General features: G+C 47.9%; 1 protein-coding gene and 1 long non-coding RNA gene across 3 annotated transcripts; both read right to left on the bottom strand.

The window, feature by feature from the left end:
* Window positions 1-28,272: 28,272 nt before the first annotated feature.
* LOC119396174 (uncharacterized) lies at window positions 28,273-71,115 on the bottom strand. Of its 2 annotated transcripts, none has more exons than XM_037663266.2 (7): window positions 70,955-71,115; window positions 59,261-59,368; window positions 46,921-47,026; window positions 37,944-38,062; window positions 36,709-36,763; window positions 31,654-31,787; window positions 28,273-28,500 (listed from the first exon to the last, which is right to left on the bottom strand). In XM_037663266.2, exons 2-7 carry the CDS (start codon window positions 59,264-59,266, stop codon window positions 28,348-28,350), a joined length of 573 nt encoding a protein of 190 aa, XP_037519194.1. In that variant the 5' UTR covers window positions 59,267-59,368; window positions 70,955-71,115; the 3' UTR covers window positions 28,273-28,347. The 2 variants fall into 2 exon arrangements, with proteins under 2 accessions (XP_037519194.1, XP_037519193.1); XM_037663265.2 differs by lacking the exon at window positions 70,955-71,115 and adding an exon at window positions 61,100-61,240.
* A 59,609-nt stretch (window positions 71,116-130,724) lies between these two features.
* LOC125758802 (uncharacterized) lies at window positions 130,725-133,154 on the bottom strand. The gene is made up of 4 exons (XR_007416430.1): window positions 132,843-133,154; window positions 132,686-132,780; window positions 132,164-132,236; window positions 130,725-131,385 (listed from the first exon to the last, which is right to left on the bottom strand). It is a non-coding gene; the product is annotated as an uncharacterized LOC125758802 (long non-coding RNA).
* Window positions 133,155-144,179: the final 11,025 nt, after the last annotated feature.

Here is a 144,179-nt window from a genome sequence, read left to right on the forward strand (position 1 = left end):
GTGGCCGCGTCGTGACGCGTCATAGCATCGAAGTTGTACCACTCGTTGGCTGTTTTGAGTCGCTGAAGACCTGCAGTTATATTTTATTATTTTTATTGTATTCGCAGCTAACTGTTGTTCATAACCATTTAGTGCAAGCAGTGCTTGAGCATCCTTGAATACTTCGGAAAGGAAGCCGCCTCGTTTCGGGCTGCTAACTCAAGAGCAGTTGCCTGCACTCACAGTAACAGACCTTTAGTTACTTCCGGCGGGAATGGAGCATCCTGTTTACGCCGATTCGACTGTGTCGAGTTGAGGCGGTTGCACATACGAACCGGATGTAAAACGAGCGCTGAGTACTTTCATACACACCCACTCTAAAACACTGTGTATGTGAACCAAGCAGGCATCCAGCTTTCACGCTAAAATATATTTTCGGCTCTCGCGGTGGTTCGTGAGCAGCTTTAAAAATTCGCGCACCGGATGGGTCGTAGGTCGATCTAAAGAAAAAACAAAAACGCACCATCCGGGTTACACGTATACTACATACATGCGGGACTGCGGGAGTCAAATCACACTTACGCTATACAACGCGTGTCAACCGGAGAGAAAATACGGATAAAAAAATAATGAAGGGGGTTTGTCTATAAATACAAACGCGGGGTGCTCGAACTGACAGGCTAGCACGCGCGTGCTTGTCTTTCCGTGACGTGCACTCTTAGAAAAAGAAGTTAGTAAACAGTTAGTAAACGCATGTATTTACTAGTTTCGAGCGTATATTACTACCTTCGCGGCATCTCTTTACTAGCCAGCAGCTAGTAAAGGTCGTAACTTTTGCTGTTACTAACCAGAGAAGTTTTCTTGGTGTTTTAAACTAAGTAACTATTAAGCCACCCACGTTGCCAGATCTTTCGTAGATGCCGCAGTATACTTTGCCGTATTCGTGACGGTCTTTAGCAAAATTAAAGCAAACGTCTATTTTTAGCTCACAACCACCGACGATGACGCCGCCGCCGACACGCGATAGCGTTAAAGAGCTCGTTTCGCTGACATTCCGGTGCCGGTGTCGGCATCGGCGATGGTGTTGGTCTCGACGACGTTGTCGGTGTCGGCGACGGCGTTGTTGGTTGTGAGCGAAAAAATCAGCGTTGTCCGTGAGAAAAACTTCGAGGTTGCGAATAAAGGAATAATGAAACATTTTCGGTTCGAGTGGGACCAGGGATTCGAACCTGTGACCCCTCGCTCTATGGCGCGATGCGTTTAGCCGCTCGGCCACCACGCATATATCCTCTAACATACTAACGGCGAGCTATTTATATACACCATTTACTGTTGGTGGTACGCACATCTCGGAGGTTCTCCAGCGGCTTGACCACGAGATGGCGCAAAGGGCCCACGGGCACGCTTTAAAAGGCATCGGCTCCCGGTGTTTCCTCATGCCGCATGCATGGATATAGGAGCCGGAAGGCGTCCGCACTTTGGCTTTTCTTGCGACGCTGTTTAGGTCTCCACCGAGAAGCGAAGCTAGGCTAGCGATTGGGAAGGCGATACGAACACGGTCCGATTACGCTATCGCGTTCTACTCTTGAAAGCGAAGCCCAAGCGTCCTCTAAGCTTTTTTTTTCCACCCGCCGGAATTCTCCGCGTTGCCGCCGACGCTCAGAACTCCATGCCATGAAACGCCATGACGGCAGCGGCGCTTACACGTCTCCAATATAAATATTTCGTTGAGATTATGCAAATGGCGTCCCTGACCGGCCGAACGGATGTGTTCTCGGCTGAAATGTTAATCAACGCTGCGTTTTACAATAAATCACTTCCGAGATACAAGGAAACAGAGCGTTGACGTCACCCGCCGTATCTCTCTGCAAGGCGGGGTACGTGAAAGCATTAGCGACGTTGGCGGCGTGACTATTCTCGAGGAACTCTAACCTTTCCCTCTCCTAGAGTTCGTTTTGTTTAGCAATCGGTAACACAGAGCATGCCGCCAGCTGATAATTTCCTATTCCTACCAGCAGAAACGCATAAGGCGAAATATTCAGTTCATGGGCGTGAAAATCTGGAACTCAACTCCCCCTGAAGCTAAACTCGCATGCGACTTCAAGTTCACTTGTAAACTATATATGTGGTACATCAATCATGTTGTAATTGAACGGCTAATTTGTGTGGGAGGCTGTGTTCCTTTTCAAAATATAACTCTCTAATCTATACCACCGTGCGTTGTCTAAACAAAATCGCTCTTGCCGTTGACTTTTGATACAAATCTCGACGCATTTTGTTATTAGTTCGTATTTTTGTACGCCTCCCTTCGCGTTCTCTCTTTTTTCTCAGTCAGGAGAGTGTAAGACGACGTTGTCACCCAGTAAATAGTGTTACGTCTTGAGAAAGGCAGGGTTTAGGTTGTTGGCAGTGATTCATGTAACAGGACAAGACGTGCAGATCCTGACAAAGGAGTTGGTTGTCTTGACCGTGTCCGTGACTATGATAGTATAGGCATACTGTGGCCTAAGCATGTAGAATTATACGATTGGGGTGCTGGGTACTGATGTCATGAAGGTAGCGAAAGACAGCCTATGAATTTGTAGTAGGCATACGTTATATATTGTTACGGGGCTTGTCAATGAGGTTTAAAGGAGGTTTATTTGCAGGAAATGGACGGCAAGTGCGTGCGGGTCCTGGTCGTTCTTCTCTTCTTCGCTGCTCCTGTGTTGTCAATGCTGCTGCTTCGCAAGATTGGACCCAGTGTAACGATTTTACGCGTGTCTGTTTAACGGCAGTACAGAGTTGAATGAATTACTTCCTTTATGTGTAGGTGCTACTGTTCGCCTTCGCACCAAGACAAACCTAATAAAACACGCCTGTTGCACATTACTAGCAGTCCCGCTCAATCTGTTGCTTTAAAAAACATAGGGTGCGCGCAAGAACTCTGGTAGTGGACGTAGAATGCATGAATGAATAAATCGTACATGTAGTCTCTGAAAGTCGCAACGAAACTGTGAATTACAGAACTAAGATCTCAGATTTTACGAGGTTGGGCGAAGATATATTTATTATGCGTGCCATAATGTAGGGTTCTAGTTCATATTTTGACCACACGGGGATCCTTGTCATGCTTATAAAATTTAAGTTTTGTCTTCTACACTGCGACTTGGTTTTGCCCTCTTTCAACCAAGCTGTAGTTACGATTATTGTTTTTGATAAAATGGTGTTCACGGCGCAACTAGAGCTAAGTGCACTACCCAGTGCGATGACTCTCCAGAAAAGCGAGAAACCGAGGAAGTTCTGTTTGAAAAACCCTGTTCCCTGCAAATCAAATAACTATTAACGATACAAAAGCTTGCTTTGGAATAAACACGTTCATTATTTTAATTTACAGGTCTACCTGGGCCCTCAAGAAATCATCGAGGCCGACATGGAAAGTGCCCTCAAGTCGCATCAGATTATTTCGCCCTGTCCGTGCCAGCTGGATGGGAAAACAAAACAAACGAAGAAGAAACGATGCGAGTGTACGAACGCGCCCGGTTCTTGGCCAATCCCCCAGCGTGGGTGTGTGCCAAAGTTATAGGATCTACTCTACTCTACTCTATTCTACTGTCGACCACGACGCGTATCGCCAAAGATTCGACGCTTCTGAGCCCATTCAACTCGGCCTTCGAAGAAGCAAGTCCTCCTCCGAATCAGCTACGCAACTCGCGCGCGCCTCGCAAGCTAGCCGTTCAGCTCCTTTCGTGTGTGGCCAGCGGGGTCGGCTGCTGCATCGTCTTGCTTTGGGGCCTGTCGCACAAAATCATGCGGCTCCAGTTCAGCCAGAAGGAAGCTCAACCCGAGTCGACCGAACAACCGTCCTGCTGCCGCGCTTTCCTGGAAGGCCTGACCATCGACCGTAACCTTGATCCCTGCGAGGACTTCCAGCATTACGTTTCCGCACGCAAGTCAAGAGAGTCCAAGTTCCGCTGGAACGACTGGAACGCTCGAAAGGCTCTCCTTTATTGTCGATATTACCCGGAGGCGGCGATTTTGGGAGACTGGTTGGCGTTCTACGCACGCACTGCGAAGCCTTGTTGGAGCGCGGACCCGCGAAGTTCGCGACAGAAATGGCGCCAGCGATCTGGCACACAGCCCAGGTTCCGCATGTGGTGGACGCTAACCAGCTGCTGCGTTTGATTGCGTTAAACTTGCTAAAACTCTCTACTTTCCCAAGTGGCGGCTGACGGCGGGCAGTTCCGTCTACGTCTCAGAGCCCTGGTCGTCACTCCGTAGGCTTACGCGCTGCTCGATATGCTGAGCACGCGCAAAATTCTGATGAACTTGCCAAGGCCATTTGGTCGCACTTGTTCTAGAAGGAGAGCGAGTGGCTCTCCGTGCTGCTGAAAAAAGAGACCGGGCCGCTGTCCTGCTACGTCAGCCGCAGGCTGAGCGATCGCAAGAACTTTCTAAATACTGCGCTGGCGCTTTTGACAGTTCTCAGCGCCGTAAGCACTTTCGAATGGGACAAGTTACGGAATTTCACGACTGGTTGGGAAGAAGTCACCCACAGCGTGGTATTCTTTCCCAGGCTTGGTGACTGGCTCTGTGATGGGGAAGACGAGAATGTTAGGAGCCTGCTTGACGTAGCTCTACGGCGGAACTCGCAGTTTCTGCGAGCCTTCGGCTGCTTGGAACGTGGTTTCGTCACCAGTGAGTCGCGTTGCGCTGACGGTGGCCCGCGTATTCCCTTGCCAGCAGCCTGAGCTTAGAGTCAGGCTTATTACGGGTGATTAGCACAGCTTGCTTTTCTTAACCTTTTTTTGTTTATCATCGCCTCTCTATAATCACAGTTACGCTATTCTTGAAGAAATGACGATGACAATACCAAGTCCTTTTGTTTTAGTCATATGTTACGAAATAGTGAGCATTTCGCAAATAAAGAGAATCTGTAAGTTAAGCTCACTATCGCCATGTCAAAGAGATAAGAGTATTCTGCGAAGTCAAGTCGACGGGAGAACTGGTGGGTCCCCCCCCCCCCCAATCTCTCTTTTTGTCCCTTCGCAACCATCAAGCGCTGCAGTGCATCGAAACTAATATTCATCGTTTTCAATTCGAACAGATCTCTTTCACAGACACGCAGAATTCCGTAGTGTGTGTCTTCTATCATGCTTGTTAAAGCACGACAAAGAGCATTGCTCAAAAGAACACAGCTGAATATGTTGCGCTAAAAAGCTTAGTAAAAGCATTTTTTTCGAAAGCACACAATGAAACGTGTTCCACTGAAAAGCTCGCTATGAGTAAGATCGATTTTTTGGCAGGACAGCCTTCTTTTTACAGTTACAAAGGGAGGCCAATATCTCCGATGGACCCACTAAAGCGAGAATTCAATTCTCCAAATGGCTCTTGGTATTCAATAATGCAGCGTTGCATGCAGATTGGCCGCATGTCCTTCTTCGATTTCAGGCTGCACGATCTCTTCGTCGTGCCCTGGTTACTATGGCTCTTTGTCAAGATTACACATAAAAAAAAACACAGGATGACGTTTGCAAGTAAAAGCTGGAGCGATAATTTTTGTTATGAACAGCCAATTTGTTTCACGCGGGATTAGCATTTTCTAAAAGTGTACTCAGAAAGGGCGGTTAGTTAACTTCAAGATGCGTGCATAAAGACGCTCCCTCCCCTGCACAGCGCATGGAGCTATAAAGAAAGATGAAGGGAGGCGGATGCAGAGGAACTGCTTCATGAACATGAAAGTGTAATGCCTAAGGCGTTTCGGTAGGCTGATGCCATGTAAATACGCAAAACATTCACGCCTCATTTGTGCTTTGTTTGACCATGTATATTGTGCGTGTGCGTACCAAACTATTTGCATATGCGTGTAAATGGATGAAACATCAATTGTACTACACGTTATGTCCACGTCATTCCATAATGTCGATTTATCTCCATGTGACTGAAATCGGTTTTGCGATTCTCGTAGACGTATGTCAAGTAAGAAAATGTTATGTTGTATTGTTATTGATGTTAATCGCCTGTGATAATATATCTTTTTTTCTAAACACACCATCCAGCACCTAATCTGGGACGGCTGCATACAGCCCTCCCATAGTGGAGTACTATATACTATAAGTCGTCGATATTTTGTTATAAACGCAACGCTAGGCTTTATGCACCTGTATACGATTAGCTGCTGGATGGTGTGTTCGGAAAATTCTGTAAGGCTTCTGGTGCGTTGTCGGACCGCACTGCTCAACTCAGGACTAGACCACCAACTCTGGACGATCCAGCAGGCCAAGGAAGGTGCTTAGAGACGCAGTCTCTCGGCCAGCTCCTAGGCGGGAACCCAGCCCGGAAACCTGCAGGAACTCAATAAAGTTATTCACTCACTCATTTTCAGTACTCGAAGATGTAAACCGACATGTCCGGTAAGAGCAAGAGTATGATTTACTACTGTTGTAAAGAAGGTACCTAACAGAGACTATTTTGTGGCCCTGCATCATACATCTGTCAAGTTGTACTACCCCCTTGCGATCCGCTATGTCGTTGCAATCCCTCCTTGGATCGTTCAGGGGAGCGTCTCGTTGCGCGGCCCCTCGAGCAAAACAGGGCAGGCAAATGAAGTGGCACGAAAACCCACTTGACCTACGTCACTAGCGATGTCATGATGCGACGCCACCATATTACGTCATCATACATAAAGTATTAAAACAAAATTTTCACTCAATTGCTGAGGTTTCAGCTCGGCACCTCACGCTCCCAAGACGAGTACCTGGGCTAGACGCTCACGCCGCTTCTTTCTTCATAAAACGCGCGGACAATGTCAGCACTAAGCGTTCAGCCTATCATGATTTCGCAGTTTTCGGCTTCACGCTGATATCTCCGCTCGCGCTCGCGAAAAAGCAGTAAACGAGGTGAAATCAGTCCGTCGCTCATTATAGTCACGCAAAGACCAGGCAGAACGGGAGAGCGACTGCAAGCGAAAGCAGGGTAGGAGACGGTTCACAGCTGACATCCCTCGTACATGGACCGATCGAGAGCTTGTTTCCTCATGACCCTACGGGAACAGACTGGATGCTGATTCGACGGTGATCACTGAGGCCGCGGCTCCGTGCTGAGGCTTGTCCATACTGCTGGCGGCACGAATTGCGCTGAGAAGACGAGAAACACCGGGACCGAATAACGCGCTCGTATTTTGTTTTTGTTTTTTATTTTCAGAGGTTGTTCAGGGGCCTTTTAATAAAAGCATCACGAAGTGCGAAGCAGGGTTTTGCCTTCAAATGTTACACAGAGTGTAACATGCTGCCGGACATTTTCTCTCTCTTTTATTTTAACATGAAATTGTTTTTATGCCGGGATCCACCAAGACTTCAGTAACTCATTTCCGTCACGGAAATGACGTCAAAAAATCCACACGATCAGGCAAAGAAAAAATATTTCGTCAACGGCAGTAGAACCCACGACCTCTCGGTCCGCAACAACAGATGCCGGGCACGCCACTTAGTGTTCACTCGCACGCTGCTCTTTTGCATAACACCAGGTTTCCGAATCGGCTGCATGATAGCCTCGCACGGCATAATATTCAGCATCTTTGATTAACCTTTGTACAAGTAAACCCAATAATACTTCGTTTGGGCCTAGTTGATAAATATTCCTGAGGTAAAAGAAACAGCTCAAACAGACAAGACGCCCCACATAGAAAAGACACGGCACACACAAGCGCTGAATATCAACTGCTTTATTTCTTTGGAAGTCAAATGCATATATACGCCCAAGGCAGCCTTACAGCACATGCGCACCCAACAGTAGTTGTAAACAGACGTGTAACAAAGATGAAGTCGGTGTATTAGATACGCGTAGAAAAGAATTTGTACTGTGATGAATGGAGGGACAAGGATGTATCGCTGATACAGAGCTGAGCTCTTTTCCTTATGTGGTAAGCTTCTAAAACCACTCTCCCCTTCCAATCTCCCCCATCCCTTTCCCCTGTGCAGGGTAGCATACCGGTTATGCCAAACTCGTTAACATCCCTGTCTTTCTTCTCTCTCGTTTTCCTTCTCCTCCTCCTTCTAAAACCAGCCGCACGTGCTCATTCTCGCTTCTGCCTAGGATCGACGCCCCTTCAAATCGCGCTTTACAATTGCTACAAGAATTAATATGAGCCACAAGATGGGCTCCTTTATCAGTGTTCTTATTAGCCTTTTGTGCATGTTCACTGAGCCGCTCGTTGACGCATCTCCCCATTTGACCGACGTAGGTCTTACCACATGAGAGCGGGATGGCATAGACCACGCCGACGGCACACGTTACGTAAAAAACACCGTGTCGGATTTGGCATCCTCCCCTGCTCACACCGCAGGTGCGGGAGCATAGCTTGGAAAGCTTGTTCGGCGCAGACAACGCCACAAAGACACCATGTCTGCCAGCAACTTTCTTAACTGATGGGTGACCCTATGCAGATAAGGGACCACCACTAGCCTCAACCTTTCGCCTACGGCAGCCGCCCTCTGAGTGGTTTTCCTTTTGATGAAATGGAGTTTTGGTTGATTTAGTTTTTCGACTTACCTTTTTGGTCAAACAGACTTCTGTGATTTGATTTATCGTAATTGATGGATATTTCGAAAAGTCAAAAAATAAAAGACTTATAAAGGATATCGCATTAAGCCTTCGTCATTAATTACGTCAAAATCTTTCTGAAGTGGCACCTGCAGCGAGGCATGGATATAGAAACCTAGCATTAAATTTTAGAATTATGGCCTGAATAATGTACAGACCAACTTGTAAGCACTGTTTCCTGTGCCGTTCCAGTTGCCGAGTGGCTAGTGCGTCAAGCTCGAAAGCGAAAGGGCGGTGGTTCGAATCCCGGTGAGGGTATCGCTACAAAATAAAAAAGGTAACGCTTAAACCCTTGGAATTCTTAATGGTTGCGATTGCGGTAAGAGGGTTCCTGGAATAAGAGACCCTCCCACCTAGAGTGAACCTAACCTTGATATCATTCGTTCGATTCTTTTTAAGTTTCGTCGCATATTCATGGAACCTATATCTTGCGCGTTGTTTACTAGAATCCTCACCGCAGCGGTGGCGAAGCGCTTAGGCGTCCGCTTCTACTACGGGAGGTACCGGGTTCGATCCCCAGTGACGGCCGGCCACCCACCGGTTTCCAATTGGTACAGGCGGGCTTCTAGGCGGTGCTACAGTGCCGCGGTGGTGTGAAGCTTACGACGCTTGGGGGACTCCCAACTTGCTGCATGGGACCAGTGGCCACTTCCCGTACAGCGAACCGGGTGTCCTTTTTTTTATTTTTATCTCTCAAACTCGCCCTCGAGGGCCTGGAAGACCAGCGACAACTTGTCATCAGGGCCAAGAGAGCAGTTGAAGCCAGAGGGTTCCCGGACTAGAGAGCCATCCCACCTTAGGGTGATACCGAGCATCGCTCGGAACACTGTTTCACAAACAAACGTTTATTTCTCTCTCAAACTCAAGTGACAAAAAAATCAAAGAAGAAAGCAACCCACACCATGCTTTACACGAATGGCCGGCCCCTCTATCGCGTATAAGGGTCAATCTGTACGTTATTGGGCGTAGAGCACTGCACGGGCTCGGGCCTACCCGAAAACCCGGGCCCGGCCCGGCCCGTGGGCCGGGCCGGGCCGGGTAAAGTAGTTTTCACGGCGGGCCCGGGCCGGGCTCGGGCCTGAAGCTCCGGGCTTAGGGCCGGGCCCGGGTTTGAGGTGGCGGGCTCGTGTCGGGCCGCGCTTGGACTTTGCACCGTTCTTAAAGGGTCACTAAAGTGAAACACTGAATTGGTTTAGACCGATAAAGTGTACTCTGAGAACCCGAACGTCATTAATTTCACCATCAATGAGTTTATTAATAAAGGAGAAAATCAAGGTCAAAGTTCCATTTTCAAATTTCGCGCTGAAATCTCCGCACGTGACGTCACGGATTTCAATCTGTATTCGTAGTATTTTGGAGACATTGGCTCAACGAAATTTCCAGAAATTCGGTATGTTAAGTGTTATGACCTCCTCAGAGGTCAATGTACTTCATTTTTACCCACTATAAACTACGTAGGGCCCAGTAGATGCCGTCAGAATATATGACGTCACGGAGTTTGCTGCGTGAATTTCAAGTTGGCGTCGTTACCTGCATTTTCATGCGAGTTTTCTCTCTTACCAAGAGTCTTGTCGCGGCGAGCGTGGTGCTTTTGGAATGGTAAAAGAGTAATTTACTGATAATAGAAAAATCGTTGTTCTCTTTAATATGCCTTGTTCCGCATACGCTGTGCATACATATATGTCCCACATTTTATCTCGAAAAAACGCTTTTTTTATGTGGGGTAAGCTATTTGGAGAAGTTTTATGAGGGATAAGTACTGAACTCCTTTGCTTCTTGCATAGGAGCTACTTGATTTATCTGAAACGGGCGAGCTAAAAGTAAATAGACCAGGCCCTTATATGTAACATCTCGCTATTCCGTGCTTTATTTGCTTTCGTTACTATTTTATATCCTAACTGTTACTCTGTAATCACAGTAATAAATGTAATTTAATAAAATCAGAGCTCCAAAGCGGGGAAACATTGTTGAATGCAGAGCCCCCCTCTAAAACGATAAGACTGCACGGAATTTTGATACATAGAATCCCTATAAAGGCACATTGTTTTTCCGTGACTCTGTGACGGCTCCCAGTGGTCATGAGGCGCGAGATGGACATGCACAGCCTGCTTTGTGTGCCCACATTGTTAACGTCTGAGCTTTGGTCTTGTTCCGCCCTGTCAGGGTTCTCAAACTCACCTCAGCTAACGGGCCGCATTCGCGAAAGGTTACTCCCGCAAAGGCTAGGGCAATGACGAAGGTAGGAGGGTGGGAGGGGGGAACAGGTTGTTTTAAAACTACCGTTATTTAACAGCAGACCTTTCCCATATCTCATACGCGGGATCATTTCTGAAGGGGATTTGGCGGCAGGATTCCAACAACATATTGTTGCAAAATAGTGCGGAACGGAGCAACTTGGAGCGCGCCAGACCCTATTGAAGAACAGGAAACCGATGGCCATCGAGGGCACGTGCACATGCACGTGGCCGGCGCAGCAGTTCGCGTTTAGTATTGGATTAACGGACGTCTCTCTTTCACGTCTGGGGAACCAGTCATTTCGTATCACCCACAGGGACTAAAATCTGGACGCCGATTCTGAAATATAGCTTTTGTTTCACGGTTATGTATCAACACACGGTGACCACAGGGGGTGCCTCACGAAAAATATTCTTTCGATCTGTCATGCCTGAGTATCTCAAGAACATACTTACAAAAAAAAAATGGGATGAAGACAGTCATGTGCGGGCGGAGAGCCGCTAGCGAGAGCTCCGCGAACCGCGTGTTTGAGGCCCTATCATCATCATCATCATCATCAGCCTGTCTACGCCCACTGCAGGGCAAAGGCCTCTCCCATGTTCCGCCAATCAACCCGGTCCTGTGCTTTCTGCTGCCACTTAATACCTGCAAACTTCTTAATCTCATCTGCCCACCTGATTTTCTGTCTCCCCCTCACGTGTTTGCCATCTCTTGGAATCCAGTCAGTTACCCTTAATGACCACCGGTTATCCTGCCGACGTACTACGTGCCCGGCCCATATCCATTTCTTCTTCTTGATTTCAACTATGATGTCATTAAACCCCGTTTGTTCCCTGACCCACTCTGCTCTCTTCCTGTCTCTTAAGGTTACACCTATCATTTTCCTTTCCATCGCTCGCTGCGTCGTCCTCAATTTAAGTTGAACCCTCTTTGTAAGTCTCCAGGTTTCTGCTCTATATAGGCCCTATATAGGCCTATATAGGCCTATATAGGCCCTATATAGTGCGCTATATAGTGCGAGATCTACATGATACTGCCACAAAAGCGTTGGAATGTGCAGGAATAGAACAGGTCCATTAAACAAGTTGTGGGGTGAAGTATATTCGCTTGACGAAATATCTGGCTTGAAAAAGGATAATGATAGATTCCGTGCCGGGTGATGTCCCCTTACCTCGAACCATATGCATCCAATGAGTAAGCTTCGAGAAGCTTAGTCGCGCATTTATTACCAAACTCGAGTGAACCCCGAAAATATATCGAAATTGCTTCGTCCTACTCCTGCCAGTCCTAACCGCGTAGTCCAATGGCCAGCTTCTACCGATACAACATCGCTCGGAAGGCATAAACCATTATAATATGGATAAAACGAGCACGGTGGAAACCGTGCATAACATACACTGCTGAAAACTACAAGGAGAAGCCCTCAAAGAGGAGTTTTATAGACGACATTGAAGAGTGGCACGACGTTCGGGAACGAGAGAAGTGAAGGGATGACCTGGACAGCTATGGTCATTCTGCAGAGGTCCACAAAGACATCCTAGATTTGCTCCAGTGGTGGAAGCTAAGAACAACGACTGCCGACGCCTTCGCAATTGGCAAGGCAGATGTCGTGCGCCCGTCCGGCCAGCGCGAGCAGTGCAAGAAGCTTTAGCGCGGCAGGATATGTGACGCAACAGCGCATGGTGTGCATAAATCGGGAATCTCTTGATACTTTGATTTTTCGCACAATAACATGTGAAGAAGTAAACTGTAAACTATGCCATGAGAAACTTACAGTCTGTATATACTAGCAGTGGTATGGTATATGAAAATAGTTCTATGACAAATAGTTTTTTTCTTCCTTTCGGCTGAATATACGCATACACGTGGTGCACGCGGTTCCATACCTTTGCCCAGATTAGTGTATTTACAACAAATGTCACAAATTTGTTTTTTTTTCCCCTGTTTCTCTTGCTCTGGCAAGGTGCTATATATATATAATGGTGAAGACGGGTACTACATATCGAGAAGGGTGCATGGTTGGCTTTGTGGCTAGAGCATGCTATAAATTTCAATAGGTTATAAAGTGCAATAAAAACAAAGTGAAGTGAGCGTTTTGTTCTCTGCCAAGCCAATCTAGAGCACATGCTCTGGCGGTGCTCCGTGTTACGCGGCGGCGAAGCCATCACGCTGTCCAAATGGGAGGCTGCTATTATACACCAGCTCCGCGCTAGAAGAGCAGCTATATGGGCAGGCCAACGGGCCCGCGACGCAGCAGAGAGACTTGGTCTTTCTGTTACGATGTCGGTGCGGCCCGCAACGTGCTAGAGCGCGTTCCGATGGACCATAATAAAGTTTATCCATCCATCAATCCATCCTTTGTTGTTATTGCGCTCCCTATCGAAACTAAACTCGTGCTGCAAATCACTCTTCTTGCTACAATGTCTGCTACAAAACACCCTTCATAATCCCCAGTGTATTTGCAGAAAAAATAGGTACAGTATACCACTGCCGAACAGACATTCATCGTATTCAGTATGTCCGCTCAACTGTTTGCCCCGTGAGCCCCTTTTTACAAGAAATTGCCGTAACTATGTTAAAGCATAATTGTTAGCAAAACATGCGCCAACAAAGCGTAGATATTTGCCACTTAAAACACCCTGCTGTCGATTCCATGTTCGGGCATCACCACCTAGATTACTGGGTCGGTCCTCAGTCGGGCCTGATCTGTGGTCGGGCCGGGTAGGCGAAATTTTTTATCGGGTTCGGGCCGGGCCCGGGTCTCATTTTTAGTCACCGGGCCGGGTTCGGGCGGGTAAATTTGAACGAGGTCCGGGCCCGGGCCGGGCCCGGGCCGAAAATTACGGCCCGTGCAGTGCTCTAATTGGGCGGGCGTGCCTGCGCGAGCCCTGATACACCCATGGCGGCATCATTGTATACAGAAGAACGCGTCGGTGAAATTAGAACCACCATTCTTTTGGGCACAAATTGCCTTTTAGCCACAATAACCGCATCTCTGTATGGCTTTTCTTTCTCTCAGCCAGTCCGCCAGCAGGATTCGAACCAACGCCCTTTCGGTTGTGAGGTGAACGCTTTACTGTCTCGGCTACAACCACGGCACTAGAAATGGCGTTTAGAAGTTCCTCTGCACATTATTATAGCACATACGTGAAAGTTAAACGATGTGCTTGTTTGTCCATCCCTTAGCAAAGCCCACCTTCACAATTAAATTATGTGTCATTTGAGACTATACAGGTAAGGCTATAGCCTCCAGAAATTTCCGATTGCTTCCTTTTGTAAAGTTTCGTCGCATTTTCAAGAAATCGATTTGAAGGTAGAAGCATCTCGGAGTTGTCTAGTTGGTTCGTAGCAAAGAAATTCTGCAGCGCGAACGAAGCAGGGTTAGATGAGACACAAATTCAGGACGAGCGGTCACTTTCATGTGAACGTTTCACCGCAAAATTGGACATATATATGCTGTAGGAGCCACGCCCTCACTGGCTGGCTTGATAGCACCACGTGATGTGCTCTAGCGATGCGCGTGGCCCATCCTGTGTCAATATGTGGCCGCCATTGTGCATACCAGGGAGAGGATTATGTGGCTGCAACAAGAACCACATGCTACCTGGAGTTGCTGCTCGCCTGCCTCTCGCTTCCTGCCTGCCCTACCTTCCGCGCCTTTGGACGTCGTGCTAACGTGTGAGCGTTCAATAAATCACTATCCGTTGTTCAGTGAAGCCTACTTGTGCCTTGGTTTACGGACAGGACGAAGCAAGCCCAACAGGCACGATGTGCGCCGTAACAGTGATGGCGTGCTGAAAATACTACTTCTAGTTTTAGGAAATACGCCTCAATGCGTTTGAGCTTATCATGCGCCCGTTGAAAAAACGTCGTGCTATGCAAAAGAACAATGCATTAGCACTGTTTACAATGAAAATGAATTGCACACAAGATTAGTTTCTAACACCCAGCTTGTGTTCACGCATTCGCTGGCTCTTTTCCGTAGCACCGCGTTTACGTATGAGCCGCGTGATAACTTTGAACACGAAATTACACAAGCATATTTACTTACATTTATGCAAGCACTCTCAGTACACCATGATTATCACAAGTGAAGAACGAAGTAGATTTCTACATAGATTTCGTCTGATTTTTGGATTACATGCGCACACTCTATACGTCACATTTTTTTAAAGAAAGCATTCAGTGCAACGTTAATAATAATAATATCTGGGGTTTAACGTCCCAAAACCACCATATGATTATGAGAGACGCCGTAGTGGAGGGCTCCGGAAATTTCGACCACCTGGGATTCTTTAACGTGCACCTAAATCTAAGTACACGGGCCTCAAACATTTTCGCCTCCATCGAAAATGCAGCCGCCGCGGCCGGGATTCGATCCCGCGACCTTCGGGTCAGCAGTCGAGCGCCATAACCACTAGACCACCGCGGCGGGGGCAGTGCAACGTTAATGCTCGTACCAGTTTAATGTTTCTCTTGTCCTTCTTTGTTGGTGCTGCACAATTTCTTTGCCAATTTTACGGGGTTTTTTCGGATAAAGTCCTGAGAATACCCTTTGGAAATTTTGTATTTTTCGATTTTTTTTTATTCTTTCGTCGTATTCTCATAATTCAATTTTGACACCATATTCAACTAAATGGCAAGCCTATAGCCTTTGGAAACCTTGCATTTTTCCATTTTTCATTGTTTCGTCGTATTCTGATGAATTCGATCTTCAGACGATATTCAACCTAAATGGCAAGCCTATAGCCTTTGGAAACCTTGCATTTTTCCATTTTTCATTGTTTCGTCGTATTCTGATGAATTCGACCTTGAGACGATATTCAACCTAAATGGCAAGCCTATAGCCTTTGGAAACCTTGCATTTTTCCATTTTTCATTGTTTCGTCGTATTCTGATGAATTCGATCTTGAGACGATATTCAACCTAAATGGCAAGCCTATAGCCTTTGGAAACCTTGCATTTTTCCGTTTTTCATTGTTTCGTCGGATTCTGATGAATTCGATCTTGAGACGATATTCAACCTAAATGGCAAGCCTATAGCCTTTGGAAACCTTGCATTTTTCCATTTTTCATTGTTTCGTCGGATTCTGATTAATTCGATCTTGAGACGATATTCAACCTAAATTGCAAGCCTATAGCCTTTGGAAACCTTGCATTTTTCCATTTTTCATTGTTTCGTCGGATTCTGATGAATTCGATCTTGAGACGATATTCAACCTAAATGGCAAGCCTATAGCCTCTGGAAACCTTGCATTTTTCCATTTTTCATTGTTTCGTCGGATTCTGATGAATTCGATCTTGAGACGATATTCAACCTAAATGGCAAGCCTATAGCCTTTGGAAACCTTGCATTTTTCTATTTTTCATTGTTTCGTCGGATTCTGATGAATTCGATCTTGAGACGATATTCAACCTAAATGGCAAGCCTATAGCCTTTCGAAACCTTGCATTTTTTCATTTTTCAATGTTTTGTCGGATTCTGATTATTTTGATCTTGAGGCCATGTTCAACCTAAATGGCAAGCCTATAGCCTTTGGAAACCTTGCATTTTTCCATTTTTCCTTGTTTTGTCGGATTCTGATTATTTTGATCTTGAGGCCATATTCAACCTAAATGGCAAGCCTATAGCCCTTGGAAACCTTGCATTTTTCCATTTTTCATTGTTTTGTCGGATTCTGATTATTTTGATCTTGAGGCCATGTTCAACCTAAATGGCAAGCCTATAGCCTTTGGAAACCTTGCATTTTTCCATTTTTCATTGTTTCGTCGGATTCTGATGAATTCGATCTTGAGACGATATTCAACCTAAATGGCAAGCCTATAGCCTTTGGAAACCTTGCATTTTTCCATTTTTCATTGTTTCGTCGGATTCTGATGAATTCGATCTTGAGGCCATGTTCAACCTAAATGGCAAGCCTAAGCCTTTGGAAACCTTGCATTTTTCCATTTTTCATTGTTTTGTCGGATTCTGATTATTTTGATCTTGAGGCCATATCCAACCTAAATGGCAAGCCTATAGCCTTTGGAAACCTTGCATTTTTCCATTTTTCATTGTTTCGTCGAATTCTGATTATTTCGATCTTGAGACCATGTTCAACCTAAATGGCAAGCCTATAGCCTTTGGAAACCTTGCATTTTTCCATTTTTCATTGTTTCGTCGGATTCTGATTATTTTGATCTTGAGGCCATGTTCAACCTAAATGGCAAGCCTATAGCCTTTAGAAACCTTGCATTTTTTCATTTTTCAATGTTTTGTCGGATTCTGATTATTTTGATCTTGAGGCCATGTTCAACCTAAATGGCAAGCCTATAGCCTTTGGAAACCTTGCATTTTTCCATTTTTCCTTGTTTTGTCGGATTCTGATTATTTTGATCTTGAGGCCATGTTCAACCTAAATGGCAAGCCTATAGCCTTTGGAAACCTTGCATTTTTCCATTTTTCCTTGTTTCGTCGGATTCTGATGAATTCGATCTTGAGACGATATTCAACCTAAATGGCAAGCCTAAGCCTCTGGAAACCTTCAATTTTTCCATTTTTCATTGTTTCGTCGGATCCTGATTATTTTGATCTTGAGGCCATATTCAACCTAAATGGCAAGCCTATAGCCCTTGGAAACCTTGCATTTTTCCATTTTTCATTGTTTTGTCGGATTCTGATTATTTTGATCTTGAGGCCATGTTCAACCTAAATGGCAAGCCTTTGGCTTTTGGAAACCTTGCATTTTTCCATTTTCATTGTTTCGTCGTATTCTGATGAATTCGATCTTGAGACGATATTCAACCTAAATGGCAAGCCTATAGCCTTTGGAAACCTTGCATTTTTCCATTTTTCATTGTTTCGTCGGATTCTGATGAATTCGATCTTGAGGCCATGTTCAACCTAAATGGCAAGCCTAAGCCTTTGGAAACCTTCCATTTTTCCATTTTTCATTGTTTTGTCGGATTCTGATTATTTTGATCTTGAGGCCATGTTCAACCTAAATGGCAAGCCTATAACCTTTGGAAACCTTGCATTTTTCCATTTTTCATTGTTTCGTCGTATTCTGATGAATTCGATCTTGAGACGATATTCAACCTAAATGGCAAGCCTATAGCCTTTGGAAACCTTGCATTTTTCCATTTTTCATTGTTTTGTCGGATTCTGATTATTTTGATCTTGAGGCCATATCCAACCTAAATGGCAAGCCTATAGCCTTTGGAAACCTTGCATTTTTTCATTTTTCAATGTTTTGTCGGATTCTGATTATTTTGATCTTGAGGCCATGTTCAACCTAAATGGCAAGCCTATAGCCTTTGGAAACCTTGCATTTTTCCATTTTTCGATGTTTTGTTGGATTCTGATTATTTTGATCTTGAGGCCATGTTCAACCTAAATGGCAAGTCTATAGTCTTTGGAAACCTTGCATTTTTCCATTTTTCATTGTTTTGTCGGATTCTGATTATTTCGATCTTGAGGCCATATTCAACCTAAATGGCAAGCCTATAGCCTTTGGAACCTTGCATTTTTCCATTTTTCCTTGTTTTGTCGGATTCTGATTATTTTGATCTTGAGGCCATGTTCAACCTAAATGGCAAGCCTATAGCCTTTGGAAACCTTGCATTTTTCCATTTTTCCTTGTTTCGTCGGATTCTGATGAATTCGATCTTGAGACGATATTCAACCTAAATGGCAAGCCTAAGCCTCTGGAAACCTTCAATTTTTCCATTTTTCATTGTTTCGTCGGATCCTGATTATTTTGATCTTGAGGCCATATTCAACCTAAATGGCAAGCCTATAGCCCTTGGAAACCTTGCATTTTTTCATTTTTCATTGTTTTGTCGGATTCTGATTATTTTGATCTTGAGGCCATGTTCAACCTAAATGGCAAGCCTTTGGCTTTTGGAAACCTTGCATTTTTCCATTTTTCATTGTTTCGTCGTATTCTGATGAATTCGATCTTGAGACGATATTCAACCTAAATGGCAAGCCTATAGCCTTTGGAAACCTTGCATTTTTCCATTTTTCATTGTTTCGTCGGATTCTGATGAATTCGATCTTGAGGCCATGTTCAACCTAAATGGCAAGCCTAAGCCTTTGGAAACCTTGCATTTTTCCATTTTTCATTGTTTTGTCGGATTCTGATTATTTTGATCTTGAGGCCATGTTCAACCTAAATGGCAAGCCTATAGCCTTTGGAAACCTTGCATTTTTTCATTTTTCAATGTTTTGTCGGATTCTGATTATTTTGATCTTGAGGCCATGTTCAACCTAAATGGCAAGCCTATAGCCTTTGGAAACCTTGCATTTTTCCATTTTTCGTTGTTTTGTCGGATTCTGATTATTTTGATCTTGAGGCCATGTTCAACCTAAATGGCAAGTCTATAGTCTTTGGAAACCTTGCATTTTTCCATTTTTCATTGTTTTGTCGGATTCTGATTATTTCGATCTTGAGACGATATTCAACCTAAATGGCAAGCCTATAGCCTTTGGAAACCTTGCATTTTTCCATTTTTCATTGTTTTGTCGGATTCTGATTATTTTGATCTTGAGGCCATGTTCAACCTAAATGGCAAGCCTATAGCCTTTGGAAACCTTGCATTTTTCCATTTTTCATTGTTTTGTCGGATTCTGATGAATTCGATCTTGAGACGATATTCAACCTAAATGGCAAGCCTAAGCCTTTGGAAACCTTGCATTTTTCCATTTTTCATTGTTTCGTCGGATTCTGATTATTTCGATCTTGAGACCATATTCAACCTAAATGGCAAGCCTATAGCCTTTGGAAACCTTGCATTTTTCCATTTTTCATTGTTTTGTCGGATTCTGATGAATTCGATCTTGAGACGATATTCAACCTAAATGGCAAGCCTATAGCCTTTGGAAACCTTGCATTTTTCCATTTTTCATTGTTTTGTCTGATTCTGAATAATTCGATCTTGAGACGATATTCAACCTAAATGGCAAGCCTATAGCCTTTGGAAACCTTGCATTTTTTTCATTTTTCATTGTTTTGTCGGATTCTGATTATTTTGATCTTGAGGCCATGTTCAACCTAAATGGCAAGCCTATAGCCTTTGGAAACCTTGCATTTTTCCTTTTTTTTTTCATTTTTCATTGTTTCGTCGTATTCTGATGAATTCGATTTTGAGACGATATTCAACCTAAATGGCAAGCCTATAGCCTTTGGAAACCTTACATTTTTCTATTTTTCATTGTTTCGTCGTATTCTGATGAATTCGATCTTGAGACGATATTCAACCTAAATGGCAAGCCTATAGCCTTTGGAAACCTTGCATTTTTCCATTTTTCATTGTTTCGTCGTATTCTGATGAATTCGATCTTGAGACGATATTCAACCTAAATGGCAAGCCTATAGCCTTTGGAAACCTTGCATTTTTCCATTTTTCATTGTTTCGTCGTATTCTGATGAATTCGATCTTGAGACGATATTCAACCTAAATGGCAAGCCTATAGCCTTTGGAAACCTTGCATTTTTCCATTTTTTTTCATTTTTCATTGTTTCGTCGTATTCTGATGAATTCGATCTTGAGACGATATTCAACCTAAATGGCAAGCCTATAGCCTTTGGAAACCTTGCATTTTTCCATTTTTCATTGTTTCGTCGTATTCTGATGAATTCGATCTTGAGACGATATTCAACCTAAATGGCAAGCCTATAGCCTTTGGAAACCTTGCATTTTTCCATTTTTTCATTTTTCATTGTTTCGTCGGATTCTGATTATTTCGATCTTGAGGCCATATTCAACCTAAATGGCAAGCCATTTATAGCCTTTGGAATTCGTGTATCTCGCGATATTGAAGGTTTCGTCAATTTGGCATGAAATTATTTTGAGTTATTTTCAACCCAAATGCTAGAATTTGGAAATCTTCAATGTTTTGATTTTTTTAATTTTCGTCGTATTTGGATGAAATCGATTTTGGATCCTCTTCCGGTCTCAATGGTAAGCCTATAGTTCTTTCGAAATGTTGGATTTTTCGTAGCTTAAAGCTGCATCGAATTTGGAATAAATTTTTTGTGGTCCATATTGGGCAGAAATGTTAAAACTATAGTTTCCGAAGATCTCGTACTTTTTCAAAAGTTTGTCAAATTTTGATGAAAGAGGGCTTCGGTTGATTTAGTTTTTCGACTTTCCGAAGTTTCGTTCAGTTCCCCTTACGTTGATTTCAGGGACATCTTGCAGCAAAGTGTTAGGCTATTGGCTTACATTTGTGGTCAATAGGCTTGTGTGATTCGTTTTATCGTAATTGATTGATATTTCGAAAACTCGAAAAATAAGAGACATACGGATATCGCTCTAAGCCTTCGTCATTAATTACGCAAAAATCTTTTTGAAGTGAAACCTGCAGCGAGGCTTGGATATAGAACCCTAGCATTAAATTTTAGGATTATGGGCTGCAATAATATACAGACGAACTTGTAAGCACTGTTTCCTGTGCCGTTCCAGTTACCGAGTGCCTAAAGCGCTAAGCTCGCAAGCAATAGGGTGGTGGTTCGAATCCCGGTGAGGGCATCGCACCAAAATAAAATGGAATTCCTAATGGTTGCGATTGCGGTAAGAGGTTTACTGGAATAAGAGATCCTCCCTCCAAGAGTGAACCTAACCTTTATTTCATTCGTTCGGTTCTTTTTAAGTTTCGTCGCATATTCATGTCACCTATATCTTGCGCGCTGTTTACTAGTATCTTCACCGCAGCGGTGGCGAAGCGCTTAGGCGTCCGCTTCTACTACGGGAGGTAGCGGGTTCGATCCCCAGTGCCGGCCGGCCAACCACCTGTTTCCAATGGGTACAGGCGGGCTTCTAGGCGGTGCTACAGTGCCACAGTGGTGCGAAGCTTACGACGCTTGGAGGACTCCCAACCCGCTGCACGGGACCAGTGGCCACTTCCCGTGCAGCGAACCGGGGGTCCTTTTGTTATATTTATCTCTAAAATTCAACAGACAAAAAAAGAAAGAAAACCACACCGTGCTTTACAGCAATGACCGGCCCCTCTACCGCGTATAAGGGTCGATCTGTACGTTATTGCAACCATTGGCGGGCGTGCCAGTGCGAGCCTCGATACACCCACAACGGCATCATTGTATATAGAGGAATGCCGGCAGTGAGATTGAAACCACGAGTCTTTTGGGCACTCACTTCGTTTTAGCCACGATAACCGCATACCTGTATGGCTTTTCTTTCTCTCAGCCAGTCCGCCAGCAGGATTCGAACCAACGCCCTTTGGGTTGTGAGCTGAACGCTTTACCATCTCGGCTACAACCACGGCACAGGAAGTAGTGTTTACAAGTTCCTCTGCGCATTAATATAGCGCACAAATGAAAGTTCAACGATCAGCTTGCATGTCCATCCCTAGGTAAATGCGCAGCTTCTCGTGTAAAGTATGGTGTCATTTGTGACCAGAAACGTAAGAATGTAGCGTCCAGAAATCTTTAATTTCTGGATTTTTGAATGTTTCGTCGCCACATAATGTAATATGTTTTGTGTCAATTTTTGACCGAAAGGATAAGCCTTTGGAAATATTTAATTGTTCGATATTTGAAAGCTTCGTCGCATTTTAAAGGAATAGATCTTAGGTAGAAGAATCTCGGAATTGTCTAACTGGTTCGTAGCAAATAAATTCTGCAGCGCGAATTAAGGACTTGATGAGACATATAAATGCAGGAGGATCGATTGTTTTCAATTCAAGGTTTCATCACAAAATTGGACATACGTTGTATGAGCCACGTCCTCACAGGCCGGCTTGATAGCGCCGTGTGATGCATACTAGCGATGCGCGTGTCCCATTCTGTGCTCTTAAAATGCCGCCGCCATCGCGCGGCTCAGGGTGGGAATCGTATGGCTCCAACAAGAACCACACACTGCCTGGATATGGTGGTTAGAGGGCATAGAGTTTCTTTATTGTGAGAAACTCTGTGCTAGAGGAGGAAGTGTCAGCATCGGCGGGGCGGCGCCGTGCAAGTCGGTGCGGCACTTTTTCATGACACCGATAGGTGGCGCGTCGTTGTCTCCGAAATTAGGGAGCCTAAATGTCCGGCCGTTTTATAGTGGCGACATCTTCCATAATGTCATCAAAAAAGTCGCAGTTTCACCGCAAGGGCGAAGCAATGAATGCGATAGCAACAAATTGTAGCACTGTTATACGAAGTGAGGCTGGCAGCTAACTGTTTTGTATCCGATCTCGCGTAACTACAAAACGCTGGTGTAAGAGAATATGGCCGCTCCAGGGAGAGATGCTCTCCACATAGTCACTTCGCGTTGATAGCGCAGCACGTAGCAGGGTATACGAGCCGCCCTCTGCGATGGCTTCTACCTTGCCTGTAACGCCCGAACATGGAGGCTCGATATCTGGGCTGGCCTCATGGGTTTCTCCCACGCGCAGGCGTGCGCCAGTGGCGATTAAAATGCCGCGGTAGGTTTCAGGTGTAGCTACGCGAAAACTTTAGATTTCGAAGGATACCGAGAGGTCCCTTTCTCGACCTTATGGATTTTTCGATTTAAAGAAATAATTAGAGCGCGACTACAGCAGACGTAGGAGTGTCACAAAGTAAAGTTAATGTCTAAAAACTGCAATTGCCCTTCAGAAGAAATCCCGTGTGTGAACGACAAGCCCTGCCCCAACTGATTAAATGTCTGCTGGGCCTACAATCCACGCTCCTGCAAACCGTTGCTGCCGCTTGATTCGGCTCATACAAAGACTGTAAAGCGTGCAATTGCGTCACTTTGTGTAGAACCCGCCCTCTAAATGTCTTGCGTCCATACAGCCCCAAAAGTTTTTATCAACAAGCGCAACGGCTGCAGTCGTCAAAGTACTCAGACCCTATTCTGTTGGCTACTGTGAATTCATTGCACCAGAAGGCAAAAGGCAACGGCTGGAGAAAAGCAACGCACAAAAGCGACACGAGGCCTGAGGTGATTCCGTACATCCACGAAGTAGCTCATAACCTCAAGAAAGTGGCGACCGCGCACAATGTGCCGATAGTCTTTTCAGCGCCGCGCAAGCTGCCGAGGGTGTGAGCGCATATCTCTGGCGAGGTTAAAAAACAGAAGGCGACTTGTGGAATCAAGCATACTAGACGTCATGTGGATTGCGCGGTGAGGGTTGTGTACCAATTTCCTTTGAGCTGTGGTATATCACACATCGGCCAAACGAGCAGGTGTGTCAACCAAAGAGCCCGTGAGCATGAGTTGACTCTCACTAATGATCAGGGCGAGCATCTTCCTGCGCACTGTGTAGATGTGTTCCTTTGTTAGCTGGATTGAAGGTGCGGGGACGCAGCAGGGAAACAGTTGCACGCGAGCTTTTGCAGGCGTTTCACATGAAAAGGAACGGCGCAGATTGCGTCAGCCAGACGTCAGTGTGTCTCCGAGAGAGGTGTTCCGCTGCTTTGCCGCATTATGTAGGAGATCTTTGGATGGACTTACTTTTTCATGCGTGCACAGGCGCACTTCTGACGCACGGACTGCACATTTTCCCTCAATTCTGTCGTAATAAGTCAGTTGGTTGTAGGTGCTCGTTCCCTTTTGTTTTCTCTCTTGTCCTGTTTGTTGCGCTCTGCTTTTGTTTTAAGATGTCACGTATATGTCGCATCTGTCGGTGACATCACTCAGACATTTCACAAGCCTTATAGCGTTCCCTCCAAAAAAAAAAAACAGAGATCGTTAAATGGCTTGAGAAAACGATAAGGTGGACACTGGGAGTCTGGCTTTTGGGCACACGATAAAGTAGCCTCTTGTCCATCATCGCATCTATGTCGCATCCATCAGTGGCGTCAATGAAACATTTTTACAAGCATTTGAGCGGTCTCTCCGAAAATTATCGGTCGCTAAAATTGTTTGACGAAACGATAAGGTGGACACGGGGAGTCTGGGTTTCTGGGATAAGTTAAAACAGCTTCTTTTCCATTATCACGTCTATGTCGCATCCATCAGTGATGTCACTGAAACATTTTACAAGCCTGTGAACGTTCTCTACAAAATACAGCGATCGCTAAAGTCGTTTGGAAAAACTATCATCTGGACATGGGGAGTGTGACTTTTCCGGACAAGATAAAATGGCCTCTTGTCCATTAATGAAATTATTTTGTGTGCATTACCACGCCTTCTGAGAGAGACTTTGGAGATGCTTCTTGGCTGATTTCATTAAGGCAGGTAGAGAAGGGGGAGGGGGTAGAGCGGTCGCTCTTTCTGGTCTTTAATCCCCCTGAATTCGTCCAGGATTTATATTGCGGCTACTCAGTAGCGCATCTAGAAGGTGGTGTTGGGGGAGGGGTTGAGACCCGCCTTCCGATATTCTTAAATTTTGTGTGTTTATAAACGCATGCAAAGGTACAAACACAGACACGAACTAACACACGTAGAAAGAAGTCACACCTCCCCTCGCCCTGAAAAGTGCTCCTGACTACGCACCTGTAACTGCGTTACCTCTCACGGACACTGTTGGCACTCCCACGGCACTGCTGGACAGTGCCATAGCAGATGTCGCTTGCTAGGTTACGTCGACGCTTAGCATAATGGGAATTCTAGCGCATATGCCCTGGCATTAGATCAGTATAGATAGTTTGTGTCTGGATGCTTGCCTCCATTTTTACGCTTGGCAACCGGAAATGACAACTGGCGTCAAAGCAAAATCAATGCTTGGTTTAGGCACTAAGACTTCGTTTCCCCGCGGTAAACCGTGGGGCAGAAGGTAAGGTTTCACAGACACGATCTCCTTCACGTGCTTGCTCATTTCTACGTAAGTATGCGGTATACAGATTCCCACACAGCCTCAGGTAGGCGGCACAGAACCGCCGCCAAAACGCGTCTTACCTTTGCAAAAGCATAATGTCCCGCACATGTTCGCAATGGAACTCTTTAAAGCCGGTCTGTACCCTACGGCTCGGTGGCCTGAAGAAGGTTAAGCAAACATTACCAGAACAAGCTGTCTTTATAGCAGTATCAGTGAACGCTTGGTCGGATCATCACCCTGAAAGCTCACACATGACTTTACGAAAGGAGTGTTCACTTCTTTCGGGGAGTCACGTATCGAAGACGCGTTTATGAAACAATCGAGCGGCCTTTGTTTGCGTCCTGAATCTTGCGCTATATCGAATATGAAGTGCGGGACTGTTGTAGGAAGACAGAACGGCGGGTACGAACCGAAACAAAAAAGTAAAAGAAAAAGAAGCCTTCGCAGATCAACATCGAGCATCATATCTCAAGAGCAGCGGAAAAGCGGCGTGTTTCTGAGCTAGGCGCTGGCGCTTAGCTCAACAACTGTAAAGACGCAAGGAACCTTTGAAGCTATACATCCCCGTCAGCCGTGCGGATCTGTGCCTCGTTTACAGTGTGCTTATTCGATCTGATGCGGCACACATGATGCGGCACGCTGCACGCACACATTGCGTGCGGCGCGCCCCAACCTGCCGTTATTTGCTTAAGATATGGGATTCGCTGTTTTGAAGTGAAAACCAAATATGCCCTTCGCGCAGGTCTGCAGAATGCCCCGTTCATTTTGTGCCGGTAAACTGGCCATGTCATTGTGGAGCTGTTCGGCATAAAAGCATTAAAGTCAAAGTGACGCAGAAACAGGATGATGCCCTGCGGAGAGACCACATGCGCGCCATCAATGGCGGCAAAAACACGACCACCGATTCGCGAACTACTTATCTGCGAGCTTTCCTCAAATGCGTTGTTTGAGTGTCGACTCATTGAGAAATCTGTATCCGCCCCTCTGTCACGTAAAACAAATCGCTATAAAGAAATAAATCTACAAAACAAAATAAACTTTCGTGCCGGTGTAAGGCTTCGAACTTAGGTTTCCAGGCTCAAGGAGCGAGTTCTTCTCCCCTGAATTGAACAGCTTTATTCTTTGCTTCATTGCTTGGGGCTAAACACCCACGTTGCAAAACACGAATATATCCGAACCGTATGAGTACGGTGCAAGTGCGGCACAAAACAAAATGTGCATGGTTGGTTTGTTAACGGGTTTTAACGTCCCCGTGTGAGTCAGACTACGATAGACGGCGTAGTGAAAGGCTTCGGATAATAACGACCACCTGGAGTTCTTTAACGTGCACATGGCGTAAGGCCATGACGGCCATAGGGTACGAGAATACTTTGAAGGACGAATACGGAGTCGCACGTTTGGCATGGTAATGCTGCGGTGAAGTACATAATGAATATATAGAAGGGACAAACATGCAGAATAATTCAGCCTGGAGGTTAATTAGAAAAGCAATTGTGCTTCGTCTCGGCACACCGGAACAATATCGGAGTCGGTGTTCCGCGCGGGTTGCCAAGAAGCGAGGAGGCTTCTAGAGTTTTTCTTTTTTTTTTTCAGCTTGGACTCCAACGAGACCCGTTTGCACAAGGACACGAAACCACATCCGCCTAAAGGCACAGCTGAGCGAATATGCACAGACGGGACGGGTCTTGCAAAGCTGCAGGCAACCTGCCCTCGGCACACTCTGTCGCTTATTATTCCGGCCTGAGAAGGACACATAGATAAACCAGAGAGAAGTTCCTACAGACAATGAGCGGTGTAGTGCGCATGCCCAACCCTTGAGTATCGTTCGTTACCTCCGCTCGTCCAGCAAAGTATTACAGAACAGAGAGTTCCAGGCAGAGCCCGAAACAGCAACAACAGCTGGTCAGGCACTGCCACACTGCCCGGCGTCTCTCATCGAGCCCGCGCGCCGAAAGGACTTTCCTAATTAACCGCAGCGTGATTCCTTTTGTCCGCGCTTCATCTTCATTTAATTACCGTGCTGACACGCGACAGCCGGGAGGCAAGTAAACAGGCGCACGTCGGGACGGTTTGCTTTTCACTCGTACGGGCCCACAATGACAAGGCCTGTGTCTTCCTGTACACACAGACCCGGAGCGCTTGGTTTGTTTGGTTCTGTAATTACTCCCGGTGCAATATCGGGGCTGCACTGCTAACCCGCAGTCCGTAAACCAAAGCGTAAATAACGTATTCCTCCCGAAGTTACTGCGCCGAGTGCACGCATCAACAGAGCAAACATTGGACTGGACGTTGCATATACGCACGTACTGTAACGGGACGTGTAACCGATGCAGTGGTTTCCTTCTTCTATAATAATTGACCTGGTGAATCAACGTGTTTACTCATTCGCATTCTGCGAGGCTTTGTCTAGCGTTATTATGAAAATAGAGTTTCTGCGGTAAAGTTATATACGATACGATCATGAGGGACGCCGTAGTGGAGGGCTCCGGAAATTTTGACCACCAGGGTTTCTGTTTCTTTAACGTGCACCTAATCTAAGGACACGGGCCTCAAGCATTTTCGCCTCAATCGAAAAAGCTGCCGCCATGGCTGGGATTCGATCCCGCGACCTTCGGTTCAGAAGTCGAGCACCGTAACGACTAGACGATACACGATAAAGTTGTTTCTTTCACAGAGAGCTTGTGTGTTTGGAAACACTGAAAAATTATTGCGAAAAATGTCTTCAGTGATCTGGTTCTGAGGACGCTCCGTAAGAAAGATAACATAAGACTTTATTGAATGCTTTAAGGTGCCTGATGGCGTCAGACTTTCAAAGCTGCCCATCATCTCTTCCGGGCAAACGTGATCCCGTCGGCGAGTGGCAGCAGACAGACGTCTACCCGCTCGTCCTCGTGCAGTTTCTTGTTGAAGGCCCGCAGCGCCGCCACTTCCGTCGAATTGTCGCTGGAGTCGTAGACCAGGCCGCGCCACAGCACCTGCCAAATCGGAGATGGCCATTGGTCAATCGGGCGCACTCATTCGTAGGTACCATACAATCGACCGCGAGACCAGCTATACGCATAAAGGGAAACCATAAACACCGTAATCATCATTTCGAATGACGTCACGCATTGTATAAGCAATCTTATGTACCTTGCAAACAAACAGTTTATTCTTGTTCTTGTTCACCTTCAACTGTGGCTCACACCCACTGTGGGGGATAGGCCAAGAATTGAGTGGTTTTATAAAATCTTTTAGTAATTTACAAGGGAGGTTACAGAACAGAAACATTACAAATTTGATAGGAAATTTTGGCGCGCGATCAAATATGGAAAAAAAAGAGATCGTAATAGGGGACATCTATGCTCTTTTCGAAGAGCCCAGCCAGACTTCCTTTTCTGAAGCTCAAGAATAATATTTCGAACTGCTTTTATTTAATGAAATAGTGCCGCATTACTGCCTAATGTTGCCTTTTGAGCAAAGACTCGCATTTTTTTTTAATTTGTGTTGTTTACTTTGACAGACATTGAGGGTTCGCAATGTGATGATATGATGAAGGGGCTACAGGCAGACGCAACTGTTTGACTAAGCGCCCCCTACCTGTAAGCTAAATTGATCACATGTGGAAGGTGACAAGTAGAACGAGACAATGCGATATAAATGAATGGATTCGCGTACGAAAAGACAGGCTTAATCTTCTTATTCCGTGCAGTCACTGACTTTGGGACCCTCGTTTCCATATTTGTTTGTACAAATCATTCTAACTTGAAATATTAATAAACTGAAACTGAAACGAGATTGCTCCTTTTCATGACGCCATGTGGCATCGTTCGTCTCAAAGCCACTTTTAAAAAAAATGTTTTCCTATCTGTTTTCCTATCCCTTATCCCTTCTGCAACGTGTGTATTTTTTTACGTACACGACATATATATTCAGGCTGACATCCCATTTTCATCTCTATGTTGAAAGTAGATCTTGTCTGTCTCAGAAGTCCTGTCACAGCGTCCTCTAGTTAGCTTTTTCTGAATCCCTCTTGAAAAAAATGTTGAAGTGGCTTAGCTCGGCTATGCCAGGATAACGTAGCGTTAGCAAAGGTTCAGCTGATTGTTCTTAGCTTTCCTGATTGTCTAGGATTAGCTTGATTATCATGCTTACTGCTGCTCCGATGACACACACGTGGTATACATATTATGTGGCACATGTATATTTATTTTGCCAGGCAACTACTTCGGGATCCGATGAGTTGAGCTTCTCCGCTCTTCTGCGCCGTTGAGCAGCATTTGCGCTCTCCTTCTCTATGGCTAAACCACCGTGACAAACGCCAGTCAGAGGCGCTATCAAGCGGCTCCAGCGCAGTGTTAGACGGCGACTGCACAGCGAAGGCGAATAGCTGCGCGCGCGCCGGCGCCAGTACGTCTACCTCGGCTACGACGTCACTCCTCTGGAAAGCGCAGACCGGCGGCAGCGAGTCGCGCGCGGCAGCGGCGGAGTGCGCGGGAGGTGCCGGCTCCGATGCGCCAGCTGTGTGAAATCACTGATCCTCGCGCATGTGCAGCACGGCTCTTGAGGAGCAACGCGAAACTGGTTCGGCTAGGCCAGTGTAGCTAACGCTACAAAAATTAGCGTAGCCTGCACTGGAGGCGCAATGCTAAAGAGACAGCGAAGCTGATGGGTACCTATGTAGTCCTGCCTTTTGCTCTCTTGCTAAGTTTTGCAAATTTTCTCTTTCTTTCTTCTTCTCTCTGTTTTTTCTACGTCTTTTTCCTCTGTTTATTTCTACTCATTTATCTCCCCATCTCAATTTATTTCCTTCTCCTGCTTGTTCTATCTTTCTTCCTGCTTCATTCCTTTCTCGCTCTCTCTATTTCACGCTTGCTTCCTCATTCTTTCTATTCTTTTCTCTCTCTATCTCTGACTCTATCTCTTTCACTCTCTTTCTTTCTCTTTCTGCATTTCTTTCTCTCTCTTTACTCTCTTTCTCATTCTTTGTGTGCTACACTCTGCTCTCTCCCCTCCTGCTCACCATCATATCTCTCCTCCTCACGCTCACTTCCCTTTCCCACCCCCTCGCTTGCTTTCCCACCCCCTTGTTAGCACGCTCGCCTTCGGATCGAGGGTACGCGGGTTCGAATCACGCCAAGTAAAGAATGTTTTTCGGTAATAAGCTTTTTTTTTCTTTCTCTTTCTCCATATCTTTCTTTCCGTCTCTCCGTTTCTTTCTTTCTTTCTTTCTTTCTTTCTTTCTTTCTTTCTTTCTTTCTTTCTTTCTTTCTTTCTTTCTTTCTTTCTTTCTTATCTCTCACTCCTTATCTCTGTGCTCGTACAATCAACCATCAGAGTTATTACAGGCCACGCCGTAGCGTTGAGTAGTGGGATTTGCCCAAATTCTGTGGCACATATCCGTTCATGGTGGTGATAATTTTCTGGTAGGCCGCATATTACGGCTAGCTTAAACAGCTACGCTGTATAAACATATAGCAACCACTGCGTACACCTCAACACTTCCCCACAACAGTACACTCACGCGTTAGGGTGGGTAGTTTCGCTATACCCTAGTAAGTGCGTAACACCTACATGAGCTTCGTATGTTCCACCTATACTTTGTATGCTCTCCTTTCGACCGAATTCATGGCCATCCAGTGGCGTTAAAAGCACAATGACTCATTTGCTCTGTACTAAAACAAGAAGACGGAACCATCTCCCAGAGCTGAGAATTGTTACAGGTGGCACCATCCCCAACAGTTGAAAATCCACGCTGGTTGAAATACCCAACATCTGAAATCCCCAATAGTTGAAATTCCCAACAATTGAAATGTCCGACGTCACAAAAGCGGCCCTGTAGAATTAGGGCATATCGTAGATGACCTATCTAGGACCATACCGCACGGCAGAGGGCTCACGTTGACGAGTTAGCGTACCACAGAACAGGGGCGTAGCCAGGCAGGGGTTGGGGTTGGGGGGGGGTTCATACCCCCCCCCCCGAAATTTTTCAGTTTTGCTTGCGAATATATACACGCGCACATACAAACGCACGCACGAACATATATAAAGTATGGTTGAACCCCCCCCCCCCCCCGAAAAAAATTTCTGGCTACGCCCCTGCCACAGAAGTACTATAGCGTAACACTGCACAATGGCGGGATACTGACATTGTCGATGGCGATGAGTCCATTTTTCCTGACCAACTGCAGGGACCTCTCGTAGTAGTTGTCGTAGTTCTCCTTGTCCGCGTCGATGAACACGAAGTCGAACGTGCCAGCCTGACCTTCGCTCAGGAGGGCGTCTGTGACGTCACAAAATCGACAGCAAAATGAAAAATGGGCGCATTTCCGGATTTACTCCAGCTCTTAACACATACACGTATAGGTTATACGTATAAAGCGCGCAGGTGTAGCCAGAAATATTTCTTGGGGGACGCCGCCGATAAAAAAAAAGTACGGGAACCTTGCACTAAGTTGTGCAAAGCTTTGCACAGCGAGGCTGGTTTATCATCAGCTCCTCATGGTGCAGCACGGGAATGACAACGCCGGAGGTGATTGGATCCAGCGTGCTTGGCCGAGGAAGCGGTAGCCAAGAGACGGCGACCGGCGGATCCGGAATACGCGCAAAGCTTGCCACCATGAGTGTGTTGAAATCACTGTCCCTGAGCCATGGTGTAAGAAAATGTGGCGGTTGCTATGGCAACGGCGAAGCAGGTTTTTTTGTTAACGGACGCCTTACTGCAAACTTTATCATCTTCACTGTTAAAATAAAAAGGAAGAGAGCCTGAGCCGAAACAATATCTCAGTTATTTTTCTGCTTTAATAAATCCGAACGGTTAGTTGTTTCGCTCACTGTAATATTTACATAAAAGTACTAGTGGAAAGAAGAGAAGAGGGGGTGTGCAGCACTCGGAAAATTTATGGTGGTGTTCTGAGACCTAAACATACCCCCTGGATGACCCTGATTATACACGGAGACGTGCCCGAAACTTGTGGATAGTATTTTTATAGAACCCTAGAAAAGATTGTAATAATTTTGCGTACGCTGTAAATTCGTACATCAAGTTTATTGATCTTATAGGGACTTGTAGCTATCTTACAGAACAGCAAGACTTGGTTTTTAGCTCAGAGTTTACAAGCTTTCAAATCATAGTGATTCGATATTTTTATTTTTTCACATCAAGCCATTTTTTTATATCTTCCTGCCATAAATCAAAATTCAGATTTATACAGTCAATATATTTGCCCATTCTCTCACAGATGCAACACACTTCGCTCACCAATGCGGCGCTTGTCTCTCCCCTCCCCCCCCCCCCCCCCCTCCCAAAAAAAAAAGTATGCGTGCAATATACGTGTCTTTGACCATGGTGGAATCTGAGCTGGCCTCGAGTTAAAGCTTTCACTTAAATACACTTTTCGAATAACTATAGTGCAGTGTGCGTTTCCGTTGGATGCGTATGTGCCCTTTGCGCATTTCTCATCGCGGTGCATGTCATATTATTCACTCCACACATGGTTTTGCTCACCGTGTCGTTGTGCAGACTAACGTCTGCAGCTGCTGGTTAAAATTTCGCATTCTCTACCCCTGTTCTGGCTGCAAAACTCTCATTTACATGTAGCCTAGAACATGATGTTTTAGGTGAACACCATCCGTCGAGAGTCTATATACCTAAGCGGACATATCGCAGCTGTCGCTATAGCAACCCGCCTTTGTGCGTCATTGGACGTCGGCGTTGCATAGCGATTAATCAAGTAAACTGCCAGCATTCAACCAGCACACGATTACGTAGCGCGTACTTTGATTTACGACTCGAAGAACCCTTCTTCAAATTTATATCGTGGTTGTTTTTTTTATTGTTCGTCTACATTGCAGACGTTCCCTGCGCATGCCTGCGAAGGTACCTTTTGAACGCGCTAGCGTTAAAGAGCCCGTGTCGTAGAAAATGCGGTGTCGGTGTCGGTGTTGGCGGCGTCGGCTGTGAGCGAAAAATCAGCTTTGTCTGTGAGCAGAATATGCCAATGGATCAGGGTTCCAGCCCGCATAGAACCAATGTATTCTGCCTGGCACACAAGTATTCTACCACAGAGCCGCGCCAGTACTTGAAGCTACTTCGGAAATAGACCTTACAGAGTCTTCATGCCGGACAGAGCCATGTTAACAGATGTAACATTGCGTGGCATAAGCGTACAATCATACCAGGCGTCAAACCATGTGAATAAAGTAACTAGTGGGTGGTTGAAATATGCCATCCCATTACAAAAGACTCAGCTATAAATTCATCATTATCAGCGGCCACAACACCAAGAAACTGCAGCTACATAGGTGCGCGTATTGCATTACCGGGCATTACAGACGCGCTGTGAGTACTTTGCAATTTTCATTGCAGTAGGCACCAGCGTCACGCGCACAGGCTTTCCGTCTCTCACGGCACGGTTGAGGCACGGCCGCTACATTTTTTTATGTAGCGGCCGTCGTTGAAGTGTCCGCCGACACGTGAACCATGCCAAGCGAATCAGTAGGCGATGCGAACGGGGCTCGATCACGCTTCGCGTTGCACTCCTAAAGACGAAGTTTAGGCGTCCTCCAAAGTTTTTAGGTCTTGCTGATAGGGGTGTGCGAGTAGTGAATTTTAGAACCGAATCGAATATGAATCGAATAGCGCTAACATCGAATCGAATACCAAGCGAATACTAAATAGTATTCGCTTGGTATTCGATTCGAAAACTATTTGAATATTCGAATAGTTTTCGAATAAGAAGGCAACCATTTTCAAAGCAACTCTCTGTTCCAATGTTATGTTCCTTTGAGTTTTTTTTTTTTATGGGCGCTTATTATTCGAAAATTTTAAGGAAAATATTCACTATTTCTCATATGCACTGTTCGATTCGAGTACAGTCTCGAACAGAACGCTATTCGATTCGCTATTCGAAATTTTCGAATATTCGCGCACCCCTACATAATGATAAAGAATTTCGTTGAAGACCCGAAACTACTTCACTCTATGTACCCAAAGTACAGTCGCGAATATAGCATCATTTGTTAAACAGTGAGATGCGCACTTAACCTATCTGCTACAGCACATGCCTTGCAGGTTTATGACAATCATGAACAAATTCTTTTCAGGATGCATCTCGAAAAAGCCGTGCTCGGTTGTAAAGCATCTCCTCCTATTTAATTGGACACTAAACAGCAAAGAGGTTTTTTCTCATATTAGTGAAGTACTCTTTCACGATACCAAAAACACCCCGCTTGCTGCAAGAAGACTCTTAGTAAACGAGAAAACGCGCAAAAACAAAATGTGAGTGGCGACGCCACCTTGGAGTTTCTGCACCAATCACCATGACGTCACATCTTTTGACAGCGCCTACTAGAGACTACGTAGTTCTTAATCTGTAAAAATGAAGTACGTTGTCCTCTGAGGGGGCCATAGACTTGACATACCAAGTTAGGGGCAATTTTGTTGAGCCAATGGCACCAAGATACGATAAATACACTTTGAAATCCCTGACGCCACGCGGGGAGATTTCGGCGCGAAATTTAAAAATGAAACTTTGAACTTTATTTTCTCCTCTATTAATAAACCTATGATGACGAAGTTAACGACATTACAGTTCTCAGAGCACAATTTATCGGTCTAAACCGATTCATTGTTTCTCTTTAGTGTCCCTTTAAAACGAAAAGGCGTACGGAAAGGGCTGCGAAATGTTGTCTATCTGAAAAGTAATTACGATGATATACACTGTATTGGTGATAGGAGACAAGTGCATGGGCTTGTTTCTGGATCACCTTTTAGATTGCTGTAGCGCGAAATCACAGCGACACGCACACGGAAGGAAATGGCACACATCACATGTGTGCTCTCTTGTGTGGCTTTGACACTTCGCCTTAGCTAATCGATATTATACGACCATCAGATGCACCGTCTTAGGCTTGTTATGCTATGGAGACGGGAACTCTTTACAAAGGCGTTTTTAAGGATAACTCTGAGTCAGATTTTTATGAAAATCTGATTGCACCAGTGTCATTGAAATGAACAAATAGGTCCGCCTACATCTTAAACTTGAAGTTTTCCATATTTGCGTTTTTCACAGTCTTTTAAAATAGAAAAGAGCAATTTTTCATTGAGAACAAAAAATCACAGTTTTCCATGCAAGAGCACTGAATGCGATAGCAATAAATTGTAATGGTATATGAGTAATGCTAGCAGCTAACTTTTTTGGGTGATATCTCGCGTCGACAGAACGCTGGTGCAACAGAATACGGCCGCTCCAGGAAGCGAAGCGGTTTTCGTGCTGTCTGTTGTCTCAAGCGGTGAGAGCACAGCGCGTGCAAGTATATACGAGCCGTTTGCCGATGTCTGCCGAGATAGCGCGTGCGCCAGCGCTGGCGCTATCTCCGATCAAAATTCGCAGTTGCTACTCGAGCGACGCAGCCTTCCCCTCCTCTCCCCCTCGGCGTCCCTTCATGCTCTTTCGCCCGACGAAATACGGGCGGCGCGTTTCCTCTCTGCTTGAGGAGCAATCGGCGGCAGAGCTTGCAAGCGGGGTGATGTTATCGCATGCGTCCTCCGTGTGAGGGAGAGGGTCGGCTCGTTTCATCACTGCTTTAGCCGCGTTCGTCGCCAGCGCTTGCTAGCTTTTGCTCGCGAGCAGAACATACAATGCGCGGGGCGATGCTATCGATTTGGACTTTATACGGAACATGACAGCTACGGTAAAAAACCGTCTAGAATGTCCATACAATTGCTATTGCAGTAAAAACGGCTTTCTGAATTAATCATTTGTATTTCTATTCACACTCCCCAACAACCGGCACATAGTAAAGCTCTTCCGTATCGTCTCCAGCATCGACGCCAGTGCTTGCAAGAGTTCAGTCTCCAATCACGTTACCTATCCGATGAGGTATCTTCTTAACTGCGTTTCTAAGTATTGATTAGTGTATTCAGGATTCTTGTGTGCCATGTCAGCTCTATAAGAAGGTGTAAACAATTACCAAAAAGGACCGACCTGCTGGTACAGACCGTTAATCCGTAATTTTTACTAGGCTTGTTGCTGATTGTCGACCGGTTCAGCCAGTATAACTTCAGAAACGGCAGTGATGTTATTGTTTCCTTTTTTTCTGTCCCTGTGTAAAGGTATTCTGGCCGAACAAGGCGGTCATCAAGCGTCGCTTGCAGGTTCAGAGAACGTAAACTCTGTAAGAAGCCCTTCTCACTAACTCACCTAAGGACTCAACGGCCTGGCCAAACCTCATTTCAATCTTGTCTTCCACGCCGGCCTGAAGTGGAAAATAAAATAAAAATTTATAAGTAGCTGTTGAAGCGCTACATGTGGATGTCACAAACAGAAACACACAGAGTTCCTTATGCATACGCCGCAGTCGACTCGAAGACGAAAGCCGTCTTCCTCTTCTTCTTTTCATATTAAGTCGATGTATTAACCTCCCGCGCTTTCCTCCGGAAGTTTTCTGCAGCTAACGTGATTTTGCAATGCCTCCAAGATCGGAGGCATTGTACGCTTTCTGCACCTCACTTTGTTTTGCACTGCCTCCGGTATCGGCCTACCTTTGACCAAACAATGATGCAGTCTGGTGACGCCAACATGAGACGTCACGTTGTGATGCCATGATGACGTCATATGGCGATGTCATCACGTGAGAATGATTTTCTTGCAACAGTCGTGTTGACGCCGTCGACGGGGGACGCTGACGCGGGACGCAGGTGAATTTTCGCGTTCGATGAGGCATTTAAGGCTTTCCCCTTAATAAAACAGTAAATGGACCACTTAATCAGCCAATCTTTGACGTGGTAAGGGCAGTCAACGTGAAACGGTAGTGTAACGTTAAACGCTGCGCCGCAACGCACTTTGCTTTGGTCTACAGGTCTAACGTCCCAAGCTTCCGTGCTTCTAGACGTAACGTTTCATTAGGACGCATATTACCAGCTCTAGAGGGGTTCAACATTGCATATGACCGCGCTGTCACAATAAGCCCTGACATGCCAACCGGGCACTCATAGGCGTGCGCAGGGTTCTCCGATAGGGGGGGGGGGGGGGGGGGGGGGATGGGAAGGCATGGTTCACCCCACCCTCCCCCGGTTTGTAGAGTCCGAAAGAAAATAAGCGTAGCAATGAATGCAAAAATGAAAACGAAGCGATGGCGTGCTTTTCACAACGGCCTGCCTTTAAGACCTCGCTTTTCGGAGATAAAGGAGGGAAGTAAGTTCTTGAATGCAATATCAGAGGTCATCGGCAGCCATTATCGTCATGAACTTGTGTCGAATGATGGGACAGGTCCGACTTATTAAACGTGAGGGGCAGACTTGGCGCCCCCCTTAGATTATAAGGAGGGAGCGCTCCCCCCCCCCCCCCCCCCCCCCCCCCACTCCCCGATCCCCTCGTGCGCATGCCTATGCGGGTACCATTTAACAACCGAAAACAACAGCGTGCCTTGAACGTACTTCTTTCCAGTGAGGCCTGCCCACGTTGACCAGGTTCTCGTAGAGGTCCAGGGCGACCACTTTTCCGTCTGGAGGCAGGGCCAGTGCCGCTGACACGGCGCTGCAGCCCGTGAATGTTCCTGAGCAGTACAGAATGCTTGCAATTAATGCCTGAAATTGTGTTCGTCGGTGATGTACCATACATGCAAAACGTATGTATATTCGTATATTCCAGCACTCCTACATGTCGAATCCAACGCGTCCTGTTCAAATCTGCATATAGAGAAGTTCATTCACGTCGCCTTTCACGCAACGCTCAGGTGCGCACTAACCAACATCTGCTCGCCATCGCGAAGAATGTTCACCGCATGACTTAGCCCTCGTGAGCACTTAACGAGCCCTCGTGAATAGTTCTTCCAACTATTCAGTTGTACGAACTTTTCATTAAATCCCCCACGGAAACGCCATTCGACCCAATGCTAACTCGCTTCAGTTTAACGAAATTCAGTGCAGAGCGCATTTCATTTTCGCGAACATATTCCGTGACACCATCCAATGTCTCCCAGGTCATATTTATCACTTCAACAAGTAGTACAACCGCAGTTTTTGTACCACAGTTTTAGCGTGGCGCATCACCGGAACAAATCGCGGAGGTCTCGATTTAACGCTGTCAACGATGCTTCATTACCACGTGACGAAAAGTGGGCCCCAATTGGCCTTAAACTCGATTGGCTGCCCAAATATTTTCCAAGTCATTCGGAGTCACAGCCGCAACTACAGCTTCAGCCTTAGCCGTACAGCCACGTGCTGGTTATCATTAGAAACTGAAGTCATTTTCTGCCCAGCAGAGTGGTGAGCAGGAGAAGGTTCGTGAGAGGTTGGACACAGTAACTCTATTCGTGACCACTGCAGTCTTAAGAGGACAATTAACGCAGTAAAAAATTGCTACATTCTTCGTAAGACAAATAAGTGGGTTGAAATTTCATTTGAACGCCTTATGTATCGCTCAGCTTGTGACAAAAATCTACAGCATAGCGCGACCTATTGTACCTAAATAAAATTCTTTCATATATCCATAGCTGTTGCAGTTCAGCGAACTTTCGCTTCAAGAAAGTTATTCCTTATAACCCTTGAAGTTCGTTCAAATGAAGCTTCACTGTGTAATGAAGGGCATGGAGGAAGGAAATATAACTGGCGTTGGCACGAAGGATATATACGTGCGGTGGTGGGGCTATGGTTAGAGTGTCGGGTTGCTTTGTTAGAGGTTCGAATCCTCGGTCCGGAAGCTAGGTCGAACTCTATAATAATGTGTGGCCTATTTGGCATAACAGTGGCGGCAGCTACGATCTCAAAACCCAGAAAGGGTCACAAACGAACAGCTTTACTTTAATAACTGCACTCAAAATTAAAAAAAAACGATTCCTTTGACTCTTTTTTGTTTTATATGTGACTCTCGCATAACTCTCTTTAAAGAGACACACCAACACTCTCTTGGAGAGTCGTGCGTCCCACGGCTCTTCTAAAGAGACTCAACGTGTTTTTCTGGAGAGAGTTATTTGTATGTGTGAGTGTTACACATGCAGCAAAACAAGAGCCAAATGTCTCTTTTTTTTTTTTTCTTAGAGTGTTGGACAAGGGCGAAAACAGCGGAACGATCAAGAATGAACGGCGAAGTGCTAAAACGCGAGTACTCAGCAAATGACGCACAGAAATACACCTCTACGCGCATGCGCATCGAAGTAATGTTTAGTGAAAACAGGCCGCGCGAAGGCACGAAGCCGGGCCACGTATTTTAATAAAGCACATGATGACACCCACACGCGGAATTACCTCCAGCGTATACTATCCCAATGACGTCACCCATCTTATGTCATGGGATGACCACGCTACTAACTTGGTCGAGATATTCTCAATGCGTACAGCGGTCAGCGTGGTTAACTCGAACGCCCCGCCGTGTGGCGTCGACCAGCTTCGACTGACGCCTGCGCCGTCAAGCGTTGAACGCGGTATGTTTGCAGCAGCCAACGATAGATGGAGCTCGGGTCGATTTCACAGATAAATTTTTGTTTCTCTTCTGCCCATAGAGTTTCATACAAGTATTACTGTAAGAAAATCTATGCTTCTGCCTGACCGGCGGGTCGCATACACTCACTTGGCAGGTCCGTTTCCTCCGCATTTCGTTCGTGGCTGCGTTCTCACGCGCGTTCATAAAATTTACCAGTGAAATCGACCCGCGTTCCATCTATCGTTGGCTGCGGTAAACATACTGCGTCCAACGCTTGGCGGCGCAGGCGTCAGTCGAAGCTGGTGGACGCCAAACGGCGGAGCGTTCGAGTTGACCGTACTGACGCCTGTACATGCACTGTGGTAATAATAAGGAATGTATTTCCATTTAGACAGCGATGGCGGAGAGAGACAGTTTTAAGCGACTTAACCAGAACATAAAATCCGACAACGCCGAATTTCCTGAGCGTAAACTCAATAGCTGACTCACGAAGCAGCTGTGAGTCAATTTATGTCAGCGACTATATACCACAAGCAAGAGTGCGCGAGAACTGGTTTTTTTTCTTTTGTGCAGTTGGACAGCATACACCATGCACTGGAAATATGTCGTTGAAGCAGGCAGCTGGCAAAGAAAAAAAAAAGATATATACATATATATATATATATATATATATATATATATATATATATATATATATATATATATATATATATATATATATATATATATATATATATATGACGTCGCTGCGCCACAGAAAAATTTCCAGCTGAATAAAATGTCACGGAAGGTCGAACTAAGCCCTTTCTACTAGGGATGGTAAAATCGATTAACGATTAATCGATTAATCGATTAAAGGTCTTCAATTAATCGATTAATCGTCGTCTATTTCCGTCTTTCGATTAATCGAATTAATCGATTAAAACTATTCGATTAATCGATGACGGCACCCCCCACTCCCGCTTCCAACCTCGCCCCTTGGCCGGAGCGTGAGCTTCAAGGCGCGCTATCCTGCAGACGCAGATGCCGTGCACATCGCCTCTATTTCACTGCTTTCACTACAGTGCATATTTCTGCGCTAGCTTAACGAACCCGGAGCTGGCGGCGGCCATACCCCATAGAGAAAGATATGAACTCGCCCTAAACTCCGTCCAACTCCAAGCACTCCCCAATGCTTCAAGCCCGGGCAAGGAGGCGGCTCCACCCCATCGAGGCAGAAATGAACTTGCCCGCTTCTCTGCGGCTCACAGACTATAGTCGGGTACAACTTTAGAAAAAAGCGGCATTTGCACCTCAAAGGCGGATGCACACGCGCTTCCACTAATGGGCGCGCGCTCTAGACTGACGTCACGAGCCGGACGGCCGGTGCCTCCGCTCAAGGAGAAGAAGCGGGACTATTTCTTTGCCGCGGAGGCAATCGGCTGCCGCGCTTCGGTCATATGGGCGGGGCCTCTCCTTTTTTCTAAAGTTGTACCCGACTATACTGCTTCTACTGCCTTCACCCCCTCTCCCTTAAGCTGGTTGAGCGTCGACTGAGTATTAGTGATGCAGAACTATCGGTAAATTGACTATCGATAGCATCGATAGTTTTCTTTAAACTATCGATAGTGTAAACAAACTATCGATAGTACTACTATCGACAAACTATCGATTGTGCAATCGGTAGTACCATCGTTAATATTACTAGTGCTATTTCTGCCACGGGTGTTTATTGCTTTCTGTTCTGTTCTGTTCTGTTCTAACTGTTTTGCTGTGGAGAGGTTGAGGTCCATATTGTGACGTATTCGGGTTTCACCCACAAAGACTGTTGCAACGTTTGACCGCGCCGTAATGTTTGAGAAGCTTCACGATTGTTTGACATCATTCTGTTAAGATTACGCGCCGCACACGAATAGTCAAGTTTATTCGAGAGCTTACGCGAGCACCAGCCATAACGCTGGAAGGGATGATGACTGATGTATAAAAGACGACGCGTTCCGCCGATGATCAGATTACTTGACGGCCAACGACTGTTCTCGCCGCTTACAGTATGCAGAGTGTATCGCTAGTATATTGAGTTTTGATTTTCTGGGCACAAGTTCGCCCAAAGAAAGAGCTGAGTGTTTCCCAGTCTTGCTGCAGCATTATTCACCGTCACAACCAAGTGACAATACCATGGATAGTAGTGTGAATAAGGATGCTGTTACTAGCCGGCCATATTGCCAAAACTTTGGGATAGCTACTATCAGCTTCGCCTAGTTAATTTTCGGCGAGAAAAATAAATTATTTCTGCAGTGAAAACGGTGGAATATATCCATCAATAAATTCATGTTCAAAAGCAACCAGTTACAACTTACAATTAACAAACTTATTTCTTGATATATTTTTTATTTTTAAATCATAAAATATAATAGAATTTCATGCCGCGATGTTCCACCACATATGTAACGGCTTCCTTTCCGCTACAGCTGAACTGTTTGACTTTACGATCATGTGTCAGCAAAGCACTCTGATGAAGAACACACGCATGTCAACTTTCTTGCCCTTCAGCCTGCTCCTCCGGCTCCACTATGTACCACGGGCGCGGGGAACCAAGTTTATTCTGCAATTAGTTCGCGCTGTTGATTTTACACTATCGATAGTAATTTTTACCATCGATAGTCCGATAGTGACTCAGCTATCGATAGTATCGATAGTACAATCGATAGTTCTGTATCACTACTGAGTATACGTGGGGCTTGCGTTGCTTGCGTGTTATGTTGTGTAATTATTATACATTGGTGGTTATACCGGTTATACTGCTACCTTTGGGATGTCATAATGCCGGGCAATCGGAAGAGGAGCGCAGTGTGGTCGTTATTCGCTGAAGATGAGAAAACGAAGACTGCAAGGTGTAATAAATGTGGCAAGCACTTCTCGAAGCCAGCGACGGAGTCTATGATATCGCCTGCTGCACGCCCACTCTATTCACGTGCCAAAGAGCCATCTCCCAAAGAAAGGTGGTAATGACGACGGTGACAGTGTTGAAGAACCCTATCCTGACGACACCAATCCGCCTCTTCAGTTATCAGTATCTCGCTATTTAGCCAACAACCATCTCCCGACGACGGGCCCCTTGTGTCCAGTGTGCGAAAGTGGGCATTTTCGCACACTGGGCACAAGGGGCCCGTCGTCAACACTTTCAAAAGTGGGAATTTTCGATCATCAGCAAGTCTGTTAAAAAGATGTGGGTCCATATGAAACTCGAACGATGCCTCTCAAACAAAGAGGTATCGGTTTTAAAGCACCCATAAAAAATGTCGATTAATCGATTAATCGATTAAAACATTCCACGGAAAGCAATTAATCGATTAAAGGCTAAACCGATTAACGATGCACGATTAAAATTTTTAATCGACCATTCCTACTTTCTACTTTTTTTTTTCTCTTTTTCTCAGAAGTAAGCTCCACTCTCTACTACATATCTGTGGGATTTCACTCCGAAAACATAATCGGGACTCTATCGCAGGTGGCGTATTGTTGCAGTAAACCAGACTTTAGTGCTAAAATTCATGTTTGCGTGGTGCAGGCCGTCTTCATGCCCGTGTGTATGTGGAAGCGGGAACGGCGAAGGGGGGGGGGGGGTGTTAGGGAGCGAGATAACGCGTACATGTGCCCATGGAAAGTGTAATTCGTGTCAGTGTGCATCCTACGTCAAAGAACATGACAGCTGGAGAGGTCGTAAACAGGGACAACATGTACAGGTTGTATCAGCGAAAGCGTTCAGTGATCTTTCGAAACAACGGCGCAAGCGATAAAAGTTATTGTTTGCCAGGATGCACTAATGTATAATACAAACAGCGAGCTCAAACTTAAATTTAGAACACTTAAATTGCCACTTTCATTCCGACCTACCGAAACGTCAGTGTGAGATATATATATATATATATATATATATATATATATATATATATATATATATAGGTGTGTGTGTGTGTGTGTGTGTGTGTGTGTGTGTGTGTGTGTGTGTCTGTAACTTGTGCTCCGTCGTAAAAAAAAATATCATCATCATGAACCGGCACACGCGCTCTATTCATGCTCTTTACAGTGACGCTGTTTAAGCTATCGGTAACTTGCGCTCCGTCGTGCAACACTCCCCAGGCGGATATGCGCCGCAGGAATTGGGCGAGCCTTACTACCGAGTACAGCCGGTGCGAGCGTTAAACGAGAACACTGCTCGGCGAAGTGGAGCACGTGAAAGAGAGAGAGAGAGAGAAAGAATAGATATAGAGAAAGAATGAAAGCGATAGAGCGAGAGAGAAAGAGAAAAATAGAAAGAAATAAAGGGAATAAAAACACAAAAAGATAGAAAGACAGAGAAAGAGAGAGAAAGAAACAGACACGAAAAAGAGAGAGAAAAAGACAGACAGCAAGACAAAGAGAAAGAACGAGAGAGAACGAAAGAGGAAGCGATAAATAGAGAGAAATACAACGAAAGGAAAGAAGGAGAAATAAAGATAGAAAGAGTGAAAAAGAGAAAGCAATAGATAGACAGAAAAAATACAAAGAAAGGAAAGAAAGAGAAATAAAGATAGAAAAAGTGAGAGAGAGAAAGCAATAGAAAAGTGAGAAAGAGAGAGAAACAAGGAAGGCCACCCGGCTTCGCTCTTCCGTGAGGCTTGGCGCCACTAGTGCGAAGGTGTCGTAATTTTTTTTAAGTGATATGGAACGATGCAACGCGTGAAACACCGTCGAGTTCCGCACTTTTTATTGCTGAGAAGATTTTTCTCGAGAAGGATAAGTCGAGATATTAACGTATTTCACTGCAAGCACGGATGTCGCGAACCTGTCTGACGGAATGATTGGCAGGCTGTGCTGTTCCGCTACGGAGCACGAGATCGCGTGTTCAATTGGGCCAGGTAACGCTTAACTCCATTAAAAGTACTAGGCAACGTCACGTTTAAGGCCACGTCCCTGACAGCCTACACACGAACCTACATGCGAAGCTATCTGAAATCTGCGGCGCACCCGTCTGCCTAAGAAGGCATATATCTTCCTCTACAAAACAGCCTTTTACGACGCAGCTGTCTGTTGCGAACCCTGTTCGGTGTCGTCGTCGTTCGCTGAAACAGGCCGCGTGACCAGCGAGAAAGGAGGAGCCTCGCGGAAAGAGAAAGGGAAGGAGGTCACGTGTTCGACCACGGAGAGGAGGTTAACTGAACGGGGGGGGGGGGAGTGATTATGGAAGCAAAATAAAACCAAATAAATTTTGTTGACGAGGCGGGGTTTGAAGCTGGGCTCTCACGGTCCGAAGACAAATTTTATAACCCCTGCGCTATACACCCACTCTTGCATAGGCGAGCAAAGTTTTATCTCAACCCCCCCCCCCCCCCCCGGGTCGAGGCCGAAACACAACATGCCCAACAATACATGAAAAATGCAAATGAAGCGATGACGTGCTCCTGCCATTGGTACCTGGCTTTCGGGTAGTAAAGATGGGATGCAAACAGTTCTTTGGAATGCAACATCAGGGGCCTTCAGCCGCCATTATGGTTCAAAAACCTGCGTGTCCATAACCCTGAGTAGTCGGACGAGTAAAGCCCAGCGCTAGCGACGAGACGATGGCGACGACGCTGACGGTCGTTTCGCCAGTGCCAACACGAGCTTACGGTGAAAGACGCGCATCACGAGCCAGCTAAGGGTTGTATAAAATACTTGGTCAAAACTTTGCCAAAAGTAAAGAGGAAAATATAATGTCTGACGAAATGAGTGACCGCTTCGCTGTCCAACGCTTTTCGCGGCGTGAAACTGGCTGTTTGCGTCTCACTTTCCATACGTGTACCTATCAACCAACATTATTAATCTAATTAAACTGCGCATTCCACAAAAAGAAAAGTACTCCGTACAATCGCTGACATCCTTAACGAGTGTCCCCAAACATGGAGTTTTCAAGGGTTTTCCACTTCCTTCGTCTACCTTTACGAAAACATAGCTCTTTTTTTTTCGTCTTGCTCAACAGTGAAATCCAATGGCACGTCGCTACAGGACACTGTCAAAAGTCGCAGACAACTCATATGTCTATGTCATCTCCGGACATACCCCTTTGGAAGGGCAAGTTGCGCACGTCAATGATTACAGTACCAGTTTCCCTCTACTTTGGGTAAATTGCATTTGTTAAATACATACGCACTCACGCACGACACTTGAAAAACGACGTTCACTGAAACAATGTTCACTTAACAGCAAATAAAATTTCTGAAAGCAGGAACTTATAAAATTAGATGTCACGCTCGTGATTCATAATATTACACGCGCTTGATATATTTTCTTTTTATTTTATTAACTGATTTCTTTTTATTCACATATTTTACGAAAGCAAATAATTTGTTTGGTCCCGTAGCCATAATGGTCCAATACTTAAATGCTCTTAATTACACAGGACGCAAGGGCATGTCAGCAGAACACAAACACAAATACGCAATGTTTCAACAAGCGCTGAACAACCTACTTAACTATCAATTAAAACGCGCAAGCTACCTCAAAAGCAAGTGTGGATGTTGTAATAGCATTTTCTCCATAGATGGAGTAAAATTACCTGACATTTTCACATCATTAAACATATTTGACTACTTGTATACCTTGCGTGTATGACGCTATCTTTATTGTCACTACGTTTTGGTGCACATTTTGCCGCAATTTACCCATGATAACACCACTGAACACCTTTTTTTTTTCGCCATTATGTGCACTCTAAGCGCCGTACACGTTGCGTATTTTGCGGTTACCCTCGTATGCTATACTGCCATTAAAAATGTTTATTATTCTCGGACTATGTTTTGCTCTGTCCTCGCTTTTGATGCTTGCGTTCACTGTTGTGTTTTCCGACGCAGCTGCTGACGAAGAATGTCATTGTGGGCATGTTTGTTCATCGAGCCAACGTTACTGTCCAGGTTGGTTTTTCTACCTCATTCTCAGCATCAAAATTACGTACAAAGATGCGAAATAAAGTTCAAGGTGGAGACGTGTACGACTCACCTATTTCGAGGTACTTCTTAGCGGACATGGTTTTCAGTAGTATTTGGAAAAACTGCAGCTGGCAACTGTCGCCCAACATGGAGCCGTAGTAGTGACTTTTCGTGATCTGCAACAAGTGACGTGACCGCAGTAGACTATGTAAGTTGCATTCGCCAATTACATTGAGCCGCACGGGATAATTCTAACGTGCTAATTAAAAAAAGTACAAACGAAACGAAACTCGTGAATTCTGGACAAAAACTGCACGTAAAGCACTGTTACGAGTACAAACAAATCGAATCCGACATTTGTGGCACTTGGAGTACTTGTACAGCAACCATAGTGGTCTTTTTGAGTCTTTTTTCTAATCAACACACCATTTAATGAAGTTGGTCAGGGCCCTGTTTGATCCGTTTTATCCAATACACTAAAGCTACCTGTAGTACTAGTTGTGCTGGTACGGCTAATGGTCTGCTTGCCAGCAACTTTCAACTTCAAAATTGACAGACACCCTACTCATACAGTGTCTTGCGGTTGATTGTTTCACTAAGGCATCTTTAGCCAACATCAACCATCGAAAACCAATATACCACAGTGCTAACAAGTGATGGTAATATGCAAGGAAATGCGGTATACTGCTATTGAAGTCGCGTGACTTAGGAAGGGACTCAGGATCGACCAGTATATTCAGTCAGAAGTCACGTGACATTCAACCCGTTGTAGCAGAGGCCAAGGAAGGAAAGTTACGGAAGCACTTAACTCTCCTTGCGTGCACTGAATGTGAAAGCGCGGTGTGTCCGGGTGTGACAACTACATCAGCGTCCATTCGACGTCCATGTCACGTGATATTATAGCATGACGTCGTCACTTCTTCACGTGAGTCTTTTATTATTTTTTCGCCATCGTGTGGTAATGCCGATGCTTGCATGATAATAATAATAATATCTGGGGTTTAACGTCCCAAAACCACGATTTGATTATGAGAGACGCCGTAGTGGAGGGCTCCGGAAATTTCGACCACCTGGGCACCTAAATCTAAGTACACGGGCCTCAAACAATTTCGCCTCCATCGAAAATGCAGCCGCCGCGGCCGGGATTCGATCCCGCGACCTTCGGGTCAGCAGTCGAGCGCCATAACCACTAGACCACCGTGGCGGGGCGATGCTTGCATGACCTGGCCGGACAGACGCCGTATTTTTCGCTTCGTGTGGCCAGCGCCTCCTCTGTGGCATACAATTCTTCCGCATTACGATCGTTTTCAAGAGCTGCTGAGTGCGACCCTGTGTCAGATTGCGCCGATGAGCGAGTCCGTGCAAACGTTGTCTTCCAGGATGGCAACGCCACCTACCCGAACAACGGCGAAACGATCGAAGAAGACGGGCCTTGAAGTTGTGACGCGCATCGGGATTCCGGCTTTCGAGCGTTTTGCTTAAAATGAGCGTGTTTTTGTGTGCTGTTCGACTGTCCCTTTGTGTGCAGTGTGCGTGAACCGAAAAGCAATGAAAGGAAGCACTGATCTCGTACGTTTGTATTGATCAGGTTATGCAATAAACAACGCAACAGCCAACCCCACTGACTGTTCGCGCAACGGTATCAACTATTCGTGCGTTCCTACTGTAGAAGTTCTGAGCCGTGCAAATAAAGGTAGTATCGGGTCAAAACGACCAGCGCTTGTTGTTCTTAGTGGTTATCGGCCGAAACAGTAGAAATAATGAACACTGCTGACAAGCAGAAGAACACCTGTTGAACGTATCAACTCGCTAGGCAGTTTTAGAATAGGGCATGCAAAGATGACGCTCGTCGTGTACGCACGCTATTTCCGTCACTCAACGGGGGTACGCGTGAGAATAGCGTACGACGCATGCGCAGTGGCGACAAGCGCTAACGCAAAGCTTTGCGTACCTTGTTCTAAAACTCCCTATTAACATATAAGTTTATATTATAAGCCATATACAACTAAAAAGCGCTCACTCAGTACTGAGGAGTGTTGCAGAGTTTCAATTCAACACGAAACTATCGGTGACTAAACTATACCGTCGTGGTGACATACATGTTCCAAGACTTCTGAGGAACGCTTCAAGAAACATATTCGGCTTGCTATATTAGAGAGTTTTAGTGACCGGGGCCCCAAACCGGCTTGCGTACGTAAGCCCTTGCGTTCTTTGTATTCTCCACGGGTGCAGCTGGGAGCACAAAGGAACGCAAAAGCGTGCGTATACGTAAGCTGCATGGGGTCCCCGACACTAAAGCTATGTTGCCACGTTTGAAAGGATATGTCCCCTTATTCAACCTTTCCTACCTGTGAAAAAAGTAGCACCTCATTACTCTTCCGCCCTACTCCCCAGTGAACACAGGAAAGAAGACGTGAGTACACGAGACTGTCATCCCCAGTAAGTATTGTTTTAGTTAATTAGTAAACCGGGTACCACTCGAAATACTAAGTGGATTCCAGTTGCACGTTCAGAAAACTAGCGCACTAAGTGACTCGGTGTCCTATCTTCACTGATCAATGCACCTTAGTCGACAAATTATCGCTCTATCAACGTTCCCGTCAGGGCACCGTTGCGAGAACCGACGACTTGCGCTTTCATCAAACAATATAGGTCATTTCACAAAAAAGAAACTACTAAAGTCTGTCTACTGAAGACATTTGCCGACATTTTAATGGTCGGAACGCATTCTATCACACTCAAAGTTCAGCGGCGTGGTCTCCGTGTAGTTCACTGTAATAATATCTGGCCTTTAACGTACCAAAACTATGACATCATTATGAGGCACGCCGTAGTAGAAGGCTCCGGAAATTTCGACGATCTGGTGCTCTTTAATGTGCACTGACATCGCACAGTAGACGGGCTTCTGTAGCATTTCGCCCCCATCAAAATGCGACCGCCGCGGCCGGGATTGAATCCGCGACCTTCGGGACGTGTAAATCCGATGACACCACTAAAAGGTGTTATGTGTCCGTAACTTACACCCGTATACTAATATTCGCTGCACTTTCCCCTACGTACACGAGACTTTCAGAGCGGTGTAATAACTAGCATAATTACATTCTCACACCCCTTCCTCCTCCTCCTCCTCCTCCTACTCCTCCTCCTCCTCTTACAGGAAATAAATGGAATGGTGCATTCAAGCGTAATTAGGCTTATACCCTAACACGCTTGCAACAGCTACACTTATAAAGAAAAGGGGCAGCGTAACTACGGCGTCTTCCTGCAGTGCAACGATAATCGTCCTCCGGCTTGCTTGAGTTTCCTTTCTCGATAAGAACGCTCGGTAGTTTCCTATCAGAAATGATATGCCACGCTAATAGCATGCACGCCGTTCGTGACTGCATGCGCCAAGAGTGCAAGGGCGTACTTGAGGCGTTTCAACTGCGAAGCTGTTTTACAAATCGTTCCCTGTTCACCCCGTACGAAAAAACTGTCGTCACCATAAACGGGTATGCGCCACAGAAATTGGTTAAATCCCACTGTTCCCCAGGGGTCCACTAAAAATGAAGACGAAAACTAACGTCATCAAACGGGTATGTGCCGCTGTGCGGCCTATCGGAAAACTATGATCATCGTAAACGGGTATGTGCCACAGAAATTGGGGGAGAGAATACAAGGAGAGAATACTAGGGAACGGGAAAGGCAACGGCGGCTGCGAGAAGACCCAGAGGCGATGGAAGGCCTACGCCAACGACGACGTGCCCGTATACATCTATGAGAGGTGCGAACGCTTGGTTTCAGCTCGAGGTTCCGTCTCTGGAGTTCGGACATCCGTGTCGTTTCTGTGACTGCCTGTGGTTTAACTCGAACCTCTCTGCGCTGAGAACCAACGTAGAAACAGCCAAGCATCACCTAGCTAAAGCCTAACTATACGACTTAGAAGCAACCTAGAAACAACCCTCATCACCTAGTTAAGGCCTAGAAACAACCTAGAAACAACCAGATGAGTCTTCAGAATCGTCCAGTTTGGCTGTTTCAAGCCTTGCGCGGCTTAGTGCAAGCTTCGCCTGATTTTTTTTTCCCACACGCCTCAATAATCATCACCTCTCCCACGTGCCTTTCCACGCGCCTAGACCGCAAGGACGTGGAAGAGGTGATGATTATTGAGACGGGTGAAAAAAACGCCCCAAGTACACCCTTTCATTCTACACTCACAGAAAGGACAAAGTAAAAAGGGTGTCTTTTTGTCCCACAACAATAATCGTCATCTGGCTTGCCTGCGTTTCCTTTCTTGAAAACTCGGCGCTGGCCACTTTCCTACCAAGAATGCTACGTCACGCTGATAGCGCACATGCCGTTCGTGACCAGAAAGTGCCGGGCGCGCGGCGATACTGCAAGGAAAGGAAGGCAAAAAAATAAATGGCGATTATTGTTGTGGGACAAAAATACACCCTTTTTACTCGATCTTTTCTGTGAGTGTATAGGTAAACGAGTGCACTCTACGGGAAAAAATTGAGAAGTGCAGGGACGGCGGTGATTACGCGAGTAAAGCGCGCGAGATAAATTATTACAGTTTCGTGGCAGAAATACTCCCCGAGCAATCTATTCTTCAAGCGAAGCTTGTACAGATTTCGGTGGCGGCATCATTCGCAAAAAAAAAAAGAAAAAGAAACCGGCGCCAGAAACCGTTTTCTGGTACAGGAATGCGGACCCCTAAGGTGCGCCGGCCGCATATGTAGTATTTGCAGGGCTTAAAGTTAGGGGTGGGGGACTCGAGGGGGGGGGGGGGAGCTTCCATTTCATAAGCAGGGGCTGTATGTGTGTATGTGTGTATGTATGTATTTAGGACGCCGCCCTCTGAGGGCCCCTTCCAAAGAAGGGAAGCTTTAAGCTTTGAGTATTTGTAGTAATAGTAGTAGTAGTAGTAGTAGTAGTAGTAGTAGTAGTAGTAGTAGTAGTAGTAGTAGTAGTAGTAGTAGTAGTAGTAGTAGTAGGGGTGATTCCACGTAAGATCGAACAAACGATGGCTGGTCGACCTCTCAAATTTATTTCAAAATTTTATATATTATTGCCTGATGAGTGGAAAGAAGAGATCCGCAATTTGTTTTGCCGCCAAAAATTTTTTCGAACCACAGGAAATCAATAATGACGAAGAGGTGGAGTGGAGCGCTCATCCGCTCTGCTGTTTTGGCCAACTTTCGTTATGAATTGCACAAAATATATTAAAGTTAAGTAGCTGAAATTTATTTACCTAAATATATGCATGTTTTTGCTTCTGCTGAGGTATTTTTAGTTTTTATGTGTAGTGTAGATGTTTTTATAAAAAACGTCAAAAATGGCCCAATCGGCAAAATTTTCTTTACTTTGAAGGTCTTTATCTCAAAAAAGCCTTGTAGGAGAGGTACGAAAATTTCGCATTACGTTCTTCGCATGCGTATCTACCAAACTGCCAAATCTTGTATTTATATAACTTTTCAGTAAAGAGATATGATCGGGCTAAGTTCAAGAAAACACCGAACAATGAAAACTTCTGACGACAATTAAAAAAAAAACCCCATTTTTTAAATTTCTTAAACTTTGTCCACTTATTCTCCTCCACATCAGCTTTCACAATCATTAAAAACATGTTGCATAATGTCGTTGCACTAATAGTTACGGCCCCTCCAATGAGACCCTTAAACAAGGATGGGCAATTCCGACTTCTTGCCCAGCAAGTGTATAAAATGCAGGCAGGATTGAATTTCTTTTTATTAAAAGGTCAGCGGGTACCTAAAAAGGTGTCGCCGGCACTGAAGACGTTAATTTTGAAATTATTTGGTCACTGCAGCGGCCACGAGCGCGGAGCTACCGAGTAGGCGCGCGCGCACCCGAGATGCTCGTTGTAAGAGACGGCGCAGTGAGAGCTCGTTCTCGCGTCCTCAGACCGATTGAGTTCGAAACAGCAACACCTCTCGGGTGACTTGAACGCACGTGCACCGGTAGTCGCAGTGATCTGGTTAATTGCGTCGATTTCTTTTTCAGGGGGCATAAGAATGTCATCGTTAAACTGTGCGTTCCGTGAAGATCTTTCATTGCAGTGGTAGCAAAAGTACGCGTAGCACAAGTAGTCAGTCTCACTGACAGTCACTGATCTTTCGGGCGTTAAACGTTCCTTCAAAGCATTTATGTCTAGGTCGGTAACTCTGCGAAATTTTGGCTTCTCTGCAATAATTAAAGGAGTACTGACACGATTTTGAGACATCGCAAAAGGGGCCTTTTTTGCTTCGTTGGTATGCAGTGTCCACGCTGTCCACACACTGGAGTCGGAGAACACGTATAAAATATTTTAATTTGACTTTGAAGTTTTCGTCGCTGAGCATTTGCAAGCCAGGCACACTGCAAGGACATTATCCCGACAAGTCAAAACAGTTCCTCCGAGTTCGCGAGTTCTGCGTCCTGCATGCAGCCTAAATCGTAGAAATCACTGTCAGGGTCACTGGACGACAATTCATTCATCGTTGCCTATTGCACTACGAGCAGATGACGGATTTCCCGCTAGTACGTCGCGAATTTCTGTATCTCCGTGACGTCATACTGCTATGAAACGACACTGAGAAGCCACCCCCTCGATATCGAAACCGAAAGTGTCTTTTTAAGGTGGCGCTAATTAAAATATATAGGATGCATTCCCAGGCACCACAATAGTCGTTTTACGTTTCTCGACACCAGTATTTTTATTTATAGCAACAATCCGAAATTTTTTAAAATTCGTGTCAGTACTCCTTTAAGCTTCTTGTGCTTCGAAAGGTAGTCTCCACAATAGACTCATTCAGAGCTATACTTTCTCGTCATGAGACGCACAGGAGGAGTAGAGTAAGAGCAAAGCACAAGAACTATCCGCGCCGAATGAAGTGTGAACAGCGCACCGAACGCGTGGCCAGTTCACGCCGTCTGCTGCCGACATCTAATATAGACAAGCGCATCCGGTTACCGATAGTTTTGCTTTTCTTTCCTTTGACAATCCATATTTTGCTTTGCCACTGGAGCGCCACGTTCATGCTTTCCACTGATCGCAACTGGCGCAGCGCAGTTTCTGTGGCAGCAGCGTGCGTGAAGCGAGCGCTCATAGCTCCCTTATAGAGTTTTCATCTTGCTTCCATCTCCGCCGTGTTATCAGCGCCTAGCTGAGATGCGAACAGAGGGCGGATAGAATAGCGAAGCTCCAGTGCACGTGCGTTCAAGTCACCCGAGAGGTGTTGCTGTTTCGAACTCAATCGGTCTGAGGACGCGAGAACGAGCTCTCACTGCGCCGTCTCTTACAACGAGCATCTCGGGTGCGCGCGCGCCTACTCGGTAGCTCCGCGCTCGTGGCCGCTGCAGTGACCAAATAATTTCAAAATTAACGTCTTCAGTGCCGGCGACACCTTTTTAGGTACCTGCTGACCTTTTAATAAAAAGAAATTCAATCCTGCCTGCATTTTATACACTTGCTGGGCAAGAAGTCGGAATTGCCCATCCTTGTTTAAGGGTCTCATTGGAGGGGCCGTAACTATTAGTGCAACGACATTATGCAACATGTTTTTAATGATTGTGAAAGCTGATGTGGAGGAGAATAAGTGGACAAAGTTTAAGAAATTTAAAAAATGGGGTTTTTTTTTAATTGTCGTCAGAAGTTTTCATTGTTCGGTGTTTTCTTGAACTTAGCCCGATCATATCTCTTTACTGAAAAGCTATATAAATACAAGATTTGGCAGTTTGGTAGATACGCATGCGAAGAACGTAATGCGAAATTTTCGTACCTCTCCTACAAGGCTTTTTTGAGATAAAGACCTTCAAAGTAAAGAAAATTTTGCCGATTGGGCCATTTCTGACGTTTTTTATAAAAACATCTACACTACACATAAAAACTAAAAATACCTCAGCAGAAGCAAAAACATGCATATATTTAGGTAAATAAATTTCAGCTACTTAACTTTAATATATTTTGTGCAATTCATAACGAAAGTTGGCCAAAACAGCAGAGCGGATGAGCGCTCCACTCCACCTCTTCGTCATTATTGATTTCCTGTGGTTCGAAAAAATTTTTGGCGGCAAAACAAATTGCGGATCTCTTCTTTCCACTCATCAGGCAATAATATATAAAATTTTGAAATAAATTTGAGAGGTCGACCAGCCATCGTTTGTTCGATCTTACGTGGAATCACCCAGTAATAGACTCTTATTCAGCCAAATTGATAGGCCGAGCATTTCGACCGCCTGCGCGATCAGTCGACGCTGTTCTTCTTCCCCTTCGGCGCCGATCCAGTCGAGCCAGGTGGTGATGGAAAGGGAAGGGGGAGGGTAAGAGCTGGATTGCTGAACAGTTGGGTACTGTAGAAATGGCAGTGTGACAGGTCTGCATATGTAGATGGGCAACTGGGACAGCAGGGGTCCGATCTACATTTATAAAGAAAAGGGCGAGATGGGATGATCAGGCAATTCATTTGGATGTGCCGTAGAATTCGAGCCTCTAGCAGAGTGAGCGATGGATGAGGAGGAGGGTAAAGACGCTTGTCGAGTCGGAGCTGTAGGTATATACCTCCTTGATAGTATGTATATGCGCCGTTTTCCAATAACTGATGCTCTCTCGATCGTGGTCTCGTCGGCGATCAGCCATTTCTAATATGGCAGTCTGATATTTCATCGAGTTCACTTGTCGTTTCACGTTGCCGCACTTCACTTCTGCGTGGATATAAATGCATAGCCTTCGTTGTTCCTGTAGCAACTGAAGTTTTGCGCTTCTAAGCACGCGGATGAAGGTCCAATGCCCGGCATGGAGGAAGGAAACGGTTATGATAGAGCATTGCCCGATGAGAAAGAAAGAAAGAAAGAAAGAAAGAAAGAAAGAAAGAAAGAAAGAAAGAAAGAAAGAAAGAAAGAAAGAAAGAAAGAAAGAAAGAAAGAAAGAAAGAAAGAAAGAAAGAAAGAAAGAAAGAAAGAAAGAAAGAAAGAAAGAAAGAAAGAAAGAAAGAAAGAAAGAAAGAAAGATGCTTGCCCCCATTTTTCCGATAGGGCAAGGGCTCCTAAATTTTCTGAAACTGGGGGAACGGAACCACTTATTTCTGAAGATCCACACCAAATGTGAGCCTCACTAGCTGTGTACGGACGACTGACGTGTGCTACCGGAAAGGTGCCCCGCAGGCCTCCGCAGGCGGTATACTTTACAGACGCCATTCTCTCCAACATTTGGGGCGCAGCACGCAGCAGTACGATATTCGTGTCGTCCACACAACAAGCCCAACGATATCTGATTCATTCAGTTGGGCGCATCTGTTGGAAGCTGAATGTGGAGCGCCCAGTTCACATGCGATCATGGCAGGCGCTCCTGCACGCAACAACACACGGAGCCCAAACTGGAGTACAGTCAAACCTCGGCGATATGAATCTCGCGGGGTCACCAAAAATATTCGTATCATCCGAAATTCGTATCACCGGAAAACATGGAAAATTAATATGCGACAAAAGAAAGCTGGCGTATGTTTTCATTTATTGTTTCTCAAGGACGCAGCAACGTCATAACAGTTCCGAATGATTGCCAGTAATGTCTTTAGATGTCGACGATCATGCTTGTAGTCGTAAATATGCGGCGCGTGCGCGCGTGTGTAATTAATTAACCAGGTGTGTTGTGACCCATGACAGCTAGTAGCCCCTTCCAAATCTTAGTACGCTTTTTTGCATGACATTAGAGTGCTGCGGCGAAAATGACCTATGGAGCGCTTTGCACGCGATTGAACGACAGAAAAATTTAGGACCGCTGTCCTTTGTTGTTATTACTCTCTTATCGCGGCGGTGTTTTGGATGTTTTTTGGGAGTAGCGTGTCCGTACAATCGGAAGGTTTGCTCAAAATATGGGAATCTCCTGTGGAAATCGAAGAGTTGGGAGGTGTGCGCGTCCCCGACAGTCGTGCATGTTGATGTTGCTAGGCCTAGATCCTTCGCGAAGACATGACTTGCATCTACGTGGCAGGCACGTGTAAACAAAGTACAATGACGCTGCCTCGAGCATAGCAGCACGCGTCGACGCGTTAAAAAGAGAGAGCGCGCGCTACGTAGCGTCATCTGTAATCTAAACGCGAAGGTATATGAAGGCGCATTGAGACCTGAAAGATTCGCGCGCACAGGCTCGGGTGTATCGGAGGTTACGACGCGCCGCTGATGGTCTATTCTGACAAACTGGCGGCACGGCGCGCATGACAGCGCGTGATTCCCTTGTCATCCGCGACAGCACGGGCAGCACCTCTTCGTACCTGCGTGGTAGCGTACGTTCGTATCAAACGTCACCGGGTGAAAATCGGTTCGTAACAACTGCACTCCATTACATTGCAGGCTAATGAGCCTTGGTCGGGACCACAGGAAAGTTCGTATCACCTCTAAATTCGCACGAGCGGTGATCGTATCACCGGGGTTCTACTAGGTTGCAGAGGAGGAAGAGCTGATCGTTTCTTTCGCATTCCTGCATATATATCTCGACATTACATTATATATATATATATATATATATATATATATATATATATATATATATATATATACAGACGTCGCGAGATAGGATCCAAAAGAGTTGGCTGCTATCCTTAGTTCGAATAACATTACAATGTGTTGCTGTCGCATTCATTGCTTCACCCTTGCGGCAAAACTGTGATTTTTTTTTAACCGTAAACGCTCTGGCCCATAGTATTTACTTGGACGCTACCAGCACTCGATATAGAACTGGCTCTTATTGGCAAGTATTGGCTAAATGATAGCTAATTCTGGCTACATATTGTGTTGTTTAATGTCGGCTGTATCCGCTGTTATAACAGTAATACTATTTTTATACATCTTAGATCCAATGATGCGGTCGCGTATACACAGAAGACAACCTGAGTAGCTTCCGTCTCAATTTTTAGCAGCGTCACTGTTGAAGCTCGACAAGAAACTGTCATCATCAGAAACTGCGCGCGCTCTGTTCGTCCTCCTCTGCTTCGCTCCCCCAACACGCGCGCTCTCCCGCTGCGCCGATTCGTCCGGCGTGGGACGCAATAACTCGCACAGGCGAGAGAACGAGTACAGAGACAGAAAGAATAAAGAGATAGAAAGAAAGACAAAAAGAGAAAGAGGAAAAAAGGCAAAAAGAGAAAAAAGATACAAAGACATAGAAACAAATAGACGAAGACAGAGGTAGAAAGAAACACAAAAAAAGAGATAGCAGATACATAGGCCGCATGATCATAGAGGAATTTCATATCCGGAGAAAGGAGTGCGTTAGCCAACCGTCTATAAGTATTTCGGTGGAGGAGTATGCACATCTGCGGTACACGTGCTACTACAGTTGATTTTGCGTGGGCTTCCACATGCACCTGATTGGAGCCATAATCTTTGTTTTCGGTACGTTAATGAACGATGACAGCGATATGTCATCAGCAATTAGCTTCTTTGCTTTAAGCTACTTAAGGTCGATTAGGTTTTTTTTTCAATAAATCAGCTGTGAATATGCGTTGGTATGTCTCCTTTTTCGTTCTTTCTTTGTGTACCGTATGCTGCGCAGTTTGCAGAAATTGCGCTATATACAGTTAAAACTATCTAGATCTAACGAAACCAGATTTTACGAATACCCCGATCCAACGAAGAAATTTCTTTTCCCCCGCAGGTAGCCGTTGGGTTCAGTGAGGTAATCATCCCGAATTAGCGAAGCTATCGTGACACTAAACCCGATTTAACGAAGTCCTATTTAATTGCTCATACCACAGATGGCGCTGATCGCCTCCTTGAAACTTTCTTGCTCTGTCTGCTCGCACAATCACTGCATTCATTCTGCCCGTCTTTGCACATCGGCATCTCCTGATAGGTTCACGTGACAGCCTACGTACCTCGCGTGTATAGCCCCGACGTGAGAGGCTCCATGTCTGGGCTGCCCTCGCGGACTTTTCACGCGCGCAGGCGTGTGTTAGTGGCAAATAAAATGCCGCGGTAGCGTTCGGTTGTCGCTACGTTACAACTGTGTATTTCGAAAGAGCGAGAAATTCCGTTCTCGATTTAACGAAGTTATTCGAGCACCGTCATCACTTCGTTAAATCGAGTTTCAGCTGTAATACGGGAAGAAAGAAGCATTAGCAAATGTGTCATGGGAGGCCCTGCATACCGCATATAACGCGCCGCTCAGACTGATCGAATTATTACTTATTTCGTGATGGCAATGTTGCGGACAAACCTTTCGCCGACGTATATGCAATTCGCATATCGAATCTATTGAAAGGACGTTGAAGTCCGCATGCCTTTACGAAGAAAGATAGTAGACGAATCGTTTGCAGGATGCAGGAATTGTAGAAAATGCAGGAGTACGCGGAACGACAACGCCGTCAGGTGATGTCAAACTGTGCTTCGTTTTCTTATCGCGTATCGCCTAGTTCTGTGCCGCACATTTGTCTTACCTCCATGAGCTTCTTCTGTACTGGATGCAGCCGCAGTGTATGATCTTCGGCATACTTGGCCGCATTTGGACACACCAGGTCTTTCTTCGAGGGGACCCTCAGATCTTCCTGCAAACGCGCGAGCCAGAAAACAACGTGGATACATCATGCTCAACTCTAAATAAAGGCACTGGCAGCTTATAACAGCCAAGCACATTTCGTGTGCTGACAAGCAAGGCGAGAAGCAAAAACAGCAAATTTCACCTCATTTATTCAACCACGTGACCACAGTTAAAATCCAACTTATAGCCTACCTCCCTCCCTCCCTCCCTCTCTCACGCGCGCGCTCTAATAATGGTAATTGTTGAGTTTAACGTCCCAAAACCACGATATAGTTATGAGAGACGCCGTAGTGCAGGGCTCCGAAATTTCGACCACCTGGGGTTCCTTAACGTGCACCTAAATCTAAGTACATGGGCTTCGACCACTTCCGCCTCCATTGAAAATGTGGCAGCTGCGGCCGGGATTCGATCCCGCTACCTGCTGGTGCGCAGTCGAGCACCATAACCACAAGAACACCGTAGCGGGTACGTTCTGTGCGTTTGTGTGCGCGCATGCGCGTGCATTCGTATGCGTACATACGTCACGAACACGTGCGCTAAATGGCGAATTCGTTGGTCTGGCTCGAAACTCGAGCATCAGCTACGCGCTAATCGTTGGCAATAACGCTGGCACGGATTTTGTTATTTCTCCTGGCGATTAATACGTACTGTCGGCCACGTGACAAGAAAGCTTGACCAGAAGCAAACTTATGTGTGTGAACTGTACACTGCCAATACTTAATGCGTAGGCATTCTGAAGCCACTTACCCAGAAAGTATGTCCGTTTGTCTATAACGTAACATCTTCCCCATCGGAATACATAGAGCTCCATAAGAAATGCATGGTAGCAATAATAGTGGCACCTGGTGAATAACGAGTCGAACCCACGACTGACCAAGTGCGTCGAGGCTCGAACACTCAAGCTTCTGAGCTTGTACGGTGTCAAACTCCTCACCTCCCGAGTATACAGGAACTCGAACTCTGAATCTTCAAAGTGTATATCGATAACGTATCGAACCGTTGACCTAACCCCCCTACTTTTTAAGGGCGTAGGGTACGAACACTCGACCTCTGAAATATGTAGGGACTCGAACCCGAAACCTTCCAATCATTTAGGGTATTAATGACGACAGAGGAAAGTGGCACGGCACAATGCTAACGCGCGCCCAGACAACCCCAGTAATGTTACAACAGTAATCTCACTTTCTTCTCCCATCGTTTCTTTATATTTCATGGGGAAGGGAGGGGGGAGGATAGCTAGATACATACACTTATAAATACTGGAAAGCGCGTCTCCAGAAGCGCTTGTTCTGTTTGCCAGTGTTATTCCTATGTCCTATGTTAAATCCGCGCTATTCGGTTTTTATAAGTGAAGAGGAAAGACTACGGTAGAATCTTAAAAATTTTAAATAATCATTGCTTTGCTGAAAATGACTCTCGGTCTTGTTATAGCAACGCGGGATTATTGGCACTGTCATTATTTATTTTCAAACTTCATAGTATCATCACCCGCCCTGAACTGCAAACGTGTATTTTTTTTTTCGAACTTCGCCATAGATAACCAAAGAGTGTAGGCCGTTTTCGCATCTGCATCTGCCAACACACAACTGCCTACAGGATTCTCTAGAACACTTATCTTCTTTATCACGATGTTGCACTGTACGCATTGTACAAGTTCTTCTCTCCTCCTTTATATTTGTAGCTTACTTTGTGCATTGTAATACATAGTTCTGGTCGTGCACTTTGTGCGTCGCCTTACCATTACGTAGCGTTGAGCGGAGACGCGAAGTGCTTTGAAGTTCTCGGCGCAGCAGCAGCAGATGCCAGGATTCACTCCACCTTATCTCGCTGTATGCCCGTACCTCGCGTATACTTGTGAGCCGAGCTTGCTGTATCCCGCCAATGGGTTCTCCGCTACAGCTTTTATGCACTTATTCTTTTTGTTTTGCTCGATCGTCAATGATGCACCTGCTCGCCCGGTGGCGTTTCCTTTCCAGTGAGCGTGCGCCAGACGCGAAAACGCGACGGCGAGAGCAGTACACGCATTTCCTGGTAAAACTATGCAACACGTGTCAGAGTTTGCTTGACAAGGGTGCAAATTTTCTCGGCCTTCGAGCATTCACTTCTCTCCCGCTCCGTGCAGAGCAATTTTAGATCCCCTTGTCGGAGCTTGCCAATTACTGCAGTCGACAGGGCTAAGCGAAACGAAACACATTTTCTAATCACACAGTCCAGTCACATCAATGTGACCACCACGTACTTTTGACGTCAAAGTTAAATAACCAATCACAGAAGGCAGCACAGTGAAGTTGAGCGTGTATAAAGGGTGTGTGAGCGCTTCGGAGAACATCGCAGTCGTTGGCGTAATGTAGAAACAGAGCGCTTTATCCGACGTCCAAAAGGGCATGATCATCGTCTTTCGGGCCAAGGGTGGAAGCATTTCCAAAACGGCTGGCTAAGTCTGTGAACTGTTCGCGTGCCGCCGTGGTAAAAGTGTACTGTGCATGCCAAAATGGGACTGTCTAAAATCAGCGACGTGGCAAAAGTGGTGCACCACGGGCCATAGATGACAGAGGTCAACGAACGGCTGCGGAGATGCGTTAGGGCGAATACACGTGCTACCGTTGAGCAGCTGACCGCCCAGATGAACCAAGGGGCTACCAACAGTGTCTCCCAAACTACTGTTCAGCTAACGTTGCTGGGTCTGGGCCTCCGCAGCAGACGCCTGGTTCATGCCCCGATGCTGACTGCTGTTCATCAGGGAAGAAGGCTGGAATTTGCACGCCAGTATAGTGCAACTGAACGCCCACTGAGTGGCGACAGGTGTCGTTTTCCGATGAATCACGTTTTATGCTCCGTCGGCCAGATGGACGTTGGCGCATACGGCGTGAAACCTCTGAAAGCAAACACCCTGTAACCATTGCCGGAAAGGTCCAGGCTCAGTAGAAAAAGAACAAGATGGCTTTCGCCTTCGAGTCGTCTTAGGCAAATGCATAAGGGGTCGTGTGACGTTTTTGTTTGTTTGTTTGCTTGCTTTTGTGACACTAAATTCAAAACTTATATTGGACTACCATAATTCTGTTTTTTTAACACGAAAGTGTTTTATGCCGGGGTCCACCACGGCTCCACTGACGCATTTGCGTCACGGATTTGACGTTGCAAAATATAAAGAGTAACATATGGCAAAGAAAAAAGTTGCGTCATCGGGAGTCGAACTTATGACCCCTCGATCCCCAGCGCGCAGCGCATGACGACTCCGCCACAGACGGCACGTTCTTCGTCGTACTAACCGCGTGCTATTTATATACACCATTTGCCGGTGGCGGTACTCAGAGATTGGTGGTACATCAGCGTATTTTCGTTATCACTAGCGAGATGGCGCGAAGGGCTCGAAGGGCGCGCTTTAAAGGTCGTCGCCGCACGCGTTGGGATGGGCGTGCGCCTCTACAATGCGTGGTCTCTCGAGCGCGCGCGCTTATCTTGTACGTCTTGCGCTCTCACCGCAAGTTTGCGTTGAAGTTACAGAGAGTACGAAGGTCACTTCGCTCACTGCAGCGGTCGCTTTTGCGAAAGGAGCGCGCTGCTCACAAACAAATAAGTTACAACAGTGACAGTTCGCGCTCATCCTGTGTATACTTGAGCGTTCGTTTCGTGCGTCCTCCTTTGTATTTGACCAGCGCGCTTTAACTGTCGAGCTGTGACAGTTAGTTCGCGCTCATCCTGTGTATGTTCGTTCCATGCGTCCTTTCTGCTTGAGCAGCGCGTTTCAAGTTTCGAGCTGCTTGCCGTTGTTCGCGTGACATTACAGCTTGTTGCTAGATATAGCATTCATTCCTTCGCCCTCGGGGCGAAACAATGCACAACAAACGCTCAACTACCTCTGTAAAGACACGTTTTACTTTCGTGTTATACCAATTCCTATGACAGAGGGATCAGCCATGTTTTTTCTGTCTCTCTCTTAAGGCGCGTTTACACTAGAGCGACACGACACCGATTTCGGTCTGCCGACTGTCGCCGGGAGTGTCTTTGGTCGTGTCGTCGTCTTATTTACACTGCAACGACGCCAACAGTCAGCCGATTGTCCTTAGAAGACGCTGTCCGCGTCTTGTCGTGCGCCCAGCCTCTCGTCGGCCGATTCTCTTGTCACACAGAAGGCGCGCGCAGCGACACCAACTAAACTTGCGCGCAGGAATTGAACACAGGGGACCACCTGCTCCATTTAAGCCGTCCTCCCTCCTCTACCATTGTCCCTCTCGGGGTAGCGGCGCAGCCCCCGCCACGCCTTCCGGCGTCGGGGGACGGGGGTGCAGACAGACAAAGGGAAGCGAAGCAAAGACGTTGGAGGGGTGCGCAAGATGCCCATTGTCAAATGCCCGAGGATATCGAGGGGGGCCTCCGTTATTTCCTCCAAAATCTTCTCCTTCGACGTTCGAAGCAACAACAGGACAAATTTTCGCTCGGCCACAGACCTCCCGACGACCAGTCTGGTGACGCGTTTTGCTGGTGTTTTTGGACTGCCATAATGTTACACTACTACGGCATGCTGTCTTTAGAGGCGTCGGCGTCGTCGTCGGCCTAGTGTGACCAGACGGTCCTGCGACATCGTCGGTGGGCGACTCGTCGGCCGACTGTCTCGTGTCTGCGTCGGTGTCGTTTCGCTCTAGTCTAAACGCGCTTTTAGGGAGTTGCACTGTCAGGGCTTCGACCAACCGCTGAGCTTTATGCGCGTTGCGAGATGAATATGTGCAACCAAGGCCGAAATACGCACAGGGACCTCGTGCTGCTTGGCCCGAATAACAACATGTGCAAGGTCATTGCAGAGCACACATGTTTCGCAGCGAGGCTAGGTATAGGTAACGCGCACGAACGCTAAACTTAGGTAACAACTGGCGAAGAGCGGCTAACATTCTACCTACGTTGTCTGCATGTCTCCTGCCTTTGGCTGGCTTTATTACGGTACCTTGTACTGGAGAAACATCTGGCGTCTTTCGTTAAGCAGCTGGAGTCTTTTCGTTTTGCTTTAGAAACATCTGGCGTCTTTTCGTTTTGCTTTTAGAAAACATCTGGCGTCTTTCGTTGGTTTATTTCATCAATCAACGGCGTTTTGAACAAAATTTTTATTGTTTAATCACGCACAGGAGAAATCTCACCAGGCACTACCTTGGAGGTAAACAATGGCTGCTAGTGGGAATGAGAGACAGAAGAAGTCGGCTTTTGCGCTAACACTTACACTTCTACTTCTACTAACGTTTCCTACTGGAACATGCCAATGGCTGCTAATGGGGAATGAGAGACAGAAGAATTCGGCTTTTAGTTAACGCGCACGCTGCGAATTTTTTATTGTTCAACAAGCACAGGAGAAATCTCCCACCGGCACCACCTTGAAGGTCAAGATCTGGTACTAGCGTTAAGACTGGTTACGCACTACGACGGGGACGAACGGGTGCCGCTTTAAGGAGCTTCGCCCCTAAAAAAAAAACTAACGTTTCGAGCTGGAATTCGAACCCAGTCATTCTGCGCGACAGTCTTGTATTTTCTACCGCGGAGCCAAGCTAGTGCTTCAAACTGCTTCGAATGCGTTGAATTTCCCGCGTTCAGCCGGCAAGAAGAAGAAAAACTGCATGCGAGCAAGCGCGTAAACGCGTTCGACCAAGAAACCAAGCAGCCATCATTCAGTTCTGGGCTCATGCGGACGCTGATGCGACTGGGGGACCGGGTGTAGGTACTTTTATGCCACCACGAAGTATTGGGAGACCGTAGAGTCTGGGACCGACATTCAGGACGCCTGGGTTAACAAGAACAACAACTGTATTTACAAAAATGTACAAGTAGATGTTTACAGAGACATCTTCCAAATGAGGAGTGGCTGCTTCGAGCCGTCTTCCCCGCTTTATCAAGGCTGGCCTCCTCTTCCATTGGTTGCGGCCGATTGCAGGAGGGCAAGGAGCGCGTACGGCATGGCCCAATCGGCGACGGGGTAGCTCGGGGGGACGTCCTGCTGACCACACGGCGGCCTCGTGGACCTTTTTGGTCCTGCTGTTCCCCAACGACGCGCTGCATTCCCCCGGTGGTCGGTTAATCCGTACAGTCAGCTGCAGTCCATGGTAGCCCCCAGGTGGGCTGGCCGCGTGGACCTTTTTGACCCTGCTCGTTCCCCCTCCACGCGCTGCATTCCCTGGTGGTCGGCCACGTGGCACCGCAGGTAAAACCTGGCAATCGCAGGTGTCAGGAACGTCTCCCTTCTCCCCGCCTTCGGGGAATGCATGCCCGATTACAACAACGCTAATAAACGTCTGTGTGAGTTCACAAGTTCGTGTCGGCTGCCCTGTTTGTCATATATTTTATATTTGGTGCCGAAACCCGGGAGGCGACAGCCGGGAGCTGCCGTCAAGGGATATCGCTGGTGGCTACCGACTGGAACAACAGCCGCGAACTACGGAGGCCTACAGATCAGCTGACCGCCATGAACAAGCTCAAGATGAAGAGGACCACGTGAAAGGCCCACAACACCGAGCCCATTCAAGAGGCACGTGCGCTACTTGAGAATGATGACGCGACAGTGCGACAAATCGAATCGATTTATGAGAGGCTAAAAAACAACGCCGAGCTGAAGCAGACAAACGATGAGATAGAGAGCCACATAAATGACGAGCAGGGGCGTAGCCAGGAGAGGGGGGGTTCGAACCCCACCGAAATTTTTCAGTTTTGCATGTGTGTATATACACGCACACATACGAACGCACGCACTAATGTACATATAAAGGATTGTTGAAGCCCTCCCCCCTCCCCCGCAAAAAAATTTCTGGCTACGCCCCTGGTTACGAGGCCTTCAAGGCGGAGTACGCTACCGTCGCTGAATATAAGGATGTGAGGATACAGGCGTCATATCGGGGCAACGTCAATTGTGGTTGCAGACTGTGGGCGCTCTCCTCGTCGTTTCCATAACTTCTAATATACCGAAATTAGCATAGCAGGGGATCAGTGTATGACGAACACGATTCACTGGTCATGACATGAATAACGCAAAACGCCTGTCGCGTACTTCAGGAAACCCTTTCCCTCAGACACGTGCGGCACATACCCGCATACCACAGTTCATGTTATTCGGGTATGCGCCACAAGTGATTCAGAGTCTCAACACAGTAACCGCGAACATACACATTGAAACTCAAGGCACGTGAGGGAGCTGAAGACAGAACACCCGTGGAAGACGCTCGACTGGTCCACGTGGTCCACCAGAATGACGCATTGTTCTCTTCATTTCATATGGGGCTGGACAATGGCCTCATGCTGACCGAGGATGACGTCAGATTGATTGAGAGTCGCTTTGTGACACGCGAAGAAGCCGTCGCTAAGTGCCCTGACGGCATACGGCTAAACTACAGCAATGCGGACGTCGACCGCTATAATGTGCAGCCGCGCTCCATGTGACTTGCTACACGGGAGCGTGTGGCCTCACGAGTTTAAGGATTGCGCCTTCCTCCCACTAGCGCTTAATTCCGCAACTAAACACCGTTTTCTCACTGAAAGATGCTCCCGAATAAGAAGAGAATATTAAGTTACTGAAATGAAGCAAGTTGAAGTCATGCGCAATCTTTAAACTTGTAAGGCGACGCGCTCCCGTGTTGCAAGTCATATTGAGCGCGATGGCACGTTGCCTCGGCGCTGCGGACAACGTGCTAGGTCATCCCGCATGCGATAACATAACTGGCTATAAGAGCGAGCAGGGACACAGGCAGGCCCGTAGCCAGGAATTTTTTTAGGGGGGGGGGGCACTTGCTGAAAGCCTTGACTATTTGAGAAAAACGCCTATTTTCATTATTTATTTTCGGTAAAACACAATGTATCACAAAAATTTCGGGAGGGGGGGGGGCTTAGCAGGCGTGGCTAAACAAACAGCTGATCTCGCCAATAACGACAAAACGTACCTGATGCTTTGTCCTCCCCGTGAGATCGCACAAAGCGATGTCTCATTTCACTATTTATTTGTTGCTTTTAGCGCTGTGGGCGGTAGCAAGCGAAGTGCGGATCGAAGGGGGCGGTCGCGTCTGCATGGGCGCTGCCATGTTGATTAGTAACCACAGGACGTAAATGCGATAAAGAATAAGCATATCACTTATTGATGTGAAGGAGCACCTCCGAAACAAGCGCAAATGTCTCAACCCTGCCAATTGTAAGGCTTATATCTGGAATTATGTTTTGCGGCGCAAGCATGTGGTTCAATTGCTTGCAACCCGTAGCTTTGGTAGTGATGAACGGTAGTGGTGAGATGGAGAATAGACATTGTCTTGAACCGAGTTAGCACCTTCATTCGATGCCACAACCACAACAATCACCTCACGCTCACCGCTCTCAAAGTGCAGTCTGTGCACGCGCACGGCCTCGAAAAGGAGGCTCTGCTCACAGAAACTGGCGAGTTAGCACTTTCTAAAACTTGGAGCGATGAGCCCGCTGTATCGTCCACTCTTACGCATTGCAGGTGCGGAGGCGTGGGCGCATATTAGAGCAAGGCGATGCGCAACTTCAACGTATGGCCGCATCCTACTTCGCCGGCCGCCAGACACACAACAAACACAGACAAGCAGAATATCGGCGAGGTCTGCGTTGCGCACATCAATTACAATAACAAAGACATTCCGCTTGCCGCCATCTACCCGAGAACTCTCAAGGACCGCTTCCACACATGCACAGGGGTTCGTGAAACGTGCGGCGTTCTCCATCATAGCGGACAAGTATAAGCACTACATATCAGCTTACCACGTCTGGTGTTGTTAATACCCATGTTGCTGCTGGCATCGTTACGCAACTGTAAACAACTGGTTATATAACGCATGCGCGACTCTTAAAATATGTGTGTGCGAAGACCATTTGCACGTATATTTAGCGTCATTTCGAAACGTGTCACTCAGTGTAAGAAATTACGCCACAGATCACCTTCCCGTCGCATGCTTCGCATAACATCGATTCCCACGGTACGTGGAATCTGCTCATATTGTTCCAACAGAGCATGAAAAATACGCTGTAGTTACATCCTTGCGAAACATTCTTACATTTATTGCGAAAGCATGTGATATACTTCCGAAAGCATTCTTTTTTTATATGGCTCACGATAGGTCGTTCATGCTGCTGCCGTGCCCACGGACCAAATAGAGTAATATATCATGATCCCGCGGTTAAATTAAAGCATCAAGGTTAAGCTGTATATATACGGGTGTATTATGGTCGTAAAATACCGAAAAGGCCAGTCTCGCAACGCTTGAAAGCCTCGAGGTTAGAGTGCAGTTACAGCAGGTCGGTAATTTTTATATACGGCTCGCAGGTCTCCAGCAGGTGCGCAAACGCCAACTCCGGCGATTTTTCGAGGTCAATGGATTTCAATAAAATTAGCTGAGTATGTTCCTTTTCACGTTCCCGTCATTTATGCCAAATTACAGGCTGGAGAGATACGCAGATCTATTACAAATGAATTTTATTTTTATTGATTGCCCCGACTCTCTCCACCTTGCTTCCCAGAATTATTGGCAACATTGTGAGCGTGACATCATTTTTGGCAAACCGGGAGCGACGGAACCGAGATGCCACTACAGCGTCTGCTATCCACAAGGCAACAATTGTGTGCGTTTGTCCAGCGTTTTGTGGGCTGGGCGTGCGAATTTCACTTCCTTGTGGGTGTGCGTGCGATGGGCGACAAGTGGTGTTGCATTGTCTCACCTAACAATTACACCGCGGTAATACGGTACCGGCTGAACAGTGCACATGCGTGAACATTACCGTACGGAAACACTTTCCTTAACGTACGCAGGGTGCACCGTGACCGGGCCTATCGGTATACGGTGAGCTGCGCGTCGTGCGAAATGTGGCTCGTACTTGGCTTATATTAAATTCCTTCGGCCCTACCAACACGATGTTGAACGCCGCTATTGCCAAATTTATGCACTCTTTCCATAGGAATATTAAGAAGCTTTAGTTAGTCCACAAAATTCTCAGCGATAGCTTTTTACCCGATCGAGACCCCACAAAACTTGAGCCGCCTGGACAGGTGGCGCCATCTGGCGGTGGAGTGCGCAACCAGGCAAGCAAATAACTAAACAGGTGTGTCCTACTTCATCGAAAAGGAATGGCGATTTTAGTTGGCCTCCAAATGCGTCCGAATCTCAGCTGTCATTTTCCAGCAGCTCCGAGGAGCTTGTGCACGTAGCACGGTCAGCCACAGACATGGTACAGCTGTTGCGACGGGGTCACCTTTCCCCTGAGCGTCTGTTCTTCGCCGCTTTCGCAGCTTTCCTACTACGCGGTGGCGGGACCGGTATGCCTTGCACGATTTCCGGTTTTTGCCAACTTTTACGTCACGCGAAGACAGTACTGCTCGGTTGTGTTTCGGTTTCGGTGTTGCGCTTTTTTGCTTATTTAAAATTATTGTTCAATTTGCCGAGTATTTCTGCCATCGGCCTGTGATAGGAGCGTCTCGGGAACATAAAAGCACCATTACTTTGACATGGTCAAAAAATCGCTGGAGTTGGCCTACGAGGGCCTGAAACATTTTTTGAACATAGCCAAAAGACGCTGCCGATCAGTAGCTGCTGTGAAAATGCGAGCCAACTATTATAGCGCAGCAGGGAATTTGCAATTTCGTTCCGAAGGCTCGCTGTCCTCTCGGCAAACTACGCAGATGAAGGGACCGTTGATTGACTGATTTCACGATTGTGAAAACGCGCTTCTTGAAGACCTCTCGGGGCACATGTGTGTCTATGCTAATATTCGAGTGTGTCGAGTATCAATTATAGAATAGAATGTGAATCTAACAGCAAGGACTAATCAGTTTTAAATACTGTGTTCGAAGTCTGAATTACCCATTCAGCGCTAATGTTTGCCTTAGCAAAGTCATTTTACTGTAACGGATTCGACGATGAGCACACATGACCCGAAATAAAACACATTTGTCGTTAACTTATCCTCGACCTATTCTTTGCCCACTGCACGAAGGAACCTCCCAATGATATCCAGTTTACACCGTTTTGTACGAGTTGATTCCATATTACGCTTGCTAACTTCTTAGTGTCGTCACCTCATCTAAGCCCCGCCACGGTGGTCTAGTGGTTATGGCACTCGACTGCTGACCCGAAGGTCGCGGGATCGAATCCCGGCCGCGGCAGCTGCATTTTCGATGGAGGCGAAAATGTTTGAGGCCCGTGTACTTAGATTTAGGTGCACGTTAAAGAACCCCAGGTGGTCGAAATTTCCGGAGCCTTCCACTACGGCGTCTCTCATAATCATATCGTGGTTTTGGGACGTTAAACCCCAGATATTACTATTCACCTCATCTAACTCTCTGCCGGGCTCAGCTGCGTTGCCCATCCCTTGGTATCTAGTCCATCACTCAAACTGATTACCAACTCTTAAGCATTGCGTGGCCCGCTTAGGTCCATCGGCTACCCCCGTTTGTTATCTGGCCCATTCTCTTGATTTGCGGTCTCTTGATGTCGCGCATTCATTTCCCGTTCCATGGCACGCTGCGTCGTCCTAACTTTCTCTCGAGTTTATCTGTTATCTTACAAGTTTCGGTCCCACATATTAGATACACGGTAACACCGCAGCTATGGACACGGTCACTTACCTGCGACGCCTTTTCGTCTTGCAGGCACTGATATGGCACCGCGGCCTTCGGCGCGATGACGTGTGCGCTGTTCACTTCCAGGAGGTGCCTATGCTCCCGTCACGGACGCACGCTGACCATAGCTCGGGCCCGGTCATTCAACCAAAGCACCTACGAGCACAGGGGCCCTCAACTTCGCAGCCTAAGTGCACGAGTCAGTGCATCGGCTATCGCTATACCACCTCACGTGACCCCAGCGATTGCTGACCTCCGGATTACGTTTTCCTTGCCACCGGAATACATGTGTGCGTTCATGCCCGGCACGGAGCTTCATTGGGCTTGGCAACACCGCAGCTATGGTCGCGGCCACTTACCTGCAACGCCTTTTCGTAAATAATCAATATTCACTGTATCCAAGTTGCTACCGTTACGCGCTCCTTCTGGTGTTGTCAAGCCCACGGTGCTGTTTCAAAGATGCATTTGCTTGTGCGCATGTGACCGTACGATAGCATTATCAGGTGACACAGAATTAAACCTATAGGTCCTAACAGCCGTTTTAGCTAGTCGCAAGCATCCAGTTACATGCTGCCGGCACTTCAAGGAGTACTGACACGAATTTTAAATATTGCCATGCGCGCTTCTTTTGCTATTTTTACGTAACTCGTCCGTGACACGTAACACCACTGTCTTGCGCAAACCGCGCACGAATGTCTGGGAACCTTCCGGATTATTTCAGAATCTTCTTATAGGCTTGAGCGCGCAAACGCGAACAGTTGAGTTAATTCTGGAACTATACGCGGCCACCAGCGATAAGGCTCGAATGTTAGATGCTGCATGTATAAATGCCGACACGTACGCGTACGCCTTACCGCTGAGCAGATTATCGACGGCCGATGCTCTGTTCGCCGCTATCAGTGTACAGTGTGTATTACTGCAGGTTGACTTTCCGTTTCACGGCCACAAGTTCGGCCAAATAAAGAGTTTCATTTTGGACACGCCGACTGCTGCCTTCGTGAGCGTCACGACCGCGTGACAATATTTTTGGGTTGTTGCTTTGAATAAAAGCCGGGCGTCGATAACCCTAGAAAGAGTGTGGTAGTGCTTGGGAATGCAATGAATACACGTTTATTACCACTATACGTTAAAACAGCAATCAGTAGTGATTGTAAAAAAAGAAATCGACGACGCGCTTTCTGACCACACGCGAAAGATATAGCGACAATCGAGGCAAGACCGCGCCCGCCGTTCAAGACTAGTATTTTATTTCGTTTTCTTAGATCACGAGCGTGAAACATGGGCCGAATCTGAAGCTTCAGTGCTGCAGTTTTGCTGTAGGTAATTAAACGCTACAGTTGAGCTAATGGATATCGAAAGAGCCCATCGGTTAGGGAAATACAAGACTAACAAAAACGGCCCAATCATAGTTAAATTTGCACATTAAAAGATTAGAGAAAGAATTCTGTCATGCGCACATAAGCTGAAGGGTTCCAAGTACCAAAGAAAGAAAGCGATTTTCTGAATTTGGAAGGGCACAACTCATCATTCGTAGCAATACTCACATACCTATACGTACAGCTACATTAGAATTTTGGAAATGTTATTGTTTCTCGTCCTTTAAACGCTTAGGCCCCAGTCGTATTATATCAAAAATAATATTTTTCTGTCCTATATATAACATAAGAAGCATTCTTCCTAAAATAGACGCTCTTCAAAACCTAATTAACACAGCGAAATCATATTTGTTTGTAATTACTGAAGCATGGCGCAATCCTTCCATAACCGATTCTGAGATACTACACCGTTTCCCATATTTCAATATTGTCCGTCGTGGCCGCACAAACAAACGTGGTGGTGGAGTACTTAATAGGTAGTCGTAAAAGCCTTCAGTGTACCCAAATTAGGACATTTCTTTTTCACAAGTAGACTCCCCTTATAGTAAATGACTTCAGAAGGGTGCTTCGCAGGGCGAGTTGGTATCGCATCTTGAATACAGCGCTAAATATAACACAAAGGTAAAGAGGCGCAGAGAAAACAGTGCGGTAATTGCCCTATAGATATATACATACTCTCTCAAGGATTCTACAACCTTTATTATGTGAACTTAAACTGCGCTTCTGACGAGACACCAGAGTAGAAAGAGAAAACAGTGCGGTAACTGACCTATAGATATATTGTCACGTGGTCGTGACGTCGACGAAGGCAGCAGTCAGCACGTCCGAGATGAAACACTTTATTAGGCCGAACTTGTGGCCGGGAAAATGAAACTCCAGCTACAGCAATAAACTGATAGCGGCGAACAGAGCGTCGACCGTCGATCAACTGACCAGCGCTGAAGCGCGTCGGCATTTAAACGTGTGCCGTCGAATATTCCAGCGTTATCGCTGGCTGTCGTGCAAATTCGCTCTGATAAGCTCGAGTGTGCGCGTCTTGCGCGCAATCTTAACAAAACGATCTGCAATGATCGCGAAGGTTCTCGAACAATGAGGCGCGGTTCGCGCTGAGCGTTGCTGACAGTCTTTGTGCGCGAAAACCGAATAAAGCAAAAGTAATAAAGAAACGCACGTGGCAATATGCATACTCTCGCACGGATTCTAGAAGTTTTGTTATTTATTATGTGAACTTGATTGCGCTTGGGTAGAAGTAGACAGGACGTCGTCCTGTCTACTTCTACTCTGGTGTCTCGTCCCAAGCGCAGTTTAGGTTCACATAATAATGTCTTACCAACTAGCCTCCCAACACACGCTCCTTGAGTTCTAGAAGCTTGTTGCTAAACGTGAAATCTTGTTCTATAGATAGGCATCAATTAATTAGCGCAGTAACGTGGCCGCTAGGGGGCTTCGAATGTATTACGCTTGTCCGAGCAAGCAGCTTCCTTGTTTCAAATTTCCGGAATTCTGCAGGTTCCAGGATCCGACGTTTCACGTGTTCGGGCCTCTACAGTTGGCAGGATGTTGCAGCCAACCTTGGCAGCGCTAGTGTGAGTGTACTGTCATATCCTGCCGCCCTATACCCGTTGCCTTTCAAAAGTGAAAGCATGAACTGCTATTTACGAGGTACTATACCATAAAAACCGAAACACAGAGATAGAGTGTATACATCGGTCGTGGCGTACTCGGAAAACAGTGTCCCTGTATATAATTAATGGACAGCGATCCTTCACGACCGGGCGCGTGTTCGTCATTTCCTGTGCGTTGTGATAATTAATCGGTCTATTTAAACTGTCGACCTACCGCATATATACGCGCGAGTGTAGGTCCTCACACGCTGCGCGATCGCCCGCGGAGGCAGACTGTGTATGAAATTTGAAAGATAAAAAAAAGTCACCGTTTCGCTGCAAGAGCGAAGAAATGAATGCGATAACAACCAATTGGAATCTTATGCGAGGTAGGGCTAGCATCTAAGCCCTCTACCCTCCAACCTGGCTTACCTCAGCAAAACGCTAGCGAAAAGAAATGCGGCCGCTGCAGCGGGCGAAGCGACCTTCGTTCTGTGTGTCGCTTCAACGCAAACTGAGCGTTGAGCACACAGCATGTACAAATGTATGAGCCGTCTGTCGATCCCTGTCAAGATAGGCCGCTCGCGACCGTGCCCGGCTGCGCGAAGTACGCAGTTCCTGCCGGAGCAATGCAGTCCCTCTTCCTCCCTTCCGGGACAACCCCATGGGTCTCTCGCGCGACGGAAACGCGCCGTCGGCTCAATCGTCGGCTACCCTTGGGCGCTTTCACTCGCACGCAGAGCATACGACGCGCGGGGCGATGTTATCGCGCTTGGACTTTATACGGAACCTCACGGCGACGCCGACGGCAAAAACTCACATGGTCCCTTATGCACTCACCTAAAATGACTGGAATGTGAAAGCCATCATCTTTTTCTTCTCAGTCGATGTACTCATCCTGCCCCGCCACCCTTCGAAAGCTTTCTGCACCTAACATGGTTTTCCAATGACTCCATCCAGGATCGGAGGCACCTCACATGGTTTTGCACTGCCTCCGTGTTCGGCCCATTCTTGACCAAGCTAAGATGTCATGTGATGGCGTCATCATGGGTCTTGACGTCGACGTCATAATTAGGTCATAAATTTCGGCGGTCTGTGACGTCATGATGACGTGATATGGTGAAGTCATCACGTGATGATTTTTTTTGCATCACTCGTGTGGACGCCGCCGCAGGACGCCGGTCAGTTTTCGCGTTTGATGAGGCATCTAAGACTTTCGCCTTAATAGGGCTTTCGTCCATATAATTGCTATCGCAATCAAAGGTCGGCTAAAAGTAGCCGTACCATTTATTCTCAACGCTAAATTTGTAGCCGAGTAGAAGAGAAGTTTGTATTATTGAACAATAACAGAGTTTCTAATTATCAAAACCGTAGAATAAATCCTTACTCATCTTGCTTTGTGTCGCTTGCTTTCACATTGTGCGCTCCGGCTAGTAAATGCGACAAAATAGATCTTGAAAACAGCCACGGAGCCAATCTGACATTTTCGTCGTCAAGCAGTGTCATAAAGTAACCAATATGTGAAATGTAGCCACCGACGGCACCTCTGACACTGATAGCAAGACGTTAATCAACTACGCAAGACTTCATTGCCCATATATACGGCACTGACCATTCACTTCCTAATTAAATTTAGCATGGCGTCACACGGGCGGAGAAAAACATGAACGCGTCTTAGTCGATAACGCGTAAGGCTGTTTACAACGCTGGGGCGATGATTCACAGAGACCGGATTTTAGGCAAATGCTTATTTTGTTCCTTGCGCTCCTATCGCACCACTTTGATATATGAGCATGAACTAGAGGCTATGAAGGGCTTTTATAGCGTTTTTATAGTGCCTATAAATGCCTATTTTTGGCGTTTCTACCCAAATGCTCACAAATGCCTATAAATGCCTGTTTTCAAAACTGGCGCTTATATGAACACTATTTAGCCTCAAATTTCGCTCCCAGGTGCAGTTTGAAACAGTTATTCGTGTTGCCTTGGAACTGTGGCTCTTTGGAACTCTATGGGGTTCAACTTAGTCATTTAGTTCAACCAACTCCTAGAAACAAACGCTACCAGCAGTGAAGTGGGGCACGCCGGCGAGCATACGCCGCCGCGCTGACATGGCGCGAGCGGTTGGCGAATGCGAAACCGCGTAGAGCGGTCAGCGTAAAGGAGAGTGGAGAGCAAAGAAAAATAAAGGAAAATGTAATGTGCACGCAGCTTTTGTTTTATTTGTAATTTGCTTTTTAAGGTGTTCACTGCAGTAGCGTAGCCAGAAATTTTTTTTTCGGAGTGACCCCCCTTGTGTTGAGGCTGGGAGGGACACACCTTGCAAATGTCCCCACTTGAGATTTAGCTTTAGAACATCACATATTTGATTTACTTGACAGCTAAGCTAAGTAAAGCGCATTCAACTTTCTTAAAAGGCTGATTATGTTTTAGTGTGTACATGTGTTGGATATCCCTCAGCTGTGTCAGACTATAAAAATCGCAAAAGCCGCTCGACCGGTTCAGAGAACACTCAATAGAACAATGCAATTGCTCGAGCTGGGACCCCATGCTCGTTTTTTTTTATTTTATTTCAAAGCATGGTTTAATTCGTATGCAAATAAAAATACGACCCTTATATATAAAAACAAAATGGCCGCCACGGCCTGATGTGTGTGTGTGTCTGTGGTGGTTCTTGGGCCCTCAGATGCAGGAAAACCAAGACACGAACATGGAACACATTTATCGACTTGACACACACACAAGTACACACGCTTTGTCTGACTCAGCAATACGAATATCCCTCAAGTCTTAAATCTCAGAGTTTATAACCCACACGCGAGAGGGTCGGCGCGTCCTGACGTATAGGCCCGTCGAGCGTCACTCACAGTACCGCAGTCAGGTAGTGACGATGCCAGCACGACGCGGACAGGTGAGTGATGAAGTCGTGCGAAGGTGCACGAGCAGACGACGACCCGCTCGTCGCGGTACTCACAGGCCCACACTGACGACGGCAAACTCGGACGTGGCACCACGGCCACGATCTCGGCTCCAGAACGGAGTCAGCCTGGACGTGGCACCGAGGCCACGATCTCGGCTCCGGAAAAGGGTCAGCTCGGATTGCGCCGGAACCGCCTGGACGTGGCACCGAGGCCACGATCTCGCCTCCGGAACGGGGTCAGCTCAGGTTGTGCCGGAACCGCCTGGACGTGGCACCGAGGCCACGATCTCGCCTCCTGGCCCGCACGCTCGTTCACCACAGGAATAGCTGCTAGGCCCGGCCCGTAACGCTTGCTCGTTCCCGGGACACACCAAGCTCGTCCCGGCTGGTCTGGTCGCACCAGCTCGGTCCCTTTTGTCTCTCGGGCCGAACGACCGGCGCTCTGGCTGCCTGGCCGCGTTCTTTCAGCCCGGCGACGTTCTGCAGCTCTCGAGCTTCGCGAGCGTCTCGCTCGCGCACACCGTCGTCGTCGTCTCTGGTTCGGCGTACTCTCTTGTGGGTTGTAGTCTATTACCACACATATAGTCTCTTACTACACTTCCCCCAACTTCCAGTTCGTTATACACACTAGTCAGTATTGTAGTCAGATGCAGGGTTACTAAGCACACACACAATAGAATAATAGCACTACAATCAGAGTACACTGAAGAAAAGTTGTGTACAACGACAATAAATCATGGGTCACTGAAATCCGCGCGGCTCATGTAGTCAGCGCCGACATTGTCCGCACCACGAATGTATTCAACGTGAAAGTCATACTCCATAAGGAGCAAACTCCACCGTAGAACCCTGCTGTTTAGATGCTTCGCCGGCTGAATGTAGGACAGTGGTTGATGATCGCACTGCAATACGAAAGGCCGGCCGTATAGATAAACGTGATATTTTTGGATTGCCCAGACCACAGCAAGGCATTCTCTTTCGATGGTAGAGTAGGCCGATTCACGGGGTAGTAATTTCCGGCTCGCATACGATACTGGATGCAGACGACCATCATGCTCCTGGAGCAATACTGCACCTAAGCGTTACGATGCATCAGTCCGCAGCACAAAAGGTTTGCGCAAGTCAGGAGATCGCAACACAGGTTGCGTGGATAAACGTTTCTTCACGTCTTGGAACGCTTGTTCGCTTTCTTTATTCCATATTAGCTTATTGGGCAAGCCTTTTTTCGTGAGCTCCGTCAATCCAAATGTCAACTCGGCATAGTTGGGCACGAAGTCGCGATAGTAGCCCGCAAGACCGAGAAAGGCTTTTAGTTCTTTCTTGGTTTGTGGTTGTGCTGCCGCCTGGATCTTGTCAGTGATTCCCTTCATCATCTGCAGTAAGCCCTGGCCGACAACGTGACCCAAAAAAGTGGTCGTAGGACAGCCGACTTCGCATTTTGCTGGCTTAATAGTCAGGTGAGCCGCTCTGACACGCTCGAAAAATCTCGTCAGCGTTTCCAGATGGTCTTCCCAAGTCTTGGTAGCGATGAGCACGTCGTCAAAGTAATACAAGACATTTGGGATCCCTCCGGTTATAGTGCGCATTAGCCGATTGAATACCGCTGGCGCAGTCTTGATGCCAAAAGGCATATACTTGAAGTGGTATAAGCCAGATTCGCATGAAAAAGCTGTAAGCTCTCTGGACTGGGTGGCCATAGGGACTTGCCAGTAGCCCTTGGTGAAATCAAAACATGAGAAATAGTTACATCCCGTGAGCTTCGCAAACATCATGTCCGTGCGCGGAATCGGCTCACAATCCGGGAGTATAACCTTGTTCAGTTGTCGAAAGTCGATGCACAGCCTCATGGTGCCATCTTTCTTTTTAACGACAACTATAGGTGAACTGTAGGCCGAGGTGGATCTTTCAATCTCACCCAGCCGCAACATGTCCTTTATTTCATCTTCCACGGCATCTTTCACAGCGAACGGCAATGGATATTGTCGTAATTGTATCGGAGCCTCCGAAGTGAGCTTCAATTCACATTGAACCACCTCTGTCTTCCCCGGTACGTCGGAGAAGATATCTCTGAAGCTTTCAAGAACGTCCGCGACTTGCTGTCGCTTGTTAGCGTTGAGTTCCGTAGATATGTTAACGTCCGTCCAGTGTTGCACCTGATCTAATGGAACATGTGGTACGTCGTCGCAAAAGTCCTCGTTTGTCTCCGTATCTCGTGGCTGTGTAGCTGCTGTAGCTGCTGCAATAGTTTGTTGGGTTGGTGGTTTGCGCTCTTCATATTTCTTTAACATGCTTATATGAAAGAGCGTAGACTTGTTGCCGAGGTTGACGAGGTAATCGAGTTCACCTCGTTTCTCCACCACTGAGAAAGGCCCCTTCCAGGAGAGGAGCAGCTTATTGCTGTCAGCTGGTAACAATATCAGCACTCGATCTCCCGGCGAAAGGTTGCGCTTCCTCGCTTTCTTGTCGTAATAGCCTTTCTGTAACTTCTTTGCCTTCTCTAATTCATCGTGTGCCAGCGCACATGTTTGTTCCAGACGTTGCCGAAGCTCCATCATATATGTATACGAGGTCTTGGTCTGACTGTCGAGGCGAGCGTTCGTCCAGAGCTCCTTCAAGACAGCCATAGGTCCTCGAACATATCGACCATACAGCAATTCAAACGGAGAGAACCCAGTGCTACGCTGTGGAAGTTCGCGGTATGCGAACAAAAGTGGTGCGAGATAGCGGTCCCAGCTCTTCGGACGCTCTTGGCACATGCGCCCTATCATGCGCTTCCGCGTGCCGTTAAAACGTTCAACCAGACCATTAGCCATCGGATGATACGGCGTGGTAGGCCGTTGTTTCACAGACAACAGACGTGTAAACTTCTTCATAACGGCCGACATGAACGATGTGCCGCGATCACTAATGATCTCCCTTGGAATGAAGACGCGGGAGAACATTTCCATAAGGCCCTCTGCGACTTGTCTTGATTCGATTGATGGTAGCGCAACCGCATCTGGGTATCGCGTCGCAAAGTCTACCATGGTCAGTATATAGCGGTTGCGGTTGTCAGAGGTTGGCGACAATGGTCCAACTATATCAATACCAACTCTCGAGAATGGTGTGTCGACGGTAGGTATGGTGCCCAAGGGAGCGCGTCCCACAAGGTGACGAGGCACTGTGCGTTGACATACGTCACATGACTTCACAAACCGCTTCGTATCAGATTGGACACCCGGCCAGTAGAAGTCCCCAGTAACTCTGCTTACTGTTCTTGTGATGCCCTTATGGCCGGCTAGAATGCCTTCATGCGCTAACTTCAGGACAGTTTCGCGCAGTTGACGAGGCACCACTAGTTGCTCCAATTCCTTTCCACAAGACAACTTGTGTTTGCGGAAGAGAATTCCGTCACGTAGGAAGGACACGGTTTCCCGGTCGTTCAACACAATCCTTTTACCAATTGCCTCGAAACAGGCTCGTAGTGTTTCATCATCTGCCTGATATTGCTGTAGTATTTCGCTTTCTACACGCAAAGACGGCAGAGACATCACGGGTAAAGGCGTGTCTTTCCCCACTTTCGTTCGGCCTGCTCCTACAACAGCTGTTTTTTCTGGGTCGGGACCCCCAATCAATACATTCTCCTGGGCCATATTCTCAAATTCTTCGACCGCTGTCTTCTCCTGAGAGGCAGCAACGTCACCGGATTCCATCGCTGGCTTCTTGTCACAGTCGATGGTCGGTTTCTTCTCGGTCTTCCTACGAGTATCAGCGTCAAGTGGGATTGCGTCTGGCAATACCGCGCCCTTGATGTTCCCTAGAATCACGTCGTACAGTGGGTCCACCATGCACTTTACGAATACTTCACCCACAAAAAATGGGCGGCGCAAAAATACCTTGGCTTCTAGAAGGTACCTCACCGTACGATCAAGTAAATACACTGGACTCGATGTTCCAGTAAATTTCTCTTTCGGTACTAAGGCCTGTCGCACGACAACGGTGTTGCTGCTGGTGTCCCGGAGCACGTCAACTTGTCTCTTCTCCAGGAACCCCTTCATGACAGGCATGTTCACAACGTCGCCGGGCGTAACAGGCCGACTAGATGTCGCAGTGACGATGGGTATCGTCTCACCGTCTTGCAGCGTCACGTATCCATCCTGGAGCTGCTGAGAAGTCGGGTTCTTTCCTTTCTCCGACAGGACACACGACGCCTGGTTCTTATGAAATTGACTGTTACAGTTTTCGCTGCTGTGGCCAGTCCTATAGCATTTACCACATCGGCCCGTGTAGTAAGTGTAGTAAGAGACTATATGTGTGGTAAGAGACTATAACCCACAAGAGAGTACGCCGAACCAGAGACGACGACGACGGTGTGCGCCAGCGAGACGCTCGCGAAGCTCGAGAGCTGCAGAAAGTCGCCGGGCTGAAAGAACGCGGCCAGGCAGCCAGAGCGCCGGTCGTTCGGCCCGAGAGGCAAAAGGGACCGAGCTGGTGCGACCAGACCAGCCGGGACGAGCTTGGTGTGTCCCGGGAATGAGCAAGCGTTACGGGCCGGGCCTAGCAGCTGTTCCTGTGGTGAACGAGCGTGCGGGCCAGGAGGCGAGATCGTGGCCTCGGTGCCACGTCCAGGCGGTTCCGGCGCAATCCGAGCTGACCCTTTTCCGGAGCCGAGACCGTGGCCTCGGTGCCACGTCCAGGCTGACTCCGTTCTGGAGCCGAGATCGTGGCCGTGGTGCCACGTCCGACTTCGCCGTCGTCAGCGTGGGCCTGTGAGTACCGCGACGAGCGGGTCGTCGTCTGCTCGTGCACCTTCGCACGACTTCATCACTCACCTGTCCGCTTCGTGCTGCCATCGTCACTACCTGACTGCGGTACTGTGAGTGACGCTCGACGGGCCTCTACGTCAGGACGCGCCGATCCTCTCGCGTGTGGGTTATAAACTCTGAGATTTAAGACTTGAGGGATATTTGTATTGTTGAGTCAGACAAAGCGTGTGTACTTGTGTGTGTGTCAAGTCGATAAATGTGTTCCATGTTCGTGTCTTGGTTTTCCTGCATCTGAGGGCCCAAGAACCACCACATTTGGCGAGCCTGCCAGGATGGCACATTAATATTACAGCCATTACTCAGATGCAGGGCTAAGCCATGGACAGGGAAAAGTTTATTGCACTTGGCCGAGAACTAGGGCTTGAGAGGGCTGAGCTTAGAGAATGGGTAGAGAAAGAGTGCGCCCTAGCTCGCGATGAGCGCTCACGGGAAAGAGAAGCGAAGGAAAGCGCCGAACGACAGCGACAACTTCAAGAACAAGAGCTCAAGATTTTGGAGCTGAAGCTTAAACTTCAGGAAAGCGCGGGATGACAGTCAGCCAAGGCTAACGAACCAGGGGGAGCTACCTCGAGCGTCACCTCGAGCGCTACACGTGCACCGGAAGTATATAGCCCTCATAAACTGATACCGCCCTTTGACGAAACGCGGGACGACCTCGACGCCTACCTACAGCGGTTTGAGCGGGTCGCGACATGTCAAGGGTGGCCCCGTGATAAATGGGCTTTGTCATTGAGTTTATGCATGACTGGAGAGGCTCTGACTGTGATAGGCCGGTTGGATCCGACAGCTGCGTTAGATTATGACCAATTAAGAGCGGCGCTACTGCAGCGGTTTCGGTACACTGCAGAAGCCTATCGGGAGAAATTCCGCAAAGCGAAACCCGCGGATAATGAGTCCGGCCTGCAGTATGCTGCAAGACTCTCGGGATATTTTGACCATTGGATGGAAATGAGCAAGACAGAGAGAAGCTATTCTGGCTTAAGGGAAGTGATCACATGTGAAGAGTTCATGAAAGACTGTTCCCCAGCACTCAGAATGTTTCTGAAGGAAAGACAGTGCCAGTCACTAAGTGCAATGTGTGAGACCGCTGACAGCTTTATGGAAGCGCAGGCGCTCTCTAACTTGAATAAAGAACACGCTCACAAAGAGACAGGGCCATCTGAGCTTGCAAAGAAGTCCGAGGCAGCGAGGAAGGCAGGGAAACCTGCGAACCGGTGCTTCTTATGTGACAAGACGGGGCATCGCGCAGCTGACTGCTGGTCACGTACCAAAGGAAATACGCCGGGCTGAAAGAACGCGGCCAGGCAGCCAGAGCGCCGGTCGTTCGGCCCGAGAGACAAAAGGGACCGAGCTGGTGCGACCAGACCAGCCGGGACGAGCTTGGTGTGTCCCGGGAACGAGCAAGCGTTACGGGCCGGGCCTAGCAGCTGTTCCTGTGGTGAACGAGCGTGCGGGCCAGGACGCGAGATTGTGGCCTCGGTGCCACGTCCAGGCGGTTCCGGCACAACGTGAGCTGACCCCGTTCCGGAGGCGAGATCGTGGCCTCGGTGCCACGTCCAGGCGGTTCCGGCGCAATCCGAGCTGACCCTTTTCCGGAGCCGAGATCGTGGCCGTGGTGCCACGTCCGAGTTCGCCGTCGTCAGCGTGGGCCTGTGAGTACCGCGACGAGCGGGTCGTCGTCTGCTCGTGCACCGTCGCACGACTTCATCACTCACCTGTCCGCTTCGTGCTGCCATCGTCACTACCTGACTGCGGTACTGTGAGTGACGCTCGACGGGCCTATACGTCAGGACGCGCCGATCCTCTCGCGTGTGGGTTATAAACTCTGAGATTTAAGACTTGAGGGATATTTGTATTGTTGAGTCAGACAAAGCGTGTGTACTTGTGTGTGTGTCAAGTCGATAAATGTGTTCCATGTTCGTGTCTTGGTTTTCCTGCATCTGAGGGCCCAAGAACCACCATAGTGTCCCCTGATTTTGCTGGACTTACGCCACTGGTCACAGGCACGACACGCATGCCAAACTGCAGAGAAAGAACCTCCCGCTGAAAGCAATTGTTCGCACCTCTCATAGATCTACGGGCACGTCGTCGTTGGCGTAGGCCTTCCATCGCTTCGGGGCCGCCGTCGCTTTGCAGCCATTTGTTGAGCTAACTGTTGGCTTCGTCATTTTTAGCGGTCCAGTGGTGAGTAGAGTTACCCTTTTTCTGTGGCACACATAGGCTTGCGCACGGGGGGGGGCACAAGGGGGGGGCCGCCCCACCTGTTCACCTAAGAGGGGAGGGACGCAAAGTCAGCCCCACGCACTGACGTAATAGGAAGGGGGGCGCTGCGACACAGGCGGGGGGGGGGGGGGCGCAATGTCAGCGCCACACATTGACATAATTGGGACGGGGGGTGCTGCGACGAACCTTCGCACCCCCCCCCCCCTGACGGGGAACCCTGCACACGCCTATGGTTGCACATACCCGTTTATGATGATGATAGTACTTTGGTTCGCCGGACAAGGAATGATTTGCTAGACAGTTTCGCTGTTGAAGACAAGTTGACTCTATGTACAATATATACAAAGTGTAGCGAAGATTTGGAACTCTGAAGTGGGTCGTTCTCTCCGGCACCTTCTAGTGGGTTGCCCTCTTCGGACAGAACGCAGCCCGTGCAGAGTCGGCCCCGCCTTCACTGTCGCTGTCGTTCATCTTCGCCGAGTGTCCGCCAATAAACATCTTGTAGAGAAGCCTTGGGACATGGTAATGGGTTACCCTCTCCAGCGCCTTCTAGTGGGTCGTCCTCTTTGGTTGCTTGAAGAAAGAACGCCGCTCGCGCAGGGAGTTCGTGCTTTGCCGTGACTGTCGCCATTACTCATTATCGTTGAGTGCTGTCTATTAAACACCTTAACAATTTGGTGGAGAGTGCTCTGCTCCCATTCAATGCCCCTGGAGCTCCGATCCCGTACCTTGCCATCTACCATGCCTCAAGACGCCGCCCAGCAAACGCCTCCTCTCGCAACGAGCACATGTCCCGGTGTCCCCCGTATACGCGATCCACCTATCTTCACTGGCGCCGATAGCACCGACGTGGAGGACTGGCTCGCAATTTACGAGCGCGTCAGCATCCCCAACAAATGGGACGAAGAAGGCAAGTTAAGCAACTTGGTATTCTACCTCGCGGGCGTAGCAAGCTTGTGGTACAACAACCACGCGTCCGATTTTGCGATTCATAATGGTGTAATAGTAGCGCAAAAAAGACGAGGACAAGAAAGTGAACACCACAAGCGCCACAAGCACCACTTTTTGCCTTCTGCCTTGCCCACGATGCGCATGCGCGGGAATTAGTCGAGCGTCAAGTTTAGATATATTTTCTGTTCAAGCAATAAAGCTTTCAGTTGTGAGTAAGCGCTTGTGGTGTTCACTTTCTTGTCCTCGTCTTTTTTGCGCTACTATTACACCATTATGAATCAGTACCAACTAGCTCGCCTTTCCGTTTTGCTTCGATTTTGCGACTTGGGCCGATTTCAAGACCGCCGTCATCAGCGTTTTTGGCCGCCCAGCAGTTCGTAAGCTGCAAGCCGAACAGCGCTTGCGTGAACGATCTCAGCAGGCCGGTGAATCTTTCACAAGTTATATCGAAGACGTCCTCGACTTGTGTAAGAAGGCCAACGGAACCATGTCTGAGTCTGACAAGATCCGGAACGTAATGAAAGGCATTGACGACGATGCCTTCACCATGCTGCTCGCCAAAAACCCTGGCACAGTGGCCGAAGTCATAACGCTCTGCCAGAGCTACGAGGAACTCCGCCGGCAGCGTTCGATGACCCGTCGCTTCCCATCACGCGATGCAGAGCTTGCTGGCTTGGCGGCAATATCTGACCAGACCGCGTTGCTGGCAGAAGTCAAGTCATTCGTGCGCGAGGAAATTGCACGCCAGATCTCCCTCCTCGCCTTTGCCCACCCGCCGCACGTTCAACAGTCGTCGACCACCCTTCTTCCTCCTCTCCGCCGAGCGATTGAGCAGGAAATTGCGGAGGTCATGTCTGAGTACCACCCGCAACCTCCGGCTCCTGCGCCTCAGAGTTACGCTCAAGTTGTCGCCAGGACGCCCCAAGTAATTCCTGCAGCTGCCCCAATGAGTTACGCCGAAGCCGCCGCTAGACCTCCGTTCTTTGAGGCGGGTGTGCCGGCTACATATGCTGACGCCATCCCTCGGCCCCGACTGCAGCCCACTATGCAGTCATTTCAGCAGCCGACCCGTCGTACTGCGACATGGCCGGGACCTACCCCGGCGAACCGATGGCGCACCCCCGACAACCGGCCCATCTGCTTTGCTTGCGGTTACGCCGGTCACGTGGCACGTTATTGTCAACGCGTGCAGCCGCCTCGAGTCGCGTCACCTGTCACCAGCCAGTCAAGCCGTGCATTCTACGACCCACCTCCACCTATGTCGCCGACGTCACGCCCACCTCCAGCTACTCGCCGCTCTCCGTCTCCCCGACGTCGGTCACTGTCACCCACGCGGCCACGTTCGGTCGCACGAAAGCAGGAAAACTAGTCGTCGCAGTCCAGGAGGCAAGGGCTGCGACGCTATCGAACTGTGAAAGCCCTCAGCGAAGTCCATCGAATGTAATCGACGTGCTTGTGGACGGTGTTCGCGCATCGGCCCTTATCGATACTGGAGCCGCTGTATCCGTTATGGACGCAAAACATTGCCGCTTACTTCGAAAAGTGATGACGCCACTTTCTGGAATGTCCCTTCGTAACGCGAGCTCCCAGAGTATTCATCCCACAGCAGTATGCACTGCTCGCGTCGTCATTCAGGACGTTTTGTACGACGTCGAGTTGATTATAATTGCTGCATGCTCTCACGACGTCATCCTGGGATGGGATTTTCTCTCCCGCCACGACGCCGTAATTTATTGCGCACAAGCCGAAATCGAACTCTCCCCGTTCTCAGATCTGACGCCGGCAGACACTTCATCGGTATCGAGCAAGATCCTAGTCTAAGACGATACCAAAGTGCCTCCAAACTCGTCGACGGCTGTGTCAGTCGACTGCGCCGGTCTCTCCGACACCATTGCGCTCATTTCGCCATCTGACCACGTTTGCACAAGGAGAGGCTTGCTGGTACCTTTCGCGACCGTCCAAGTCACTCAGGGCAGCACCGCTATTTTTGTTAACAACCCATCTCCATACATTGTTACGTCGGTGCGAGGGGAATGTCTTGGCAGAGTGGAACCCCTCGAAGACGCACAAGTTATGGACGCACCCGATGACACGCACTGTCCCAGTTCCGGTACGCTCAGTGCTGTTTCCGCGTCCGATTCGTCAACTGCTGATGTGTTTAGGTCCTCCATTGCTGACGACCTCACATCGGTCCAGCGTTCCCAACTTCTGTGCCTGCTGGAAAAATTTCGTTCTTCTTTCGATGTCGGGCAAACTTCTCTCGGCCGCACTTCCGCTGTTACGCATCGCATCGACACCGGCGCCCAACCACCACTGCGGCAACGTCCATATCGCGTGTCTCCCGCAGAACGCCGGGTCATTAACGAGCAAGTGGACGATATGCTTCGACGCGACGTTATTCGACCCTCGGACAGCCCATGGGCCTCTCCCGTTGTTCTCGTTGCGAAGAAGGACGGTTCCGTGCGGTTCTGTGTGGACTACCGACGGCTCAACAAGATCACTCGCAAGGATGTTTATCCGCTGCCGCGAATCGACGACGCGATTGACAGCCTGCAAGGAGCCGAATTCTTTTCGTCTCTTGATTTGCGCTCAAGGTACTGGCAAGTACCCATGGCGGATGACGCTCGACCGAAGACAGCCTTTGTCACGCCCGACGGCTTGTACGAGTTCAACGTCATGCCGTTTGGTCTGTGTAATGCGCCCGCGACCTTCGAGCGTATGATGGACACCGTTCTGCGCAACTTGAAATGGCACACGTGCTTGTGTTACCTCGACGACGTCGTGGTTTTCGCTCCGGACTTCTCCACGCATCTCCAACGTCTGCGGCATGTTTTGACGCGTTTGCGCAACGCCGGCCTCCAACTGAATCTGAAGAAGTGCCGATTTGCAGCACGGCAGCTGACAATCCTCGGCTACGTCGTCTCGAAGGACGGAATCCTTCCTGATCCGGCCAAGCTTCGGGCCGTGGCCGAATTTCCCAAACCTACGACCGTAAAAGAACTGCGCAGTTTCGTAGGACTGTGTTCGTACTCTCGACGCTTCATACGAAACTTTGCCACGATCATATCGCCGCTGACGAAGCTCCTTGGAAGTAACGGACCCCTAAATTCGTGGTCGTCCGAGTGTGACGACGCGTTCGCAGAGCTCCGTCGTTTGTTGACGTCTCCTCCCATCCTACGCCACTACGATCCTACGGCCATAACGGAGGTACACACGGACGCCAGCGGTGTAGGCCTCGGCGCTGTCCTTGCGCAGCGCAAACCAGGGTTCCCCGAATATGTCGTGGCATACGCAAGCCGTACGCTTACCAGAGCCGAGACCAATTACTCAGTCACGGAAAAAGAGTGCCTGGCGATCATATGGGCCCTTACAAAGTTTCGACCTTATTTGTATGGTCGCCCATTTGATGTCGTCACCGACCATCATGCACTATGCTGGCTGTCGTCATTGAAGGATCCCTCAGGCCGTCTCGCCCGCTGGGCACTTCGCCTGCAGGACTACGACATCCGCGTGCTGTACCGCAACGGACGCCAGCATGCTGACGCCGACGCCCTCTCGCGCTCTCCCTTGCCTGACGACAATGCCCACTGCTCAGTATCTCACATAGCTGTTGCTTCAATCAGCGTTCACACCATCGCTACCGAACAGCGCAAGGATAAATGGATCACCTCGCTGATCGACTTGCTCACTGATCCGACGGCAACACCATCCACTCGCGCGTTACGTCGTCAAGCCCACCATTTCGACGTTCGTGACGACCTCCTGCACCGACGCAATTACAACGCCGACGGCCGCCAGTGGCTACTAGTGATACCCCGCAGTCTGCGTTCTGATATATGCGAGGCCTTCCACTCCGACCCGCAATGCGCGCACTCTGGGGTATCCAAAACTTACCACCGCATTCGACAACGATACTTCTGGCGTGGGATGTACCGCTACGTGCAGAAGTTCGTTCGCTCCTGCCTCGATTGCCAACGCCGAAAACCTGCAACGCACGTGTCGCCAGCAGGTCTACAACCATTACCTTGCCCTAACCGTCCGTTCGGGCGCGTGGGCATCAATTTGTATGGACCACTTCCTCTGACTTCGGCTGGTAACCGCTGGGCCATCGTCGCTGTTGACCATCTAACGCGATACGCCGAAACCGTCGCCCTCCCAGCGGCTACAGCGCGCGATGTTGCCTCCTTCCTACTACACCGATTCATACTGCGTCACGGTCCACCCCAAGAGCTTCTCAGCGATCGAGGCCCTGTCTTCTTATCGGAAGTCGTGGAAGCCATTCTGAAAGAGTGCCATGCTGTTCACCGCAAAACTACTGCTTACCACCCGCAGACGAATGGCCTAACCGAACGCTTTAACCCCACGCTCGGCGACATGCTGTCAATGTACGTCGCCGCCGATCACACCAATTGGGATGCCATTCTGCCCTTCGTCACCTACGCCTATAACACCGCCCCTCAGAGCACTACTGGTTTTTCACCGTTCTTCTTACTGTACGGAAGGCACCCGTCGCACACCATCGACACGATACTTCCATACAAGCCGGATTCATCTGAGTGTGCGCCTACTTCTGACACAGCCAGGCTCGCTGAAGAGTGTCGCGAGCTTGCCAAGACATTTACGACGCAGGAACAAGAGCTGCAGAAGAGCATTCGCGATGGCACCACCACTTCTGAACCCACGTTCCTTCCTGGAGCGCTCGTATGGCTCTCGGTCCCTACCACTGCAAGTGGCCTTTCTTCAAAACTGCTGCCGAAATACGAAGGCCCATACCGGGTCGTCGAGCGCACATCCCCGGTCAACTACTTGATCGAACCCATCGAACCAGCTTCGGACATGCGCCGTCGAGGGCGCGACATTGTCAACGTGGAGCGCCTCAAGGCCTACTATGACCCACTCATAGTGACGAGCTGTTAGCTCGCCGGACGGCACCCTTTTCGTACCCGGGGTAATTGTAGAGAAGCCTTGGGACATGGTAATGGGTTACCCTCTCCAGCGCCTTCTAGTGGGTCGTCCTCTTTGGTTGCTTGAAGAAAGAACGCCGCTCGCGCAGGGAGTTCGTGCTTTGCCGTGACTGTCGCCATTACTCATTGTCGTTGAGTGCTGTCTATTAAACACCTTAACAATCTTTATAATTTGGTGGAGGTGCTGTGCCCTTCAAACAACTACGGTCAGTATTCAATGCCCTTGGAGCTTCGATCCCGTGCCGTGCCCTCTACCATGACTCAAGATGCTGCCCAGCAAACACCTCCCCCTGCACCGACATCCTGTCCCAGTGTCCCCCGCATCCGCGACCCTCCTGTTTTCACCGGCGCGGTTGGCACCGACGTCGAGGACTGGCTCGTGATTTACGAGCGTGTCAGCGTACCCAATAAATGGGACGAGGCAGGCAAACTAAGCAACCTGGTTTTCTACCTCGCGGGTGTCGCAAGCCTATGGTACAACAACCACGCATCCGATTTCGCTACGTGGTCCGCTTTCAAGACCGCCATCGTCGACGTGTGTGGCCGCCCTGCGGTTAGTAGGCTGCAAGCTGAACAGCGTTTACGTGAACGAGCCCAGCAGTCCGGCGAGTCTTTCATGAGTTACATTGAAGACGTCCTGGACTTGTGCAAGAAAGCCAACGCGACCATGTCTGAGTCTGACAAGATCCGGAACGTCATGAAAGGCATCGACGACGATGCCTTCACCATGCTGCTCGCCAAAAACCCTTGTACTGTGGCTGAGGTCATCACACTGTGCCAAAGCTACGAGGAGCTGCGCCGGCAGCGGCTGATGACGCGTCGACCTCCATCACGCGACGCCGATCTCGCTGGCATGTCGGCCATTTCGGACCACTCCGTCTTGCTCGCCGAAATCAAATCCTTCGTGCGCGAGGAGATTGCCCGCCAGTTCTCTCTACTGACCTTCGCTCACCCGCAGCCTGTTGAACAGCCGTCGACCACACTGCTGCGTCCCCTACGCAGGGCTATTGAGCAGGAAAATCGCTGAGGTCATGCCGGAATACCACCAGCTCCCTCGGGCGACTGCGCCGATCAGTTACGCGCAAGTTGTAGCCAGAGAGAGAGAGAGAGAAATAGATGAAAAGCTAACGCAGGGAGGTTAACCTGGCGCGAGTGACCGGTTTGCTACCCTGCACAGGGGTGGGGATATAGGGGTCGGAAAGGGGACAGAGAGAGAGTGAGATAAAATGAAAACGAAAAAGAAACACGCACACATGCACGCACACGCAAGATGTTCCAGTCAGAGCCGTTCTGAGAGACCAGTTGAACGCAGAAAGCGCAGTAGTGCTTGCACAGCCTTTTTCTGTGACGTTTGGTCCGGTCGATGGCGCAGGATTCTCTCTTCCGACAGAGTGAGCTCGTCCAACTTATCGAGCGCGTTGCAAAGTGCCTGTCTCTGTGAACAGTACTGTGGGCAGTCGCACAGAATATGTTGAATTGTTTCATCACTGCCGCAGTGGTCACATGATGCGGTGTCATCGATTCCTATGCGGCACGCGTACGCGCGCGTAAATGCGACACCCAACCATAACCTGCACAGGAGGGTAGCGTCACCTCGGCGAAGGCCTGGAGGAATTTGAAGGCTGAGAGTAGGGTCCAGGGAAAATAGTCGCGCATGTTTGAAGTGCGGCGCGTTCCATTGCGACGTGGTGCATTGACGGCCGCCCCCCAGTGATCCCTGTGGTTCCTCCACTTACTTACGCCGGAGCCGTCGCCAGGCCTCAGGCCTTCGAAGAGAGTGTGCCGGCTGCGTACGCCGACGTCATCCATACGCCACGACTGCAGCCCACCATGCAGTCATACCAGCAGCCACATGGATGGGACCTAGCCCGGCAAGCCGATGGCGCACTTCCGACAACCGCCCCCATCGGCTTTGCGTGCGGTTGCGCCGGTCACGTCGCCCGCTATTGCAATCGCATGCAGCCGCCTCGAGTAGGATCGACCGTCACCAGCCAGTCCAGCCGCCCATATTACGAGCCGCCGCCGCCTATGTCACCGACGTCACGCCCGTCTCCATCTACCCGCCGTTCGCCATCCCCAAGACGCCGCTCACTGTCACTGATGCAGCCTCGTCCGGTCGCACGAGACGAGGAAAACTAGTCGTCGCAGTCCAAGAGGCAAGGGCTGCGACGCTATCGAACTGCCAAAGCCCTCAGCAAAGCCCATCGAACGTAGTAGACCTGGTTGTAGATGGCGTGCGCACATTGGCCCTTGTGGACACTGGAGCTGCCGTATCCGTTGTGGACGCTAAATTTAGCCGACTACTACGAAAAGTGTCGACGCCGCTTTCCGGGCTCTCCCTCTGTACAGCCAGCGCCCAAAGCATTCACCCGACAGCGGTGTGTACAGCCCGTGTCATGATTCAGGACGCTCTGTGCGCCGTCGAATTCATCATAATTTCTTCATACTCTCACGACGTCATCCTGGGTTGGGATTTTCTCGCTCGCCACGGCGTCGTAATTCGTTGCGCACCACCCGAACTGCAGCTCTCACCATTCTCCAATTTGACGCCGGCGAACAGTCCATCGTCAACGGCTGTGTCCGTCAACGGCTGTGTCCGTCTATTGCACCGGCCTCTCCAACACCGTTGCACTCCTTTCTCCCTCTGACCGCGTTTTCTCCGGGAAAGGTTTGCTGGTGCCATTTGCGACCCTGCAATTCACTCAGGGCGGCACCGATATTTTCGTTACGAATCCATCCCCGTGAAGCTCTCGAAGACGCACAAGTTATCGACGCACCGGGTGACACGCACTGTGCTAGCTTGCGTATGCTCAGTGCTGTTTCCACACATCTGACTCGTCACCCGCTGACGTATTTGCTTCCTCCATTGCTGACAACCTTACGTAGGTCCAGCGTTCCCAGCTTCTGTGCCTCTTGGAAGAATTTCGTTCTTCGTTCGATGTCGCGCAACCTTCTCTCGGCCGCACGTCTGCTGTCACTCATCGCATCGACACTGGCGCCCAACCACCACAGCGGCAACGTCCATATCGCGTATCTCCAGCAGAGCGTCGTGTAATTAACGAGCAAGTCGAAGACATGCTTCGCCGCGATGTTATTCGACCCTCAAACAGCCGTGGGCGTCTCCTGTCGTTCTCGTTGCGAAGAAGGACAGCTTGTGCGGTTCTGTGTGGACTACCGACGACTCAAGAAGATCACCCGTAAGGACGTTTATCCCCTTCCTCGAATAGACGACGCCATTGACAGCCTGCAAGGAGAATTCTTTTCGTCGCTCGATTTGCGCTCAGGGTACTGGCAAGTCCCCATGGCTGGTGACGCTCGACCGAAGACAGCGTGTCACACCCGACGGCTTGTACGAATTCAACGTCATGCCGTTTGGGCTGTGTAATGCACCCGCGACCTTAGAGCGCATGATGGATACCGTTCTGCGCAACTTGAAATGGCACACGTGCCTGTGCTACATCGAAGACGTCGTAGTTTTCGCCCCGGATTTCTCCACGCATCTTCAACGCCTGCGGCTTGTTTTGACGCGTTTGAGCGACGCCGGGCTACAACTGAACCTAAAGAAGTGCCGATTTGCAGCACGGCAGCTGACAATACTTGGCTACGTCGTGTCGAAGGACGTATCGGAGCTAACACGAGAAGGATCCAGCCCTGACAGCGTTCAGTTTTCGAACTGATTTTTTATTATCGCGCTGCACCCGCCGCGCAGCCGAATGCCACTTTCTTCTTCCTTGACGAGCGCCGCATTCTGAGGCGCTACAGGGTCCCCTGCCGTAGAACTAGAGCCATAGGAGTCGCCCAGTGAACATGCTTGGATGTGGGCATCCAGACTGAAGATTGAAGCCCCGCGGACGCGAGAGCGGCGATATACGCAGGTTTCAGTCGATCGGCAGCCACGACGTCTTCACGGCCATGATGTCCAGCGTGAACGTCTTAGGTGTACGATGGAGTACGCGGAATGGGCCACCATAGGCTGGTGTGAGTGGTGGCCGTATTTGGTCACGCCGAACGAAGACGTGACTGCAGTCATGCAGATCCTGGCTGACGAAGACAGACTGGGGGTGTCGGTCGGCAGGAATCACAGAAGCAAGGTCCCGAAACGTGGTGCGCAGCTCTCGAATGTACGTGGAGGCATGGTGAGTAGAAGGTGGCGATGATGGCTCGAAGAATTCTCCAGGAAGACGCAGGGAAACGCCATAGACTAGTTCGGCTGATGCGCAGCCGAGATCCGCATTCAATGCTGACCGGATGCCCAGAAGTACGAAAGGGAGGTGGTCGAGCCAAGGTTCCCTTGGCTGGTGAGCAGTGAGGGCAGCTTTCAGTTGTCGACGAAGTCGTTCGACCATGCTATTGGCGGAAGGATGGTAGGCAGTTGTTTGGATGTGTCGAATGCCCAGGGTATTGGCAAGTGTGGTGAAAAGGGCCGATTGAAGTTGACGACCGCGATCAGTGGTGACGACAGAAGGGCATCCAAAGCGCGACACCCAGCCGTTTGTGAAAGCCTTGGCAACTGTTGGTGCTCTAATGTCGGAAATGGGAAACGCTTCCGGCTATCTGGTGAAGCGATCCACACATGTCAGCAGGTAACAGGCTCCTTGCGATGATGGAAGAGGGCCGACGATGTCGATATGGACGTTAGAAAACCTTGCGTCTGGAGGCCGAAAGTGGGATGTTGCCGTGACAGTGTGACGGTGAACTTTAACCCGCTGGCACTCAAGGCAGGTTCGCGTCCAGCGTCCGGCATCAGCATTGATGCTTGGCCAAAGGAGATGAGATGTGACTAGCTTCTGGGTCGCACGAATACCAGGATGGCTCATGTTGTGCAATTGATCAAAAATTGCACGACGAAAAGCTGAAGGCACCAAGGGCCGAGGGACACCAGTAGACGTTTCGCACGTTATTAATGAGGTAGAAAATGGAAGCGGGCACTCCGTGAACGACAGAGACGTGGATGAAGAACGAAGACGATGCAGCTCAGGATCGTTGCTTTGGGCAGCTGCTAGCTCTTCCATGTCTAGTGGTGGCTGGGTCGACAAGGCCTCGATGCGGGATGGTGCATCAGGAGCAGCATTTTCCGGCCCATGGACGTGTCCGAGATCCACAGTGAACTAGAAAATAAAGCATAGTTGACGGATCTCCCGTGCAGCGCAATTGCTGTGATTGCGATGGAAGGCAAACGTCAGGTGCTTGTGGTCTGTAACGACGTACAAGTCCCGGCCTTCCAATAAATAGCAAAAATGTTTGATGGCGAGGTATACCGCGAGGAGTTCTCGGGCAAATGTACTGTATTTTGCTTCCGGTGGCTTCAGTTTTTGCGAGAAAAAACCAAGGGGCTGCCAACCGGATACGTGCTGTTCGAGAACGGCGCCAACTGCCACGCTTATGCATCGGTGATGAGACGAATTGGGGCATCAGGGACGGGATGTATGAGCATGGTGGCGCCTGTCAGAGCCTTTTTGGCAGTGCCGAAGGCAGATGCAGCGTCCTCGGTCCACTCCAGTGGCGCAGCCGGGTCTTTCTTTATAGCCAATAGATCGGTCGAGGGCTTTAGGAATGTGGCACACTTTGGAAGAAAGCGGGGATGGAAGTTTAGTAGGCCCAGAAATTCTCGGAGTCTCTTCAGTGAAGTCGGGGGTGGAAAGTCTAGCATAGCCTTCACTTTGCTGGCGAGTGGTTGGATACCCTGTGGAGTGACAAGGTGGCCTATGAACTCTATTGTAGCGACGCCGAGGAGGCACTTATTGGGATTAATTACGAGGCCGTAATCATCCAGGCGGTGGAACAGGGTGCGCAGGTGGGCTTCATGCTCAGGGCCGGGCGAGCTTGCTACAAGGAGGTCATCAAGGTAGGCAAATGCGAAATCGAGGCCTCGCGTCACCTCGTTGATAGTGCGCTGAAAGGTCTGTGCAGAGTTGCGCAATCAAAAAAGCATCCTCACATATTCAAACAGACCGAATGGGGCGGTGATGGCCGTCTTCGGAATGTCGGCGTGTTCTACAGGAATCTGATGGTAAGCCTTCACTAAGTCAATCTTAGAGAAGATTGTGCACCCAGCCAAATTTGATGTGAAATCCTGTATGTGAAGAAGTAGATAGCGGTCTGGTAAGGTGTGGGCATTGAGAGCGCGGTAATCCCCACATGGTCTCCAGTCGCCAGGATCTTTCTTCGGCACCCTGTGGAGTGGCGACGCCCAGTTGCTTGAGGAAGGCCGCACAATGCCGAGTTCAAGCATGTGCTCCAACTCACGGCGGGCGATGGCGAGGCGTTCTCCAGATAGTCGACGGTGTCGTGTAAAAACGGGAGGTCCAGTGGTCACAATGTGGTGAGTGATGGAATGCTTCACCGGTGACTCTCTCGTGTGCGGCTTCGTGATGCTGGGAAAGTCAGCGAGTACTTTTGCATACGGCGAAGCAGGTGTGAGAGCTCGCAGTCCCGTTGACGAGGAAGTACAGAGTACACCGTTGATGGAGAGGCGGGTGTTGAGATCAATGAGGCGATGAGCATGCATGTCCACAGCAAGGTTGAAAAAACTGAGGAAGTCAGCTTCAAGAACAGCTTGCGAGATGTCAGCGAGGATGAAAATCCAGCGGAACGTACGGCGTAGTCCAAGGCCAAGTGTAAGAGAGCGTTGGCCGTATATGCGAATGGCGGAATTGTTGATCGCTTGGAGTGGGCAGGTCTGTTCGTTGCGACGGCGATCTGCACACGAGGCCGGTATGACGCTAACCTTGGCTCCTGTGTCGACCAGGAAGCAAGCGCCAGTGATCTTATCAGAAACATAGAAAAGGCGGCATGACTTTCGACCATTACCACTTGCCGCCGTCAGTGGCCGGTCGTCGCATTTTCCGACCAGGAGCACGGGCGAGTGCACTTACGAACAGAGGCACCGAATCGGCGGTGGTACCAGCACACGGTTGAGGATGAGACGTCCCGCGGCGCGTCGGTTGGCCGAAGTTCCGGAGAACGTGGGGGCGTCGAGGAGCGACTGTGTATCTGGAACCTGGATGACGGTCGACGATGCGCAGGTACAAAGTCATCGAGGCTCATACTGAAAATTGGCAGCGCAAACAAACGGGACACAGAAGAGGAACACAAACAGGCGCAGACTGAAACTTGGATTTATTCACAGAAGATAATATATACCAGAAAAAACATGAAGGGAAAGGGAAATACATGAGGGAACGATCCACCATAATCAGGTGTCGTCCATAAACGAGATTTCACAATCTAAAAGCGATAGAGAAGGTGAGCTGACACAACTATCGATATTCTTTTTAATGAAAAAGGCTTCCGCAATCTCCCTAGTTTTAGTGTCACGATGGGCATATAAAACAGACGTGCGCGAAAATTCAGGTACGCAACCACACTTTGTGCAATAGGTGGACAAATGTAAACCCGGGGCAGACTTAAGCGCATTGTGGTGTTCTCGCAAGCGCACATTCAGGCAGCGCCCTGTCTGCCCGATATACACCCTGTCACAAGACAACGGGATGCAATAAACCACTTTTGACCGACACTTAGTGAAGCAATTGACATGTTTAACACCACAACCTTCCTTCACAGGGCCTGCTTTCAATTTGCATTTTCTGTCAATTTTGGAACACACCTGCTGCAATTTTTCACTGGCGGAAAAAACAACGTCAAGGTTAAATTTTTTGCACATTTTTTTATCCTATGCGAAAATGCGTGCACATACGGGTCAACCGCAAACTTCTGTCGCTTTTTAACATCATTTGTAGGGCATCCTTTTCCTTTCTTCAATCTCAAAACCTTCTGAGCGGCGAACACCAAAACACTGGACGGAAAGCCTGCTTCTTGTAGCCTAGTTATTTGTTTTGAAAAAACACATGCCATTTTGTGGAAACATGATTTCGTAACAGCTGAATTCAGAAGGTTAACCGCAATACCTGATTTTACAACTTTAGAATGCGAAGAAGAATAGTCTAAAATTGGTTTCTTTGAACGGGGAGAGAAAGACCAGCATAAGTGGTTTGCATGAAAAGATAGCTCAAGATCAAGAAACTGTAATAAATTATCTTGCGGAACCTCGTGCGTGAAACGCAACCCATGCCCTTTTTGCTCGAAGATTTCTATAATCTTATCCCGGTTCTGTTCCATGGAAGCAGAATCGACAAGCACAAGGTAATCGTCCACATACCTGAAGACATTAATTACGAGGCTACTCAGCGCAGTTTTCAAAGCCCTATCAAAATAACTTAGGAATATATCACACAGGACAGGTGCAACCCGAGAGCCGATACAAATACCAGATTTCTGAACGTAAAACTTGTCGCCCCAAATTACAAGAGTAGAATTCAAGTAAAAAAGTAATAGTTCCATAAAGCTATCAACAGACATCATGCATTTGTTGATAAATGTAGGTTCGTCATTTTCCTGCGTGATGCATTCTTTTACACACTTCATAAGTTCAGGATGTGGTACAGAGTAAAACAAATCGACTACATCAATGCTAAAACCACTGCAAATAGGCATTTTTTTGTTTGCCAAGAATTCGGCAACCTGGTTAGATCCTTTTACGAGAAAAGGGTCCTGAAAATTCAAGGCAGACAAGTGGTACTGCAGGAACGTTGAAACTTCATGTTGCCAAGTGCCTCGTTCTGTGATTATCGTTCGAAAAGGGATGTCCTGTTTATGTGTTTTTGCTGAAAAAAAATGGTTCCAATGCGGTTTTTTTTCGCTCTTTTCACTGAAGATACTAGTCGACACAAGTTGCTAGCTTCCAGCGAAGCAATGGCTCGTTTCTTATCCTCAGCTGCCCTTTTTGAAACTTCTTTAATGTTCTTCCCGATAGCTGAGGACGCCTTTGAAACGTATTGTTCTTCTGACAGAACAACGAAACACCCATCTTTATCAGCGGTAACAAGCCTCAGCCTGTTAGAAACAAAGAAATCAATAATCGGGCCCACTTTGCTACGAACACCCACACTCACGTTTCCTTTAGAAAAGGTTGATACACAGTCCTTAACACAATGCAGACTGTCCGCTTCATGAACTTTTTGTGCCACTGACCGTGTCATGGCGAGCTTCTCGAATCCGTCAGGGGTAGATGCCGGACAGAACTTCGGTCCCATTCTTAGAACACGAAGGTGCTCCTCGGGTACCTGGCAGTCTGCTAGCACCACAATGTCCCGCTTATCTGTAGGCATCTTCTTCCTTGTCGCCAGGGTTGGCCTTGCCGCGTTCCAAAGTGTCTCAGCGTAGGTTTCAGCCAAGTTAATCCAGGAGGAAAATCTTTCACCACGCGCACAGCACTGCACTCGGAGGCAGTGTTTAAACACATTGGCCTGGTGATACCACCCCGAGCGAATTATCCTGGAAAGACGTCGAGCGTGGGAGGGAGATGGCTGGAGCCACCCACACATGGCCTGAAGCGCCGTCGGGCACATTCGCTGCCTTGAATGCCAGGAAGCACATCTGGCCCGGCATACGCACACCGCTATCAAGGCCGTCAATACAGAGGGATTAGATATTAAGTCTGCCCCGGGTTTACATTTGTCCGCCCATTGCACAAAGTGTGGTTGCGTACCTGAATTTTCGCGCACGTCTGTTTTATATGCCCATCGTGACACTAAAACTAGGGAGATTGCGGAAGCCTTTTTCATTAAAAAGAATATCGATAGTTGTGTCAGCTCACCTTCTATATCGCTTTTAGATTGTGAAATCTCGTTTATGGACGACACCTGATTATGGTGGATCCTTCCCTCATGTATTTCCCTTTCCCTTCATGTTTTTTCTGGTATATATTATCTTCTGTGAATCAATCCGAGTTTCAGTCTGCGCCTGTTTGTGTTCCTCTTCTGTGTCCCGTTTGTTTGCGCTGCCAAATTTCAGTATGAACCTATACCTAAAGTCACTGGAACGGGAAAAGTACCGCGTTCTTTTTCTCTTCGCCGCCGCGCCCTTTCGGCGGCTTCACCACACAAATGGGCCAGCGCGCTCGCCTCGCCAGTGTCTCCCGGCCGCCGACGCACGGGGCTTTGAAGGGAGATTGTTTTTATAGCTTCAGAAAAGCGTGCAGGAACGTTACGACATCCCGTATCGTTTTGACACTTCATCGCAAGGCCTGGGTGCTGCGCTTTTGGGTGCAACAACCGGTGGGAAACGGGCAAAGCCATCTTTGCTATTCCGAATGGGAAAAAGGTTGCCATGCTACGGGTTGTGTGGCTGCACAGAATACGGCGCGAAAAATTTGTTCCGACGACTGATACCCGCCTTTCTGAGGCAAGCGTTTAATTGAGAATTCGCAAATGTTGTTTCGGGTAATGTTGGCGTCTCCGCTGCACTATAGTGCAGCTTGTTTCGCGTGGTTGCCGCAGAAGGTTCATGCACAATAACATTGCCGGGCAGCTTTTAATTATGTTTGTCGTAAAATTCACGCCTTTGAGCTCACATATCAGTGCGCCATGAAACCTGACTACTACAGATTGGTATTGCGTGACGTGATTGTATGACGAACATAAATAACAGTGTGTACCATGAAAATAATGGCACGCATGTAATGTAAGGCATCATTTACATGCCATGCTCATGTTGCCCTCGCGGCCGGTTTGCTGGCTTGATATGCACCAAAATCGGTATTATGTGACGTGACTGTATGACGAACATAAATACCAGGTGATAATATGAAATAATGACACGCATGTCATGCGAGGCATGATTTACATGCCATGCTCATGGTGCACCCGCGGCCGGTTCGCTGGCTTGATATGCACCAAGATTGGAAGCGCGTGACGTGACTGTGTAATTGTGCCTTTTGTGTCAATCCGGCAGATCCCGCGCATTGTGGGAATCAGTCTAATGCGAAGTAGCCAGCAATGAGCTGCATATGTCGCCTTGTTCGTCTTTGAGGCAGATGAAGTCATTCATGTCATGACATCTAGTTCACTGTATATCGCATGTTTGTCATGCATGCATGCATGTAGAATCTGGTATATACAACGCATGACCTGTAATTTATGTTCGTCACGCACCGATGTCATGCCATACCAAATTTGGTCTACATCCAGTTAACAAAACGGCCGGAGACGCACAAAGACAGTGTAATGTAAACCATGCCGTACATGTCATGCATGTCATGGTTTTCACGTTACCACCTGTCATTCATGTTCGTCATACAGTCACCTCGCGCTATACCAATTTCTGTGCGTATTAAGCTACCGAACCGGCCGCGATCGCACCATGAGCATGGTAAGTAAGTGATGCTGTACATGACATGCAAGTCGTGATTTTCATGTTACCACCTGTCGCTAACGTTCGTCATACAGAAATATCTCGTCATATCAATTTTGGTATATATGCATTTCACTAAACGACCGCGAGCGCCCCGAGACCATATCATGTAAATCATATTTTACGTGGCATGCCTGCCATGATTTGCACGTTATGACGAGTAACTTATGTTCGTCATAAACTTTTGACACGCCATATCAATTTTGGTGTGTATCAAGCTAGGGAAGCGGCCGCAAGCGCACCATGAGCGTGGCATGTAAATCATGGCGTACATGTACATGTCATATTTTCATGTTACGACCTGTAGCTTATATATCGTACAGTCATGTTATCCCATACCAAATTTGGTATACATCCCATTAACGAAACGGCCAGGAGAGCACATAGTCGTGGGCGGATAGATAGATAGATAGATAGATAGATAGATAGATAGATAGATAGATAGATAGATAGATAGATAGATAGATAGATAGATAGATAGATAGATAGATAGATAGATAGATAGATAGATAGATAGATAGATAGATAGATAGATAGATAGATTAGATAGATGATAGATATAGATAGATAGATAGATGATGATAGAAGAGACGGACGACGGACGACGGACGGACGGACGGACGGACGGATGGATAGATGGATGGATGGATGGATGGATGGATGGATGGATGGATGGATGGAAGGGTGGATGGAAGGGTGGATGGAAGGGTGGATGGAAGGGTGGATGGATGGATGGATGGATGGATGGATGGATGGATGGAAGGGTGGATGGAAGGGTGGATGGAAGGGTGGAAGGGTGGATGGAAGGGTGGATGGGTGGATGGGTGGATGGATGGATGGATGGATGGATGGATGGATGGATGGATACATACATACATACATACATACATACATACATACATACATACATACATACATACATACATACATACATACATACATACATACATACATACATACATACATACATACATACATACATACATACATACATACATACATCATACATACATACATACATACATACATACTACGTTCAATCTCGCAGAAGTTCGCTAAGAAATGATTCGCAGTTAATAAATGCCGACAGTCGAGCGCGTAAATGCCGCGCAGTTCGCATTTCTTTATCGGGTTAGTACGCCTGCGTGCGAGTGTAGGCAAGTGAAAACTCCCGCTATTTCTTTCCTAATCAGTTAGCGAACAACGGTATGCTTCATTCGGGGCTGCAAAAGCGCACGCAATGCGTAAAACATGCGCTACTCCGCGTGAAATCAACACCGCGCCGTCACAGCTTCGGCCGCGCTGGACCAAATATGGCGGCGGGCAGGACGGTCGCGGTACTTTTTCCGTTCCAGTGACTTTACCTATACCAACTTGCCCGCCTTTCAACACTTCTGCAAGTCATCGAGGCGCCTGACAAGGGCGTCCAAACGGTTCTCGATGCTCGCGAGCGCCGGGTCTGCAGCGGTGGCCGGTGGCGGTGTGGTAACGGCGTTGAGGCTATGTGCCCGCGAGTAGTCCGCCACTCGGTCAGCCATTTCAGCGAGTGTGTCTACTGGGACATCTCCTGCAGCCACGAGGACCGGGACCATGCTCTGCGGTAAGCGCTGGAGGAACAACTCACGCAACAGCTTCTCCTCTTGAGGGGCGGAGGGGCCGCCAAGGAGCTGGGGCATGCGTCACAGGAGCTGTGATGGGCGACGGTCACCGAGCTCTGTAGCCGTGATGAGCTGTTGGAGTCTGCTGTGTTCGGACTCAGACTTGCGGGAAATGATAGCTGCCTTCAACGTGTCGTAGGGATGGCTCGGGTGCGGCGACGCTAAAATATCAGCTTAGTCGTCGGCTACGTCCGGAGGTAAGCAGGACACCAGATGCCAGTACCTGGTCTGTTGGCTGGTGATTTGCCGTAGACGAAAGTGCGCCTCGACCTGCAGAAACCATGTGGTGGGGCTGTTGGGCCAAAATGGTGGCAGGTTGACATGTTGGATCGCAGCGACCGCAGCACCGCTAGGTCTGGCGTCTTCTTGGGCGTCAGGACCGGTAGGATTGGTGGCAGAGCCGGCGGGATGCATGCGGGATGATCGGGGCTGCGTGTTCTTTATCGGGTCACCATTAACTGTCGGAGCTAACACGAAAAAGATCCAGCCTTGACAGCGTTCAGTTTTCGAACTGATTTTTTATTATGGCGCTGCGCCCGCCGCGCGGCCGAATGCCAACTTCTTCTTCCTTGACGAGCGCCGCATTCTGACGCGCTACAGACGGAATTCCCGATCCAGCCAAGCTTCGGACCGTGACAGAGTTCTCCAAACCTACGTCCGTCAAATAACTGCGCAGTTTTGTAGGACTATGCTCCTACTTTCGGCGCTTCATACGAAACTTCGCGACTATCATATCGCCGCTGACGAAGCTCATTGGCAGCAACGTGCCCCTCAATACGTGGTCGTCAGAGTGCGACGCCGCTTTCGCAAAGCTCCGGCGTTTGTTGACGTCTCCTCCGATACCACGCCACTACGACCCTACGGCCCCTACAGAGGTACACACGGACGCCAGCGGTGTTGGCCTCGGCGCTGTCCTTGCACAGCGCAAACCTGGGTTTCCGGAATATGTCGTGGCATATGCAAGTCGCACGCTTACTAAAGCCGACACCAATTACACCGTCACGGAGAAAGAATGCCTGGCAATCATCTGGGCCCTACGAAGTTCCGACCTTATCTGTATGGTCGCCCATTTGATGTCGTCACCGACCATCATGCGCTGTGCTGGTTGTCGTCATTGAAAGATCCCTCAGGCCGTCCCGCCCGTTGGGCACTTCGCCTGCAAGACTACGACATCCGCGTACTGTACCGCAACGGACGTCAGCATGCTGACGCGGACGCCCTGTCGCGCTCTCCGTTGCCTGACGACAATGTCCACAGCTCAGTGTCTCCCCTTGCCGTTTCTTCCATCGAAATTCACACCATCGCTACCGAACAGCGCAAGGATCGCTGGATTGCCTCACTGATAGACTTGCTGACTGATCCATCGGCAAAACCATCCATTCGCGCGTCGCGTCGTCAAGCCAACCATTTCGCCGTTCGCGACGACCTCCTCCACCGAAGCAATTACAGCGGCGACGGCCGCCAGTGGCTACTAGTAATACCCCGAAGTCTGCGTTCTGACATATGCGAGTCGTTCCACTCTGATCCGCAGTGTGCACATTCTGGGGTATCAAAAACTTACCACCGCATCCGCCAACGGTACTTTTGGCGAGGGATGTACCGCTACGTGCAGAAGTTCGTTCGCCCCTGCATCGATTGTCAGCGCCGCAAAACTTCAACGCACCTGTCGCTGTTGTTCATCTTCGCCGAGTGTCCGCTAATAAACATCTTTATAATTATACCAAATTATAAAGCTGTTTATTGGCGGACACTCGGCGAAGATGAACGACAGCGAAAGTCAAGGCGGGGCCGACTCTGCACGGGCTGCGTTCTGTCCGAAGAGGGCAACCCACAAGAAGGGGCCGGAGAGAACGACCCACTTCAGAGTTCCAAATCTTTGCTACAAAAGTTACACAGGCAGTTATGCACATTGGAACTGTCGCGACATAATTCGGCAGAGCCGAAAGTGGATAGTACCGCTCCTGCGATGTATTTACTCCGTCCCTTCTGGTCTTTTAGCGATCTAACTGTCTGCTCCTGCTCTGCCCTTTTCAGTCATGCCGGAAATACACCCAAGAGTTTGTTAATTCGACAGTGGACACTTGACTCACCGTGCAGAACACGGAAGAGACCGTGTTCTGTGAATCGGGAGGGACAAAGAACGGCTATGTTCAACTGTTGGCGCCTTTGTGTCATCTTAAGCAATTACATTTTTGTTTTCCTGTCGTAGACAGAGGTTGCGCACGTCTTCGTTTGAAGTTATTTGCATTTATGTGAAAGTTTATTCGTATGGTGTGCGACCGATGACGGTGCTGCTAACGGCGCCTGTATGACGTCAGAGCAGGGATTCGCGCGCTTTCGTCTGCTACGTAGGCCCAGCGCCGTGTTGAAACCACCGTTGTGGTAAATCTCAACAAAAAAAAAGCAGTTCAATTGGTTATCTCGCGTATGGGGCTACTGACGCTGTTCGAACAACCGTGGGACTGCTTTTAACGTTCATTTAGAACAACAGCTCTTTGTTTCTTAGAACTGCGGCCGCTTGTCTCCGCGGCGAGTGCTGCGCAATGGTGAAGTACTGCTCTGTGCCTCAGTGTACTTCGTCCGCTAGGGAAAAAGGCGTTAGCTTTCACAACTACCCCAAGGACCCGAAGCTGAAGAAGGAGTGGATCGTCACGCTCAGAATGGAATGCGCCCCACGCCTTTATCGACCGTGTGCAGCAAGCACTTCGCGGACAGTGACTTCTGCTACCCACCGTACGCGCCACTCTTAGGTAATCTTGTGACCGTGTTTAAGCGCCTCGCCAATACTTAAGCCGTTTATTGCACGCAGGCTATAAGCATAGGCGACTTGGTTGGTGCGGGTGCGGTGCCGTCCCGGGTGCGGTGTCGTCCCACAACCTGCCGCGAAGGCCCCTAGACAAGGAGCCGACGACGCGGCCAAGGCGGCCTCCGAATCACCTCGCACGTAAGCGCGCCTCGTAAGCACAGCTGAGCGGCGCAGGATATCTGAGACTACGGCTGCATTTGGATGGTGTACACACGTATTTTACTTATGAAGGCAAGCGCGCGCCTAGCGGACTGCTCACCATAAAGTCATAAGCGAAACCTGTTGCCACCGTGTTTAATGCAAATTCTCTCAATGTTTTCACCTGAGGCAGTGCAGACACTTTTTTAAAAGCGGAGCTTTTTAAGCTTTTCGTTAGGCTGCGTGGCGTGAAACTGGACCCAGCTTGCCTTTGCCACGTTAAAGGACCCCTGACACCGAATTTGGAAACGCGAGATGCTTATGTTGTTTCATAGTCCTGCATGCGGGGGCACTTCTAACCGATTATGAGTGACGAGCGTTGCCTTTAAGATATTTTAATTTGGTTTTAAAGTAAGCCTGAGTGCTCATCTGAACTTTGAACTCCTATCAACATAACCACTAGTATGACGTAGACGTAGGCCCCTTGTGACGTTGCAGAGGTGAAGCAAGTATTGTCGACGTCACACACAAATACGCGCGGTGCACTGTGATTATAATGAACTATAGTCGGTGACAGCCTAAGAATAAATATAAGCTCCGCCCACGAGGCCGTATTGCTCATATTTCGCATGCCTCCGCGCTACAAACGAAGTAGTTCCTAAACAATGGCAATAATTTTCACGCATATAAACCTTATTTTGCAATACTGCACTGATACGGAAATAAAGAAACCAAAGCTAGATAAAATAAATTGCGAAGGCACGGAGTTCAGCGTCAGTATAACAATATAGCTGTTGTTTAAATCGCACCCCCCCGCCACGGTCATCTCGGAGTCTATACGAAAAAGTAATGTACATCTCAAAGGTGATGTTTCTGAGCAGTACCTATTTTGGTATTAAAACAAAGAATGCCAGATCTAACATAAATCTTAAAATTAAGGAATCGTTATTTTACGGTTTGACAGAACAAAACACGGACATTAATCGCATTTAATAAGGTCGTTTGCAGTGCTGGGCAGTATCGAAGATACATGTATCTTCGATACTATCTTAGATACTTTTTGGGTATCCTGTATCTGTATCGCGATACGTCTCGCAAAACAAGTATCTGTATCTGTATTTCCGATACATTGAAGAATGTATCGTGTATCTTAAGATACAAGATACTGCGATTGCACCACCACCGTGCGAAGCAATAAACGTTGGCTGAGCTCGAGCTTCTCAAGCTGATACTGCTGCCACTAGGTCACTAGAATAAAACTAAAGGCTGTGACATTATTTTATCTTTCCGCAAGAGTTTTCCAGCGAGGATAGGCGATAAGCTCCGAGTGTTCCTATATATTGGTTGAGCAGAGTTACGAGGTGGCGCTCGCGTCGTCTCGACAGACAAGCGCGCGAACGTCTGTGCCCAGCCGAATTTTTGTTTGTTTCTTTAGTTTTGTCAGTGCCATGACACTCGGCACTTAGCCACTCTACTTTGCCGCGTACTACAATGCGTGCGGCGTCTTTCGCACACATGCTGATGCCGCTGTAAAGTCATTATCGAAGTTACTCTTGTGTAGTGCTTCGTTACAAAGTCTGAAGAATGCAAGAATGGCTGGTTGCTTTGCCTCTCGTGGCTTTCACACTTCGGCGATTTGAAGGATCTCGTGTATGTAAGTTCGGATTACATGCAATGAGATTGACTTTTATGCAAATAAGATTCTAACAGCTATAGCACCAACGGTACCGATGCTGGATTTAACAGAACAAGCATTCACCTAACAGACGCTATCTTGGCGTACGTCTGTTTTTCTTTTATTTAAAGAGTTCTTAAAATCATAATTTGATTTTTAGCAGAAGTTATTTCTTAGCTGTCCTTCTCCATCCCGTACATTTTACCTATGTCTCTATATTGTTTTTTTTTTCTGCCGGTCTGCTTACTGCAATATGCCTTTAACGTGCTGCCAATGTAAGCTATCTGCTTTATTCCTAGTTTTAAATGTCTGCGTAATTTCTGCTTCTTTTCTTCTTCATGTGGAATATGAGTTTGTATACTTATATTCCACTCAGGGGCGTAGCCAAGGGGGGGTTGGGGGGGTTCAAACCTTCCCCCGAAATTTTTCAGTTTTGCTTGCGTATATATACACGCACACATACAAACGCACGCACGAACATACATAATGTATGGTTGAACCCCCCCCCCCCCCCCGAAAAAAATTTCTGGCTACGCCCCTGATTCCACTTGAATTTACTCTGATGTAAAGGTGATGTTGAGAACAAATATATAATGCTCTGGACGTGCCTGGAGTATATAGTAACGATAATCCTGCTTACTGCTAAGTAAATTAACAAATTTGAGTTTGCATTATAATAACGTAAATTATTAGGCGCCATCTTAAATACGTTCGCAAAGATATTCGAGGAACACTGTTATACCACATGCTCCGTTTTTCTCATGAGCGTCCCAAAGAGTCGTTTTACGCCATTTTTCATAGGCACCGAATTTAATTGTCGTAGCTATTAGGGGTTACCCGTCGTGGTGGTCCAGTGCTTATGGCGCTTGACTGCTGGCCCGAAGGTCGCGGTAGCAGATTTCAATAAAGGGAAAATGTTAGAGGCCCGTGTGCTTATATGTAGGTTTTAGAATCCCAGGTGGCCAAAATTTCCGGAGCCCTCCATACAGCGTCTTTCATAATCATATCGTGGTTTTTCGACGTAAAACGCAACAATTATTATTAGCTCTTGGGGATGCCTCCTGTATCGTGTTTCTATACTGATTCTATGTGTCTGATACGGAACTGCTTTACTATTTTACTTGGATATATTTGTTTACGTTGTTTAGGCTTCCCTGAATCCTTTTATTGTTGCTATCACCAGGTAATCGGATCTATAAATGTCAATAACGTGAATAGCGGCGGTGTCCTGCAGCGCTTTGCGTAACTGTACAATACGTCTGAAACGTTTCTGGGCTGCACATGTTCTTGGTGACGTACACCTGCCCGGTGATCCGCTATTGCGAAAACCTTAATATGTTTACCGGCAAGGTAGAACTCCACAGCGGTATTTGCACTATCGTGCAGAGGCTCCTTATTGAAATTCATATGGTTACTTGGCCACCGGCTTGCTGGTCAGCAAGCAGAGCAGCGACTAGCTCCCATCAGTTACAAAAGCTACAAGCAAGAACAGCTATCAGCGAAATGTATAAAGAGCTGTCATGTTAAGCAGCTAAAACAGCGCCAATAAGTTGTTTCAGAATGAAACAGATATGCCTTGAACAAGAAGATACTAACAGAGTTTTCATTAAAATGAAACACAATTGGTCGCAGTTAATGAATTTTCAAGCGAACATCTATGTGCATAGGCGTTTAATGCAGCATTATATAGATATATATTAACACATTTGAGAATGTATCGAAAAATCTTAAGATACAATTGGAATGTATCGTATCGGATACAATCAGTGTTGCAGTATCTTGTATCTGTATCTCAAATATTTCTTGCCTGAGTATCTTGTATCGTATCGCGATACAATTTCAAAGTATCTTTGCCCAGCCCTAGTCGTTTGTAATTTTTTTGCGAAACTTCCGCCGCCAGTTTTCTTCACTGTCTGCTGTAACTACGGCAACTGTGACTCAAAGGGAAGTAGGGCGAAGTGGTCTGAGCTTGCCTTCGTGAATGTCGACTCTTGTGCTGCCGTAAATACCGCATTTACGCCTCTAGTCGCCGTGCTTATCATCGTGTTTGAAAAAAAAAAACGCCAAGGCTTCATTTGACGTCTTGTTTCAACAAAATAAATGCGAGTAGCACACATGGCGTTTAACTGTGGGGGTCATTGCATGCGTTACCGTTACTTTCACGCCAAGGAGATGTGCGCGGCTAAATTGGAGTTGACTAAAAGCTTTACGTGGGATTGTTTCTCGCTTCGACAACTTGCACTGGCACTGCCATCACCCCTTAAGCCCTTGAACGTTCAAGTTTTTAATTATTTATTATTGATTTATTACATACCTGCGTCGGCCCAGTCGGCATTACAGCAGGGGGGCCCACTTTTACTGGAAGAGCCCCCTTCCACCTTATATATATATATATATATATATATATATATATATATATATATATATATATATATATATATATATATATATATATATATATATATATATATATACACACTGAGGCTGCCATCGGTTGCCGTAAGACAAATAGGAAAAGGATATACGTTTGATCGGAGACCGATCTTTATCAAGGCAAAATTTACGAGGCTTCGATGCGCTTTCATAGCATCGTCCTCCGGGCAGGTAGAGCGAGGAAAAAAAACAATAGAAAATGTAGAAATGAAAAAATCAGTAGCCAAAAGACCACACATATACACTCGGACATAGAAAAAACATGCGCATCTTCGAAGAAAGGAAAACATATAGATGTCTATATAGATAATATCGGTGGCTACAATCAGTAAGTACATCCGTTTCGTACATTGTCAAGCCCCACCTCTCCGGCTCCCACCTCTTCCTTTGTTCGTGAAGCATAGTGAGGAGGTGAGGCTTCAGAAGAAGGGATAAGCGCTTAAACAAAAGGGTCTATGCACTATGAGCTTCACTAGTTTATTATAAAAAAGTTATCACTGCGTTATACATGCAAACAATACACGCGAAATGCAAAAAAAAACGCACGTTAGACAAAAACAAGAATTCCAAATATGATGTCGTGAAGCATGATGCAACGCCATTAAAAACAAAAGTTTTTTTTTTCACTCAATAATAGTTTTAGCGGCGTTACTTCAGTAACGATCACGATCCATGCAATCGATGTGTCACAGCGAGCGCATTATTTCACGGTTTGTAGACAACGATTACCTCGCACGGCGTTTTTCATTGCAAGGCATTCGTGCATCGAGCGTGAGATTTACGCGACGGGCACTTCAACCTAGCACATCATTCTGGGCCGGTGGAACTGAATTCCGTTAAGACGACGCAACGGCGCTAATAGGCACACGTCACATAATCACACACGCACCAGATGACCACAATTATCTTCTTATAATGCACACACCACTGCATATTCTCCACACCTGGTTTGTTTACTTTCGCAATGTGTTGCGCTAACGGGCTGTGTTGGTCGCTTTCTTTCTCTCACGCTTCGTCCGCACATACATCACTTATATAGGCGCACAGCACGGCGCATATCACAATAGATCACCAAGATTCCCACTTTGCGAGCTCCAAGTAATACACACACACACGCACACGCACTTGTGGCAACGCTAATGCCATGACTTTTGCGGGCGGTAAGTCGTACACAGACGCGCACATTCCGACTTCACTTTCACCTCACTGCACAGGAATGAACGCGACGACAATCGTCGATGCGGTGACCCTCAGGCGAAATGCTTGGTGCAGAGCCGTATATTCCCTTTGCGAAGGAATATACGGCTCTGGCTTGGTGTATCCGAGCGATGGAGTGTTGCAACTTGAAGCTGCCGAAACGACGGAACGCGCTAAAGCTAAAGCGCTGTAAAACACTCCGAGCTGCTGCCGCTTGGGTGAACTCCAAACGCGGCAGTCAGAAGCTTCATTCCAGGGAAATCCACATCAACAGCTGTTCTGAACTTATCTCAAATGATCAATTCTGTCCTTAACCAACAAAATGTTGTTATTGGAACATTTATCGACATAAAAAAGGCGTTTCATACCATTTGTCACTTGGCAATAATGGAAAAACTAAAACTAAAGTGCTATGGTATAATTGATGGTGCACATGACTTCTTTTCCAGTTATCTCACATCGCTAAAGCTAAAAGTTCTAATTGATGGTTATCTATCCGAATCAAAGACTGTCACATGTGGTGTACCACAAGGATCCGTATTGAGTCCCATGTTATTTGCTCTGTACGTTAATGATTTCCCGCGAGTACTACAGTCTTCTAAAGCATTAATGTATGCGGATGATACCGTAATTTTATTCACAGACAGTTCACTTGAAACCTTAGAGCATACTGTGTCCCATGAACTACTAGCTATTTCAAGGTGGTTTCGGGACAATCAATTGCTATTAAATACCGATAAAACAAAATATATTATTTTCCAGTCACGAATGAAAACTGTGAACTGCATTTCAATCAGCGTATCGCTAAATAATCAATCCATTGAATGTGTTCCGACTATTAAATATCTTGACATTATATTTGACAGTAACCTTAACTGGAGAGACCAAATCAATAGCGCATGCAAAAAGTTGTCATTCGGCTGTTACACTCTCATACGCGCGCGTCAATACTTAGACTTGACTTTGCTGCGAACATTCTTCCACGTCAGCTACTGCTGCCACGTCAGCTACTGTTGTGAGTCGTGGGGCCAAACGTACACAACATACCTTACTCCGCTAATCCGGTTAGAAAAACGAGCTTTGCGTGTGATTACTTTCTCCCCGGGTAATTACCCGGGGAGAAAGTAATCACACGCAAAGCTCGTTTTTCTATATATTCCTCTAATATTCTATTTCAGAGAATGCGTATACTGCCGTTTACGGAGGTACGCAATTACAAGATTCCCTGCTAAGTAAATAAAATAATAAACACAAACGTTCCCGTCGTTAAACACACGGCACGCAAGCATCGGTAATATTAAACTTCCTTTATGTTCGAATGTGTATGATGAACGACTAATCCAATTTTCTGGTGCTAAGCTATGGAACAATTTGCCTCTTGAAATAAAACTCGCAAGAAGTTTTGACATTACCTGCAAACGATACATTATTTCTAACCAGGCATTTTCTTCAGTTTTTGTTTATTCTTAAAAACTTTCTCATGTATATTTTTTGTGTTCATGATAGTTATGTATTCGTTTTTAGTATGGCTCCTTGAATCTGTATAATACTTTTCGCTTATGGATGACACTTTCGCTATTGTTTCTTTTTCTGCGCAAGACTGCTCATTCTTATAACCTTTTTTTTGTATTGGACCCATCACTAGCCGCTTAGGCTATGGGTCCAAATATTTGTGTACGCATTTTCATATTATGATGCAATAAAATTCTCCTTGATTGATTGAAGGGTGCGGACAGTTTTTAGAGTGCAAGAAACACATGGGCAATGGGTGTTGGCGGTATTATGCTAGTTAAAGAGCGGCGACTATTATTTATTTAGAAAATGACTGTGAGTGCAAGCAGCAGCTCGGAGCTTCATTGAAAGAAGAATGCGCCAGAAGGCGTACATCGTCTCCAGTCGAGACAGCGTTGGTTGATACGGTAAGAGATTAGACGCACCAACCATAGTGCGCAAGTGCGCCTCGTAGACGTACTCTACATACGAACTATACTCGCTGCTCAATCAACGAGCAAGCGAACGAATAAAGTAGCCTGCCACCGTGAACGTTTCCTTCGCGAGAGCTCCACTCGCGGATAATAGCTCCACTCCACTCGCGAGAGCTCCACTCGCAGGTCACTCTGGTACGGGCGCCGCATTGATACCGGATGGATGAAGACGACGACGACGACGTTGCTGCTGTGGGGCAGAGTCTGGAGCTGCCTTTGACCTGCGTTCCTGTGCACTGTGTGCAGCGTTAGATCGACCAGTGCTTGCCGAATAAATAATCCCCGTAACATCTTTTTGGTGGAGGTTGCGGGTCTTCCAACAACCCTACTCTGGATCTCCGTAACGGTCGCCGCCTTAATCAACCCCGATGCCTGAAGACGGCGCGCAGTCCTCGCCGTCCGCGCCAGCTCCAGCACCCGTGATCCCTTCCCACCTCCTTGACCCTGGCACATTTTGCGGCACGGACACAACTGATGTCGACGAGTGGCTCATCTTATACGAGCGCGTCAGCAACCACTACAGGTGGGATGAAACGCTTATGCTGGCCAACATCATTTTTTACCTACGAGGCACAGCGCGTGCATGGTACGAGACGCATGAGGAAGACCTCACAAGTTGGGACGTGTGTAAGCAGAAGCTCCGTGATTTGTTCGGCCGCTCAGTTGCTCGTCAGATGGCAGCCAGGCAGGAACTCGTCGCGTCATGAAACTGCTGGCTACTCACCCTTTTATCTTCTCTTTGGCCGTGATCCCTTACTACCTTTCGACACCCTGCTTGCGCCTGACCCCCCATCCACCACTTCATACGCTCAAGATGCCATCACCCGTGCTCTCATCGCACGTACAGTAGCCTGCGCTCGGTTCTCGTCATCCCAGACTGCACAGAAGTCCCACTATGACAGTCGACATAGGGATGCCGATTTTCCTCCGGGCTCTCTCGTTCTACTCTGGCTCCCATCTCGTCGTGTTGGCCTTTGCGAGAAGCTTCTGTCGCGATACGTCGGGCCCTACCGAGTCTTGCGCCAGGTGACACCTGTCACCTATGAGATTTCCCCGGCCACTAACTCATCGACTGCTACACCCAGAAATGACATCGTGCATGTTTCTCGCCTGAAGCCCTACAATGGTGACACGCCCTTCTAACCATAACAGGCACCGGGACGGTGCTTTGCCGACCAGGGTAATGTCACGGGTATGGAAAGGTCGCTCTGGTACGGGCGCCGCATTGATACCGGATGGATGAAGACGACGACGACGACGTTGCTGCTGTTGGGCAGAGTCTGGAGCTGCCTTTGACCTGCGTTCCTGTGCACTGTGTGCAGTGTTAGATCGACCAGTGCTTGCCGAATAAATAATCCCCGTAAGAATATCATCAGGGGTTTTACGTCGCAATACCACGATATGATTATGAGAGACGCCGTGGTGGAAAGCTGTGGAAATTGTGACCACCCGATGTTCTTTAACGAGCATTGACATCGCACGGCACACTGGCCTCAAGCTATTCGCCTCCATCGAAATGTGGCCGCCGCGGTCTGTCGCGACATTCGGTTCAGCAGCCGAGCACCATAACGTCTGCTCCGCCGCGGCGGAAAGCTGCTCGCGGATATAAACCTCCACACGAAATGGCACGTAAACCTTCGCGCTACATAACACGTATACGTGAGGTTCCTAAATGATGAACGCACCCTGCGACTCGGTTGGGCACGCACGCTTTGCCTACCTACCTTCTATCGCAAGTCCACCGGCGGAGCTGTCGACGTAAAAGAGCCAGAGCAAGCTAGTTGCTCCAGGAAAAGAAAGAAACCGAGCACGCAACAAAAACAGACAGTACCACTCCTAATGTGAGCTTTCGCACCCCAGCTTTGTTTCTTCAAAAGAACTGCGCCGAATCTCTGAAGTTTCGCAATGACATTTTCTATCGTCAGTCGGCGTGCCATGCTAGGCGCACAATCCAATACCACAAACACAAACCAGTAGGCGCATCACGTCAAGCGGAAAACGTAACCACATATTCTTGAAAAAAAATACTTAGTACAGACTCCGCAGAAGCAGCAATAAAACGTGTGAGGAATAGCGACGTACTGCACAATTAACTGAGACGTGTCTACGGCGTTTTAGTACGCAGCGATTTGCGCGAACCTCGGCGAGTACTTATAGTGAGAGGATAGCAACTTACCTCGCATATTAGCGTCGAAAACGTCGGCCAAAAGTTCTCCCTTCCTATTCGGTGTAACCAAGCCTTCCATCGCAACTCGTTGCGCTTCCCGGACGCTATCATGAACAGCTTTTTGCCTTCACTTGATTTCTTTCGGCATCCGAAAGCGCAGCAGAAGCCCATGGCAACCAACTCTGATGTCGGTCTTGTGTGCAAGGTATCTCAGAGCACAACGCACGCGGAATGGAAAGTGCGTATTCATAAAACACATGCAATCAGAACCAGCGAGCCCGCGCTTCGAGAGCAAAGATGGCAGTCGCGAGCGGCTGTAAACAAGCGAACGCTCCGAGCAGTCCCACGTGGCGGCAGTTCGCAATGCCGACGCGGCGTCAGCCTCGGAGAGGGCAGAGGAGGGAGAAAAGAGAGGAGACGCGCTTTTATGCACGTTTGCTACTTTACAAAGTTTCAGAGACTTTAGGTTAGCGCGCCTCGGCAAGGACATCTCTGGGTTGCCCGTCATACACACGTCTCAAGTTTTATTGTAGTGGAGCTGCATTAGCAGGATTTAGAACTACTCCAAGACCTACATAAGAACGGCATTAGCGCTGGATTTAGAACTACACTAGGGCTTACGCAAGAACTACATTAGCTGCATAATTAGCGCTACGTTAAGCGCTGGATGTAGAGTGGTTGTTTGTAAAAGTGTACCCTTCGTGGGAACATAGTGGGCGTGCGTTGTGGAAAGTCCTAATGCCGGAAGAATTCAACGGCCTGTCGCTCCCGCCAGAGTTCACTGGCTACCACAGGGACGTCACACTGTACAGCCTGTCTACTTGCAGGTCCATGCGAACTTTACCTAAGCCCCAAGAACAGACCCCCGTAAACTAGATGTAGACTTCAGAGGGCAGGTATCCATGTTGTGTCTTGCGCTAAGTGACCACCCGGTCAGGACAGTCGCGCCCACGCCTGCTATTCATGCTGAAATCGGATCGCGAGCCCTTAATGGCAGTTTTGTCAAAACGCCAACTAGGGCCACCCACCGACGGCGAGATACGAAGCATGTATCTACCGTCTGCCACGAGCGAAGTCGCTTCGCTGTCGGCCACGCTAATGGTGAAGGTGGTTGGTTTCTGGACCCATATATATCATTTTTTCTGAAACTTTTCTTAAGACTATTTTTTCTGAAAAGGCGTCTCCATTCAGCCCCGCATCCAACGAAGCTACTTGCCCATACCACATTTGTTAGACGAGTACTTGAGTACGCTAACATCGTCTGGTTCCCATCTACACGGAATCAATAAAGTAGAAAACGCACATAGGAAAGCAGCCCGGTTTATTTTAATAAATACTGTACATCTTATTCCCCTCTGAACTAATGCAATAGGCAGGAATACTAACCCTTCGAAACCATGCTGATCTGGCTCGCCAGAAAATGTTGTTTCAACTTCTTCACAATAAGCTTCGTATTAATAGCATCACATACCTATCTTGTCCAGAAACTAGAGCCTCACGTCATAAGCACCCCCACTCCCTTCGGGAATACAGGTTCAAAACGGGCTGTTTTAAATTTTCTTTGTTTCTACAAGCCATTAGGGCATTGAATAGTTTGCCTACATATAACTACATGTAGCAATGAAGATACCTTCCTGTCACTTCTTGAAAACCGCCTAAGTGTTTCCCATGTATGAAGTGTTTGGAGAAATTTGACTTTACCGTTTTGTTTTGTGTGATGCCATTTATTACATCCTGTAACGACCTATTCCGTCACTACACGTATATTCTATGTTTACACTTCTTTTATTATTGCGATAGCAATTATACGCACACTGTCGGCTGCTTTTTGCCGTCGCCTTCGCGTCATGTTTCGCCTGTGCATACGCATGTATATAAAAGCCACAAAGAAAAACAAATGAGTAGAAAAAAAATTCACCGCCATATCCACGAAGTGAATCAGGTTAAAGGAGCTTGCTCGGAGATGATCGGGTAACCCGCGAATGCTCCGTGCACATTCCTCTACCATCATACTATATAGACGTGACAACGTTGTTATACATACATTACATCCACAATGTATTTTTTAATTTACGGTTGGATGCACTATATACATTTTGATGAAGTATATATACATTTGGATGAACTATAAACATTATATATACACAGGAGATGTTGTTTTACCTACCAAGTTCAAGAAGGGCGTCCCTCGATGAGTTCGGGGACTGGTTTCCCTTTAAAGATGATTGCTTTATGATGGTTGAACTATATGCATTACATATACACAAGAGATGTTCTTTGTAAAGTACAAGAAGGGCGTCCCTCGATGAGCTTGGGGACGCGTTCCCCTTTAAAGATAATTGCTTTATGATCAGTAAAGTATGTTGCCAAGGGGTCATGGATGATGGGACGTAATGGAAAGTTCGAGAAGGCAACATCGATACAAGTGCCCCTGCTGGTGGTGGGACGTTTGCAGTCGTACGATACGCATCGAAGAGCGTAACGTGACATCATGTGTTGGCTGGTTATTGGCAAGGCGAGATCTTCCCGAGCTGCTGCTGCGTTGCGAGCCCGTCGCGCTGCTGCTGTTCATGCTGCGGAGCGGCAACGAAGAGAGTTCACTTAGTGAGCTCCCGGCGAAGAGAAAGGAAGCCAGCGAAACGAGCGGTGCGGCCAGCGAGCAGTCACCTAACTAGCGCTTGCGCCGAGCGTGGTGTGTGCCGCCTTGAGCGGCGGCGCCATCTAGTGAGCATTCTTGAAATCACCGGAGCGAGCGCAGCTGCGCTGCTGCGCCGAGCGTGGTGTGTGCCGCCGCGCCGACGGTCACAGAGGTGAGGACAAGGCGCGAGCATAAGAAGCTTGGCGAGCAAGCTGCTAAAAGCTCCTAAAAGATTTCTGAAGCGCGCCACCGGGATTCGAGCCTGCGACTCCTCGCTCCGCTGCGCGCTGCTGTAAACAACTCGGCCACGCGCCACCGGCTGTTCAGCATAACAACGGCGAGCTATTTATATACACCATTTAACGCTAACGGCACGCAGAGCTCGGGGGCGCTTCATTGTGTGTAGTATTACCCGCAAGATTGCCCGAAGGGCGCGCTTTAAAGCAACGCTCCTAAATTTTTCTTCCTTTTGAAAGCTGCCCTTGAAACGCGCACTAAAAAAACTACAGCATATCCACGGGTGAATGATGAAGAGCTTGGGCGAAGCTCCTGAAGCAATCATGGTTACACCGTGAAATGTTCAGTGGTTTCGCCCAGCAGTAATCAAAGCGATACGCCGCTTTGATGACTGCTGCGCTCGCTTGGCGGCAGCCTCTCGAGCTCGCACTTCGGGATCCTGCCCACGAACACGAGACGCAGCGGCCTTCCGCACCCGGCGCTCCCCGTCGTCTATGATCCACCAAGCAGCACGATCCGGCAAGCGCACTCCTCCACGTACGGCGACGATCAAGGATAATGAGAGATAACGGGTGCAGCAGCCGATCTGAGAGCAGCGGCACCTATAACGTCATCTAGCGTGCATTCACCCAAACGCCATATTGCACACATCTCTATGGGACAGCGCCATCTAGTATATCGTCACCCAACTGCAGTTTGCATGCATCTCTATGGGACAGCGCCATCTATTGAATGATACGGGAGACGCGACGGCGGGGGAACGCCGGATGGAGCGACGACCGACCAGGTGATGCTATAAGGAGCTTCGCCCCTAAAAGATAACGAGCGAGAACACTCACACATAGTTTCATCTTCTTACCAGCAATGTGGTAGGTGGAATCGGCGCACTCGTCGGCCATCCGGGGGATTTCTTGGCCCTGTCGATTGGGCCGCAACTAAAACAAGGGTGCTATGCAGGATGGCCCGAGCTTCTCGGGCACAGGAGTTTGCTCCGAGCTTGCGTTACGGCGGTCATGACAGGAAGACAGTGCGGAGCACGCGATAGCAGCGTTCATAAAAACTGCTACAAGAACGACAATGGCGTCACAAACTCATATGTGCGGTATTTGCGGCTGTTTTCAAAGGAACAGCGCGTGCAAACGCGTCAGCGCCGCAATTTAAGGCCGAACCATATAGAGCGTTTTTGCCGGCGTTTTCCCGGCGTTTCGTACGCCGGCGTCCCTCGACGTCGACGCTACCGGTGACGGTGGCCGAAACGTCCACCTCTGGACGGTCCAGACATCACGGGCGGCAGCGTCGACGCCGGAAGCAGTTCGATGGACGCAGAACCAATCAGCGTGCGGCTGGCAGCGACTTCCGCTACGTAACGGCGTCATCGCTGCTGCCAAGATGGCTGCCGCCCGCCTCGGATCTAATAAGTCGTCGCCGTGCACTGTGTGGCCCTTAAGTTCTCAACTGATGCTTGTATTTGACTTAGCTTGTGCCCTAGAAGCTTCGACAGCAAAGCGATCGTGATATCTTTGAAGTCTTTCCGAATACCGTACTCAAGTTCATCGGTAGGCTTAGCAGGAATGAGTGTATTGGCCGAATACGTGGCCTCAAAGACGTGCGGCAGCTTCAAGCTCAGAGGCCATATATTACAAGCTTGTGCTTCTTCTTAATGCCAATAGCTGGCGCTACAAGTCAAATAAAAAAAATACTTTTCGGTGGCGTTGTGTCACTGTGACTCGTTTTCTGCACCACAGAACTGCTAATGAGACATAAAAGATATAATCAGGAATATATCTTGTTGGTCCATTGACGGAAACTGTACACTGCTTTACGAGGTGTCAGGTTCATTCCCTCTGGTCACACTGTGTGACGCTGAGCTAACGCTCTTCATATGGTTTGCCGCCCTCTCTGACGGCGTTGATGCGACGACGCCGAGGGACGCAACGCCAGGAAACGCCGGCAAAAACGCTCTATATGGTTCGGGCTTTAGTCAACATTTTGACAGTGCAGCGACGTCAGCGTGATTGTCGCGCTATCTTTCTGCCAACTGATCATCGCGCCTCCCACGGGCGTGTTCGTGGGCGTTTGTCCTCTTTCGGAAAATTCTTTCCTTCCACCTGCAGCATGGAAATTTCCACTCTCGAAGGCAACAAGGGCGCACACGCAGCACTCTGGTGCAGCTCGTTTCGCTTCTCTAGAATATTACAGATAAATAAATGGACAGGTTACTGCTATACTTACATTACACGTCTGAAGATTTTTCTGTAGTAGCGAATCGGTAGAAACGATGTCTCCACAAACAAGTAAATAGCAACAATTCTCGCCTCAAATCCCACTGGGGGCGCTTGCATCATAGCTGTGAGTGGTACGTCGTGAGAGCGGTGAAATTGAATGCGAGACCAAGGTATATGTAAACTGGTAGCGTAACTTCCGTAGAAGCCCATACGTTCAGAAAATGGCTGCTCATCAGCTGCTCATGGGGCTTGGCGCCATCTGTGTGAGGAGGGAACACTTCCGGCGGAACAAAAAATAAAGCGGATGTGACGCAATATCCGGTAAAAAAGTGACGTCATTTTGTTGGCACTAGCGCGAAATTTGACCTCAAAATATTTTTCCTAGGCCCCTGATCACTAAGGACTCGCGCTACAGCGAGCCGGCAAGCCCTTGGCGAATGCGCTTGAAGCCAACGCTAGCTAAACTAGTATCGACCCGTGAATAAACAGCCGTGTTTAAGTGTACCGTCGTGGAATTCGCCTTGGTTTTACCAGGAAACTTTATTCTCTGAGCTTTTATTCTGCGTTCGTGTGATCTTCCACAGCGTGAATAACGTAGGCAGCAGCGTACATCTCATATTTGCAGCGTTGCTTATTTGCTTCGCACATGCGCAGGGGACTTAAAGAGCGCATTGCATGCGTGCTTCAGTTCTAACGAGAAGAAATGACGCCTGGTCACGCCAAAATAATGATATTTCAGTTTTATTCAATGGTCACAATAAAGCAATTTAACACACCCTACACAATGAGCAACAAATGTCATAAGTACAAAAGGTGCGTACACTACGTGCACTATGTTTTGCCTTTTGTTCCGATAAATTAACCTTACGTGTAACGTATCAAGACATGCGAATTGTAGCGATCGTAGCGCGACAGATAACTTAGCGATCTGCTCACCGATAACCGGAAATATAGTAGGCACCGCATGTTCACGAAGGAAACCGGGCAGCAGGAATACTGATCCATGAAAATCCAGCAAGCACACTACTCCGAACCGTTGCCCCGGTGTCTTATCTAGAAGAGAGGGCTCGCCAGGCGTACGCGTGTTGCTATTGCATCCTTGGAACACCACATCGTTTCCGCTAGTACCGAGGAAAGCGTTCAGCGTGAAATGTTAGCCGCCTCGTGCCGTTGTCCGTTGAACACCGTAGCCAACACGTTCACCAATGATGAAACGCACATCGCAACTTCGCGCACACAAAAATCAAATTCTCACCACAATAATTCACAGCACGCATGCAAGTGCGAAACACCAGCACACCTGAGGGGGTGTGTCGCCGCAGGACGAACTTTACGCGCGCCTTTCCGAACACTACAAGGACTGCGTCGCAGAGCAATGGCATGTGTCATTCTTTAGAGGGCGCTAATAAGAAGATTTTTGATAATGCATATACATTTTCATAAATTCTTTGTACACTGGATCTAAATAAATGTTATTCTGAAATAAATCTCGGTCATAAAATATAAATATTATTTTGTTGTTGAATGAAATTAGGTTTTTTTGTTATTGGTGTTTGTTCCCACCACACCTAGTCGCGCTTCAATCGCTACTCCCATAACTCCCCATGCTGATGTCGCTGACAATAGGATCTGAACCGCTTTTCGCCCGAAGCTTCGCGACCTATTTGGATAGACCTTGGCGAGACATCGTAGCCACGTGATAATATAACCTTTAGTTCTTTGTGCGTGTGTGCATAGTTTGTGCTATTAAGCTCATAGATGAATCGTGCCGCTCGCTGGCGTTGCGGCCTGAGCACTGCTCCTCGGCAAGAGCAAACGCGGTGGGCGGACCCGATCTTCGCCGCGGGCGACAATCAATCAAAGTTACTGACGCGCGAACTCGGGCACAAACTCGTTGATTCTGAAAAGGCCCCAGTTCAACTCGTGACTGTCGTAGTGCCGGTGTGCCTGTCAAGTGTTTCATGCGGTGGACGCTACTCAGCAGCTTCTTTGCGTATGAAATAATTTGGTCAGCTTGCACGACTTGCGCAAGGCTGGGGCCATCGGAGGAGCTTGTGATCACGTAGCTTCTTCCAGGTTTTTACGTGGCTCGTCTACTCAGTATGCTTGGTCTGCTTCGGAGTAATGACCATGTCAGTTCGGTCTCAATATTGGTGCTATTGATTAGGAAGGTCTTAACTAACATGATATTGAATAGCCCTTTCTTAATTTGTAATGTTTTGATTCCCTCGACATTAATTACCCATGTTTAATTCGCAAGGTCATGAATAGCACAGAGGTAATTAGCATGATACTGATTATCACGAACCTAATTAACACGCTCTCGGTGAGTAAGGTCTTAATTATCCTGGCTTTAATTACACTCTCCTAGTTAGCGTCGTGTTAATGACCATTAATTATTAATGTGGTAATTACCGCGCCATTAATTACTCAGGTTTAATTCGCAATGTCCTGAATAGTGCGGATGTAATTAGCATAGTCCTAATGAACACGATCCTAATTAGCACGCTACAATTGAGCGTTCATGCTAATTAACATTTATTGATAATGACGTAATTGTCACGGAATTATTTAATCAGTTTTAATTCGCAAGGTCCTGAAACGCACTGAGGTAATTAGCACAATCGTAGTTAGCACGATCTAATTAACACAATGTCGGTGAGTAAGGTCTTAATTCTTGGCTTTAATTACATGCTCCTAATTAGCGTCGTGTTAACTAGCATTATCTTAATTACCTTGTTCTTTGCTTTACACGACTTCATTAGCATGGTCTTAGTAAGACGTGGCTTAGTTAGCTCGGCCTTGGCATGATTTGACCTAATCATCTTCGTCATAGCACGTCCTGACTTAGGTAGGTGCACCGCCCAGCCAATTAGCTCATCAGCCGGGCGCACGTGCTCTGGGAGCGGGAAGACGATGAAGAAGAGAACGACGAGGGCGCGCGCCGGCCGAGCAATGCGCTAGAATGTACTGGCTGACCATGATGATTATACGCGTGGCCTCGGCGATTAGCTCTAGCCGCGGTGTTGTAAGGCGCTCGGTCGGAATCAATCTCAGAGGCAACGGTGCTGATTATTCTAAAGGATACTTAGTGCAGACATTAAACGCTTGAAAATTAATTCAAACGGCCCGCGCACACATAAAAATATAGTTAGCAGAGCTTTCTGCCACTTTTCTTGCATGGGAGCACTTCTGCACTCAGTGGAACGACAAACAAATGAAAGAAGGTGCCTCTAGTTTGACGACTCAAGGAGTTTCGCCAAACTCGGGCCATCCTGCATAGCACCCTAAGTTCAAGATTAGACTCGAAAACATTCGTTGCAGGCGCTAGTTGACCGTCGCGAGGCTGTTCGTTCGACAAAGTTCCCGCCTGAAGCAGACGATCCGCATACAGGAGCAGCGGCTGCTGCAGCGCGGTAGAGAGCGGAGTCCCCGCTCTGACGTTACACACGAGAGGGCGCCACTCCAAGATCTCGAGGCCAATTGTGCCTGTATTTACGCTATTGGAGGCCTGAAACGTTGTTTTGCCTCCTTATTTTTGGCGCCTAAAACGTTAATGCCTAAAAGTCTGGCCTCAAGTGATGAACAACGAAAGCAGAAGCCAGCAAATGCTTCGCGTTGCGTCTCGTTCAATTGCGTCGCCGAAACTTTGAAATAACGCGACCTCCAATATACACAAGGCGCTCAGAGACACAGCGCATACGAGAAGGGTTGCCGTCGGTGGCTACTTTGCGCCACATTGGCTACTTCACGACCCTGTCTGGCGATGAAAATTTCTGATTGGCGCCGTGGCTACTATCTGGCTACTTTGATCTTCTATAGTGGCGCATTTACTAGTCGTTTTAACGCGAAATTGTTAGAGAGCCCGTTTCCCAGAAATTCCGGTGTCGTTGTCGGCGGTGTCTTTTGTTGTCAGCGTTGTTCGTGAGCGAAAATTCGAGGTAGATGCAAATAAAAATAGGAGGTGTCCGCACTTTGGGGTTCCTTGAGGCACGGTTTAGGCACGGCCGCTACATAAAAAATACAGGTGCGGCCTGCTGCGTCGCGTCGCCCACAATGGGCGAGCGCGGGTCCGCTGAGCGGCAGCTGTTTTGGGTGAGGGCGCCACTAGCACGGTCCTCGAGGCAGACGCCGGTTCGTGTTACTATGTGGTCGCCTCAGGATTTATGCGTGTCCGTGTGCATTTTCGTGTGCTTTCTCGTGTCTTTCTTGTGTGTGACCGCGCGTGTGAGCAGCTTGCCTCATGTTTCCTGCGCCTGAGTACGGTTTTTTGGTGCGCGCGTGTGTGGCAGTGCCGCTATGCAACTCGAACGTGTGAAGAGACGCTACTGAGAAGTACCACGTATTCCCATGCGATCTACAGTGTCGGGAAGCGTAATATTCGTAACAGAGCACTTCTTTCTGTCACAAACGAGCGCTAAAACAGGCGCGCATCCTGACGACAGCATCAAGCCACTGCGCCGACTGTTACCCCCAACGGGTGCGCGCAACGAAAAAAGAAAAGAGCATCAAAAGGCGTCCAAGGCGAGCCTCTACCCTGTCCACCGAAGACACCGTCGCGGTCGCGACAGCCTAACACCCGCACAGATCGGGAGAATTCAAGAAATCAAAGTGGAACCGACCGATTCCGCAGACGAACCGGCGAGACGAACCCCTTTCCCCTAGCTGTCGCTGCGCTACGTGCTACGAGCCGCACAATCACTTCGAATGTTCGCGAAACCGGGAAGGATCCAAACGAGAGACGACGGAGGGTAGGACAGGATGGTGAAGTCGGCGAAGAAGTTATATTGTTCGTGTGAGTCGTGTAGTGCGGTCAGTCGATCTTGGATGATCTAGTGATGACACCGTGGGAGCACTGTTTAGAAGGGTGTCGCCGAATGACGGTGACCAGAGCTGGAGTTCGTTTGAGTGTTTCCTGGAAAAAAAATATTCCAGAAACGTTCGAAGAATTGTGGGCTGCACACGTTTGGTGAATATTGAAGGCCTTTAAGTGTTCTTGGATAGCTTCTAATGGATGAGAGTGCATTTGTAGCACGGTAGCTTTCTTCCCGTTGTTTTAAACACCACTAAGCGATGTTGTGAGTTGTAATTAATACCTGCCGAGTGTGAATGTTTGCGTGATGCTTGTACGGCCTTTAACTGAGAATATATTTTGTTTGTGTTATCAACTCTTGGCTCTAACTCTTGCTTTGGACCACAACTGGCATTTGTTGGCGCACTAACAGGACCTACATTTAAATTTTGTGTGCTTTCGTGGTGTGTTTCGATGGGCCGATAAGTCAGCCCTTGGACGCTGCCCGACGGCTGCCTGCCCATTAAGGGGATCAGTGATTGAGTGACACTTTTCATTTCAGGTAAGTCAAACTGGCAGCATTCGTGGAGAGTATTGAGGCCCACTCTACAAAACACTGGTACTCCTAGGGCAAATTGTTCACATATGTGGGGTAATCGGCAGTTCTAATAACGACTTCAATATTCAACCTGTAATGTGCAACTATAAAACGCGTTATCTACGGCCTGATTGGAGTAAGTGTCGGGCGTACAAACGCGGCTGTCGAAGCGCTTCTCCGTGAACAGCTGTACCAGTGTGGTGGCGCCAGTGCGGGCGCGAGGATAACTAGGCCCTGGACGCCGTTTCGGCGCCACGCAGCAGGCCGCACCTGTTTTTTTTTTTTTTATGTAGCGGCCATGGTTCAGGTCTCCGCTGAGAAGCGAAGGCAGGCTAGCGATTGGGAAGGCGATACGAACACGGTCCGATTAGGCTATCGAGTTCTACTCTTGTTGCCGATATGAGCAAGGAGTCCTTAATTGATTTCTTACCGTTTGCACATAAAATAGCAAGCAATCCTAAAGAATAACCATTGTTCCCAAGCCTCACTGCTATGCCAGCCGATGCGCGCGCATATCCTCCTTCCGTCAGCGGGCTGCATGGTGCACATCCAAGCACCCAACGCGTGGCGAGACCGCAAAGATTGAGGGACGAATTAGCGCGCATGTATCCGCCTCGTGCATCGGTATGGTGGCGCCACCGCTCGGCTAAGGCGGGTGTGCCCTCTCCCAACCCCCCACAGGATCCCATGCATTTTGAATCAAGTTTGCGATTTCGTTGCGCAAAAACAAACTAGCGCCATCTCTCGACAATACGCCACACCGATGATGCAACACGTCCTCTTTCTTCCACCGACTGGCCATGCTCCAAGCTAACTCCTCTCTCCACTTTCTTTTATTTCTTTCGGTGGCCGTGAGAGCGCGCGCTGTGCACTGTGCTGTAGTGGCTGTAGTGGTGCCCGAACCACACGTACGCTGGCCGAGCGCGCGCTGTACGTTGGCTGTACGCGCTCCGGAGGCCGCGCATGCGCAGACGAAGCAAGCGCGGCAAACCTTGAGACGGCGCGCGCTCGGAAGCGCCTGGAGCCCCAACTGTGGCATGGCTGTTGGCAGCACCGGCTTGACCGACAGATGATGATACACATCATGTGAAAAATTTTAGTTCTTATTTACTTTTGCATGCATCTAACAATAAAAAAGGTAACAGATAAGGAGGTTTTGTAAGTATTCTGATGAACTATCAGTAATTTTGTACGAAACGATGTCTTGCACGTATGAGGAAGAGCGCGCTTCGCGTGCGCCTTCGCGCGTAGTGTGTGGGTGGAAACCGCCATAACTCGCCGGAGACGCCCGGGCTGCGCGCGATGACGCGCGCCCCGTGCGCGTTTGGGAGCGTACGTGCGGTTCGGGCTTTAGGGTGAACACAGGAGCGCGTGGCCGACGGCACTATCAGCGCCGCGTAACGATCATCGCTTGAAACATTGCACATGCGCATCATGCGTTCTACGAAATAATCTTTTCATCGCGCGCACACAAGCGTATCCACAACAAGCGTCTTCATGACGTGGTAGGCGCGGTGGAAAGAGTGTATCGAAAAACACATGCTGCGCATGTGCAATGTTTCCAACGATGGCTGTTGCGCGGCGCTGACAGTGCCGTCAGCCACGCGCTCGCGTGTTCACCCTAACAGTGCTCACCGCTGTACACTACGTTAACCACGCAAACACGGTAACGCTAAATCTGAAAAATAGGGAGTTTTAGCTTGTAACGTATACTCCTTTACGTTACCGTTACCAGATTACGTTAACCGTTTTACCGTAACTCGAGTTTTAGTAAAGTTTTTTAGCTGCCCAAACGTAAACCTTTACGTACGTACGTAAACCTTTACGTTTGCGCAAACCACTAAATGTTGATGATAACAGCATTTAAACTACATTTAATTTAAATAATATTGAATTACTCTGCGGCAAAATCATTAGAGAGGTTTTTAGCGTGTGCAGTATCCCGGTATAAGCGAAGGTAAAGGGGTGTAGCAATACCAGAGGGGCGATCGGAGATCTGTTCGTTCCGCTTGTTCGTTCTCCTGGGGGAGAACAAGCGCGCTGATTGGCTGAAGCCGGACAACTCACGCCATTCTAAGGGGCGTGGCCATTTCTTTTTTTTCCTTGATGTTTTCTTTTTTGGTGACGTCATGCCGCGTCATAACGAGCATGTCGTCTGCTAAAAGTGAACGGAGAGCGAGCCCGTTCGCTCGCGTTCTCTCGAGCGAACAATGGCGTCGCACGGCATGTATTTCGAGTGATGCGGCGGTTGCGGCTGCCGCAACAGCTGATTTTGAGAAAATTGCGCTTGCAACGGTGCTTCCTTGCTACGTTGGCGTTTCTCGAAGCAGATGCAGAATGGTAGGAGGTGCGAAATGCGTTTGAAGAGATGAGCGAGTGTGAATTCCGGCGTCGCTTTCGTTTCTCGAAACGTACTGTACCTTGGTTGTGCGACGATCTCGGCCCCGTCATCGGGTGCGAACGAACCAGTGGGATTTAAACAGAGCGGAAGGCGTTGTGCGCGCTGAGATTTTTGCGATCGGATGCTTCCAGCGAGCTGTCGGCTGCGAGGAATTCAGCGGCCTGTCGCAGTCGTCCGTCAGGAACACGCCATTACTGTCGTTCGCGGGCAAAAACGGTGGGTGGCCTTTTCCGGAGACCACAGACGCGAAGAGCGAACAAAGGCGGCGTTCGCGCGGCTCGGGCAGATTCACGCGTTGTGGTCGGGTGCGTGGATGGTACGCTCATCGCAATCCCGAAGCCCCATGGCCTGAGCTCCGCGGACACGACGCATTATATGTCGGGGAAGGGACTCTACGCATTCAACACCACGATCGTGAGTATTATTCATGCATTGTATGCGTAGCGAATTGTTTCATTTATATCGCTTAAACTTTCCGCTTTACTGAGGCTGTTGCGACTGAGTATAAGTGGGAGCGGTATTTTCGATCTATCCAGAACGGGAATTGGTTCGTTTCAGGGCACTTCGCTTAGGATAAGCGATGAAATCATGTGACGCGGAGTACACTTTGGTTCAGCGGCCTGCACAGTGCATAATATTACCGTTGCTCGTTCGCCATGTGTACCCGAAGCTTGATTCTCGATTTGTATTTGTTGAGATTAGCGCTCCCAGAATGTGCCGTAGTATGTCCTTATTGTTCATTGTCGTGATGGACGTTACATGGATCAATACATGGATGGATGAATAAACTTTATTTCGGTCCCTCGGAACGCGCCCTAGCATGTACATTAAATACGCATTGTTTCATAACCCTTTTTTCAGTCGAAGTTTTTCGTGTTGTAGATATTTTGTGATACATTGCCTTAAACATACAGCAGTAATTTGGTTAAAAGGCTTTGGTGGCTGAAAGATGGGTTGTTCCAAGCAGTAAACATGCAGACTACCCTTTGACACTGCATTGTCCTCGTGTTAGAACTTATGGTACAAGTCCTACCCTGTCGATGATTTGTCCATAGCTATGTTTCAACAGTCAGTAACAGTGAAGACAGATGTAGTTACATTAACATAATACCCAACATTGTACCCAAGGTCATTTATGGGTACAATTTTGACTGAATTGAATTCTGCAGACATGTGATGCCGACCTCTGGATGTCAGTCCATGTTTCCTGGGGTCATGTCATGTCTAGTGGGTATGGCGGGGGAGCCCTCTCCATCAGCACCTGGAAGCAAAACTTCGGCTTGCTTGGTAAGTGCTGTCAATGCTTGCTACATTCAAGACGTTATCACTACAGCTGTCATGCCGACCTCGTGCAGGAGACTCCAGCTATACATTAGAACCGTGGTTCCTGACACCAGTGCCCGGACGACCAGCTTGTGGCACCCCTGATAACCACTACAACAAGGCCCACACCGCCATGCGCAATGTTGTGGAGTGGTGCATCGCTGTAAGCTTGTGCACAGCTGCTCAAGCATCATTGCTGCTTGTGCAGCTCTGCACGACATTGCGTTGGCGGCACATGAGCCTGTTCTCGAAGGAAACGATGACGATGCTGACTGCTGCCAGCAGCAGCTGAGCTACCACCACAACGGGAGCCAGCAGCAGCGCAACCGTGTAGTGAACTTGTTTCGAGAACCACAGGGCCTGCATGCTTGAGCACCTGCGCAGAGTACGCCGCCGCCTGCAACGACCTCGGCAGCATTGCGTGGTGCGTGTTTGTCTTTGTTCATTGTGTTTGTCACTGTGTTTTTTTTTACTACACTTCAAATGTTTGCTACACATATCAACGAAACAGCGTTCTCCTATCAATGAATAACCCCCTTGAATAGGTTGGCAAAAAATGTGAAGCTCACCCTGACTCACTCATGAAATATATTTTGCTCTTGGGGCTCACTCAAACTCAAGACTCACCAAAATTTTCCTCAAGCGGATTCACTCGGACACAGGCTCACTAAAATGTTTTCACCCGGACTCGAACTCACCAATGTATTACTCACTTGGACTCACAGCTCGATCTGAATCTGAGTGAGTCGACTCATGAGTAATTTTGCCGACCTATGCCCCCTTGTCACACAACGCCATGCTGATGAAATGCTTCGACCAGGTTGTAAAATATGGCGCTTCACACTAAGCACAAGTGAGAGCTCAACTGTGAATGGCACATGGTGCCATTCACAGCCAAAGTGGTAACCGAAAAAGGCTGTTTGAATCAGGACAGCAAGATGCGGTAGCTTTAGTGCAACAAGAATCGTGCTTGTAAATGAAGTGAACAACAAGGGTGGTGTCAGAATTGAAATTTTATTACAAGTATCACGAGCAATGCACATAAAAAGCAAAATAAATAAATATCCTTTAAATTTAATGCCAAGGAAAAGAATATAAAAGTAGCTTCCTTTTATAATATACAAATGGAGTTATTACAAAGTGCCTGCTGCTCCTCTCCAACAACACACGCCTCTCGCAGCACGAAAGTCATTGTATTACATGAAAACAAGGCACAGTCGAACCGGTATTAATTGAACTCGCTAAAAAATGCAAGTTGTTGGTTGCTGATATGTCTTCCTCTATTATTGATTTCTGTTTGTACCCAATCCTGTTATCTAAACACTTCTAAGCAACAGAACACGTATTCGTCAACTATTTTTTGGTCTTGCAATATTTCAAAATTGTTGTGCAACCTAGACCTTTCACAAACGCTTTTCTTTTTTTCTAGGATGTGTAAAATCGATAGAAAACGTACAGTGTGCCACAATATTCTACACGTATACACTATAAACATAAGGATACACTACAGTGCACTATGTGCACATACTACAAAATTGCTCAATGCATGACTTTGTATAATGAGATTTTAAAAAATGACATGGCAAAACATGATTTATAAATGAAACCACACTGTGCTATGCACATGTACTACAAAACTGCTGAATGCATCACCTCGCACAACGAGATTAAAAAGAAATGACATCGTAGGACACGATTTACCATTGATCTACACTTTACTATGTACAATGAAACAGCACATCAGTGCTTCTGATATGCAGAAAAAGAAAATTAACTGAAAGAAAATTGCAGGGCACCATTGAAGCAAACCAGCGTATCATAGCTCGTGATGTGAACAAAAATAAATCTACATATATGTACAACTAGTCTTTACAAATCACTGTGCAGGTGCCTTCCGCTGCAATGAGGGCCCGGGCGAGGGTACCAACGCCTTGCAATTTGTGGACCGCGTCACCGAGAAGTTGAACCTGGCGCAGCTTTCCAATGATGCCTGGCCCTGCCGCCTGGTGTTTGCGGCTAGTAACTCCAGCGCCTCGGCCTGCCGGTTGCCCCCATCTCGCAGCTGCGGCATGAGCTGGAAACCAAGAAATGTGTTGCCATTATCATCTATAAATTTCCTGCTACCGACTCTTCGCTGGAAGCTTCTGTTCGTGAAGAGTTTCAGTGTGTGCAACAATTTCCTCTCTGTTGAAAATCCACTGACCCAACGGCATCCATGAATGGTGCTTGGTTCACCGCACAACCAACACACTTCGTTTGGACAGACCAAAGCGGTGCCGGAATTCATTTTCGCTCATCTCATCAAACGCATCTCACGCCTCTAACCACCTCTGCATGAGAAGCAACCAAACAGCCCTTTTCAGGGCTACACAATCGTTTGCCCGGCTTTACGCGATGACTGACACAATCTCCTTCCGAAACCCTAGCTGCTGCAGTATGCAAAACATACAGCAAGCAGGTGTAACACAGGTGCAAACATGTGCATTTGTGTATGATGGCTATGTGAAAAAGTTATATAACGAGCTTGCTTTTTGAACAGTATATTTAGCAATAGCACATTTTCAGTTTCACTTTTGAAGCAATTGACAAAATAGAGAAACATTTCAAGATGTTGAACATTTTTGCAATGCTACCTTTTTGCTACATCTGCAAGGCAGGACACCTGTTTATTCCATCTGACAGTTATGCATACATCTAGCTCCTGCAACCGTTTGCCAATTTTTTTTTGTGCAGCCTTTTGTCTTTATGCCCACAGATGTCATCTCTTCACAAACATATGCCTGCACGCATGAGCATCACCTGTGAGCCTGTAACACCATCTACAGTTAATCAAAAACATCAGCGAAACTTACGAGTTGGGGCACGGGAAAGATCCTGGGCCACATCCTCTTCAGCCACACCAGTAGCAGCTGGAGCAGGGCTCACCTGTTATAGTAAGAAGTTTCTTGATTGACACACTGAGTGCAATAAGAAGTATGGAGTGGAAGTGGACAATAGCAATGTTTTTTAGAATGTTTCAACAGCGGCATGCTATGACACACAGACTACGGAGAGAGGGGTGGAGGGAGGCAAGCCTACTGGCTACGCACCTCACTCGACTCGAGGGTCTGAGAAATGGGTTGGAACACGTAGGGTGCTCTAGTGACCTTCGCAATATAGTTCGCGGCTGTTCTTTCGTCATCACCGCAAATGTGGCTGTTTCGCATTCTGTTCTGGGCGGCGCAACGTGTTAGCACCTCAGCTAACACGGCGGCCGGGTGATCCACTCGATATTGTTTGAAAAAGTAAAACTAACAGCGCGTAATGGCTCGAAGCAAACGAGCCCACTTGTTCGCAGCATACAAGTAACAATGATATTCTAAGCCAGTGCTTACCGATTCAGACCACCCGAACTATGGGCCTCGCACACTCGTCCCTGTCAAGCACGACGCGGCCGCGGTAATCCGAAATCTGGCCGCCTCGGGTGCTGCTGTAAAGCACAAGCGGGACGTGTAAGATGACCGACCACAATACAATTGTGCTCGCACTCACCTCTGCTGCCCTCGGAGTTTGGCAAGACACTGCTGCGAATAGTAGCGCTCATTCCTCCATCGGGCCTGCCACTGGGCCCTGGTGTTACGCGCAGGGACTTCTTCGTTCAAAAGCGCTACTAGCTCCTGCCACATGTCGTCCCGGTCCTCCCTCGTGAACGACGGCTCCAGCGGGCACGACAGCCTCGCGATCTGTGGGTGCTCTTTCACAAAAGCCAGCAGAAGCTCCTTTTGACGATCCGACACCCGAGAACCAACGCAGACGTTGCGATCGGACGACATTTTGAAACTACGTCAGCCGCTACTTTTCTCTTTTTTTTTTTTTTTCGCGTGCGCGACACCATCTAGCGAGGACGTCAAAAAAAACTAACATTATTAAATATCATCACTCAAAGCTGTTGCTGTTTGAAAGAGTGTTTGAGCTTGAGAAGCAAAAACAATAATTTTCTGTAAAGTAATTATATTTATTAAAAGGCGAGAAACGCTTCACGGTCCCTGTGCCGACGTCACAGGATGCGCGTCTACTTCCGGAAAGCTATCCGCTTCACGATTGGCTGTTCTCTTCCTCTCGGCGGTTCTAGGCGGGAGAGCTGCGCCTCCTCTCACTTCTGTGACGTAGGCACCGCAGAACGAACGCGGAACGAACAGATCTCCGATCGCCCCTCAGGTTACCGGGCGATGGTGTCGACATCTTGTGACGCTTCTCACAACCACAATCATGAACATGTTTGTTTTCGCTTAGTGTTCTTGAGGGGGAAAAAATGATTAAAAAGGCGACTCATTCGTAATAATGCCGCTGCAAGGCATTTACATTGGGAGTAGAATGCCCGATGTTTCTGCAATAACAATTTTGTGCTCGCCTGGTACACTTTGGCCCCGCTAGATAGCGCCACCTATCCAGCCTGTCAGCGTCTTTAGGCTTCTCACGTTTGTGGATTCGGTATTCTACGTCGCTCTAGCCTCGGTAATCCGGCTGAAATAAGGTGATCGTAAGTGGCGCTCGCACTTCAGCTTATTTTGACTCGGCGGCTGGAGTCTCCGCGAAGCGGATATCGCGAGCAGCCACGAACGAAGGTGGATTTGCGAGATAGGGCCGTGAACGTAAAGCCTATCCGGCGAGTAGTTTACGTTCCGTAAACGTTCGCGCATGCGCAGATTCTGTCCAGTATCCGGTAACACGGTAACGTAAAGAAGTATACGTTACAAGCTAAAACTCCCTAATAGTGTGCGTACGGTAAACGATGCGGGTCACTTACGGTACTGCGCATGCGCATTTCGGTCCCGCTATTCCGTTAAGCCCGCTAAACTATACCTGTCTATTGATCAGACAGCGTGCGCGTCGCTCGTACTGCGGGTAACAAAAAATACGCTTTTATCACCATTCGTTGACACTTACGGCAAATGTTATATTTTACAAACGCCGGTTGTGTTTTCGCGTGTTGCCTCACATGTGACGACACTGTGGATATGTGTAGTCGTGCTCGAGACCAATACGAAATTACCTTTTTTAAGGCCATAGCGACTAAGTGCAGTCGGCAAGCGCAAGAGTCGTCATAAATGCTCAAGCGAAAAACTGTCTCTGGCAATACGATGCGTCTCGCTGATATCAGTACATTACAAGTAATCGTTGAATAAGCATGAGTTCGGTGAGGTGACCAACATCTACATCTTTTAGATGTAGGTTATCCTCGCGTTGCAGTGGCCACTGTCGCTGAACGTTTAAAGAAGTCGGTTTTGTGAAGTCCGAGCATGGTTGTAGAAATTCGATAGGAAAAAACGTGTCGTATAAGTATCGCTTACATTCATTGCGTATCTCACAGGCTAGGTAAGATTTGTGCCGCTGTGCAGAGAAAGAATGAGCGAGTAATAGACAAGAGGCGGACCGACATTTGTTTCGTAAAACACACCAACAAATTCACTGAATGCCGTATACATACAGGTGTGGTGTAAAGGTTCCTTTTAGCTGCGGCCGCTTCCACGTAAGACAGACGGGCCGCTGTGTTAGAGATTATTGGAACATAAGAGATCGCTAAGCGGAGGCTCACCTCCTAATCTTTCTTTACATTGCCGAGAATGTAAGTGCACGTCGAAGTTATATGCATAAAAGAAACGCGTTCAATGATTGAGGCATGGCATATCGATAGCAGTGATAGCACATGCGTGAGTTAATCGTCGATTAACTTGCATAAGAAGAAATCAAATGCCTTAACAGTTATCTGTCATGTAGACCCCCACGCGTGCCGGACTGATAGGTTCGCCTATTGCACGGGCATGCGCAGATAAAATTCCGTTTCTTTTTCTTTCTTTTTCGCCGCTGTGCGCCTTTGCAGTTGTTAGTCGGCGTCTGTAGTGTGTTGACTTCTTCCTTGTGTCTGTGTTTATATGCCCTGTCTTTTAGAATGAATTCGGTGTTCCAGCTCATATTTAATACATCTTGATGATATCGGCACGCGATAATACGCATGCTGCTTAACTGCTACATCAGGGGCGGCGCCAGTGGGGGGTTTGGGGGGGCTCCAGCCGCCCCCCCCCCCCCCCCAAAATTTCCGCCTGGCCCTCCTTTGCCCCCCCAAGAGCAAGCATAGTCAAAATACAATGCATATGTTCCCAGCCTCTCTGCCCCCCCCCCCCCCTGAAGGAACCCACTTGTCGTGGGTGCCCCCCCAGTAAAAAAATCCTGGCGCCGCCCCTGTGCAGCAGCTACATCCGATGCATATCCGCCCGGTAATACCAACACTGCGCTATGTTAATCCTTTCGCATTTCATGCATAGAGATATATGCAGATGAGTGCGGATGGTGCAGTATTTACGGCGTAAGAATAGTCAAGAAGCGGCGACGTGCACTTTTTTGTTTCGTGCTCCCACCGATATCACGGTGCCAACGAGCAGCAGGCGAGCGAACAGCCGGCTAGAAGGAGAGGTTGTTGTTGTTTGTGGTTATGGGGGGAAAGGTGTCAGCGTCGTCTCGGCGGCGCCGTGAAAGGAGGCGTGCTGGTATTTCATGCCGCCGCAGGGCGGCGCGCATGAAATACCAGCGCTGGCTAGGGCAAATTAATCTTGCCCGCCCGATACAAAGGGAATAGCCCCAAGTCATCATCATCATCATCAGTACCGAGACCTGTCGAGAACACCCTTGTAACTTGATTCATGGCTGCGCTAAAAACACGGACAACAGAAGAGACGTATACAGGCGGCCGTCCTGTGTACGTCTCTTCTGTTGTCCGTGTTTTTAGCGCAGCCATGAATCAAGTTACAAGTGTGCACCAACTGGCCCAAATGAAAGCATTACTGCGAGAACACCCGCCGACCGCCGGCGCCGCACGTTTCGTCGCTTGCACGTGTTCTCGCAACGTCTGCGGTGTGCCGATTTGAACTTGTTCGGTATCGGTACGTACCGATGTGACCATGCCACAGTGATGTGTAAACAGCAAAGACACTGCTTTGCACCTGGATGCATTGTAAGAGTGTGTCAAAATAAATGTCTTGCTTGTACAAATAGACCTTGGTTTTCGATGCGCAAGTCATAAAAGTTAGGGGTGTGCGAATATTCGAGCTTCCAATACGAATCGAATAATACCTAACCGAATAATTCGATTCGACTTTCGAATAGCTAGTATTCGAAGTTTCGAATAATTCGACAGGACGAATATCTAAAACGCGACAAAGGTGCAACTTGGCTAGGGTGGAGTGGATAAAACTAACGCTAACATCGGTGCCAGCTAGGGGCGTAGCCAGGAGGGGGGGGGGTTCAACCCCCCCCCCCCCCCGAAATTTTCTCAATTTTGCTTGCGTACATATACACGCACACATACAAACGCACACACGAACATACATAAAGCATGGTTGAACCCCCCCCCCCCCCCCCCCGAAAAAAATTTCTGGCTACGCCTCAGATCGGTACAGTAGGCATTTCGTTAAAACTTTCACCGATATCCTGGTACAAAAGCGAGCGCATGTTTATTTCAAAGGCGATCATGTAATTTGCACACGTAAAAAAAAAGAAACAGAAAACTGTCAAGCTCTTCACAACTTCGCCTCTGAAACGAAGGCATGGACTTTCCTTGCCTAGTTCGGTCGCGTATGCCACAGGCGACGTAATACATTTCGACTTCGGCCCGCGAAGCCCTCGGTGATTGGATTCATATATCAAAATTTGTTTCCGCTGTGCAGTCGTCACTGCCGCACCGCACCACTCGTTCAAGAACTCCCATCGCTCCGGCGCGTAGTTGAAACACTGCTGTGAACGAGCGCCCGAAGATTGTTGGGCCCCGAGTATGCATCGAGACAAAGCAGTATTTCGCGACCACAGATGGAGCACAATTAAAGCCGTATTCCGCGACCATAGGGAAAAAAACTAGCTACCGTACCCCCTTTTTTTAGCCGTTGAGAGGGCCCCTATCTGCTAACTGGAGTGACGGCTCTTAATTCTATCAACATGCCTGCGTGCCCAGAAAAGCAGAATAAAAATACTCTTCCGAACAAGCACGTAATAAAGCTGCCACGAACCCGTAGCGTCCCTGATTTTTCCTTTGTCTTGCAGTAACTGGCGGTACAAGTTTCATGTAAATATACGTACTATTCGATATTTTTCGCCACTATTCGATTCGAGATGAAATTTCGCTATTCGCACACCCCTATTAAAATAACGCATTCAAGTATGGTTGCTGATACCTTTACCTGCATTAATACGTCACGGAGAACACTGTGGCATCAAAGTGAAAACTGCACGGACGTTGTTTTTGTGTCAAGCTCACGGCAAGTCATTCATTTGATTCCCTATCTTCCAGCGCTTCGGGGTGCGAGTGGCAAACGTAGCTGATATGCAAGGAAGTAAATTGAAAACATTAGTTTTCAGTGCCAATACACGCTTTGCAGCTAGCCGCCAGAAATGTGCCAGCTAGCCTTTGTTATAATCCGCATGCTAGCGTGAAATAGTTGCAACGAAAAGCGGCTGCTACGCGCGCGCGGGCATCTCGGAGCCGACAGCAGCGCCGCCGCATCTGGATGAATTCTCGCTCCCTCTCCGGCGCGCCGATGCTGACAACTATTGTAGGAAACTCTATGCTGACAACACCCTGCTCGGCTAGCTCGGCTACTAGCTCGGCGTACACACTTTTCCCATAGTGCTCCGCGCGCCCGCGCGGCGCTCTGGGATTGCTTGAAAAAGGCGGGAGCCGCGGCGAAAAATGCGACGTGTGAAAATCGGAATACCGCCTTGTACATTGAAAAATTTCTCAGATTTCTGTCTGTGACATCAATCGATAGATATGACAGATATTTTAGCTGGAGTTAATGATAGATACTGCCCGAATTATAGGTCGTACAGCGCTTGATACGCGCTGCTAGTTGTGGCCCCTGAGCAGACGACGTCTACCGCATGCATGGGCCCCTCGCTCCTCGCTCGCATGCTGTGCGCACGCTTGCGTAGATGGCCTTGGGAGGGAAAGTTCCCAATTCGCACGGGCAAGCTGTCACGCAAGCCTTCGCGATTTGCAGGCTTTCTGTCTCTTTACCGCGCTCAGTGGCTTCCGCGTTGTGCCGGCGGCGCTCACTTCTCAAACACTTCGCGCGCTTTTCACGCCGCAACAACGGCACGTAGTAAGTATTGCTCCGCGAACAAAGGAGAGCACCTTGAAGATTTCCACGAGTGGTCCTTTAGGATAGGGCGGAAATGTGTCGCGCCGAACTGCAACAATGGGTACGCATTCTGCAAGGAATGGGTACGCAATTAACCTTCAAAGTTTCTTGCGACTCGGTGAGGTTGGAAGCGTGGGCTCGTGCCACACAAAGGAATGACTGAGAGCTCACGCCTCATGACTACGTTTGCGAGAAGCATTTTTCGGACAGTAAGTCCGATCATTCGTTGAAAAAACTCAGAGGGCCCCTTATGCAAGACTAAGACGGCTCGAAGGCGAAAGCCATCTTTTTCTTCAGTTGTCTATCCTGCCTCACCCCCGTGCAAAAGCTTTCTGCACCTAACGTGGTTTTGCCCTGCCTCCAGGATTGGAGGCATTACAAGTTTTCTGCACCTCACCTGTTTTTGCACTGCCTCCGTGATCGAATAATCGATCATGGAGGCAATGCAAAGCGGCGATGGCATGTAATGACGTCACGTCATGATGTCACAGATTTTGGCGATCTGTGACGTCATGATAACGTCGTGTGGTGACGTCACCACGGCATGATGAATGTTGACGCCGCCGACGCGGGATGCCGACGCCGACGGCGGTCAATTTTTGCGTTTGATGACACATCTAAGGCTTTCGCCTTAAAAATTATACCTAACCTATGGAGTTCACGTTACCGAAAATTTTAGATTTCGCGTTCTACAAGATATCTCAGTCAGGTAATTTTCCTGCATGTGACGCCATTTTTCCGTTAATTTACCAAAAATTATGGATCCGGCGTCAACGCATAAGAAAAACACCCACTTAGGCGTCAATCGCGAACGGCGAATCGACAGCGCGTTTTTCCCTCTGCGCTGGCGGAATCGCGCGACAAAGGGCGCGTCAGTGCTGTGCCCGATTCCGTGACTTTATTAGGACGCCCGAGCGAGGGCCTTCTCAAGAATTCTTGCTCCGTGAACCAGGCACATGCCCTGTTGGCCACCCTACGCTGGGGGAATGGGTCAGGTGAGTAGAAAGATGAGAGAGAAAGGGAAGGAAAGCTAGAAAATACCAGTAAATGCCCTGACGCGTATGTTGCGGTAGCACTCTACAATAGTCAAAGGCGTTCACTTAGGCACGTATACAGTCTTCAAAAAGCACAAAAGTGCTTTAACTGCCTTGTGAGCCGACCAGCGATGGGGACGGTGCTCCAGCAGCATCTGCACGGAGAGCGGCCGATCGTCCAATCGTCACAACGCGTCACAAAGTATTCGTCTGTCAGAGGCAAATCGAGGGCAGCGTCATAGCAAATGATTGATGTCTTCGGTGCCGCAGACGTCGCATGCCGCACTGTCGGTCACTCCAATTAGCGTTGTGTATGCCTTCGTGAAGACAACCCCCAACCAAAGCCGACAAAGAAGCGAAGCTTCACGTCGACGAAGTCTGAATGGAGGTCGGAGTTCCAGAGTTGGGATTGTTTGGTGGAGTCTCGTATATCTTATGCTTGGCGTGTTCCACTCGGCCAGACAAAGACTACGTGCCAGGTGACGAAGCTGCCTTGCAGAGTCTGTCCTTGAGAGAGGAATGGGAACGTTGTGTTCTTCTTGATGGGATGTGCGAGCCACGTTGTCTGCGGAATCATTGCAACTGATCCCGCAATGACCAGGTGGCCACTGAAATTAACCTCGTGGCCTGTTTCTTTGACGTGATGATGAAGCTCGACAATTTCGTACGCGAGCTGTTCGTGGCATCCGCGTCGAAGAACTGACTGCATGCACTGTAAGGCCGGTTTCGAGTCGGAAAACAGCCCATTTGCTCGATCTCTGAGAAGCGATGTACCACGGCCGCTAAATAAAAAAAGAGGTGTTTTTTTTTTTTTTATTTAGCGGGCGTGGATGTACTCTAGGGCATCGCGCAGAGCCGTAATCTCTGTCGCCGTAGACGTAGTGACATGCGACAGCTTGATCCGCAGGGTTATTCCTCGAGCTGGTATCACAACCGCACCGCCTGAACTGGACACTGTGGTCGAGGCATCGGTGTAAATGTGCACGTCGTTACGGTAGATTTCGTGCAAGAAAAATCCGGCAGATCCCACGCACTGTGGGAATCGATGTAATGCGAAGCAGCCAGCAAAGAGCTGCATACATCGCCTTGTTTGTCTTTGAGCAAAATGAAATTATTCATGCCATGGCATCTAGTCCACCATATATCGCATGTTTGCCATGCACGCATGCATGCACAATATAGTATACACCATGTCAATGAAACGCATATTCTGGTATATACAATGCATGACCTGTCGTTTATGTTCATCACGCACTCGTGTCTTGCCATACCAATTTTGGTATATATCCAGTTAACAAAACGGCCGGAAGCGCACCATGACAGTGGCATGTAAATCATACCGTACATGGCATGCATAACATGATTCGCATGTTAAGACCTCTCATTTATGTTCGTGATACAGTCACATCGCGCAATACCAATTTTGGTGTATATCAAACGAGCTAAATGGCCGCGAGTGCATCATGAGTATAGCATGTAAATCATGACATGCATACATAGTTTTTCATGCTACCACCTGTCACCAATGTTCATCATACAGTCACATCGCGCAATACCAGTTTTGGTGTATATCAAGCTAGCGAAACGGCCGCGAATGCACCATGAGCGTGGCATGTAAGTCATGACATACATGACAGGCATGTCATGGTTTTCATGTTACCACCTGTTATTCATCATCTTCACACGGTCACATCGCGCAATACTAATTTTGGTGCATATCAATCTAGCGAAACGGCCACCAGTGCGCCATGAGCATGGCATGTAAATCATGTCGTACATGTCATGCATGTCATGATTTTCATGTTACCACCTTTGATTTACGTTCGTCATACAGTCGCTTCGCGCAATACCAATTTTGGTGTATATCAAGCTAGCGAAACGGCCGCGAATGCGCCATGAGCGCGGCATGTAAATCATGACATCATGTCATGGTTTTCATGTCACCGCCTGTTATTCATGTTCGTCATACAGTCGCGTCACGCAATACCAATTTTGGTATATATCAAGCTAGGAAAACGGCCGCGAATGTATCATGAGTGTGGCTTATAAATCATGTACATAACCTGCATGTCATGATTTCCATGTTACCACCTCTCATTTACGTTCGTCATGCAGTCGCGTCGCGCAATACCAATTTTAGTGTATATCAAGCAAGCGAAACGGCCACGAGTGCGTCATGAGCATGGTATGTAAATCATGTCGTGCATGCCATGCATGTCATGATTTTCATGTTACCACGTCTCATTTACGTTCGTCATACAGTCGCTTCGCGCAATACTAATTTTGGCGTACATCAAGCTAGCGAAGCGGCCGCGAATGCATCATGAGCGTGGCATGTAAATCATGACATACATGACATGCGTGTCGTGGTTTTCATCTTACCAACTGTTATTCATGTTCTTCATACAGCCACATCGCGCAATACCAATTTTGGTGTATATCAGTCTACTGAAACGGCCGCTAGCGCACCATGAGCGTCGCATGTAAATCATGACATACATGACATGCATGTCATGGTTTTCATCTTACCAACTGTTATTCATGATCTTCATACAGACACATCGCGCAATACCAATTTTGGTGTATATCAATCTGCTGAAACGGCCGCTAGCGCCGCATGAGCGTGGCATGTAAATCAGGTAGTACATGACTTGCGTGTCATTATTTTCATGTTACCACCTCTCACTTACGTTCGTCATACGGTCATGTCACGCAATACCAATTTTGGTGTATGTCATGCAAGCGGAAAGGCCGCGAATACACTATGAGCGTGGCATGTAAATCATGACATGCACGTCATGGATATCATGGTTTTCATGCTACCACCTGTTATTCATGTTCTTGATAGTCACATCGCACAATACCAATTTTGGTGTATATCAGTCTAGCGAAACGACCGCGAGTGCGCCATGAGCGTGGCATGTAAATCATGTCGTACATGACATGCATATCATGATTTTCATGTTACCACGTGTCAGTTATGTTCGTCATACAGAAATGTCTCGTCATACCAGTTTTCGTATATATCCCTTCATTTAAACGGCCGCGAGCGCCCCGACAGCATGTCATGTAAATCATGCTGCACATGACATGCGCGTCATGATTTGCATGTTAGGACCTGTCATTATGTCCGTCATGAACTCTTGTCACGCCGTACCAATTTTGGTATATATAAAATTAACGGAACGGCCGCAAGAGCCCAAAGACCCTGGAATGTAAATCATGCTGTTCATGACATGCGTGTCATGCTTTCATGATATGACCTGTCATTTATATTCGTAATTAGGCCATGTTATGACACACCAATTTTGGTATAGATCCGATTAACGAAACGGCCAGGAGAGCACAAAGTCGTAGGCGGAGATGGATGGATGGATGGATGGATGGATGGATGGATGGACGGACGGACGGACGGACGGACGGACGGACGGACGGACGGACGGACGGACGGATGGATGGATGGATGGATGGATGGATGGATGGATGGATGGATGGATGGATGGATGGATGGATGGATGGATGGATGGATGGATGGATGGATGGATGGATGGATGGATGGATACGCTCAAAGTCGCAGAAGTTCGCTAAGAAATGCTTCGCATTTAAAAGTAGGCTCAGGGTGTGTCCAGATAAGATCGAACACGAGGTCCCGGTCACCATTCCCGATTCTGATGAAATTTACTGTAGGTCTAGGCATTACACCCAGAACAATGGTTTCGCAGTTAGTTTTGCGAAAAAAAAAATTTGTTCACCTGAAAAAAAATACACAAATTTTGGCCGCAAAAAACGCTTTTCCGCCATTTTCGCGATTTCTGAATTTTGAGCGCACCTAGGGAAAAAGCGGTGCACTTCTTCGTCACAATATTTATTCCCTTTAAAGAACAAGTGAAATACAATCTTATTAGTCTATTATTTTCCTTTCTTGTTGAAGAACTTTTGAAGAAAAAAATCACAAACTTGGTAAATCGCACAAAATACCTGTATTTCAGCAATTTATTGCTGCAAGCAAGTTAAAGTAAGGATAATAAAAATCGGTACATATTAACTTTCATACTCTCGCTCTCCTTTAAAATAATTTGCGTGGTTTTGTCGCGCTCCGTTTTACTTGATAATTGGGCTGAAACGTAAGTGATTTACCACAAACGCCGAACTTTGAAAATGATTTTCTCAAAAAGGCCATTTTTAATTTTTTTTTAATCCCTCTGATTGAAGTCAAGGACGTCATCTACCATTGTGCAGAAAAAAAACGTTGCATTATTTTGGTTGCTAACAAGTTATAGTGCGTCAAATGTGACCATGCCAGACTAGCGGCCGCGTCGTTCCTTATGGGCTGAAACTCGGATATAAGTTGCTAAAAATACTTGTACGTGACATAATCACAAATCAGCAGCTCCACACCAACAAATACGCAGCCCGGTGTCATGGTTCAGCAAGCTTTGTCTTGGGGTCAGCCGCTTGACAAATCCGCAGAAGCGGCCGCTCGATGCTGCGGGCACTCACATTGCATGAGTGCCGCTTCCACTGCGGATGAGCTCCGCTTGCGCGCCAAACTACGCTCAGAGGACAAACGAGAGAAGGAATGCATCACTGTGAAAGTTAAAGGCCGTTAAGTGCCAACAAATGTCGTAGTATGCAACGAAAACTCTGCCGGCAATTTCCCAGTGAGC

The sequence above is a fragment of the Rhipicephalus sanguineus genome, chromosome 6 (assembly GCF_013339695.2).
Source record: "Rhipicephalus sanguineus isolate Rsan-2018 chromosome 6, BIME_Rsan_1.4, whole genome shotgun sequence".
NCBI classification, from domain to species: domain Eukaryota; kingdom Metazoa; phylum Arthropoda; class Arachnida; order Ixodida; family Ixodidae; genus Rhipicephalus; species Rhipicephalus sanguineus.

Coding starts and splice junctions, on each gene's coding strand:
- LOC119396174 (XM_037663265.2), bottom strand. Junction 47,027..59,260: donor TACAGAAGAAGCTCATGGAG/GTAAGACAAATG, acceptor CACTTGTTGCAG/ATCACGAAAAGTCACTACTA. Junction 31,788..36,708: donor CCAGGCCGTTGAGTCCTTAG/GTGAGTTAGTGA, acceptor GTGACGTCACAG/ACGCCCTCCTGAGCGAAGGT.